Source organism: Bos indicus, chromosome 11 (genome assembly GCF_029378745.1).
Source record: "Bos indicus isolate NIAB-ARS_2022 breed Sahiwal x Tharparkar chromosome 11, NIAB-ARS_B.indTharparkar_mat_pri_1.0, whole genome shotgun sequence".
Taxonomy (NCBI): domain Eukaryota; kingdom Metazoa; phylum Chordata; class Mammalia; order Artiodactyla; family Bovidae; genus Bos; species Bos indicus.
In genome coordinates, this window is record NC_091770.1 from 26,284,142 (window position 1) to 26,428,320 (window position 144,179).

Below are 144,179 nucleotides of genomic sequence, written 5' to 3' on the forward strand. Positions count from 1 at the left end.
CAAGAGGCTCTAGTTGGGCTTGGCCCATGGGTAGCACCTGTGGGAGATCAAAGGGTGGGAGGAGAATGGGGTTGGGGTACTCGAAGAGGGCTCACTTGGTCCTTCACCACAGGTCAGACCCTCTGCATACAATGCTTTCCAGGTTCCTACTCTTATCCCTTCAGGCACAGAGGTGCTGCCATGTTTCCCTATTACTAGCCTGAGGGGATTAGATTTTATGATTTATCTCTACCCTGCCTGCACCTTTGAAAACATTCCCTTTATTACACTCTCCTCAAAATTCCTAATTTGGGTGCACCATCTGTTTCTTCCCAGACTCTGACTAATGCAAGCTATGAGAGTTACATGACCTTAAGGATAAACTTCAGTTAAAGTATTACCCATGGCATCCAACCCACCTGATTTTTAATGGAAATTAGAAAGCTCTGAAGCCCTGGTGTCTCAGAGTCTAAGGTCTTTAATGGCTTGGGAAAGAGAGGGCTGGGTGCCTTGACAACCTACTGACGTCTGCAGAGATTTCTTGGTTTTGTCTCTGCTTGATTTTACTTTCATCTGTGCATAGATAAAACAGAAACATAGCTGCAAAACTATTTATAAATGCTCTGGGCAGCAGTGTGCCCATGCCAGGCAATAGATCATGATTAGCCTGAATCAGTGGTTCTCAAAAATGTGGTCCCTGGATTGGCAGCAGTGGCATCTCGGGGGCTCTTGTTAGAAAGGCATATTCTGAGGCCCTACCTGGGACCTACTGTGTCAGAAACTTTAGGGGTCGGGCCAAACAATCTGTATTTTAACAAGTCCTCCAAGGGATTTAGATACTTGTAAAGTTTAAGAACCTCTACTCTAATCAACTCTGACATCACAGTTCTCTAATTTCCTGGCCTCCCTTGTACTTGGGGGTGGTCATGTAACTCCCTCACACCCTACTGCCTTCAACTTGGGCATCTTACTCTGAAGACATGGGAACCATCTTGTGATCTTGGGGCAATAAGACCATTGTAGAAAAACTGACCCTGACATCACTGCTCACCTCCAAAGTTCTTCTGTGAAAAAAATGCCACCCCACACCCTCCAGTCATTTAAGCCTCTGTTTAAGTTTTCTGCTAGTTGTAGTTAAACATTTCTAACCAACACAATATGGTTTTCGGAAAAGACTTTTTCCCCTCATGATGATAAGAATTGTAAACAATATTTTAATAGTAAAATAAGTGTTAAGTATGGGGTAGAGGGCAAAATTCTCTGGATTTTAAAGATAATTTTTAGCACATGTAGCCCAATTCTTGCTAAATTCCCAGATACCTTGGGATAAAAGAGCCTCAGTATTAAGAAGTCCTTCTCTGAAATTGTTTGAGAAACACTTTCAACAGAAACAATATTGTGGATTCATGAAAGTCAGGGTTGAACATTTCTAAGGAAGTGGCAGCGGTCAATAAAAGGGAAAACTTGTTTTCCTACTCTTACCACACTTCTGACACCAAATGTGTGGGTTGTTTTCCTTATGTTATACAATTCTGACACTAACTACCCGGAGTTAGCACAGATCCCACAGGTTTCAAGGTTTTGTACCACAGGTTTCAAGGTTTAGTCCCACAAGAACCACCTCGACTTCAGGGGCTAGTCATCAGTTCCAGGTTGTGACCTGTACTTCTAACTGATTAGGTATAAATCAGGAGTTCCCACCACCCCCTCCTTGGGTTTGATACTTTTCTAGAGGAGCTCACAGAACTCAGCTCACAGGGAAACACTATCACCTGCTTTTGATAAAGGATAAAACTCAGAAACAGCCAGAGGCTTCCCTGGTGGTCCAGTGCTTCCGATTCCGTGCTTCCAATGCAGGGTACATGGATTCTATTCCTGGTGAGGGAACTAAGATGTCACATGCTTCTTGGCGAGGCTAAAAAAAAAACAAACAAAAAAAAACAGAAACAAAACTCAGGAAGCCAAACGGAAGAGATTCATAGGACAAGCTACGTGAGAAGGGTGTGAACTTCCATGCCCTCGCAGGGCTCTGTGTTCACCAACCCAGATACTTGCCAAAACTTGTCATTGAGGGTTTTATGGGGGCTTCATTATGTAGGCAGGATTGATTAATTCATTAGCCACTGGTGATTAAGCCCATTTCCAGCTCCTCTCCCCTCACCAGAGGCCAAGTCGAAAGTTCTAACCTTCTCATTACATGGTTGATTCCTCCAGCAACCAGCCCCCACTCTCTAGGAACTACCTCATTAGCTTAAATTCAGGTAGGGTTCAAAGGGGCTTATTATGAATCACAAAAAATTCTCTTGACACCCCTATCAAGAAACTACAAAAGTTTTAGAAGTGCTGTGCCAGAAACCAGGGATAAAGACCGAATATATAATTATTATAACCACAATATCAGTTAATAAATTCCATAAGCAGCAATATGCATCATCTACCATAGTACATGATTCACAGTGAATGGTTAGTAAATATTTGTAGAGTGGAGCTGGTGAATTTTTTCTTAAGTGAAGAAAACAGGTTTATTAGTGGAACATTTATTTTCAGTGGTTAAGAAGGGAGTGGGTCAGATGAGACTACTTGAAGTATGACACTGACGCTTGTTGTCGGAAACTACAGTATCTGCATATAAGAGGCACATAAATATGCTGAGTGAATAAATGAAATTTCTTCTAAATTTCTCCTAAAAATTCTTTATAGAGAATTTCTTTCTCTATAAAAATTCTTATTCAACTGTGACAAGCATTACATTAGGTGCTATTATGTACCATATCCCATTTAATCTTTAAAAGTCATGTGGAGTAGGCAGCACTGGATTACCAAGGGTGGGCTTAGAGTACCAGCAAAACTAGGGCATCCAATTTGTTTGGAGAAAATTGATACCTGATGTCTTATTTAAAAAAGAACTTGAGAGTACTACAGTCAACATTGGAAAAATCGGGACCTTTTCTACATTACGTTTAGCATTATTTCTATTTAAAATTATGTACTGGGGAGTGCTTTGTATTACTAAGAGTGCCCAAAACTCTTCATCTGACTCTGGAAGAAGATGTTATGATTCCTATATTACAGAAAAATAAACCGAGGCTTGTTTACTAGCTGAAGAGCTCAGTTACTAGCTGAAGCCACATAGCTAGTTTTTAACAGAGCCCACTGTGATGATATGCAATGACACATTATATGTTAACGATGATACACACCAATTTTGTAAATCTTCTTGGACCTTCCCTATTGGTTTAGTTTTTTAACTAAATAAAGTATGTAACAAAGTAAACTTAAAATCTTTTTGATCCTTGTTGTACTCTCAGCACCTAGAAGAGTATTCAGTACATCCTTATTTTTAAAGTACATCCTTATTCCTGATTGAAAGAAGGAATGATGGACAATCATCAGCCCACCTAAATGACTGTGCTTTGTATTAATTTCTAGGCCAACCAAGGGAAAGTGAGAAGGAAATCAAGCAGACCAAGAAAATTCTCTGATGACCCTGCTTGGATTCTCAAGACAAGGGTCCCGAGATGTCTCCACTTGTAGGATCTTTAGCATGATTCCTATTTTGGAAGCTGGGATCCTAGATTCCCTTACCCCTGTATAAGGCATGTCAGGCAAAGGAGTATTATCTAAAGAAATAGATTCTATAAATCATTTAAGAAATATTTCCTGAGAACCCATACTGATCCCATACTGATAATGAGGGGGACAAGAAAAAGGCAAAATCTAAATGGGCTACTTCTTTGTTTCTTATTATTTTTCTTCCCAACATGCAAACGTAGGGAAACTGAGTTTTAACTTACAGTATTTACATTACCTATGATACCTCAATCACTGGAGTGCATAAAAACTACGTGTGAGAATTGTTTAAAAATTCACTTGTCTTATCCCCTGGGTCCCTGCTATTAGAGATGTGAGTGGACCCAGGAATCTGCTCCCCAGGTGATTCTGATGCTGGTGGTCTAGCCATCATGCTGTATGAAACACTATCCTTACACAAACTTGAGTAGATTAAGCAATCTGAATGGCAATCAAGCCTTTATTTCTGCTCTCCTCACAACAGCCAGGACAATCACCCTATTCTTAAATCTGCCCTTCTCCCCAAAACACTGACAGCACCTGAGTAACATTGTTTTGGGTCTTAGCTTAACTGTCTGCCCAAACCAATTTACACCAAAGTATGAACGAAGGTTAAATTCTCTTTCAGGGCATTTTCATTGCGAAAAAAAAAAAAGGCAACTTAAGGTATTAGAATGTCTTCATCACATTTTAATTTTCTTTTTGTTGGGGGTGGGGAAGGAGCAGAGAATCCCATGGACAGAATCCTATAGACATGTGAAAAGGGACCTGGAGAATCCCAGGGACAGAGCCTGGTGGGCTACGGTTCATAGTGTCATAAAGAGTCAGACACGACTGAAGTGACTTAGCACGCACGAATGCACCTTTTAGTCTAATTCAGTTGCTGGAAGAATTATGTCCACTTCTCTGATCCTCTTATTGAATCATTCATTCTAGATTCATCCTGCATTAAGCCTTCCTCCGTAAATTTACAGGAAAGATCCTTTTGGTCATCACCGTCTCTATCATGTTTCAGTTACAGCAAGCATCATCTTATAGTTTATTTTTGTACTTCAGCTCTACGTACAGGGCCTGACAAGTAGCAGGCGTTCAATAACCGTGGAGCGAACGAATGTCAAAGACTAGGCCAAGAGTTTCTAAAATCAATGTTGACTAAGAAACAAAACAAGGAAATGCTAAGGGCTGAATGCCAGGTAGTGCGGAAGGAATAAAAATAACCCCTAACAGCACAGAGGGAGAAGGCGATGGCACCCCACTCCAGTACTCTTGCCTGGAAAATCCCATGGATGGAGGAGCCTGGTGGGCTGCAGTCCATGGGGTCGCTAAGAGTCGGACACGACTGAGCGACTTCACTTTCACTTTTCACTTTCATGCATTGGAGAAGGAAATGGCAACCCACTCCAGTGTTCTTGCCTGGAGAATCCCAGGGACGGGGGAGCCTGATGGGCTGCCGTCTATGGTGTCGCAGAGTCGGACACGACTGAAGCGACTTAGCAGCAGCAGCAGCAGCAGCAGCAACAGCACAGAATCCTTCCGAAAGAATCACCTGTCTCATTTTCTTACATCGCTTTTTGGCCTCTCCAGACACCCCAATTTCCCGCTCTCTAACTCCTTTTCTTCCCTTATGGGGCCAGGTCAGGCAGGTAGTCCAGTGCAGCTGCTTTGATTGGTCGGCGATGATTTCATTGTTAGGGAACATCCGGGCCTTTCTCCTCCCCGCACCACCTCCCTCAGAGCCCTGCCTTCTGAGTTTCCCTCTCCCGCGTGCGCCCCACCCGCTGGCTAAAGCAAAACAACCGCCTCTCCTTGGATCGCTTCTTGTCCTCGCCTGCGCCATCCTCCTCGTTTCTACGTCTAAGAGAGGCGTTTATATCTTCCAATGAGGGCCTAGTAGGACTTTGTTTGCCAATCAGCAGCGAACCCCCTGCAAATCCGGGTGGGACTAGGCCTCCACACCTATAATTGGACAGCCCATTGGCTCCTTTATGGCGTTTGGTTTTACGCAAGGCTTAGAGGTCAAAAATAAAGGGGCACGGTCCTCACAGAACGAAAAGGCTCCGCACAGACTTTCTGGGTTTGACCGTTTTGGAGGACTAGCCAATCGCTTTTCGAATACTTCCCCGCCTTTTGCGCGTTTATTTAAAAAAAGCCGGTGTGACGGACTTGGAAATTGGTTTCGTGATAGACATGTAAAGAAAGCCAATGATTGAAAGTTCGGACCACCATTTGGACCAATAAGAAAAGTGAATCGCTAGGGTCTGGGCTCTGAGAGGCAGAGCGCAGGTGGGCGTTACTTGATTGACGACGGTCTCTACTTATGGCTGTTAGGGTGGGTTGGTCCCTGACATCTGGGCGGCATAGCAGAGGCGGGGCTGAATGAAGTAAAGGGTAATGAAGGGTTGGGTCTCACTCAGTGGGCGGTGTTTGATGGATAGCTGACCTTGCCAATTGAAGATGGTCACTTGTGTCCAATGGGAAACTAAGGACCCAGGGGCGGGGCCCTGTGGGCGGGGAAAACTAAGGACGGAGGTACTGGGGCTGCCGGACTGGGTGGGCTGTGATTGACGGGCCGGCCAGCCAACCGACTTCAGTGAGAGGCCGCGTGGCGTCCCAATGGGTGGGAATGGGGGCGGGGCTCTCCGAGGGGCGGGGAAGGACAGGGTGCGGGGAGGGGGTTGCAGAAGGAGCGGAGCGGCTGCTGCTCAATGGCGGAAAAGCCGCCGGTGCTCTGACCGCCTCGTCCCCCTAGCAGTTGCGGGGGAGTTTCCTGCCGGCGCGGCTGGAGTCTCTGTTTCTCAGGGTTTGGTGGCTGGAAGATGCTCCAGAGAGACGAGGCTGCGGCGGAGGAGGTGGCGGCGGCCGAATCGGCAGCGGCGCTAGGGTGGAGAGAAGGCGGCAGCGGCGGCGGCGGCGGCGTGCGGGGCCCGAGGGTGTAAACAGCCCCGGAGGCGGCGGAGGCGGTGGCCTAGACCCCGAGCGGGAAGCGGCGGCTGAGGCAGGGTCGCGCCTCCGTTGGAAGCCTGGGCTGAGTGCAGCAGGGGGGCTCTGCGGCGGTCGCGAGCGGACGCCCTAGACCTCGCCTCCCTCCCTCGCCCCAGGTAAGGCCGCTGGGCGACCCGCCGAAGGGGAAACGGCTCGCGGGCGCCGCGGAGGCCCCGGACCGTTTTCGGGGTGCCGTCGAGCCTCGGCTGGGATCTCTGCCCGCCTAATCCTCGCCTCTTTTCTTGGGCCGCGGAGCCCGGGGGAGCGGTATGCCGGGCCTGGCTCCTGGCTAGGCCCCTTCCCCAGCCGCCGCCTCCGCGCTCGGCCGAGGTTGGGAGAGGCTCGGGGCCGGGAATTTTAGTTTGCTTCAACGTCTGAAAGTAAACTGCTTGTTCCTGTTCTCTGCGAGCATCTCTATCATCTGAAAGCACTGAGACTACTCCAGGCCTTAACTCGTTCCTTCCTGGTGCATGCCTATATGAAAACACTACCTTTTCCCATTTGTTTCCTCATTAGCTTCTGCCCTCTGCGCTCCACTTCACTTCCTTGTTAAATCTTCTTTCTCGCTCTTCTGTCTCTGCGTCTCACCACCTTCTTTTTCATTAGTGACTTTAAATCGTTTCTCTTTCTCTTCTCAGCCGACTCCGGGCTTCCTTCCCTGCCCTTCCCAGCAGTCCTTTTCGGATGTCTGTCTTTTTACCAGTAAAGCTACTATCGTCAGTATTCCAAATCCACCAGAGTGCCATTAAGAATAGACTCACCAGTTTTAAGCGGCAGATCAGTTTTTTAATTAACTGAGCCTAATATCCTTTTTAAAAAATAGTGTTATTAAATGCAGAGTGTGGAAATAGCCCTGAAGTTATTTTAAAAATGAAGAGCTCAGTGAGTGTTGTAAGAGTTATTTCATTTTTCAAGTTGCATGACCTCCAATGTCAGATTGACTAGCTCTAGAACATTTGCCCATTTTAAGCGTTTAATAGAGACTCACATTCATCAGTATTCAAGTTGGCTTAAAAACAACTTGGAAACTTTAGAGAGAAGACATAACAACAACTAGGAAGCTGTTTTGATGAAGGCACTGCTAACTACCTTTTAAAATAGGCTCTACATGTTTAATGTATCAAAATAAAGTTGGCGGGAGTCTTGTAAAAAGGATTATTTAGGAATTTGAGTAGTCTCAGTGTTATGTAGCTATTTTAGGAGAAACATTCTTTTTCGGTTAACAATCGTTTACAACTCCTGTGATGTGAGAATTACCGAGGTTTATTGCGGGATTAACACAGGAACTCATTTTATTTGCGCTACTGCGTGGATGTAGAAGTGGTAAGTTGTTCAGGGTAGATAGTGCAAGCCAGTATGTTCCAGTGGATGGAAAAGTATGCCACCAACACTGAATGTTAATAGACATTATTTAATTTACTTTTTCTGTTGGGCAATAGCAAAGTTACTGTTGTTGGCCTACTTTTAAATAGTGCATCTCTAAATAAATAGTGAGGCAGGTTATTCTAATTATTATTATAGTAGTCTTTTCCAAGTGTACAGCCTTCTAAAAAATACAGCTAAAATTACACTATTGAATGGTGGTAATTTATTAAAGGAATAATTTTGTAGGCTTCTTGAATGGACAATGGTTTCAATAGCACTTTTATTTAGTATTTTAACAGATTTTGTTAGTCAACAGATTTTCAGGGATAATCCTGATTTTTACTGTGCTGCTTTCTCTCAGTGGCTTCTTTGTCTATTTTTTTTTAATGGTCGTTTGTATTTTCTCATCATTTATTTTTGCTCTCATAAAGTCTTACACAGTTTCTGCAGTGTTTCTTTATGTTGCATTGTCAATATGGAATAGTATTTTTGTTTGATCTTTCATAACCATTAAGATTTCCCCAGTTTCTTGGACATTATCCTTTCGATTTGTTCATGTTGTGATTCTTCTTTTAAATGTGACCAACAGAGCTTTAAACACCTGTTTTCTTATACTGGGTGTCTGATTTTCTGTAAAGACTTGAGGAATAAGTGAAAGCCTTTTCAGTTTGTCTGCTAGGTCAGTAAATACTATTTTATGTTAGTAATTCACATATAATTATCAAATCCCTTAAGAATACATCATTTAAAGAAGTGGGATAGTGTCTAAAATAAGAACACCTCGTTCACAATTTGACAAGGTCAGAAAAAGTGGCTCTCATTGACAGTTTATTTTCTTACACAATTTTTTTAATGGAGTCCTTTGAATTAAAATGTTGTGTGGATAGACTCTCTGTTGGCATTTGTGGAAGAGTAGAATTTGCCATTGGATTGTTTAGCAATCATAGTGTTTCATTAAAAATGGGCTGAGCCTATAATGGAAGAATGGCACACATGTCCTTGTAGGTGGATTGGTAAACATTTATTACACATGATGCTGGCAGTGAATGTTCCCCTTAACACAGACACACACACACACATTGGTGTTAGTTACACATTTTGTCTACATTATATGAATATTTGTATACTATGTGTAATTATTTAGAAATATTTTTTGACATCTAACGTAGAAAGTAATAAAATAGTATGATCCTAACTCTACAGTAGTCCTTCATAAGATATTAATAGCATGAATAAAATTAATTTATTAAAATTCATAGTATTTTACTTTTTTGTGAAATATGACTTTCACAGTTCACTGATTTTAAGAAGAAATTAGTTGACAAAAAACTGACAGTTTCAGAGTTCTAAGAGTTACAAGTTTCTCAAATTACAAAATTTTCAAGTAATACTTGGTTGAAAATTACAGGGAGCAGTAAGGATTTGGGAGAATATGGATTTTCAATGATTTTTTCACATTATAACTGATTCTTTTAATTTTTCTTTAGTGAGCTAATTTCAGAATTTGGATTGAAACTAAATACTGAATTTATTTTAGCAACAAAGTTTTTTTTTTTTAGAATATATTATATATTCTACCAGAATTGTGAATTAGGAGGATTGATTAATTGGGGATTTGAGATAAGATTCCTGGAAATTGAGAAAACCCCCGAAGTGTAATCTAGATTACCGTCCATCTTGCTGTCCTGTACTCAAACTCAACAGTCAAGGTAAAATATTGTAGATTAGGAAGTATTGATTTTTATAGTTTTTGCTTTGATTATCATAAAATTTATAGAATGACAGAGGTTGTCCTCAGCTTCTAGCAGCTGACCTCACAAGTATAGGTGAAGAAAAAGATACATGGAGTTCAATATCCATTTTATTTTATTCTTGTTTTAGGTGGTGATACTTCTTTATATCAAAACACTGATTTAAAATAAAATAACTTTCAGTGTTTTAAACTAATTTAAGTATGCTAATGTCTCTGATTAGCCATTTTGGAATCTTTTTTCAAGTGAAATATTTCTAAGGTGATTTAACCTCCTTGTGTGTATTTGACTTGAGTTACACTTTTCGGCGTTTTCTCTGGTTTGTCCCCAAACCACCACCGTTTAGAATGATTTGATCAAGTAGTCGAATCAGTGTTATAAAAATAAGTCTTCACTGAATTCTTGCTAAAATTACAAAACTTTCAAAAATGTAGTCTGTCTACTGTAGTTTCATTTATCAGACTTTATGATTTTGAGATTTAGTTTTTAATATCATCTAGCAACCTAGGAAACAAGTACATATGGTTGCTTATACCTTTTTTTTTTTCAAGTTTTCAGAGTGTTTTATTTGTACCCGTAATGTTAATAACAGACATAAACATTTTGCTCTGAATTGTGGTTAAGTCATGATACAGAGTTTCTCAAGTTTTTTTCTTTTTCTGCAGCTAGCTCCTGACCACACCTTCTATACCATAACAGATGTGCACTTCATAATAAGTTATTTAACTTTGGAACCCAGTAGTTTAACAGTCAAGTGTAGCGTTTAACTTCTTATAATTAAACATTTAATTGGTTTGTAACATTTAAAGCATAGTTTGCTGATTTAAAGCTTTTATGACTTAATAAGTGTAATGGTAAACTTATGTGAAAATGGATTCAGAGTTTTCTTTTGGAGTATGTTGAAATATCAAGATTATGTTTATTGGCTTTAAATTGATTTCTTGAAAATTAAAGATCTTAAAGTTTAGAGACATAGTACTAGTTGGAATATGTGCTTTGCATCCTTTTGAACAAAAGAAAACATGGTCTGAGGTTTAGAGGAGAGAGAAACATTGGAAGACTTCTATTTAATATTAAGGAACTTGTCTCACTTTGAGAGATGGGACCAATAACTGGTGGTCATTTAGGAAGGGTCAGATCTGTGTCTGTCTGGCTCTGTTTTTAATCTCTGTAGAATGACCTTCACTTCAAAATAGGTGATAAGTGAAAAGCACATTTGTATGAAAAACATGAAAAACCTTTTCATGGAAAACTTCTCAAATGTGGTCATTAGGTATAATTGAGTTTGTTATATAAGAAAAAAAGCCAGGTGTATAGATTTTGTTTGATAAGCAGTACATACCTGAGAAGTAGGTTTGATGAATTTGTAAAGTTCTGAAGGATTTCAAAGCACTTTTGAAAGCTTGAAAGTAATGTTACTGATTCTTAAGTATAATGGCATTTTCTTGATGTAGGTATGTATAAGTGTACTCCTAACCTTGAAAAGGGATGGTTAATACTCTTATGAGTAGGAGAATCTAAAAGTGTTCATATAACTCATAGGTGCTTAAACTTGTCTTGGCAAAGAGTTTTTCCTTCTTCAGATTAAAACAGTACTTGAGTTAACGAACTGGCGTTATCTGTTGAACACAGGTGGCCCTTCTTAGTCTCTTACAAAGAGGAAATAAACTCAAAGCGACTCTAAAAAGATAGAATTTAAGGGAGATAAAATTTAGATATGAGGAGCTTCCTGTTACTTTTGCTTACTTTAGGTTACCAACCCAGTGAGAAGTAAAAAACTGGTAGAACTTAATAGTATTTAGTCAGTAGGCTGCTCTGCTCCTGTGTGTGTGCTCAGTGCTCAGTGTTGTCTGCCTATGCGACCTCGTGGACTGCAGCCTGCCAGACTGCTCCGTCCATGGAGTTTTCCAGGCAAGAATACTGGAGTGGGTTGCCATTTTCTACTTTCCAGGCAGGAGGCCCAGCAAAACAGACAAAATCCTTGCCCGCAGAGATCTTATGTTCTGATAACAGACTCTTCCTTAGTTTACAACTGTGCTCCTTTCATGGATGACTTGAATTATGAGTGGGATTTGGCATGTGTGGTGTTTTCTACACTTTGCTTAGAAGCTGTGATTAGAGCTTTACTATTTTTAACAAGAGAAGGAAGAGGAGGTTTTCTATAACTGGACAAAAACTGGAATATGAAAAGAGGAAGTAGGAAGGGGGAAATAGTGTTGTACCTAAGATTAAAATGTGAGCCAAAGATTAAAAAAAAAAAGAGATTCCTACGTTAGGCATGTGGGAAGCTGGGGAAAACACCATTTACTGTCCAGTCTCGGATAGAGGAGTTCTTGGACAGGAGAATGGGAGAAAAGATGGAATAGTGGGAGAAGGGTAAACAGGGCTTTTAACAAGTCTGGCTTAAGTAACGGGATGTTCCTGTAAAATGTATATTATTTGTGTTTGGAAAAGACCCTTTTCCTTTTGTGAACATAGTTGAAAGATTAGTGGTTGGCCAGTACTGTCTGAAATACTGTCACTGATTTGTGACTGCTGATCTATCTCTGGTTAGTTGACAGTTCTGTTGAGATTAGCTGATGGAGTCAATCCATCTCTTAGTTTATTGTCCTCAAATTGCCCTGTATATTGAACTGCATCCCTTAATTCCATAGCTGTTTATGTATTATTTGAAGTTGTGCCTTTGTTTTCCTGCCTTGTAAGTTTCTGCATGATGTCCTGTTGTACTTAAGAGACAAAGCAGGTGCTTAGTTTTCTACTTTCTGTTCATAGCTTCTTTTAGTGACCATCCAGTTTGGTAAAGAAGTCTCTTCTTGAGTTTACACAATACATTGCACACTTTTAAAGATAAGCATGAGAGATCTTTGATGTTTGTTTTTGTTTTAATGCGTAATTGTTTTTTGCTTTCATTTATGAGTCATTGCGTCAGAGTCTCATGTGATCTTGCTTGCTGCAGTGAATTGAGATAGATTTTTTTATGATTTTTTTATTTTAAAGCAAATCAACTTCTGTTTATTTCAGTGCTCCAATATGAAAATGAACACTAGTTCCATTCATGACCTAAGAGACTCCCTTTATAACACCCGAATAAGCCTTCAGAGTATTGGTTTCACTTTTAATGTATTTCTGTAACTGTATTTATCACTTTTATCAAAACTCTGATGTGCAGAACTTGAACTTTTGAATATATTAAAGACTGTAATTCAGACAAGGTTCATTAAGCTGTTCAACATCTGGACATCTTTGAGTGCTTATATTTTAGACTGAAAAACGAAGCAAAAATAACCTTACTTGATTTCTAAAATTATCATTCATAAAGTGTTGGTGATTCTAGGTGCTAAATGTAAGGAAATTGAGTTTAGCTTCTTTCTGTTCAACTGTTCTGGAGTGTTTTGAATCAGAATGTGAAAGTGAAATAGTAACTTTTAGCTTAAGACATAATAGATTCAGTTATACTTTCATTTTGTTTTTGTTTTATAAAATCCGACTCTAGTTTGTAAGGGAAGTAGAGGCGTCTAAGGAATTAGTGATAATTTAGGATGTTATTACTCTTAACATCTTGAGTCTTTTTCTCAGTGATAGGTTTGTATTTTAGCTCAGTTTATTTGCTGTTGGGCTTTTGATTTATGTTGCTCTTTCTGCCTCTGTCTCTGCTTACTTGCTCTTTTTTAAGTACAGGGTGGCCACCAAATCTGGAAACAACAATAAAAAACCATACACGATAAATGGTTTATTGATGTTATAGAATATGTTAACATAATACCTATGTTCAGACTTTATGACCATCCTATAGAGTGGAATTCATGTAAGTAGGTCTAAGTCTGACCATCCTATAGAGTGGAATTCATATAAGTAGGTCTTCTGTTTTTGTTTGGAAATATATTAATTACATGGCTATTATGGAGTCAGGTATAAGGTATTGAATATAAAGGAGTAGAGATGCATAGTTAATGATAGAGAGCTGGCTAGAATAACATTGATCCTGGGATTTAAGGGGACTGAAAACTATCTAACAAGGTAAAAATAAGTGTGATGGTTAGTTGGTTTGTAATATTTGGCTAACAAAGTTTGGGAGATGCTGGATAAGGAGTAGCTTCAGGACTATATTTGAGAGATGGTCTCGCGAAGAGTCAGACACGACTGAGTGACTTGACTTTCACTTTTCACTTTCATGCATTGGAGAAGGAAATGGCACCCCACTCCAGTGTTCTTGCCTGGAGAATCCCAGGGACGGCGGAGCCTGGTGGGCTGCCGTCTATGGGGTCGCACAGAGTCAGACACGACTGAAGCAACTTAGCAGCAGCAGAGGTGCTGACCAAACAATGATGCAGTTAAGAGTGTTTTTAAGCCTTAACCCTGTTATTTGAGAGTAATGCCTTTGGTAATGGTAAAATTCTTACGTCACTTGAGAATGAAAACTGGTCTACATCCACAGAGCTAGATGAGAATGACTTTCACAAATGTGTGTGAAGCATCTTTTCCAAAGATTTAGATGCATATTTCTGAATTTTTGCTACTCTTTGCTTTTAGGTAATGCTGTCCGATGCTTGACACTGTTAACTTGTGTATGTTTGTAGGTGTATATTAAGTGTAAGAAACCTTTGTACTAATAGGGATTTATGTTTCTTGGAAACATTTCCAAAGGAAGGAAGGTGATAGGAAGCATAGACTCTATAAAGTCAGAATGCTTATATCCAAGTCCTTCTTCCATCATGCTATAGATCGGATAACTTAAAACAATTACTTAATGTTTCTAAGCCTCAGTTTTCTCTTTTGTACAGTGAGGCTATTTCATAAAATTGTTGAGTTGGACTATTCCATGTGAAGTCGTTACCATAGAGCCTTGGAATGTTATAATTTGAGTGCGTTCTCTTATTGCTATAACTGCTGTGACTACAGCTTCTAAATGATATTGGTAAATCAGAAGGCGGAAGGCCCTGTTTGAGATTCCCACTGAACCTTTGAATGATTCTGTGATTTCGTGAGTTATATATTCTTTCTTGGATTTAGTGGCCTTAATCTGTAATGTAATGTTTTTGAGTTAAGACAGAGAGCTGGACCATATGATGTCTTGAGGTCCTTTTGATTCTTAAATTTAGAGCTCAGTTTTAAGATTATCATTTTCTTCCAAAGTATGAGCTACATAAGGATAACAACTATGTTTTGTGTGGAGATTTATCCATTTATCTCTATTATGTAAACATTTGTTGAATACATTTTCCCATAAAAAAACAATATCTTTTAGGGGGAGGAGGATAGAGAGTAAGAAGAGGGAAGGAAGGTTTGTATTCCTTCTCAAGAACTTGATGCTTATTGTGTTAAAGGTATGAACACAGATTCCTGCTGTTCAGTTTTTATTTAGTACATAGTGTCTGCTAGCGTTAGATACTTTGGGGGACAAAGATTATCAGTCTGCCATGTGTGGGATGAGGAAGGGAGTAATCGTGTATATGAATTGTCATACATGGTAAAAAGTAAAGATGCTATAAAGGAACTATAAGTGTATTTTATTGGAAGGATTGATGCTGAAGCTGAAACTCCAATACTTTGGCCACCTGATGCGAAGAAGTGACTCACTGGAAAAGACCCTGATGCTGGGAAAGATTGAAGGTGGGAGGAGAAGGGGATGACAGAGGATGAGATGGTTGGATGGCATCACCGACTCAATGGATGTGAGTTTGAGTAAACTCCAGGAGTTGGTGATGGACAGGGAGGCCTGGTGTGCTGCAGTCCATGGGGTCGCAAAGAGTCGGACACGACTGAGCGACTGAACTGAACTGAAGCATACTTTATATATTAAGAATCCTTATAAAATGTACAAAAAATCAAACGGCAGTATAATTAGATTGTCTTACCTTGTAATTTGCTTTGTTCTCACTTTTAGAAATCAGATGCTTAAAAGGAAAAGCATCAGGGTTGTGAACTTCAGGAAAGTTTACGACCTTAAGAACTTTTACTTAAACTTAAGACTAATATTTGTGGAGGATATCGATGAAAAAATAAATATATAATCCCATCGCATTTTGGCCTTTGTATTATGAAAATTTTTAATCCTATGGAATATTGTTAACAGTACACTGAGTTCCCATGTGAAAGTGAAAGTTGTTCAGTCGTGTCCGACTCTTTTCAACCCCATGGGACTGTAACCTGCCAGGCTCCTCTGTCCATGGAATTCTCCGGGCAAGAATACTGGAGTGGGTAGCCATTCCCTTTTCCAGGGGATCTTCCCAACCCAGGGATCAAACCCGGGTCTCCCGCACTGCAGGTGGTTTCTTTACTGTCTGAGCCACCAGAGAAGCCCCCATATACCACCACCTAAATTCAGTGGTATTTTATATTTTTGCCATATTTGCTTCATCCATAATCTTGTTGAACCATTTGAAAATATATTAGAAACATCATGTCATTTCACCCCTAAATACTTAAGTATGAATCTCCAAAAAATGACATTTCCTTTATACTTAAAATACTTATATCATGCATAGTATAGTTATCTAATTCCTAGAAGTCACGTAATCCTCAATCATAATGTCTTCTATAGGTTTTTTCCTTTCCATACCAAGGTTTAGTGAAGGATCTTGCATTACATTGCATTTGCTGTTGTATCTCAATTCTCTTTTAAATTTAAGCACTAGTTTAAAAAAATGAGTTTCTGAAGAGACCAATTATTTTGTAAAATGTCCTGCATTCAGAATTTCTCTGATTAACTTCACTGAAGACTGTTAAATTCAGGTGAAACATTTGGCCATGATACTTCCTTCATAGGTGACGCTGCTTCGTGTTACATCACATCAGGAGGTATTACAGAATGACTGGTTGCACTATTTGTGGTGCTGTTTCATGGCTGGGTTAAGGTGGTGATTGTTCAATGTCTCCCTGGACAAGAAACATTTTCTCTTTTGAGATTACTGGGTAATTCATGGCATATTTTGTTACTACGGAAATCTTTCTCCTTCAGACTTTGACTTAATGGGTTTATTGATATCTTTTTAAAAGATAGATCTGGACAGGAGTTATCAAACCATAGCTTACTGGCCACATTTGGTCTGCTGCCTGATTCCATAAATAAAGTTTTATTGGAACACAGCCATGCTCATTTGTTTACATACTGTTTCACTGCTTTCCCACTACAGAGGCAGAGTTAAGTAGCGGTGACACAAACCATATGGCCCTGCGGAGCTCCAGATATGTACTGTTTGTGCTTTATAGAATAAGTTTGCTGACCCCCCCCCCCCCCCCACCGGTTTGTATTCTCCTTTTTCTCATCATATTTTTAGTAGTGGTATAAAACTGGTGTTTATATGTTGCCTCTCCTGTGTCCTGATGTATTATTCAAGGTATAATTGCTTTTCACATGGTTGAAATTGTGAAGTTTTGCTTATGTCCCCCCAAAGCATAAAATATATCTGGTTATAGTCCTATACATAGTGTATAAAATCACACGTTAAAAAACGAATATTTCAGACATAAAAAGAATAAAGAACCCCAAAGTAACCCACTGTGCAGCTTTAGTTTAGGATGTAGAACATTACTGATACAGTTGAAGCCCTTCTGTAGTCTTCCTGGATACCATCCTTTCTTTCCCACTGTCTTGAATGTTGTGCCTTCTGTTGCATATACAATCTCCATGTATATATATGTATCTGTGTGTAACATATAGAACTGTCTTAAGAGATTTTGTAGTTTCTGTACATAATTATATATGGAATGTATTTTTATACAATTAACCTTTTTTAACTTAACATTTCTGCAGAGTTCTTCCTTGTTGATCTATTCCTCTTTTTAAATAGTGTTGCATTGTATCCCATTGTGTAATTTTGTTTCTTTTTTAAAAAAATATATTTATTTTAATTGGAGCCTAATTACTTTACGATATTATATTGGTTTTGCCATACATCAACATGAATCCGCCACGGGTATACACGTGTTCCCCAGCCTGAACCCCCCTCCCACCTCCCTCTGCATACCATCCCTTTGGGTCATCCCAGTGCACCAGCCCCAAGCATCCTATATCATGCATCAAACCTGGACTGGCGATTCATTTCTTATATGATATTTTACATGTTTCAATGCCATTCTCCCAAATCATCCCACCCTCTCCCTCTCCCACAGAGTTCAAAAGACTGTTCTATACATCTGTGTGTCTTTTGCTGTCTCACATACAGGGTTATCATTACCATCTCTCTAAATTCCATATATATACATTAGTATACTGTATTGGTGTTTTTCTTTTTGGCTTACTTCACTCTGTATAACGGAAAAGGCATTGGCAACCCACTCCAGCACTCTTGCCTGGAAAATCCCATGGACAGAGGAGCCTGGTAGGCTGCAGTCCATGGGGTCGCTAAGAGTCAGATACGACTGAGCGTCTTCACTTTCAATTTTCACTTTCATGCATTGGAGAAGGAAATGTCAACCCACTCCAGTGTTCTTGCCTGGAGAATCCCAGGGATGGGGGAGCCTGGTGGGCTGACGTCTGTGGGGTCGCACAGAGTCAGACACAACTGAAGCGACTTAGCTGCAGCAGCAGCACTTTGTATAAAAGGTTCTAGTTTCATCTACCTCATTAGAACTGATTCAAATGTATTTCTTTTTAATGGCTGAGTAATACTCCATTGTGTATATGTACCATAGCTTTCTTATCCATTCATCTTCTGATGGACATCTAGGTTGTTTCCATGTCCTGGCTATTATAAACAGTGCTGTGATGAACATTGGGGTACATGTGTCTCTTTAAATTCTAGTTTCCTCAGTGTGTATACCATAAGGCAGCTGCCTTAAGCCCTGCTGCTGCTGCTGCTGCTAAGGGTCATAAGGCAGCTCTATTTCCACTTTTTTAAGGAATCTCCACACTGTTCTCCATAGTGGCTGTACTAGTTTGCATTCCCACCAACAGTGTAAGAGGGTTCCCTTTTCTCCACACCCTCCCCAGCATTTATTGCTTGTAGACTTTTGGATAGCAGCCATTGTGACTGGCGTGAAATGGTACCTCATTGTGGTTTTAATTTTCATTTCTCTGATAATGAGTGATGTTGAGCATCTTTTCATGTTTTTGTTAGCCATCTGTATGTCTTCTTTGGAGAAATGTCTGTTTAGTTCTTTGGCCCATTTTTTGATTGGGTCGTTTATTTTTCTGGAATTGAGCTGCAGGATTTGCTTGTATATTTTTGAGATTAGTTGTTTGTCAGTTGCTTCATTTGCTATTATTTTCTCCCATTCTGAAGGCTGTCTTTTCACCTTGCTAATAGTTTCCTTTGATGTGCAGAAGCTTTTAAGGTTAATTAGGTCCCATTTGTTTATTTTTGCTTTTATTTCCAATATTCTGGGAGGTGGGTCATAGAGGATCCTGCCTGTTGTGTGATTATAACACATTTGTCTAATGTCTTCCGATGAACATTTGGGATTACTTTGCATATATATACAATTGTGCTGAAACATAAATTACATCTTTTTATATATGTGTGTTAAAGTTTCTCTAGAACACAAAGTTAGGAGTATAATTGCTAAATTGTAGGTTATTCTTATCTTATAACCTACCTAGATAATTCCAAAATTCTCTCCAAAGTGACTGTACCAATTTATACTCTGGCCAGTGGTATATAAAACTATTGTTTCTGTTACTCAGAGAAGATGATGGCACCCCACTCCAGTACTCTTGCTTGGAAAATCCCATGGATGGAGAAGCCTGGTAGGCTGCAGTCCATGGGGTCGCTAAGAGTTGGACACGACTGAGTGACTTCACTTTCACTTTTCACTTTCCTGGATTGGAGAAGGAAATGGCAACCCACTCCAGTGTTCTTGCCTGGAGAATCCCAGGGACGGGGGAGCCTGATGGGCTGCCATCTATGGGGTTGCACAGAGTCGGACACGACTGAAGTGACTTAGCAGCAGCAGCAGCAGGGCTTCCTTGGTGGCTCAGCTGGTGAAGAATATGCCTGTAACGCAGGAGACCTGGGTTCGATCCCTGGGTTGGGAAGATCCCCTGGAGAAGGGAAACGCTACCCACTCCAGTATTCTGGCCTGGAGAATTCCATGGACTGTAATGGGGTCACAAAGAGTTGGACATGACTGAGCGATTTTCACTTCACTTTGTGTCAATATCATGCTGTCTTATGTAAATATAATATTGGTCATACATGTAACTTAAAATTTTCTAGTCATTACATTAACAAAAAAGGTGAAGTCAATTTTAGTAATGTATTTTATTTAATCATTATATAAAAAATACCATTTCAGTATATAAACAATAAAATTAATGAGATTTTTGCATTCTCTTTTCTATTAAATCATCAAAATGTGGCATGTATTTTATATTTAACAGCAAGTCTCAATTTGGGTTAGCCATACTTCAGATTCTTACTAGTCATCAGTGGTTAGTAGCTGTTAGCACAGCTCTGTATCGTTGTCTCCATTCAGTACTAAGAATCCCTCCCCGCCCCCCCCCCATATTTCATTGTAACTTTAATTTTGTATTTTGTGTTATTTGTGAGGGTGAACATTCTCATGTTTATTGGCCATTTAAATTACCCCTTTTGTGTATTTACTGTTTTCCTTTGCCCTATTTTCTATTTTCCTCATTTTTTTCTTAATGACAAAATTTTATAGGTGTAAATATGGGCATACTTTGCCACTAGAATGCTGGTTTGTCAATTGTGTTTTAAGAGTTTTTACAGATTAATAGATAAGTGTCTCTATAAATGACACATTAAACATTTTAACCTAAAGCTGGTTTTAAAATGACTCCAAAAATATTTGGATTGAAGTGAAGTATTTGAACTCTTATCAAGTGGTGCTAGTGTTAAAGAACCCACCTGCCAATGTGGGAGATATAAAAGATGCAAGTTTGATCCCTGGGTTGGGAAGATCCTTTGGAGGAGGGCATAGCTACCCACTCCAGTGTTCTTGCCTGGAGAATCCCAGGGACAGGAGTCTGACCGGCTACATACAGTCCATGGGGTCGCCAAGAGTCGGACATGACTGAGCGACTAACACCTTATATGGAACACCAAAAGTAAATTTGCTGAAAATCCAAAACTGCTTTTACTTAATAAATGCTCCAGTAGATGACAGGGTTAGTCAGTCTTTTGATATAATATTTTTTTTGAATGTTAGAATTGCTACCTTGGAATCTTTTCTTACAGGAGTATCTTTTAATGCATTTTTTACTCAACCCCTGTTAGTTGCCAGGGTCACAAGTTAGGATGTGAGAAGAGGTAAGAAAGGCAAAAATGGTAAAAGGAATATGGATGATTGTATAACAATGGTGAGATGGTGGGATAAGGGTTGGAGAAGGCATCAAGGAAGTATTATTTCATAGTTACCCCGAATGATCTGGTTATCTTAAAGAAGGTAGGGCAAATTGACCTTGAGGTAGGAGTAAGCATGATGTACTTGGTCTGTGTAAGTCCTCAGCAGGCAGATTAGAGAAGGTTCCAGACTGGATATTTCATACTTAATTTTAGTCGGGGAGTGGGAAGCAGATATATTTTCGGGGGACAGTTAAGGTATGTTTTAAGGAAATCAACTTGGTAGTAATATGGAAAGTGGATGGAAGGAAGGGGAAATTGAAGTCAGGGAGACCAATCAGGAAGCTGTGAGATAATCCAGAGAACAGGTTATATTAAAGGCTTAAGATTGATTGGAGGGTAAGTGATACACTTAAATGGTAAATGTGGTGGGATGTGGTGTTGAAGTAGTTGGATTTATATAAATGGTTTATAGTTTCTGAAAGTGAAGTGAAAGTGAAGTTGCTCAGTTGTGTCCGACTCTTAGCGACCCCATGGACTGCAGCCCACCAGGCTCCTCTGTCATGGGATTTTCCAGGCGAGAGCACTGGAGTAGGTGCCATTGCCATTATAGTTTCTAGCCCCAGTTAATAAAAGGATTACAAATAGATTAACAGGTAGTTAGTACAGATAGTAGTTTGGGATTTGAGGGTGTTTTGGTGGCAGAGATGAAGATTTTGGTTATGTTTGAAGAAATATGTACAAACATATTTTAATGATTAAAATCTGCACTAAAATGCGCCTGAGAAGTCAACCTACGGGTGATAGCTGAAGCAGTGAGATTGGATCAGAGGACAGATACTGTGTTTTGGGTTGAAGGCTACTTAATGTTTTGGGGGGCCCAATTCCCTCTTGAATTTAGGAAGCTGAAGGAAAAAGAATGAACATGAATCGTTGTGTTTTGAATTTGAGTGTTTTCAGAGTCAGCAGAAGTGTCAAGAGTTTCAGGAAGGGAGGCATTTTCGGTAGCGTGACGTGTCACAAAGTAGCTTATCTTGCGAAGCCTCCTTTTTAGGACCAGTCGTTGTTCAGTCGCCCAGTCGTGTCCAACTCTTTGTGATCCCATGAACTTCTGTATGCCAGGCCTCCCTGTCCCTCCTCATCTCCTAAAGTTTGTCCAGGTTCACATCCATTGCGTCAGTGATGCCATCTAACCATCTCAACTTCTGATGCCCTCTTCTCCCTCTGCCTTCAATCTTTCCCAGCATCAGGGACATTTCCAGTTTGTCAGCTATTCATATCAGATGACCAAAATACTGGAGTTTCAGCTTCAGCATAAGTCCTTCCTATGAGTATTCAGGGTTGATTTCCCTTAAGATTGACTGGTTTGATTTCCTTGCTGTCCAAGGGACTCCCAGGAGTCTTCTCCAGCACCACAGTTTGAAGGCATCAATTCTTCAGCACTCTCCCTTCTTTACAGTCCAGCGCTCTCAACCTTACATGACCACTGGGAAGACCATAGCCTTGACTTACACAGACCTTTGTCGGCAGAGTAGTGTCTCTGCTTTTCAACACACTGTCTAGGTTTGTCATAGCTTTCCTGCCAAGCAAACGTCCTCTGAGTTCATGGTTGCGGTCACCATCCACAGAGATTTTAGAGCCCAAGAATAGGAAATCTGTCACTACTTCTATCTTTTCCCCCTCTGTTTGCCGTGAAGTAATGGGGCCGAATGCCATGATCTTACTTTTTTTTTTTTTTTTTTAGTAGTTAGTATTAAGCCAGCTCTTTCAGTCTCCTCCTTCACCTTCATCAAGAGGCTCTTTAGTTCCTCTTGGTTTTCTGCCTTTAGAGTGGTATCCACATATCTGAGGTTGTTGATGTTTCTCCAGCCTGTCTTGATTCCAGCTTGTAACTCATCCAGCCTGGCATTTCTCATTATGCACTCAGCATATAGATTAAACAGACAGAGTGACAGCAGACAGCTCTGTCGTACTCCTTTCTCAATCTGGAATCTCTATACAGGGTTCTTAGGAGACAGGCAAGATGGTTTGGTATTCCCATCTCTTTAAGAGCTTTCCAGTTTATTAGGACCAGACTGTTGTATGTATGAACTAGTAAGTCTTTTAAGCAGGAGCTGATTCTACCAAGCAAAAACATCAGTGTTTGAGTTGTTTTTGCCAGGAATATTATGTGAAACATTCTAGATAAGTTATTCATAATCTAACCATGCTCCAGGGTAAAGTAAATTCACTTTGGTGGATATTAGGACTATGACTGTACTTCTATTTCACCTCAATAACTTCTCATAAATAGATCACTAAAAGGATTATATAATCAAACCTACAAATGAAAATTTCTCCAAAAACTTCTTGAAACCTTTGCTGTCTGCTTTTTTTTCTTCTTCTACTTTTATAGCCTGAAATCATTTATTTAGGATAGAGGAGAAGACAGAGAACAACTGGAAGTTAAATCACATAGCCCTGAACTTACTTTATTGTCATTGCTAATTGAAAGACCTTTGGAATTAGGAAGAGCAGTTACGTTATTCCTGAGCTGCTTTGCTAAAGTTAGGAAAAGTCATTTCTGTCAGTATGTTTGAAGTCAGTCATGGAGTAAAAAGAACAAGTATAAAATCGTGACAAAGTCCAAGCTACCTTTAGCCCTTGTTTCATTATTCAGGTAGTCAAATACAGGTAGGACATGAGCTATGTCTGATTTTAGCAACATGAGCTGAAAATTATAGTCTTAGGGTCCAAAGGGAAAATGCTTTTACCTTATAATATCAAGCTTTTAATGGACATATGCAGGTACCTGATAGTGTGTTCTTTATACTGGCCTAAACTACTTTCTTTGGGCTTTGCCTCAGCCTTTTTTCAAGTCTGTTAGGGCTGAAAATTTTCAAAAGCCAAGGAAGCAATAAAAAGAAACAAACTAATGATAACCACAACATGGATGGATCTCTGAAACATGCTAAGTGGAAGAGGCCAGATGCAAAGGAGTATGTACTATGATTTTGTGTACATGAAATTTTAGAAAAGGCAAAAGTACGCTGACAGCAGATGAGTGTTTGCCTAAGTCTAGAGGTGATGGGGAGATTATTCTCAAAGGGGCACAGAGGAACTTTTTGGTGAGTTAAAAATGTTCTGTATCTTTATTGTGTGTAGTGGTGGTTACTCAAGTGTATACGTTTGTCGCAGGTCATCAAACTGGATACGTAAAATGGGTACATTTTATTATACCTAAAACAGCAGCAGCCAGAGGTCTTCAGCATCAGGGATAAGTTGACCAACAGAATGGAACTTTATGGATTGGACTTTAATCCCAGATTTTCATAGTGAAGTGACCTTGACCTGCTTTTTGACAGTAAAGCTAACACTGATGTTACCTCTTCATGTGTGCTGACAGGGAGTTACTCATATGAGAAGGTAATTCAGATAAATGCAGTGGTTGTTACTACATCAGAAATATAAGTAAATATGTGTGTATACATATCAACTGAAATGTTCTGATAATATCTAGTTTATTAAAAATTTTTTTTCTGGTTTACTGGTTTCAGAAGTCATTGAAAGGATTTCAGAAATGAAAAAAGCATTTAAAGAATATTTAAATAGTATAGTTCAGCCTAGTTGGAAAAACTTGAGACTTCAGTATATTAGGGCAATCATTCTCTTATATCAGATAGTTTCTCATGTCAATTTATAGATTATTAATCTGGATATAAACTATACTTTTTTTATTTGAATATATCTGATTTTATTTATGTGCTAGATTGCTTATGGTAGACTAAAGTATGATTTGTGGATTGTGATGGTAATAATAGCTAATACTTTTAAAGCACTTACTTTATACCAGGGACTGACCATGCAGTTAACCTGCACTACCTCATTCAGTTACTGCAGCTGCTCTGTGGTACAGGTGCTTTTATTACTCATCATCTGTTAGATGAATACATCACGGCTCTGAGGAAATTAAATAATTAGGTCAGGGTGGCACAGAAAGTGGTTGAGCTGGCATTTGGATTTGTTTACTTTGTGTTAATGCCCATACTGTTTGTTTTTTTTTTTTTAATGTAAACTCTTGAGAGGGAGAGTGATGATTTAACAGAGAGGGCATAACTGCAGATGCTCTGACCTATAATTGTACCTTTGATAACAAAGAATCTGGCATTTCTAGCTTTGGGGAACCCGTCATGGCAGGCAGTACTTCATGAATCTGGTCATGATGGCCATTGGGAATGAGGTTTCTGTCATTCCTAAGGACTTTGATGAAACAGTTTGGCTATTTGCCTTCAGGAAACCTTTTCACATATTACTTTTCCTCATCCTCACATGCTTATGTCATTGTCTTAAATCAGGTTCTCCTGGAAGGCCTCATGGGAACAATATTTTGTGAGTTCCTGTGTGTTCATGCAGGTTTGTCTATACTCTTCTGTACTTGAAAATTAGTTTTGCTGTATATAAAATCCATGAGAAACATTTTCTTTCTTTGCATATCTGAAAATATCACTGTTTTCTGGCATAGAACATTGCTATCAAAGTTTGATGACAATCTGACATAGCCGGACTGTATATTCTTCACAGTTCAGATGCATGTGTGGTCTAATTTTTAGAGGACACTATACATATTCAGAAAATGAAGATCATGGCATCCGGTCCCATCACTTCATAGGATATAGATGGGGAAACAGTGGAAACAGGGTCAGACTTTATTTTTCTGGGCTCCAAAATCACTGCAGACGGTGACTGCAGCCATGAAATTAAAAGACTCTTACTCTTTGGAAGGAAAGTTATGACCAACCTAGATAGCATATTCAAAAGCAGAGACATTACTTTGCCAACAAAGGTCCGTCTAGTCAAGGTTATGGTTTTTCCAGTGGTCATGTATGGATGCGAGAGTTGGACTGTGAAGAAAGCTGAGCACCAAAGAATTGATGCTTTTGAACTGTGGTATTGGAGAAGACTCTTGAGAGTCCCTTGGACTGCAAGGAGATCCAACCAGTCCATTCTAAAGGAGATCAGCCCTGGGTGTTCTTTGGAAGGAATGATGCTGAAGCTGAAGCTCCAGTACTTTGGCCACCTCATGCGAAGAGTTGACTCATTGGAAAAGACTCTGATGCTGGGAGGGATTGGGGGCAGGAGGAAAAGGGGACGACACACCATGAGATAGCTGGATGGCATCACCGACTCGATGGACGTGAGTCTGAGTGAACTCCGGGAGTTGGTGATGGACAGGGAGGCCTGGCGTGCTGCGATTCATGGGGTCACAAAGAGTCGGACACGACTGAGTGAACTGAACTTATACATATCCAGAGGATTGGGAAAATCCCCTGGAGGAGGGCATGGCAACCCACTCCAGTATTCTTGCCTGAGTATTCTTGCTCCTTATTGACAGAGGAGCCTGGCAGGCTATAGTCTGTAGGGTCACGTAGAGTTGGACATGACTGAAGCGACTTAGCACAGCAGCACATATGTATCCAAACAGTGATGGGTTTTTGTTGTCTCATTAAATTGGCAGCTAAAGTGAAATGCCACTGTCAACAAAGCGTTTGCATTTTTTTACCTACTTTTTCTTTATTGAAGGACTGTGGAAAGGACTAAGAACTGGTTCTGTTGCCCTAAATTTGACATCTCTCTGCTTTTGAGTTTGAACAAGAAAATATGTTATTCTTATATATGATGAACTTCACTTATCATATATTAATTTCACAAAATCTGACTTACTGAATTATTTTCATAATCTAATATAAAGCTGTAGTTTCCAAATTTGGGGGAATTCTTAAAACTGCCCAGCATGGTCTCATAATGACATCTCTTTATTACTGGAGCTGTGTGTGGTCAAGGCTAGTTGGTCCTTAGTCATGTGTGACTCTTTGTGATCCCATAATGGACTGTAGCCCGCCAGGCTTCTCTGTCCATGGGATTTCCCAAGAATAGTGGAGTGGGTTGCCATTTCTTACTCTGAGGGATCTTCCCGACCCACGGATTGAACCCATGTCTCCTTCATTGGCAGGTGGATTCTTTACCACTGAGCCACCTGGGAAGCCCCAATGCCTAGTTACCCAGCTGTTATTTTAAAAACTGTTAAAAGTATCAATTTAACAGCTACTCAGACCCTTTTGAACTTTCCATATCATTTTTTATAAGAATCTTAAATGCCATCTATATAACAATTCACCAAAGTTCATTTGGAAGCAGGGACAACTTTGAATTTAGTTATAAAAGTATTAAAAATTGGAAGGAAGGATAAGGAATAAGAAACAAATGTTGTCTTTAGTGAATGAGAAAAACGTTCTTCCTTTGCTTCTTATTCAGACACTAGTATTTAGGATTTGATGCTGATATTTCTGAAAGATAATGCCTTTTAAGGCTCTGGATTGGTATTAGTACTGTTTGACTCTTCATGCCTCATTTCAAGCATGAGGGATTTTATTACTACTGTCATTAACTTTAGTGAGGTATTCTAGTAAAAAGTAGTCATTGTGTCTGACAGTAGGTTGGTAGTGAAGAATATTTGGCTACATCTTAGAAACATTTCTTGATAACCCATAGAGAATACTGAATATAGAAAGAGACACTGTTCAATGTATTTCATGTGCTTGATAACTTCTGTTACACTCAGAGGGTAGGTATTATCCCCTGCATTTTATAGAAACTGAGGCAGAGTTAAGGTTAAGTTGGTGATGGACAGGGAGGCCTGGTGTGCTGCGATTCATGGGGTCTCAAGAATTGGACACGACTGAGCGACTGAACTGAACTGAACTTGACCAAGATTACCTGTTTTGTAGGAAATAAGTGGAAATCCAGACAGCTTGGCTCTAGGTCCTTGCTTTTAACTGCAAGTAAATAGAACCATGAATTATATTGAGGAAGAATACATTATATTAAGAGGTAATAGCTGAAAATTTCCCAGACTTGATGAAACTGGATTATTTCAGAAAGGTTATCAGTTCTCAATCTCAAAGTAGTATTTAATTTAAATAAAGTTTAGAGTGCTTAGTCAGTGATCTAGGTCTATAGTGTACAGCATAAAGTTAATCAACTTGTATGCTGTTTCTGCTGCTTTTTGTCCTATTGAATTACAGATTTTTAGTCTTGTGGCTGGTGCTGCTGCTAAGTCATGTCAGTCTTGTCCAACTCTGCGCAACCCCACAGACGGCAGCCCAACAGGCTCCTCTGTCCACGGGATTCTCCAGGCAAGAATACTGGAGTGGCTAATTTAAACATAACTTTGGTTAGTCAGTTCAGTCGCTTAGTTGTGACTCTTTGAGACTCCATGGACTATAGCATGCCAGGCTTCCCTGTCCATCCCCATCCATCTGTCCATCCCCATCCATCCATCCCCTGTCCATCTCCTGGAGCTTGCTCAAACTTGGGACTGTCGAGTCGGTGATGCCATCCAACTGTGTCCTCCTCTTGTTGTCCTCTTCTCCTCCCACCTTCAGTCTTTCCCAGCATCAGGGTCTTTTCCAGTGAATCAGTTTTTCGCATCAGGTGGCCAAAGTATTGGAGCTTCAGCATCAGTCCTCTCAGTGAATAATCAAGACTGATTTCCTTTAGAATTGACTGGATGATCTCCTTGCAGTCCAAGAGTCTTCTCCAACACCACAGTTCAAAAACATCAGCTTTCTTTATAGTCCAACTCACATCCATACATGACTACTGGAAAAACCATAGCTTTGACTAGATGGACCTTTGTTGGCAAAGTAATGTCTCTGCTTTTTAATATGCTGTCTAGGTTGGTCATAGCTTTTCTTCCAAGGAGCAAGTGTCTTAATTTCATGGCTTCAGTCACCACCTGCAGTGATATTGGAGCCCATAAAAATAAAGTCACTGTTTACATTGTTGCCCCACCTATTTGCCATGAAGTGATGAGACCAGATGCCATGACTTAATTTTCTGAATGTTGACCTTTAAGCTAACTTTTTTACTCTCCTCTTTCACTTTCATCAAGAGGCTCTTTAGTTCTTCATCACCTTCTGCCATAAAGGTGGTGTCATTTGCGTATCTGAGGTTATTGATGTTTCTCCCAGCAATCTTGATTCCAGCTTGTGCTTCGTCCAGCCCGGCATTTCGCATGATGTATTCTGCATATAAGTTAAATAAAGAGGGTGACAATATACAGCCTTGATGTACTCCTTTCCCGATTTGGAAGCAGTCTATTGTTCCATGTCTGGTTCTAACTTGCTTCTTGACTTGCATACAGGTATCTCAGAAGGCAAATAAGGTGGTCTGGTATTCCCATCTCTTTTTAAGAATTTTCCACAGTTTGTTGTGATCCACACAGGCAAAGGCTTTGTTGTAGTCAATAAAGCAGAAGTAGGTGTTTTTCTGGAACTCTTTTGCTTTTTCAATGACTCAATGGATGTTGGCAATTTGATCTTTGGTTCTTCTGCCTTTCCTGAATCCAGCTTGAACATCTGGAAGTTCACGGTTCACGTACTGTTGAAACCTGGATTGGAGAATTTTGAGCATTACTTTGCTAGCTTGTGAGATGAGTACAATTGTGCGGTAGTTTGAACATTCTTTGGCATTGCCTTTCTTTGGGACTGGAATGAAAACTTACCTTTTCCAGTTCTGTTGCCACTGCTGAGTTTTCCAAATTTGCTGGCATATGGAGAGCAGCACTTTTAACACTATCATCTTTTAAGATTTGAAGTAGCTCAACTGCAATTCCATCACCTCCACTAGCTTTGTTCGTAGTGATGCTTCCTAAGGCCCACTTGATTTCGCACTCCAGGATGTCTGGCTCTAGGTGAGTGATCACACCATCGTGGTTATCTGGGTCGTGAAGATCTTTTTTGTATAGTTCTTCTGTGTATTCTTGCCACCTCTTCTTAATTATCTTCTGCTTCTGTTAGGTTCATTTCTGTCCTTTATTGTGCCCATCTTTGCATGAAATGTTCCTTGATATCTCTAATTTTCTTAACTTAAACATAACTTGCCAGTATGCTATTATGAATACTATAATTATAATTACTATTTGTTATAAGCAAGTATGTTTCCATTAGGTTTTTTTTTTTTGCCTTAGATTTCTTCATTTTTAAATGTCATTATTACCTTATAACTGACTTTTTAAATTCAGAGAAATATGTTTCATATTTTATAGTGGAAAGCAGAAAAGGTAAATTTCAGTTTATTTTGGTGATTTATTAAGTGAGTAGTCTATCAGCTCAGTAAGGGTACTTTTATACTTAATAGTTTTAAAAAATCAAAGTAGTAAGTTAAAAAAAAATTATATAGTAGGCTTGTAACAAAGAAAATCCTGCTTTACAGAAACAGCATTTTTGATAGTCTGTGGGTTCTTCTGGTAATTACTTCCATTATCTTTAACTAAAATGTTTATACAACTATTTAGTGATTTGTGTTTTAGTTAGGTAGTATTATTTGATTTTTGCTGTGGAACTTGAATTTTCTGTCATGTAGTTTTGATGATGAAACGTCCCATGCCATCTGGATTCTTGTTTTTATGTAGATGACTGACTTACCCTATTTTTACCCCCAAAAGCTTAAAAAAACAATTAAAAAAAATTTTTTTAAATCGTGGTTAAAAAACAGAAGTTACCATTTTAACCCTTTAAAAATGTACAGTAATGACAAGTATCCTAATTATTTTGAAATAGATCTCTAGAACTTTTTCATCTTGCAAAGGTGAAACTATTCCTATTAAACAACTTCCCTGTATCCCTTCCCCCCATTCCTTGGTAGCCACCATTCTGCTTTCTGTTTCTGTGAATTTGACTGCTTTACATACTTCATATAACTGGAACCATACATTTATGTATTTGTGTCTTTGTGACTGCTTGTTTCGCTTAGCATAATGTTGTCAGGGTACATCCATATTGTAACATATGACAGAATTTCCTTTGTAAAGCTGAATAATTATTCATTGTATGTATATATCACATTTTAAAAAATCCATTCATCTGTCTTTGAATACTTGGGTTGCGCCTTCCTCTGGACTGTTGTGAGTTACACTGCCATGAACACTGAAGGGTGTGCAAATATCTTTTTGAGATTCAGCTTTCAGATCTTTTGGATTATATATACAGAAGTGGGATTGCTGGATCCTTTAGTAGTTCCATGTTTAATTTTCTGAGATCCACCATATTGTTCCCCAAAGCTTTAAAGACATCTTAATTTTTGGCAATGTGAAAGTTCACAAGAATCTGTCTAAACGTTTCTTTCCCCATACTCCACTTATCCCTCAAGCAATACATTCTGAGTATTTGTATCTTCTCTCAGCCTTGAGAGATTGTTTTTCTTTTATTCTTTCTTTGGTAATAATTCTCTTGTTCTGTTTCTGGAATACTTACTTTGTCCTTAGTTGTACTTCCTAGATTGAACCACTATGATGTTCATTTTTTTTGTTTTGCAGTCTGGGAGTTTGCTGTGACTTACTTAAACTCCCAAAAACTCTCCAGTGAGAGTTTTTTGGGGGTGGGAGTGAGAATGGTAGAGTAGTCATATATTTAAATCTATTTCTCATCCTGTATTCCATTTTCGTAGCATCCTGTACTTGCTTTATGGAAGCAAGAGCCAGTATCTTTTTCAGTTTCTAAGGATTCGGAATTCTGATTTTTTAAAAGTTTCCCTTGTTGAAATTCCCTTTACAGTGATGCCTTTGTCCCGTCTCCCACTATTTTTCATGGTCTTTGCATTTGATGCTGCTGGGTTTCCTTATATATCTGATTATTCTAGGGTGTTTTTCCACTCTTAAATATGAGTAGAACATTGATCTTAAGTTTCTTGAGAAAAAAATACTTCTGATTTTTGTTTGAAAGTAAGTCTGATAGAAGCTTTTCTGGATCTGGCCTTCAGTATGAGGAGAGGGTGAGGTTCATGGTTCTCTGTTACTTCTGCTAGCCCCCTCTGTTTTCATTTGTGTGTAGTCTCCCATTTTACTGTGTCCACACACAGTCAGTGTCTGAATTCTGTCTAGGAGTCTCTCATCACTTCCGATTTGTTACTTGCATATTCTAAACTGCCAATCCTTTCATTCTGTTTTGTTAATTACCATACTTGCACCTTCTTAACATCTTCCAAAGATTTTTAATATCTCTACCCGTGGTTGGAGGGGGCTTCACAGATGGGGCGGTGGTAAATACTCCACCTGCCTATTCAAGAGACACAAGAGACGCAGGTTCGATCCCTGCATCGGGAAGATCCCTTGGAGTAGGAAATGGCAACTCACTCCAGTGTTCTGGCCTGGAAAATTCCATAGACAGAGGAGCTTGATGGGCTACAGTCCATGGGATGGCAGAGAGTCAGACACAGCTGAGCACACATACCACCACCACTGCCCTCCATGGATGGCGTACACCTTGCTTCCATCTTCTCCCTTCTAAGTTGTCGTCGTTTATTATGTACTTTAAAAAATTCCTTTACTAACGTTTTGATGGTGTATTGGGAGGGATTAGAGATAATGATTGTGTTTTATGTCCTGAACTAGAAAATCCTTTATTGAGTAAGTTTGTATATCAATATGAGTGATTATTTTTGTTACAACAATATTTTGCTGAAGATTAAGCTACCATGGGGCATTTGTTTGTGCACAGATCATTATTTGATAATAGTATAGAGAAATTTAAAAACAACAGGATTTTGAAAAAATATTGAAACTTTAAGTTGCATGTCTTCTTTCCTATAGCACTGTGAAGCTTTAATCCCATTTCCTTGTTCACATTAAAAAAACCTTTTTTATTTTCTTTTGAAAATAATTTTAAAGAACACTTAAAATTTAGTAGGCTGATAAAGTTAAGTGAGTTGATCTTTTATTTGTAAGTGTTAGACTAGACGTCTGATAAAACAGAAGTGACATTTATTTTGGCTAAACAGTTTCTGTTCTACATATATGTTTACATACCTTTTTCACACTCCATATTGAGCAAAGCAAGTACTCATATTTTGGGGTTGAGTAAATTTTATTGTAACATTTGTCCAGGAAGTGGGTATTGATGACCATTTAATAATAACAGAAATTGTTGCAGAATTATTGTGTTTCAGTGAAACTGTACTGAGATGTGAATTTATTAAATCAAAGTATGCAGCTTTTTGAACAGCATGAAAATTTTCTTGCAGTGTGAAAATTTGATTCTTGACATAATTCATGTGCCCATCATCAAGATTTCATGGACATTAAATTTTGCTCTTTGCTTCAAACTGCTCTCATAAGGAAAATGTTATCAGCTTTGTCTGAATATTATCTCATTCCATCTCCTCTTTCTTAGAAGTTGAGTATTATCAAGTTAGTCTTGATAGTAATTTTAGTTTTTATACTACTTTGGTGTGTTTTTAATACCTTTGCTGTATATTCATGCGTCTAAACTAATCTCTTTATTGGTTTGTAAATTTTATAATTTTACATAAAAAGCATCACGCTGTATGTATTTTATTCCAGCTAGCTTTCTTTTTGAGATTGGTTCATGGTGGTACATGTGGTGTGATCCATACATTTAACTTCTGCAGAATGTTTTTAATACATTGCATCAGTACATGCTTCCCTCTAGGGTGAGTATTCTGTAACCCAGCAATTCCACAGGAAGGTACATGCTCTTTACTTTATCAGATACTGCTCTGAGATTTCTGGTGCTGCCTGGTTCCTGATTCTCTGTGTGACCTGTTTTTTCCCACTGGGGATTTTCAGGTTTTATCTTACAGTGTTTGGGATTTCAGTTACCTTTTTTGTTGTGGTTGTGGTTGTGCTGTCATCAGTTATTAGGCACTTTCAGTCCTGACATTTTATACTTTTTAGTGTTGGGAAACTTTTCTGAATCATTTCTTTGGTAAGTTTCTTCTCTTTGTTTTTCGTGTTCTTTCTAGAATATTTGTTAGTCGGATAGATCCCAACAATTTCTTAGTTTTATTCTGTCTTGTTTTAAGTCTTTGTTGTTGGATTTGACTGGGGATGGGGGTTAGGTGCAGAGACATCCTTTTTAGGTTGTTTTTCCTACTTGATTTTGTGATCTTTTTATTATTATGATTATATACTTTTTGGCTGTACCCCATGGCAAGTTGGATCTTAGTTCCCCAGTCAAGGATCGGACACACACCCCCCTGCATTCCAAGGCAGAATCTTAACCACTGGACTGCTGGGAAAGTCCCTGTGACCTTTTATTGAAAAACATCTGTCCTCATTTCTAGGAGTACTTTCTTTTTCTCTGGGAAAAAAAAAATTTTTTTCTTTTGGTAGCATCTCATTCTTGTTTCATGAATACAATACACTTTATTTCTCTTGGTTTTTTTTTTGTTTGTTTCTCTCTCTTCTCTCTGATTTGTTTATGTTCTTGCTTTGCTTCTGTTTTGCATATTGTATCTTTTCCTTCAGTGTCTGGTTATCTTTGAATGCCTATTGATATTTAATTTTGTAAGTCTTGTGTGAATGGACAGGGACTGTCTTAGATAGACTTAGTAGGATGACATGATTTGGTTGAGTATTCCTTAAGTAGTCTGTAAGGGACTACTGAATTTCCAGTTTTACTGTTGTCTTCCTGAGGTTTGTAACATTTCTGGAAGTTGAGTTGGGAAAGAATGAGGATTTCAGTAATGCTTTTTACCTGACTCAACTGAGTTCAGTCGCTCAGTCGTGTCCCACTCTTTGCGAACTCATGGACTGCAGCACGCCAGGCTTCCCTGTCCATCACCAACTCTGGGAGCCTGCTCAAACTCATGCCCATCGAGTCGGTGATGCCATCCAACCATCTCATCCTCTATTGGCCTCTTCTCCTCTTGCCTTCAGTCTTCCCCAGCATCAGGGTCTTTTCCAGTGAGGTAGTTCTTCGCAGCAGGTGGCCAAAGTATTGGAGCTTCAGCTTCATCATCAGTCCTTCCAATGAATGTTTAGGACTGATTTCCTTTAGGATGGACTGGTTTGATCTCCTTGCAGTCCACGAAACTCAAGTGTTCTCCAACACCACAGTTCAAAAGCATCAAGTCTCAACTGAATTTGTTTCTAAATCCAGAATCTTTGTAGTTCAACCTTTTCAAAGTAAGGGTCCAGTCTTTTCCCAGATGTAGTAGTTTTAGTACATCTGCAAGTTTTTAAATCATCCTAGGTGGGAGGTTGGAGAAGGCAGTGGCACCCCACTCCAGTACTCTTGCCTGGAAAATCCCATGGACGGAGGAGCCTGGTGGGCTGCAGTCCATGGGGTTGCTAGGAGTGGGACACGACTGAGCGACTTCACTCTCACTTTTCACTTTCATGCACTGGAGAAGGAAATGGCAACCCACTCCAGTGTTCTTGCCTGGAGAATCCCAGGGACGGGGGAGCCTGGTGGGCTACCGTCTCTGGGGTCGCAGAGTCAGACACGACTGAAGCAACTTAGCAGCAGCAGGTGGGAGATAGTACATGTGTCCTTCTGAACTGGCCTTCGTAACTTGCTTTTAACCTGCAGCATGTAGCAGTGGTGACACTCAGAAAAGGCCATGGAGCTTCTGCGTGGTTCTCTTGGGACATTCTCTCTGGGGAAAGCCAGGTGCCATGTAAGAAGTCTGACTACCCTGAGATAGTCAAAACTGGAGAGACTACTCACAGGCTCTCCAGGGAACAGTTCAGTTCAGTCGCCCAGTCCTGTCTGACTCTTTGCGACCCCATGAACTGCGGCACGCCAGGCCTCCTTGTCTATCATCAACTCCTGGAGTCTACCCAAACCCATGTCCATCGAGTCCGTGATGCCATCCAACCGTCTCATCCTCTGTCATCCCCTTCTCCTCCTGCCCTCAATCTTTCCCAGCATCACGTTCTTTTCAAATGAGTCAGCTCTTCGCATGAGGTGGCCAAAGTATTTGGGGGAGTTTCAGCTTCAACATCAGTCCCTCCAATGAAAACCCAGGACTGATCTCCTTTAGGATGGACTGGTTGGATCTCCTTGCAGTCCAAGGGACCCTCAAGAGTCTTCTCCAACACCACAGTTCAAAAGCATCAATTCTTCAGTGCAGTCACAGCTGAATTCTAGCTAACTGCTTCCAGCAATTGCTAATTAAATAAAAGAGTTTTCAAGTGACTACTGTAATCCCTTGGTAATAGTTCCAGGACTCCCCACATAAAATCAAATTCCACAATTGCTGAAATCCCTTCAATAAAATGGCAAACTATTTACATACACACATCCTACCGTATACTTTAAATCATCTCTAGATTACTTGTAATACGTGCTGCTGCTGCTGCTAAGTCACTTCAGTTGTGTCCGACTCTCTGCGACCCCAGAGATGGCAGCCCACCAGGCTTCCCCGTCCCTGGGATTCTCCAGGCAAGAACACTGGAGTGGGTTGCCATTTCCTTCTCCAATGCATGAAAGTGAAAAGTGAAAGTGAAGTCGCTAAGTCTTGCCCGACTAGTGACCCCATGGACTGTAGCCCACCAGGCTCCTCCGTCCACGGGATTTTCCAGGCAAAAGTACTGGAGTGGGGTGCCATTGCCTTCTCCGCTTGTAATACCTGCTACAATGTAAATGATATGTAAATAGCTGCCAAAGCAGGGCAAATTCAAGTTTTGCTTTTTGGGACTTTCTGGAATTTTTTTCCCCCAAATACTTTGAATCTGTAGTTGGTTGATTGCACAGATCCAGAATCTGTGGGCATGGAGGGCTGACTGTACCTCCCCAGGCTTTATCTGTGTGCAGTAATATGAGAAGCCCTAAGGGGGAACTGCCCAGTTGAGCCCTTACGATTAATGAGCGAGCCAGTATTGGTTATTGTTAGCTAAAGCTCCCATCTCTTTAAAAATTTTCCACCTTACCTACCTCCTGAGAAATCTGTATGCAGGTCAAGAAGCAACAGTTAGAACTGGACATGGAACAACAGACTGATTTCAAATAGGGAAAGGAGTAGGTGACGGTTGTATATTGTCACCCTGCTTATTTAACTTACATGCAGAGTATATCATGCAAAATGCTGGGCTAGATGAAGGACAAACTGAAATCAAGATTGGTGGGAGAAATGTCGGTAACCACAGGTACGCAGATGACACGACGGTTACGGCAGAAGGCAAGGAAGAACTAAAGAGCCTCTTGATGAAAGTGAAAGAGGAGAGTGAAAAAGTTGGCTTAAAACTCAACATTCAGAAAACGAAGATCATGGCATCTGGTCCCAGCACTTCATGGCAAATAAATGGGGAAACAATGGAAACAGAAACTTTATTTTGGGGAGCTCCAAAATCACTGCAGATAGTGACTGCAGCTGTGAAATTAAAATACGCTTGATCCTTAGAAGTAAAGTTATGACCAATCTAGACAGCTTTTTAAAAAGCAGAGACATTACTTTGCCAACAAAGGTCCATCTAGTCAAAGCCAAGGTTTTTCCAGTAGTGATGTATGGGTGTGAGAGTTGGACTATAAAGCTGAGCACCGAAGAACTGATGCTTTTGAAATGTGGTGTTGGAGAAGACGCTTGAGAGTCCCTTGGGATGCAAGGAGAGCAATCCAGTCTGTCTTAAAGGAAATCAGTCCTGAATAGTCATTGGAAGGACTGATGCTGAAGCTGAAACTGCAATAATTTGGCTGCCTGATGCAAAGAACTGATTCATTGGAAAAGACCCTGATGCTCGGCAAGATTGAAGGCAGGAAGAGAAGGGGACGACAGAGGAAGAGAAGGTTGGATGGCATCACCAACTTGATGGACATGAGTTTGTGGAAGCTCCAGGAGTTGGTGATGGACAGGGAAGCCTGGCGTGCTGCAGTCCCTAGGGTTGCAAAGAGTTGGACACGACTGAGCAGTTGAACTGAATACTGAACTAAAGCTTGTACTTATTCAGGGTCCCATTTAGGATATAACCACATTCTTTTTAATCATATGTCTCCTTAGGCCCTTCTTGGCTATGTGTGTTGCTCAGACTTCTTTGACCATGACGGTTTTGAGGAGTACTAGTCAGGTATTTTGTCGAATGTCTCTGCTGAAATTTGACTAGTTCTTTCTCATGATTAGATTGGAGTAATGGAGTTTGTGGCAGAAGACTACAGAGATCAAGTGCTATTTTCATCATATTGTTTCAGGAAAGCATACAATGAATATGATTATGACTATTGACGTTGACCTTGCTCACCTTAGTAGTATATGTCAGGTTTCTTCACTGTAAAGTTACTCTTTTTACCCGCCTTTCCATGTTGTGCTCTTTGAAAAGGAAGTCCCCATGCTCAGTCTACACTTAGAAGGGTGGAAAGTTTCTACTTATTTGTATAGTCTATCTACATAAAATACTTGGAATTTGCACTGGAGGTTTGTCTATTCTTTCATTTTTTTCAATCACTGATTTTTATCAGTATGGACTTGAGTATTTATACTTTGTTTTATAATCCAATACCACTTTATTTTATTGCTCAGATTATTCCAGCTTTGTCCAGAAAAAAAAAATTTGATCTACCATAGACAAAGAGTGGTGAATTAATTTTGCTCTGTTGTTTCTGGTTCTTTACCTTTGTGTTACTGGTAGGTTTTACTTATGTGCTGTGGTGTTGTGTTATTCCACTTACAAAACAAGAGACTTTTAGGAAAGACAAATACGTCTTTAGGAAAGTAGATGGCAGTTATGATAGTTTTGTGACTATTGATTTCTCATCTCAGGTGATAGGCGTTAGTCTACTCTGTTATTGGAAATCTCCCTTGAAAGAAGCATTTTTGTCTAGATAATTCTTTTAGACTCTGCTCTTTAGATAGATATGGGGAATGGGGTTTAGACAAATCCTCTTTCTGCATCTGTTGATTTTCAGATGTCTCAAAATAATTTTTATGCCACTGGGATGAAATTTGCATCCCTTCACATGTTTGAAAAAACAACAGTTTAGTTAAAGATAAAACACTTCTGTCATGCCTGCTTCCTTGAAATCTGACACAGTGCCACTTCCCTGTGCATTGCGCTTTGGAAGACTGAAACTAGCCTGATATATCTACTCCTCTCCTGCTTCAGGTGCTTTATTTAGAAGGGTGTGGGAGAGGGTGAAGGATTGAATTCTTATGGGATTCTTTAATTGCCTTTAAAATCAAATAGCTTAAATATAGTGTGCTGTTTTTTCCTTAAATTGTAAATATGTTGCCCCCCAGTCCTTTGCTGACGCGACTGTATGGTACTTCGTCCTGTAGACGAAGGCCTGTTAGCCTCAGCACCGTTGACATCTGAGCTGTTCTTTGCTGCAAGGCTTTCTGCAGCACAGGACGTTTTGCAGCCTTCCTGGCCTCTTCTAACTAGATGCCAGGCTTGTCTTCTCCCCACATCAGTTGTGACGACCGCAAATGTCTCTAGACATTGCCAGATGTCTTTCTCTCCTGGTTGAGAACCACTGCTATAGATTTGTTCCATTTCTCTGTTGTTGGATATACAGATTGTTTTTATATTCAGTATAAATAACACCATAATGAGGCTTATACACAAAGATTTTTCTCTCTTGATCTTCCATTTTGGAGAATTATATTATTTCCAAATACATAACTTTTCCTGTTCCTATTATAGAGGATTATTTTTTAACATACTGATAGATCCTATTTGTTAGTATTTTTAATCTTTTAAAATAATATTTTTGTACATTTGGGCTTATTTCTTTAAGATAACTTCTCAGAAACAGAACCACTAGGTCAGAGTTTCCAGGTTTATATACTCTTGGTATTTTTAGGATACACTTACAAGCCACCCTGGCATGATTGGCCAAATCACAGGTAGAAAGATTTTCCATAGCCAATGTATAATCCTTGCTTTAGCCAACACTTTGGTTGGTAGGGGTGTTCTACTTAATTTTGGTAGAAACCTGAGACTGACTTGTTACTCTTAAATTTTTTAAAAGAAATTTTAAATTTTGAAGTAATTTTAGGTTTATGGGAAAGTTCCAAAGATAGTACAGAGAGTGTTCCTGCATACCCCTTGACCAGTTTCCTCTCTGTCAACTTCTTACGTTACTGTGGTCTAAACTAAGAAACCAACATTGGTGCTGTTCTACCAGCTACGCTCCAGACTTGATTTAGATTTCACCAGCTTTTCTTTGCCAGGATCCTGTCTGGGTGCCACATTACATTTAGTACCCTTGCCTTTTGGGTCCCCATACAGTTATAGGAATATCGTTGATTTTAAAAAGGAAGGAAAAGGTTTTTTTAATGCATTAAGCACTTAAGCCTTAAGTTTAAGAAGCTGCTCTCTAGTCTGCTTTGGTTTGAATCCTGATTGCCACCTAAGTTGTATTGTATGAGTATACTAGGTATCTGACTTTTCTCAATTGTAAAATAAGAATATTGATAGTGCTAACTTTACTGCCTAGTATTTGATTTAAATGATATAGTACTGTCAGTCTCTTAATATAGAGCCTGACAGAGCTCACAAAAAAATTAAGCATTTTTGTTATTGCTGTTTAGTTTTTTAGTCAGAACACCTGGAGAAGGAAATGGCAACCCACTCCAGTACTCTTGCCTAGAGAATCCTGTGGACAGAGGAGCCTGGTGGGCTGCTGTCCATAGGGTTGCGCAGAGTTGGACATGACTGAAGTGACTTAGCAGCAGCAGGCAAAACACCATACTTGTCTTTAGAAACCCTTGAGGAAAATCTTGTCCATGGGCCTGAGGCCTCCCTGGCACATCTTCTGTTTGATAGGAAGCAGATGGGATTGACAGATAATGCTGTTGTTGAATAGACTCACCAAGATCCACATGCCCCCTCTAAGAAAACTGTGCCAAATGTAGAAAGGAGAGGGGGAATTTTGCAGTATACGAATGTCCTTTGTTGAAATTTTATGACTTGCTTTCTTTAAAGATTTTTGGCTAGAGGTCGCTTTGAAAATTGTTTGCCTTTTTGATATTTGTTATTTTTGAGAGTAGAATTTCAATGAGTTAATCTTTGTGAAGCATTTGAAACAGTGCCTGTCACAGAATGAGTGTTACGGAAGTATTTACTTATTCTTCGGTGCCTCAAATAAGATAAAAACATTATAATTGCTTGTTATAAGAAGCCTCTGTATCTAAAGTTAACTTTATATATAATAAGAGGTGAGAGGACCATTAACCCTCTTAGATTAGTCACCTGGTTGTCCCTGAGAGGGTTTTGTTGCTGACCAAAGAAAGCGCTCTGCAGTCTGCCCCCTCAAACTGTTGAGACAGCAAAAGATTCTTACCTTTGGCCATGAGGCTGATAAAAGTGTGAGTGATATTTAGCATTTGTAATCATGAAGAAGTAAAGGCAAAATGAAATGGCTCAGGAAATTTTTTTTTTCTACATGTCTTGCAATTTAAATATCATTATGATAAAAAAATATAAATTTAGTTGCTCTTAATTTTGATAGAACACAGAGAGAGACAGCATTGTTAGTTTTAAAACATTTTGGTGATGGAAATTTTCATACATACAGAAAAGTAGAAATAAAGTGTAAATTGAGCATCCATGTATCAGGTTGGCCAGAAAGTTTGTTCGGTTATGGGATATGTTGTTCAATAAAGTTCTTGGTGAAAATGAAAAATAGGTTTTTTATTTTTACTTAAAACTGAACAAACTTTTTGGCCAACCCAATACCTGTTACGCTCCTTCAATAAATATTGACATAGAGCCAATTAAATGTAGTATTTTTAGATTGCTGTGGACTGGCATAACATCATCAGTCTGACAACAACTATATTCATTTTGGGATATTTTCCCTTATATGTACAGATTTTATGCTATTCCATGGGTACAATTTTTTTACTGTTTATGTCTCTAAATAGTAAGCATCATTTTAATGGGGAATTACATTTTATCTTTTATCCCTCTCAAATTCCCCTTCTTCTTTGTTTATTTGCTCCTCTTTCCATATTCCGTTTTGACTTTAGCTTAGGAAGGGCACTCGGTTTTTCTGTTGCAGTAGACGCCAAAATAATGATGCATCTTGGGTTTTGTATATTTGTAAACAATAGACACCCTCTAGTACAGAGTTGTCTTTTCCTCTTTAATTTTGGTGGTGAGTAGTGCATGTAAACTGTTAAGTGACTGAAGGACAGCTGCACTCCAGTTTTTAATTTAATTTCATCCTTTCTTTCAGCTTCTGTAATGAAGAACAATTTTTAAAGAAATATTGTAATGCTAACTAGACACCTGGTAGGTCTACCCTCAGGAATAGATAAACATGCCATTTCTTCTTTTACAAGGACTCAGGATTCACTATCAGCCCTGCTCAGACTTAATGTGTGTGTGTGTGTGTGTGTGAGTCACTTCAGTTCAGTTCAGTTGCTCAGTCGTGTCCGACTCTTTGTGACCCCCATGAACTGCAGCACACCAGGCCTCCCTGTCCATCACCAAGTCCCAAACTCACGTCCGTTGAGTTGGTGATGCCATCCAACCATCTCATCCTCTGTCGTCCCCTTCTCCTCCTGCCCTCAATCTTTCCCAACATCACTGTCTTTTCAAATGAGTCAACTCTTCACATCAGATGGCCAAAGTATTGGAATTTCAGCTTCAACATCAGTCCTTCCAGTGCACACCCAGGACTGATCTCCTTTAGGATGGACTGGTTGGATCTCCTTGCAGTCCAAAGGACTCTCAAGAGTCTTCTCCAGCACCACAGTTCAAAAGCATCAATTCTTCTGCACTCAGCTTTCTTTATAGTCCAACTCTCACATCGACGCATGACTACTGGAAAAACCATAGCCTTGACTAGATGGACCTTTGTTGACAAAGTAATGTCTCTGCTTTTTAATATGCTATCTAGGTTGGTCATAACTTTCCTTCCAAAGAATAAGCGTCTTTTAATTTCATGGCTGCAATCACCATCTGCAGTGATTTTGGAGCCCAGAAAAATAAAGTTAGCCACTGTTTCCACTGTTTCCCCATCTGTTTGCCACAAAGTGATGGGACTGGATGCCATGATCTTAGTTTTCTGAATGTTGAGTTTTAAGCCAACTTTTTCACTCTCCTCTTTCACTTTCAAGGCTCTTTAGTTCTTTTTCCCTTTCTGCCATAAGGGTGGTGTCATCTACATATCTGAGGTTATTGATATTTCTCCCGGCAAGCTTGATTCCAGCTTGTGCTTCTTCAAGCCCAACGTTTCTCATGATGTACTCTGCATATAAGTTATATAAGCAGGATGATAATATACAGCCTTGACGTATTCCTTTTCCTATTTGGAACCAGTCTGTTGTTCCATGTCCAGTTCTAACTGTTGCTTCCTGACCTGCATATAGTCACTGCTGCTGCTGCTGCTGCTAAGTCGCTTCAGTCGTGTCCGACTCTGTGCGACCCCATAGACGGCAGCCCACCAGGCTCCCCTGTCCCTGGGATTCTCCAGGCCAGAACACTGGAGTGGGTTGCCAATTCCTTCTCCAATGCAGAAAGTCGCTCAGTTGCTAGTCATGTCCAATCCTTTGCGACCCCATGGACCGTGGCCGGCCTGGCTCCTCTGTCCAAGGAATTCTCTAGGCAGGAATACTAGAGTAGGTTGTCTTTCCCTTCTCCAGGGGATCTTTCCAACCCAGGTATAGAACCCAAGTCCCCCACATTGCAGGCAGATTCTTTACTGTCTGAACCACCAGGGAAGCCCTGGGACTTAATTCCTCTTCTCTAGTCTAAGTGGTCCCAGCTTCTTCAGATGTTTGTTACCTGATGTATTTTTTCCAGTTGCCTGCTGTTCTCATCTTTTACTTGGGATATATTTTAATTTTGTCAGTGTTCCTCTTAAGTGTGGTCCTTAGAATGAAATTTGTTGCTGTATACGTTTGATAAATCACTGTGCTGAACCTTATATCAATCTGGACTATTGTATTTTTTAGCTTTACTGAGCTTGAGTTGGAAACTGTGGTTCAGCCATTTTCAGTTGCAGTAGGCCTCCCATAATGTGAGCATTATCCAATGCAGATTATTTCTGGTAAGTCAGCTACTTCATTTGGTGCTCACTTGCTCATTCATTCATTCCATACATATTTATGGGCTTCCCTAGTGGCTCAGTTGGTAAAGAATTGGCTTGCAGTGCAGGAGGCCTGGGTTCAATCCCTGGGTTGGGAAGATCCCTTGGAGAAGGAAATGGCAACCCACTCCAGTACTCTTGTTTGGAGAATTCCATGGACAGAGGTGTGGTACAGGCTGCAGTCCATGGAGCTGCAAAGAGTTGGATACGACTGTGCACCTAACTGTCACTTCTTTCCGTACATATTTATGGAGTGCTTACTGTGTACCATGCGTAGTTGTAGTCATTTTGGCATTGTGTAAGACAGATGTGTTTCTCTTCTCTTGGATCTTACATTCTGGCTGATATCAATAAAGTAAAGAATTGGATGAAAAACCGTTTCAGCAAGCTGTGAGTGAAAGAAAACTGAAAAATGAACTGTGATAGTATTCGGGGTTCTCAGGAAAGGTCTCTTTGAGTTAAACTGCTGGGCTGAGATCTAAATGTCAAGGAGCCAGCCATGAAGGTATGCGGGTGGAGAAATAAGGGTTATTCCAGGAAGAGGAAGAAGTAAAAACAAAAGTCCAGAGATAGGGAACAAGCTTGACATGTTGAGTGAAAAGATAAGTCCACAGTGGCTAGAGAGCTTAAGTGATGGTGGAAGAGTTATAGGAAGTAAGATTGAAGAACTAAACAGGAGTCAGATCATAGAGGACTGTGGTAAGTTTTTCTTTAAATTTTCTTTAAATTCAGTGGGAAGTCAAGAGTGAAATGATTTCTTCATATGGAAGAAAGATCACTCTGGAGAATGAATTAGAGGCAAAAGTGGAAGAAGGACCACTGGTTATTGCAGTAGTCTACGCAGTGGACAGTGATCACTTTGTGATGGTGCAGCTACAGATGAGAGATGTGGGATGGATTCAGGATATATTTAGAGATAAAATTGATAGGATTTGCTAGTGAATTAAATAGTGTGTTTGAGAGAAAGCAGAGTCAAGGTTCTGACAAACAGTTTTTTTTATTCATGTGAGGAAGTGGAGATTTGTTTAAACTCTGGAAGAAAAAAACCTCACATATTTTAAGTATTTACTATGGTGTGTGTTGTTGATGGTTAAGAGAATGGACTCTGGAGTTAGACTGCTTGGTAACAGTAGCTCTGCTACCTACCTTGGACAAGTTACTCAGCCATTCTTTGACTCAGTGCTCTCATCTATAAAGTGAGGACAGTAATAATATCCATCTTAAAAGTGTGTTGCAAAGATTAAGTGACTTGATTGATGTAGGTGTAGATAATACAGGCTCCAGCACCTACTCATATAAAGAATCTATATAAATGTTAGCTTTTATTATCTTAAAGGTCTTTGCAAGGGTTTTTTTTTTTTTTTTTTTAATAAAAACAGTCCCACAGCATTTATTGTAATCTGGTAATAACATAAGGGTGAGCAGAACAATATGAATACATGTTTTAGAACTACATCTCTAACAAAGGACACCTAAAAAAACCAACGGTATTGCCAAATAGTTTCTCACTTCATCTGTCATTTCTAGTTGGAGACACTTTGGAGCAGAGTAATGTTATCTCCTTTTAGCGTGATCCGACCCAGTTGTTTTCTTGACTTTGTTTTAGAATGAATCTCTGCTGCGTCATCTAATACGAGGTTCATATACTCATCAAAACCAGTGATACAGCCCTCTGTCTGCATATTCACTTGCTCATAAAGGCGCACCCGAATCCGTGATCTATTTTGCAAGTATCTGAAGATGACATTGATGGGCGCAGCATCACCTTCTGCACCTTCTGGCCCCGTTCGCCATGCTGTACACTCACAAGCACCACAGTGCTCCACAGGCTCCCCTGTGCTGACTGATTATACTAATAGCTATATAAGATACAGTTCTTCTCTTTAATTGAAGCTTTATATTTTTTGCCTTTCCCCAGGGACATCTGTAATTTTTTGTTTACTGCCATTGTGAAAATATGATAAAGATTATTTTGTGTTTTCCTGTAGCTCTGTGTTGCTAGCTAAAATCTGCTTAGGACTGCGTTTGTATCAAATCTCTTTCAGAGTATGCTATACTAGAATATCTTACACTGAAGAAATGTCTTGCAAGAGGTACCAGAAATGCTGGGGTTTTGCTAACATGCCTCATAATACAGCTTTTATATTCCTTTTTGGGAAGTATCTATTAATCCTATTTCTGTAAAATTATAAAATGCACCATGAGAATTTTTTCACCTTGTTTCTTACAGAAGTACAGTTCATTTAACTAGAATTTGATATTTTGATTTATAGCATAGTAAGTAATACTAAATATTTAGTCTTGTTCTAAATTCTTTCGAGAAAGGAACTTTTCTGTTAGTGGTATATACATCTCTTTATGAATTTATGATGTGTTTTGCCCTAGATTGGTGCTTTTAGAGATTATTAATTACATCCCAATTTTTTAAAAATCTTGCATCAAGTGTAGAATCCATGCTTTTTATTTATTCTTTTTAATAGTAGGATTTACCAGTGGGTTTACTACTTCAAAGAAGTGCCAGTGTATTGAAACAAGCAGGATGTGTCTGCTGGGTGTTAATGGCTCTCTCACCATGTCACTATGAGTGAGTGTTCCTTTGTTTGCAGAGAGGAAAACCTTTGGGTATCACTATATTGATATTTCTAGTCAAAATTTATTTACATTTTTATAGATTATAGCTTTGATTACTAAAGGATTCGTTATAAAGGGATTTTCATAGTTGAAATAACATTCATGAAATGGTATTAAATTTAAGTATTTAATGTTCATTACATTTACATGGTTTAAAACAGAAAAGATACAGCATGGTATATAATGGAGATTCTCTCTTTAATTCCTGTCTACCAGCCTGTTGATTTCTCTTCCCCACAGGTATCAGTTCTCTGTATGCTTCCAGGAAATGAATATAAACATTTATGCAGGAATATATACATCTGTGCACTTGCCCACATGTGTATATATTCTTTTTTAAAAGTTGTAGGGTATTATGGTTTATATTTTATCTTTAAGTGTATATCATAATTCATCCCTATTAAATAAAATTTGCTGTTGTTCAGTTGCTCAGAAAATATTTTTTAGGCACTGTAAGTTTCTTGGTTCTTTTAAAGTCTAGATTGATATGTATACGCAAATATGTAGTTTTCTAGAGTTTCTGTTACATAAGGATTTCATAGATCTTTTCAATAAAATATGGCACATGGTTCTGATGTTGTTATTCAGTCACTCAGTCATGTCCAGCTCTTTGCGACCCCATGGACTGCAGCATGCCAAGCTGCCCTGTCCTTCACCATCTTCTGCAGCTTGCTCAAACTCATGTCCCTTGAGTCGGTGATGCCATCCAACCATCTCGTCCTCTGTTGTCCCCTTCTCCTGCCTTCAGTCTTTCCCAGCATCAGTCTTTTCTAATGAGTCGGCTCTTTGCATCAAGTGGCCAAAGTATTGGAGCTTCAGAGTATTAGAACTGATAATAAAATTATCAGTTGCCAAATGAGTGATACTAAAATTGTTTTTTCTATTTTACCATTGCCACTCATATGTCTGTCCGTCTACCTACCATCCAGTTAACTATTCATCTGTCCATCCACCATCTACCATTTGTACATTTAGGAGTAAACCTGTAGGTAGAATTTTAGAATGTGGTTGAAGAGTATGTGCAACTGTAATTTTTGGTAGACTTTATTAAATTGCCTTCCGGTGAGGTTGTACCACTCTCTTGATACCAGCAATGTATGTTCCTGCATCATGTCGTCAAGAGAATGATTATCAAACCTTTGACCTTTGCCAGTCTGACACGTGAAAAATTATCTTAGTGTAGTCTTAATTTTCATTTCTTTTATGAATGTGAAGTTGTACATAGTTTAAGATCCATTTCTGGGGGGTTTTTTGGTCCATTTATCTATCATGGTGTTCATCTTCTTACTGATTTATGGGACCCTTTTAATATTAGGGAAATTAGTTCATGATATGTAATATAATTTTTTATTTCTTATCCATGTAGTGTGCTATTGTTTTACTTTGTTTCTTTAATATATTTTCTTTTCTTTTTTAGTTAAAATAACTAGTTTATCTACAATCAAATAGTTCTAAAAGCTCCTCTCGGAGAAGATTCCCCGGAACCAACCGTTTTGAACTCTTGTAGCTGATTCCTTTGGAATTTATCTTCAAATTTCTAAACAGCTGTGCTTCTTGATTTTTCTTTCTTCTTTTTTTTTTTAGTTTTAGGAATTATCTGTCCCATTACAGAAGAAGAGATTTAACCACTGTACTACCCCAAACACATGTATTCCCTACACACCCTTCTCCCTTCACCTCCTGTTCTTCCTCATCTCTTCCAGATAGGATTACTTATTTCCAGGACAATTTCTTGTTTTCCTTGGAGTTCTTAAATTTCGTTTGGTGTGCTAATCATTAATTTAACCCCCAGCTTTCCCCCAGTTGAGACCGACACCATTCTAATTCTTGGGGTTTTGTATGAAAACTTTTTTCTCACTGAAAGCACAAAGGCTCTACCTATCAATTTTGCATAATGTGCCTTTGTAAGTTTTCTATTTTCATCCATTGTGCTTGGCACAGAGTAGACCCCTTCAGTCTTGAAAATCATGCCATTCAGTTTGGAAATTTTCTTAGATTATTTTAAAAAATTATTTCCTCTCTTCAGTTTTCTGTTTTCTCTTACTCCTGTTTTTGACTCCTAAACCTCCTGGACTGATCGTGTACTGTTTTACCATGTCTGCCTTGTGCTGTAATTTCTGGGAGTTTCCTTCAACATTTATCTTTCCAACTTTCTCTTTTATGATTATGTTTTTACTTTACAGGAGCTCTTTGTTCCTCTGAATGTTCTGTTTTTCCTTTTAATAACATCTTGTTATTTCATGGATTCAAAAATCTTATCTTTCTGAAAGGAGTTTGCTCACTTGTTTCCTTCCTCTCGTCTTTCCTTAAATTTTCTTTCCCTAACCTCATCCCTTTTTCTTCCAAGCTGCCCTTTTCTGCTTGTTTTGCTTGCAAATCCCCTACCCCCCACCCCCACCCCCACCCCCAGCCACCCTTCTATTAGGGGACTTCTGTGTTTGGCCGTGGGCTTTCTGCTTATATTTTAAAGTGGGCATTGAATAGCTGATTGGAAGCTCTGTGCTTGTCCATGGAACTTATTGGCTGTGGGCTTCACTCCAGGGTAATCTGACTGACCTGTTTGTGTGAGTAACCTCCAATATTAGCACCTTTTGGTCTTCCTTTAGGGCTGGTGATATTATAAAGAGTAGAAAAACTCTTCTCATCTTTTTAAGAGGGTATAAATTTGATTGCCATCACTTTGAAAATCAGGTGTCTGGAAAAGATTTTCAGTTCAGTCACTCAGTTGTGTATTATGTCAAAACTTTCACTTAATTTTATGTTTTTTAAATCTCACTTCCAACCTTTATCTCTCTGTCTGGTTTTCTTCAATACCAAAAGTCTTGTTTACTTTCTTCAGAAATATTATTATTTAATACAAGTGAAGTGAAAGTCTCCCAGTCGTGTCTGGACTCTTTGCGACCCTATGAACTATACAGTCCATGGAATTCTCCAGGACAGAATACTGGAGTGGGTAGCCTTTCCCTTCTCCAGGGGATCTTCCCAACCCAGGAATCAAACCCAGGTCTCCCGCTTTGCAGGCGGATTCTTTACCAGCTGAGCCACAAGGGAAGCCTTTAATATAAGGCCTATCATAAAAAATATGTAGTTAATTGTCTTGTGTGAGAGACGCTGCTTCCAGGAGTTCAGAAGGATGATAAGTGATTTGGAGAGTTTTATAAAATTTCATTTAAGGGGATATGCTTGACTTGAAGGTTGTTTCTTTTCTAAGTTGGAGTAGACAATATGGTGGCTGTTACTTTGGGAACCTTGGGGAACAGGCCCACAAAACTTGTAACTTTCATTCAGAAATCAAGAAATCTGGTCTAAATTCTTAAATTTTTTTTCTTCTTTCTTTTCATGAATCATTTGCTGTGCATGAGATATGAACTTGGCTGGTGGTACTGTTCTTTTATGAACTATACTTTGATCTTACTGTGTCATATTTAATCTTTTAGCTGTTAGTAGCTGGTAATTCACTTACTAATCAGACTTCAAAAGCAGAGTTTCAGAGCAGGAAGAGATGCTCAATATTATTGTATATAACTTTTTTCCTAAGAAAACAGATAAGTGGAAGAGCCAGAAATCAAACCCAATGTTCAGGCATTCTTTTTCTTGTTTCCTATAGTTCATTGTCTTGATATGTTTATTGCATGTGTATGTATCTTGAGTACAAGTTCAGTTCAGTTCAGTCACTCAGTTGTGTCTGACTCTTTGCGACCCCATGGACTGCAGCACGCCAGGCTTCCCTGTCCATCACCAACTCTGAGTTTACTCAAACTCATGCCCATTGAGTCTGTGATGCCATCCAACTATCTCATCCTCTGTTGTCCCCTTCTCCTCCCGCCTTCAACCTTTCCCAGCACCAGGGTCTTTTCCAGTGAGTTAGTTCTTCGCAGCAGGTGGCCAAAGTATTGGAATTTCAGCTTCAACATCAGTCCTTCCAATGAATATTCAGGACTGATTTCCTTTAGTAAAAGTTCATATGCTTTTATTTTTTAGCAGAAAATATTTCATTTTTCAGGCACGGTAAGTTCCTTGGTTCTTTTAAAGTCTAGATTGATGTGTATACTCAGATGTGTAGTTTTCTAGAATTTCTGTTGCATGAGGATTTCATAGATCATTTCAATAAAATGTGGCACTTGGTTCTAATGTTGTCGTTCAGTCACTCAGTCATGTCCAGCTTTTTGAGACCCCATGGACAGCAGCATGCCAGGCTTCCATGTCCTTCACCATCTCCTGAAGCTTGCTCAAACCTATGTCCATTGAGTCGGAGTCAGTAATGCTATCCAACCATCTCGTTCTGTGTCATCCCCTTCTCCTCCTGCCTACAATCTTTCTGAGCATCAGAGTCTTTTCAAATGAGTCGGTTCTTCGCATCATGTGGCCAAAATATTGGAACTTCAGTTTCGGCATCAGTCCTTCCAGTGAATATTCAGGACTGATTTCCTGTAGGATTGATTGGTTTTATCTCCTTGCAGTCCACAGGACTCTCAATAGCCTTCTCTAACACCACAGTTTGAAAGCATCAATTCCTCGGCGCTCAGCCGCCTTTCTGGTCCAACTCTCACATCCATACACGACTACTGGAAAAGCTATAGCTTTGACTAGACGGACCTTTGCTGGCAAAGTAATGGCTTTTTAATACTTTGTCTAGGTCCTAATAATCTCTAACAGGTATTTTTGTAATTCATATGAGAAACTTCATGGCCAAGCCTTTCAGATGATCCTATTAAATGAACCTTAATAATTAAAATGGCTATGAGTATGTGTGAGTAAACTGTTACTTCTTAAAAAAAAAAAGTCTATGCAGGTAGTGGCCAGTGTTCTCATTTGCAGTTCTTTTTCTTAAACCAAAATTCCTTTCCCCTTTGGGAGACTGTCCATTTTTATTATTGCCCCTCAATAATAACTTAAGGGAGACAGAGATCATTCAGCTTATCTTTAACGCCCTCTATAGAACATGAACTTGAGACTTTTTGCCCTTAATTTGACATGAGATAATTGAGGTAAAACAGTCAGCAAAAACAAGACCAGCTGACTGTGGCTCAGATCATGAATTCCTTATTGCCAAATTTAGACTTAAGTTGAAGTAAGTGGGGAAAACCACTAGACCATTCAGTATGACCTAAATCAAATCCCTTATGATTATATAGTGGAAGTGAGAAATAGATTTAAGGCACTAGATCTGATAGATAGAGTGCCTGATGAACTATGAGCAGAGGTTGGTGACATTGTATAGGAGATAGGGATCAAGACCATCCCCAAGAAAAAGAAATGCAAAAAGGCAAAATGGCTGTCTGAGGAGGCCTTACAAATAGCTGTGAAAAGAAGAGAAGCAAAAAGCAAAGGAGAAGAGGAATGATATACCCATTTGAATGCAAAGTTCCAAAGAATAGCAAGGAGAGATAAGAAAGCCTTCCTCAGTAATCATTGCAAAGAAATAGAGGAAAACAAGAGAATGGGAAAGACTAGAGATCGCTTCAAGAAAATTAGAGATACCAAGGGAACATTTCATGCAAAGATGGGCTCTATAAAGGACAGAAATGGTATGGACCTAACAGAACCAGAAGATACTAAGAAGAGGTGGCAAGAATACACAGAACTGTACAGAAGATCTTCACGACCCAGGTAATCACGATGGGGTGATCACTCACCTAGAGCCAGACATCACTGCGAAGAAAGCTAGTGGAGTTGATGGAATTGCAGTTGAGCTATTTCAAATCCTGAAAGATGATGCTGTGAAAGTGCTGCACCCAATATGCCAGCAAATTTGGAAAACTCAGCAGTGGCCACAGGACTGGAAAAGGTCAGTTTTCATTCCAATCCCAAAGAAAGGCAATGCCAAAGAATGCTCAAACTACCGCACAATCGCACTCATCTCACATGCTACTTAAAGTAATGCTCAAAATTCTCCAAGCCAGGCTTCAGCAGTACGTGAACTGCGAACTTCCAGATGTTCAAGCTGGTTTTAGAAAAGGCAGAGGAACCAGAGGTCAAATTGCACTGGATGATCGAAAAAGCAAGAGAGTTCCAGAAAAACATCTATTTCTGCTTTATTGACTATGCCAAAGCCTTTGACTATGTGGATCACAATAAACTGTGGAAAATTCTGAAAGAGATGGGAATACCAGACCACCTGACCTGCCTCTTGAGAAACTTATATGCAGGTCAAGAAGCAACAGTTAGAGCTGAACATGGAACAACAGACTGGTTCCAAATAGGACAAGGAGTACGTCAAGGCTGTATATTGTCACCCTGCTTATTTAACGTCTGTGCAGAGTGCATCATGAGAAATGCTGGGCTGGAAAAAGCACAAGCTGGAATCAAGATTGCCGGGAGAAATATCAATCACTTCAGATATGCAGATGACACCAACTTCATGGCAGAAAGTGAAGAAGAACTAAAGAGCCTCTTGATGAAAGTGAAAGAGGAGAGTGAAGAAGTTGGCTTAAAGCTCAACATTCAGAAAACTAAGATCATGGCATCCAGTCCCATCACTTAGTGGCAAATAGATGGGGGAACAGTGGAAACCATGGCTGACTTTATTTTTCTGGGCTCCCAAATCACTGCAGATGGTGATTGCAGCCATGAAATTAAAAGACACTTGGGCTTCCTTTGTGGCTCAGCTGGTAAAAGAATCTGCCTGCAATGCGGGAGACCTCCTGTGTTCCATCCCTGGGTTAGGAAGATCCCCTGGAGAAGGTAAAGGCTACCCACACCAGTATTCTGGCCTAGAGAATTAGTCCATGGGGTCGCAAAGAGTCGGACACGACTGAGTGACTTTCGCTTTACTCCTTGGAAGGAAAGTTATGATCAACGTGCTGCTGCTGCTAAGTCACTTCAGTCGTGTCCGACTCTGTGCGACCCCAGAGACGGCACCCCACCAGGCTCCCCCATCCCTGGGATTCTCCAGGCAAGAACACTTGAGTGGGTTGCCATTTCCTTCTCCAATGCATGAAAGTGAAAAGTGAAAGTGAAGTCGCTCAGTCGTGTCCAACCCTCAGCAACCCCGTGGACTGCAGCCTTCCAGGCTTCTCTGTCCATGGGATTTTCCAGGCAACCTAGACAGCATATTAAAAAGCAGAAACATTACTTTGTCAATAAAAGTCTGTCTAGTCAAGGCTGTGGTTTTTCCAGTAGTCATGTATGGATGTGAGAGTGGGCCTATAAAGAAAGCTGAGCACCAAAGCATTGATACTTTTGAACTGTGGTGCTGGAGAAGACTCTTGAGAGGCCCTTGGACTGCAAGGAGATCCAACCAGTCCATCCTAAAGGAGATCAGTCCTGGGTGTTCATTGGAAGGACTGATATTGAAGCTGAAACTCCAATACTTTACTTTGGCCACCTCATGCGAAGAGCTGACTCATTTGAAAAGACCCTGATACTGGGAAAGATTGAGGGCAGAAGGAGAAAGGGAGGACAGAGAATGAGATGGTTGGATGGCATCAGCGTTGGGATGGACGTGAGTTTGAGTAGGCTCCAGGAGTTGGTGATGCACGGGGAGGCCTGGCGTGCTACAGTCTGTGGGGTTGCAAAGAGTTGGACGCGACTGAGCAACTGAACTGAATTGAGGTAAGAACTTGCAAACTTTATTAAAGGTTGAGGAAATCTGAAGGGAAACAAGCATAGAGCACCGTGTGTGTGTGTGTGTGTGTGTCTGTGTGTGAGTTGCTCATTTGTGTCCGACTCTTGTGACCCCATGGACTGTAGCATTACAGGCTCCTCTGTTCATGGAGTTCTCCAGGCAAGAAAACTGGAGTGAGTTTCCATGCCTTCCTCAAGGGGATCTTCCCAACCCAGGAATCAAACCCAGGTTTCCCGCATTGCAGGCGGATTCTTTACTGTCTGAGCCAGGGAAGCCGAAGGGCTATTGATTATGCAAAGTAGATTGTGCTAAGTGCTCAGTGTATGGTAAGGAACTTAGTATTAATAAAGTTTAGTAGAGCACCACGGGGAAAGGATTTCTGGAAAAGAGGACTGAAATCTGAGTTTTCAGGAAGGATGGGAGGTAATGAAGGAGGGCACAATTTTAAAAATAATTCATTGTCTAAATTAAGGTAGACTAAATAGTCCTGCTTTTGAATTTACACTATATTAAAATCAGTACACATGTTCAGTTTAATAGTTTTTTCTTCGTTTTTATATTACTAAGGTACTTTTTATTTGAAAAAATGAAGCTATATGCTTTGATGACCTATTATTGTTGCTTATTGTGCTGTCACTTGTTTATAAATACGTAATCTGGTCAGACTTGATTGTAAACTGAGGGCAGCTCCAATGTAAGTAGGTCCCTTTTACTTTATTGATGAGAACAAGTCAGCCTCAGTCTACCAGGAAAGGCAAGGGAGCTGGAGTACTAAATTCAAAATAATTTTTAAAACATAATGCTTCAGACAGTTTTTCTTGTTCTTTGTCAGTTTATCATCAAAATAGGTTAGTAGCCAAGTGCATTATATTTACTGTTCTTAGGAGTAGTAGAGAATTTTATACAGGGAACCTTACATGGTTTATAAGTGGAAATTAACCTTTTTTCTTCTGTAGCAACTAGGAATTCATTTCTTTAGATGAAGTTGTATTCCCTAGATATGTTTAGGGCAAAAGGGAGAAAAGGACCTCTATTATATGGATCAGTTGACTTAAGGAATAGAGATGACTTTGAGTGAGCTAAAGGGGTGTTTCGAAAACAGGAATCTAATACTCAGTTTTGAAAGTGTTTTATCTGGTCATGAGTAGTATTAGTATCTTCTTAGTATGTACCTTTACCTGCATTTGACCTTATTTTGAACTTTATAGTAGTAATATTTTAGTTTGAATATTTAAACAGCCCATTAGGTTTCTTTCAACTGAATTTTGGCTTGTTATATATAAAGATTGCCCACCCTCTACCCTCAGCCCTTTCAGTGTTGATTTGTAAGCAGACTCAGAGGTATCAGAGTTTTTTAATGTGGAGGCTTATTCTAGAAAATAATGTCAGCTCTAGATCTGCTTGTCTAAATTTTAGGCCTCTAGGATTTTTGTCCAGATTTTTTGTTCTCAGTGGAAAGCATTTTCAGTCTGGTTTGCTGTTTGCCTAGGCAAGAAGGACAAGGCCATCCTTGAATTCCCATATCTGTGATTCTAAGTAGGCAATAGATATCTCAGTAGGAAATAATGTTGTTATTAGGATTTTTGTGCTTCTACTTTACTCTGTGAAATACTTGTGTACACACACATGCACATCAATTCTGCTCTTACTCTTTGGTTTTGTATATGCTGGCTAATTCCTTCTCCCACTTCTACCTTTTACTTCTCATCTTAGGCTTCTTCCTTTGCAAAAATTTTAAGTACATGTAACTTTTGATGCTTCTTCTTGACATACCTATACTCATCCCCTTAGACTCCCTGTATCACCACGTGCCTTCATAACAGTGCACTGGCCTTTATCTTCCACCAGACTATACTTTCCTGTAGGGAAGAGGTCATCATATTCCTACTACCCAGAACAGTGCCTAGCTTGTAGTAGGCACTTAGGAAATGCTTGAATGAGTGACTATTGGGTTGGCCAGAAAGTTTGCTTGACTTAGTTTCTGTATCCAGTACTACTGTTAAAGTACTTTTAAAGTATTCAATACATTATGAATATGTATTATTTATTGCTGCATTTGATGCATTGACTGTGAATGAAAAATTTTAAAATCAGTCCAGAATTAAAAGCTATATAATATATATATAAACACATGTGAAACCTTTTAAGTGATTTTTAAAATGTGGTTAAAGTGATTTAAGGGCTTCCCTGGTGGCTCAGAGGTTAAAGCGTCTGCCTGCAATGTGGTAGACCTGGGTTCGATCCCTGGGTCGGGAAGATCCCCTGGAGAAGGAAGTGGCAACCCACTCCAGTATTCTTGCCTGGAGAATCCCATGGACGGAGCAGCCTGGTCGGCTACAGTCCATGGGGTTGCAAAGAGTCGGACACGACCGAGCGACTTCACTTCACTTTTAAAGTGATTTAAGGAAATTACTTAAATAAAAAAGATAGCCAGTAGTTCCATCTTCTGTGTATGAGAAGTCTTTAAAATACTATTTCTCAGGTGCTTACTTTATAGTACAGTTACTCTGTACCATTGGTTAAGCAAGTAAATAATAACATTATGCTGCTTTGGGTTCAGTAGTGTATTTTTCCTCAAAGAAGACAATGGAAAAAGACAGATGTGCAGAGAGCATTGTTTATTCAGTCTTCAGACGATGCTTGCTATACATATATTCTTAGTCTTGTAAAAACTTAGGCTTGCAGAGTTGGTATAGATCAAGTGATCTCTATAAGGACTATACAGGACCATCCATCAGTATTAATTTTTAAAGATTGAACCTCGATTGTCTTTCACCCTGAGAAAGGCAAATTACCTTTAATATAGTGATAATACAGTGATTGACATTGGCTTCCCTATGCTGTTATTATTTCACATGGGCTGGTGAGGGAACCTAAGGAATGGTAAAATTTTTACTTCCTCGGTTGTATTCGTTGTTGTACCACGTTGAGGTTTACATGTGATTACATTGATATCATGGATCTAGTTTTAGCTAAACTGTCTTCCAAAAATAAGCAAGTGATTGTAAAAGATTCCTATCAAGAAATTAGATTGATTGTGATTATGATAAAGCACAAGCAAGCACACAACATAAAAAATGTTAGAACTCTTAATCCCAATATGGGCTCTTAATATGGGGTAAAAAATATAATATCATCCCATCTCAAATATCAATCTCTCAAAATTTGAGATTGTCCAAGATTATTTGAAACAAGTGACTGTTTACTGTTGAAACTGTAGCTTGTGTAAGTGTACATACAGTGTGCTTGATAGGTGGCTAAGTGATAGCATAAAATCAGCAAATTAGCAAGACGTTTTAAAAAATGTGCATTGAGGATAAAAACTAAGCTTTATGAAGTTTTCCCCCAGAAGTGTTTGATCGAGCCATACAACTTTGAATACGGTCCTACAGAATTTCTCTAAATTTAATTGTAGATGTTTACAAGGCCCTTTGAGGTTTCTTGTTCAGTAGGAAAAGATAGAAAGCGTGCCACTGGGGAAACACTAGTAGGTTTTCAGGCCTTGGTCAAAATGACTGAAATAATGCATAGAATATATGGCCAAAAATTAAAATACATTCCTTTGTCATCAGATGTCTTTGAAACATGTAGTAAACAGTGCCAAGTTGATGAAAACAGTATGAGACCAATTATATGTGGGAGCTCTACTTTAAGATTGACTAAAATAAAACATTTTCCCTTACTCTTTGCTAAGTTTTGTCTTTTGGTGGGGAGTGAAGAGTTATAGCAAAGAGATGCTGGACAAAAGTATATTCTCAACAGTAAATATTGCTTTCATAAAAATTAGCCTTTTATGGAAGAAAAATCATAGGCACTTAAGGTGAAAATGGTTCACTGCATCCTTCCTAGGAAAATTACTGCAGCAGAGAAATTGAACCAGGAGTTCAGAGCTGTTAGGGTCATCAGTGTAGTTAATTTTATGAAAACAAGACCTTTAACTTTAAAATCCAGGGAGCTGTTTACAGCAGTGATATCAAAATATGCAGATGCTCAAGTCCCTTATATAGAATGGTGTGGTATTTGCATATAACCTATGCACAGCCTCCCCTTCCTGTATACTTTAAATCAGCTCTAGATTACCTAATACAATATAAATGCCATGTAAAAGTTGCTGGTGCTTGGCATATTCGAGTTTGCTGTTTGGAACTTCCTGAAATTCCACCCCACCTCCGCTAGTATTTTCAACTTGTGGTTGGTTGAACCTGAAGACGTGGAAGCAGCTGATACTGAGGGCTTACTGTGAATGAATGAAATGAGAAATGACCAAGAAGTTACAGTCTGCCACATACAGTTTTGTATGATGATTATCTCATAGCAAAGATTTTTGCTTTTGAAGAGTTAGAGAACTTAAAATAGTAATTACTAATTGCTATGCAGATATTTTTGGATAAAAGAAAATACACACTCTTAATCATGCTATTTCAGGATGACGTTTGCTTACTAAGAAAGTAAACTTTTTTTTAGAGAGAGAGTACTGTTAGCAAAAGAACAGTTAGGAAACAAATGTTTGGAGATGGTTTGTTTTGTGATTTTTGTTGAGGGGGGGGAAAGATAATATATATTAAATGAACTTTAAGAACTTTGAAATTTAGGTATATCTTCTAGGGAAATTTGCACCATGATTTTTTCTTTTTTTAAACAGCACTGTTTCATACTTTTAAATGAGAAATAACTCAAATAGTCGTTGACAGTGGAAGGGGTGGAATAAGCATACAGTGGCATATCGGTTCAGTTCAGTCGCTCAGTCGTGTCCGACTCTTTGCGACCCCATGAATCGCAGCACACCAGGCTTTCCTGTCCATCACCAACTCCAGGAGTTCATCCAAACTCATGTCCATCGAGTTGATGATGCCATCCAGCCACCTCATCCTCTGTCGTCCCCTTCTTCTCCTGCCCCCAATCCCTCCCAGCATCAGAGTCTTTTCCAATGAGTCAACTCTTCACATGAGGTGGCCAAAGTATTGGAGTTTCAGCTTTAGCATCATTCCTTCCAAAGAAATCCCAGGGCTGATCTCCTTCAGAATGGACTAGCTGGATCTCCTTGCAGTCCATGGGACTCTCAAGAGTCTTCTCCAACACCACAGTTCAAAAGCATTAACAGTCCAACTCTCACATCCATATATGACCACTGGAAAAACCATACATAGCCTTGACTAGACGGATCTTTGTTGGCAAAGTAATGTCTCTGCTTTTGAATATGCTATCTAAGTTGGTTATAACTTTCCTTCCAAGGAGTAAGGGTCTTTTAATTTCAAGGCTGCAGTCACCATCTGGAGTGATTTTGGAGCCCCCCAAAATAAAGTCTGACACTGTTTCCCCATCTGTTTCTCATGAATTGATAGGACCAGATGTCATGATCTTAGTTTTCTGAATGTTGAGCTTTAAGCCAACTTTTTCACTCTCCTTTTTGACTTTCATCAAGAGGCTTTTCAGTTCCTCTTCACTCCATAAGGGTGGTGTCATCTGCATATCTGAGGTTATTGATACTTCTCCCAGCACTCTTGATTCCAGCTTGTCCTTCTTCCAGCCCAGCGTTTCTCATGATGTACTCTGCATAGAAGTTAAATAAGCAGGGTGACAATATACAGCCTTGATGTACTCCTTTTCCTATTTGGAACCAGTCTGTTGTTCCATGTCCAGTTCTAATTGTTGCTTCCTGACCTGCATATAGATTTCTCAAGAGGCAGGTCAGGTGGTCTGGTATTCCTGTCTATTTTAGAATTTTCCACAGTTTATTGTGATCCACACAGTCAAAGGCTTTGGCATAGTCAATAAAGCAGAAATAGATGTTTTTCTGGAACTCTCTTGCTTTTTCCATGATCCAGAGTGAATGAGTTACAGCTCTCTCCATCAATGTGAATGAAATGCAATGTTGAGCTGGAAATAAGAGTACTAGAGTAATATGTAGGGGTTAATAGTCAGCTGCCTGTTGCTCTGGCTAAGCCATGTGAAAATCACCATGGGAAAAAATAAAAGCAAAATATAGCAAAATCAGATCAGATCAGATCAGTCGCTCAGTCATGTCCGACTCTTTGCGACCCCATGAATCGCAGCACGCCAGGCCTCCCTGTCCATCACCGACTCCCGGAGTTCACTGAGACTCAGATCCATCAAATCAGTGATGCCATCCAGCCATCTCATCCTCTGTCGTCCTCTTCTCCTCATGCCCCCAATCCCTCCCAGCATTAGGTCCTTTCCAGTGAGTCAGCTCTTCGCATGAGGTGGCCAAAGTACTGGAGTTTCAGCTTTAGCATCATTCCTTCCAAAGAAATCCCAGACCCAAATAAAAGTACATTGGGTTGATCAGTTGGGGTCGTCATACTCTGCTAAGCTAAGGAAAAGCATAGTGTGGACCTTGGAATGCTGGGTCAGCGCAAGTTCAGAACACTGCTTGTGCATACACTAAGATGTTTTCCCAAGGCATATGTGGGTCTATGACCTCCAGCGAAGGATAGCCCTTGTACAAGAAAATAACAGACAGTTTAAAGTAATCAATAAAATGGGAGATGTGACCAGGGACACAGGAGGCTGACTTCATCGTAGCACAACAGATACTTTCTGCTTGCCAAGACACTAAGAGTGATGTGGCTCTGAGGAACAGGGCTCTTGACCCAAGAGGTCTTGACTCCCTGGTCCCATCTTTAAAACTTTAATTCTGTCTCTAGTTTCTTTTTCCCAAACTGTGCGTTGACCACTTTCCATCCCTACCGATGTGCTGGCTGCAGCAATGGCGCCCAACATGGGGCATGAAAGTGATGGATTGAAGCGGTGCATGATCCTGAAGAATAGTAGGGTGAGGCCCCTGAAAATCCCCCTTTGCGGTAAATAACACTCTCTTAGGCATTGAAACCAGGATTATATATGGGAAATTCAGAAAGCTCAAAACTGTACTGGCCGTATATATGCCTCTTAAGGCACCTTTTTAAAGAGGAGTGGGGGGTACAAAAATAAGCCAGGGCTAGCTGTTGGAGCTTTTACAAACCATTGAGAAACATTGCTTATGGTTCCTTTCTCTCGGTACTTTTAGATTTAGGAACTTGGGAGAAGGTAGGTAGTAAATTAGAGAAACTTCTTTGCAAGGGAGTGCCCTTGCCTGTATCTGTCTGGTCAATTTGGACACTGATAAAATCTATTTTAGAACCTCTTCAGACCCCAGAAAGCTCAGAGGGAGTGAGGATGAAGGTGAAACCCCATTAAAGGGAAAACCTGAATATGCAAAGCCTGAGGGGAGAGAGCAAAAAACGTGGGAGGCTCTTAAAGCTACAGTTCCTTCTGCACTTTTGGGCAGGACGAATTTCCTTTACCTCCACTTCCTCCTCCTGTCTTAAAGGCTGGAGTGACTCAAGCTTTTCCTTCCTTGCCATGGACAACGGTTCTGTCACCTCTCCAGAAAGGTATTTGGTGGGCTCGACAGGAGGGTGACTTGGAGGCTATGACTATGACATTTCCAATGACAATACATGAATGAGTAGCTCCTTGGAAAGATCCTAATAATTCTAATGGGGTGTATGAGGCTGTACACAGATTCCCTTCAAAATACTAAAGGAACTTAGGCAGGCTGTTCAGAGTTATGGAGTAAATTCTCCTTTTACCTTGGGAATAGTGCAGGGACTAGCTGAGGGTCCCTGTTTGATTGTGGTTGCTCATGACCAAGTCAGATAGATCCCTTTAGATCACTTGATAGGCAGTGGAAATTGGGGGACGACTCAACATGAAGTGCTTATGGAAGATCAGGCTATAGAACAGGTGAGGTGATACTGCATAAGAGCCTGGGAGAAAATAGAGGTTAAAGGACAGGCTTTCTTTACTTTAAGAGATCTCACCTCCCCAAAGAGACAATCCCTACTGGGACAACATTACCCTGTTAGCAGAGCCAATTCGAACACTGGTTTAAATTTTAGATAAGAAACTATGACTACAAAAAGGAGAGATGATGTTTTTGATATTGAATGGCCATGATATTCTTTAGACTCCAGAGAAAACTGGTTAAAGTGAAGTCTTTTTTGAAATTGCAAAACCGGTTCTTCTTGCATGTGGAATAAAAAAAAAATGTTGGCTTGTTAAAATACTTTTTTTGGAGCTCCAGTTCTGCCTGAGAAACAAAAACAGGCCTGGGAAAAAACCTAAAGTTAACTCTTATTGTGTCCTTGGGATACGCAGCCCACTATCTGGGACTCCAGCCATGAACAAATTGGTAGAACTCAAACCAAGAAGAAAAAGAAGGGGCAAAGAGACATTTTAAATATTAAGCAGAAAACTATGAGATCTCTGCCTATATGTCTGTCTAAATTTATGAGTGCGCCTTCATCCTTGAACAGAATTGCTTAAGGCTGATTGGACAATGAGCTCTATTTAATTGGCCTAAAGAGAAGTAAGTGCTTACGAATCAAACAATTATAAATTCAAAAAATTAAAATGAATTCCAGGCTTGTGTGAACTGGGAAATATTCACTATTAAATTGATACCTGGTATTAATGTTTATTTATTGACTTTGTGAAGATACTTTTGCAGATGACATAGCTTTGGGTGAATTATACTTACCAATCTACAGAATGATGATATAAAGTACAGTTCGTGGTTACTAAAGGAAAGTAAGATGTGTTTTTAATAGAAAGGTATAAGGAATGGCATTACTTTCTATTAAGGAAAAAGGAAGTACATTTGAACTTACAGGTGCTATTCTCTGAATGGGCAAATAGAGTGATAAATACAGAAGTATAAAAAAGGTTTGTGACAAGTGGAAGGGAGTTTTGTACATGATACAAGTTTCTTAAAGACATTAAACTGCCTTTGAAATCTTGTATTGTTACTTTGACTAAGTGAATAACCATTGTTTTACAATGAATATAATCTGGTACCAATCTGAAATTTGATTTTCTCTTCCTGTTAAAAAAAGTCATCTTGGAATATGGCTTTTGATAACAGACTGTGTAAATGTCTTTAAGTGATTCATACTTGCTTTTAAAACCTTTTGTTATTTTGATAAAATAAATGAATGTTATATCACAATGATCTATGGAAACTATGGCACACATAGACAAAGCTCATTCTGCTTCTACAAAATTAACCCCTCAACAGAAAATTTAAAATGGATAAAAAATGGCTATAAACCAGACAGTCGGGGCTATGGGAAATCCAAGGCGGTCTCTTGGCTTTTCCTGGCTCCCTAACAAACCTCACTTTTATTTGATAGGATAAAACCTTTCCTGGCTACAGGGTTAATATCTCACAATTTAAAAAAAAGATTAAAATACATTTTCTGCAATCTACAGTGATCAGGGCACCCACTTTGCTGGACAGGTTGTACAGACACTGGCAAAAATTTCATGAGCTTCTTAGAGACTATCACGTTCACTGACGTCCTTTGTCGTCAGGCAGGGACCACAAAACAGAAGGATTGGTTACATGAGATTAACAGGCTGCGAAATATGACTGCAATTTTCATGACTTTTTGTCTGACATATTACGGGCTTCTAATCTTTGTTTTTAGGTATAAAAAACCTCTTCTCCTCAAGTCACTGATGGTTTAAACAATTTAGTGATTTACACCTGTGGGTAAAATTAAAACATTTTTCTTTTCTCTCTGTCTCGCCAGAAATGGGAGACATTTGGGTTCTAAACAGCCTCATCAAGGTACAAAAAAGACTGTCTCCAGACATACACAAAAATCTCAGCGTATACTGGGGAGCCCAAACTCATATAGATAAGGATTTTAACAGTTTGGTGGATTTAGAAAATTCAGTGCTACTCTTAGGAAAAGAAGCACAAAATCTTAAATTACAAGTACATTTAATGTGTGACTGGAACATTACTCCTTTGTGTGACACGTGCCCCCGCCCGCCCCCAGGTATATAACCAATCTAAATAGTCCTGTGAAAAGGTTAGATGGCACTTGAAGGGCCATGTGCTGACAACCTTACACTAGATATTAAAAAGCTACAAGCAAAAATCATTGGCATGCAACATGCTTCTTTCAGACTATTACCAGATACAGATACACTTCACGGACTAAGCAGAGGGCCTTAACTCACTGAGTCCTCAAAGGCATCGGAGGTGGTCTTATTGAAACACCAGCTATGTTTTGCTGTTTCATTATATAATCATCTGTTTAGTCCTCAGATGAGTGCGAAAAACCCTCCGAGAACTAATGAAAGAAGTTGCGAGATCAACATATCTTCTGCTACAAAAACAAAAAGGGGGATATGCAGGGGTGAATAGTCAGCTGCCTGTTGCTGTGGCTAAGCCATGAGAAAATCACCATGGGAAAAGAATAAAAGCAAAATACAGCAATACAGTATAACCCAAATCAAAGTACATTGGGTTGATCAGTTGGGGTTGTCATACGCTGCTAAGCTAAGGAAAAACGGTGTGGACCTTGGAACGCTGGGTCAGGGCAAGTTCAGAACACTGCTTGTGCACACACTGAGATGTTTTCCCAAGGCATATGCGGGTCTATGACCTCCAGCTAGGTGATAGCCCTCGTACAAGAAAATAACAGTTTAAAGTAATCAATAAAATGGGAGATGTGACCAGGGACACAGGAGGCTGACTTCATCGTAGCACAACAGATACTTTCTGCTTGCCAAGACACTAAATAAGAGTGATGTGGCTCCGAGGAACAGGGCTCTTGACCCAAGAGGTCTTGACTCCCTGGTCCCATCTTTAAAACTTTAATTCTGTCTCTAGTTTCTTTTTCCCAAACTGTACGTTGACCACTTTCCATCCCTACCTGATGTGCCTGCTGCAGCAGTAATGCATATTGTATTTTACATCAGTGTAAAGTGTCAAACATAAAACTAAACAACCAACATAAATATAGTTAGACTAGAAGGAACACTAATTATAAAGTTCAGAAATAATAAGAGGCTTCAGTGGTCTTGATAATGTATTTTTAAAACTATATGGAAGGTATGTGGGTATTTAGTACTCTTTAGCTGTGTGTATACATTGTATAAAATAAATATGTATTTCATGATTAAATAATTAAATCATTATGGGACAACACTAACTTTAAAATGAGACCAATTTTAAGCTTTAAAACAAATTACTAATTTGTAAAAGAATACGATCCCGGTTACAGCCAGTGAGTGTGGCGGTGACCAAAGCTCAGTCGAGTAGTTAATAGTTTACTGAACTTTGAATCTTGAATAAGTGACTTTGAGAAAGGAATCAAATCCTTTGAGAAAGGAAGGTAGAAATCACCGCAGCCCCAGGCAAGGCTGTAATTTTCAAAGTGTTTGGCTGCCCAGCCTTAGGGGCTCCTTTGTTTCCTGATGGTTTTCCAAACTGTCCTTCCAGTCTCCCTTTAATTTTTAGAGTCTACTATAGTTTCTGTTAAATACCCCTCCTCCCTTTTCTCCTTTCTTTATTCCTAAATTAAAAACAAATTTGATGATAGAAACTTTAAAACTTATTTTTAAAACTCTTCTAAATGAGGAGTTCTGGTGACTTTTGAGCCCATTTGTTGAAATTTGAAACAGCAGCACCTTAATTTGAAGAACATCAAGATAATGGAAATGACAAATAAGTTCTTTTTTTGTAATTGGTAGTTGGGACTGAAGAGTGGGTGATAAATACAGTTATCAATTCAGTTTCAGTTGCATTTAGCTATCTTTATAAGGTGGTGATGTTTTCTCAGGTGAAATAGGCCTTAAAAACCATCTAAAATATACTTAGAACTAGGCTTTCAAATCATTGTATCAAAATATTAAACCAGTGTGTTAAAAAATAAGCATATTCTGTTATATTGTTCTCAATACTTGTGTATTATACTTGAATGAAAGTTATTTTTAGGTAAGAGTAAAACTTTGCCTTTTGAAAATGCATTTAAATAAACATTTGTATTTAAATTAATAATTAGTACAGTATTATATATAATGAAAAGTTACAAGATTGCTACAATTTACAAATATTATATATGGTGGTTCATTGGGTTTTTAGGAATATATAGTTTTATTATAGTTAGGTAACTGTTACAGCTGAAAAAGAGCTCTCTCAAAGATACCTAGAGCCAAATGAAAGTAAGTTGATCTAGGCTAGTATGTCTCAAAATGTAATTCTTAAGTCACCAGCATGCTTTTTAGAAGGCCCCATATAAAGTCTGCTGGGGGGCAGGGAAATGGGGGTGTGGAAGTCTGCATTTTGAGCCAATACTAACAGCAAACATTTTGTGGTGTTTACTATGTCTCGGGAACTGTTCTAAGCACTGCATATTAATGTTTTCTTCCCTGTCAGGTGTAGTGAGTGAGTGTCGCTTAGTTGTGTCCGACTCTTTGTGACCCCATGGACTGTAGCCTACCAGGCTCCTCCATCCATGGGATTTTCCAGGCAATAGTACTGGAGTGGGTTGCCATTTTCTTCTCCAGGGTATCTTCCCAACCCAGGGATCGAACCCGGGTCTCCCACATTGTAGGCAGATGCTTTACCGTCTGAGTCACCACGGAAGTCAGGTGTAGATAATATTGTTATTATTCCCATTGACAGAGGAGGAATTTAAGGTATAACAGACTAAAAACCTTACTAAGGTCACACAACTCAGGAGTCTTAGGGCCAGGCTTGTATATGGAAAACATATCAAGGCATTCGCATTCCCACTGCTCTAGTCCAGGCCATTTAAAATTGAAAAGATTTTATCCTAAAAGTGAAGTTGGGAGGATGGTGATGTGTAGTGGATTTCACAGTTCTCTCATGGGTAAAAGTAAAAGCACGTTTACTTTTTCACTCAGTAAAAGCACTGAGTAAAAGCTGTCCTAATGCCACTTCATGGATTGTAAACTCGGCAATATTAAGTAGTGTGCTCTTCAGCACATCATTAAAGTTTATATATATTTATTTATATTTGTTTTTATGGGTTAATGGATTTCCGTCAGTCCAAGTAAAGTTCTTTATTTGATGTGCAGTACAACCTAGATGGAATCACGTATTTGTAAAACTGAGATTTTGTTTTAATTAATTTTGGGGATTGTCTTCAACATCTCTGGTGGGGGAATATACTTGATTATAACACTTACTTTTGGAAATCTTTCTAAAATGCATTGGCATACTTTTCTACATTAATGAGCAAGATGTTGCCAAGTTTTGAATATTCTCATTGTTCCATCTTACATATTTAACTCTGAAATTATAAACTGAATTAAAAAAAAAAAACAGGTTTGTTTCTTGGTTTTCCTTTCTCCAACAACAGTGAGTGGTTTTCAGCTTGCTGCACATGCAGATCACTAGAGAGGCATTTTAAAAAAGATAATGATATCTGGGTCCCACCCCTGGAGACTCAAGTGTGTAAGGATTGAGAAACCACTGTTCTAGAAGAAGTATGTGTGGGGCAGTTTTCTTGGTTTCTTTTTGTTGTGGTTCCTGTAAGTTTTGATAATAATGAAAAATACACTTAAGATTAGGAGTAAACTAGAAAATAGATGAACTATTGTTGATAAATGCTCTTAATTTAAATATGTAACATCTACATTTTTTCCCCCTTTCAGATTTATTACTAAACATGGGTGCATTTTTGGACAAACCCAAAACTGAGAAACATAATGCTCATGGTGCTGGGAATGGTTTACGTTACGGCCTGAGCAGCATGCAAGGATGGAGAGTGGAAATGGAAGATGCGCACACAGCTGTTGTAGGTATTCCGCACGGCTTGGAAGACTGGTCGTTTTTTGCAGTTTATGATGGTCACGCCGGATCCCGAGTAGCAAATTACTGCTCAACACACTTATTAGAACACATCACGAACAACGAAGACTTCAGGGCAGCTGGAAAGTCAGGATCTGCTCTTGAGCCTTCAGTGGAAAATGTCAAGAATGGTATCAGAACTGGCTTTTTGAAGATTGATGAATACATGCGTAACTTTTCAGACCTCAGAAATGGCATGGACAGGAGCGGTTCAACTGCAGTGGGAGTTATGATTTCACCTAAGCACATCTACTTCATCAACTGTGGCGATTCACGGGCTGTTCTGTATAGGAGTGGACAAGTCTGCTTTTCTACCCAAGATCACAAACCTTGCAACCCAAGGGAGAAAGAGCGAATCCAAAATGCAGGAGGCAGCGTAATGATACAGCGTGTTAATGGTTCATTAGCAGTGTCTCGTGCTCTGGGGGACTATGATTACAAGTGTGTTGATGGCAAGGGCCCAACAGAACAACTTGTTTCTCCAGAGCCTGAGGTTTATGAAATTTTAAGAGCAGAAGAGGATGAATTTATCATCTTGGCTTGTGATGGGATCTGGGATGTTATGAGTAATGAGGAGCTCTGTGAATTTGTTAAATCTAGGCTTGAGGTATCTGATGACCTGGAAAATGTGTGCAATTGGGTAGTGGACACTTGTTTACATAAGGTATGTAAGTCTTTTTTTGTTACAATTAAAATGCCCTATTAATTTTTAAAAGGCATGGTAAGTAAGATTAAGCAAACTTTTAAGTTTTAAAGCTTTTAATATTTTCATTAGGAAAATCCTAACTAAGTCCTATGTATTTTAAAGTTACTCTCTTCCCCAGAAATGAAATTTTTTTTTTTTGCCATCTTCACTTGTCTAAACCTTCTAATTTGAAAATTAAGTTTAATAAATTTATGACATTTATTGTCATTTAAGTGTTTTATGACTTGTTGTGGCAGAGACATCTATACACAATTGTGACTTGATTAAAATTCTCAACATTGGCAGTACCTGTCTTTTTTGGTTTGTTTTGGCCACTTGGCTTGTGGGATCTGTTTCCTGAGCAGGTATTGAACCCTGAGCCCAGGCATTGAAAGCCTGGAATCCTGATACTCTGCCATCAGGGAACTCCCGGCAATAGCTGTCTTATGCCTGATTATGTAGCAGTTTCATTAAAAAAAAAAAAAAAAAAGAGCAAGATTGTATATTAGATACACAAAAGATCAAGAGCCACATAAAATATTGGAAGATATAACAGAAGCCTTAAACTAAGTAAAGTTTTGTAATTTAGCTATGAGCCTACTAGCCTTACTAGCAGCTAAGACAGAAACTGAAGTAAGAGTTGTATATTTCTTATTCTATAGTAGTAAAAGAAGCTTTTTCTAGCCGTAAAACCTAAAAGGAATTTACATGTGACTCTGTGTAAATATGACATGGTGGATAATATCTTACTTTTATAGGAGATAATCAAAATTGTTTCCATAGAGATGCCTTTATCATCCCCAATTAGAGAACCAAAGACTAGTATAAAATGCAATCTTGTTAAGAATTCCTATGGAACACTAAAGTTTAATTTACATTTGCAATATTATATGAATCTTATTTCGATAGAGTAATAGACAGGAGCATCCAAACTAACAGGTAATTAGCAATTTCCTTTAATGTCTTTAAAATATTCAGTAATTTCAAGTGGGCTTTTGACAGCATCTATATAGCAGTCAATTAAAATTTGAGTTATCTGACCAGAACCTAAAATATGTAAGTATTCTGTGACTCTGATTGAAGAAGGTATCAGGACAAAACTAACCTTTGGTTATGTGATGTAAAGATTTTGACTGACTGACTCTGTCTAGATTAGAACCACTCTATTTCCTCACCATGTAAGTTGCTGTGAAAGATACAAGCATAGCCAGGAAGCTTCTCTAAAGGTCTCTGGGTCTATGGAAATACTCAGGTTTTGTTGAAGTGTCTATTACTTTTCCATAGGATGGGAAGAGACACCTTCAAAAAGAGAAAATAAAAGGGCTGGTGTTTCCAGCTTTTTTCTTGATGGTATCTCTAGTACTCTACTGTTCGTGTGTTTGTTTGGTTTTAAAGCATGTTGTATCCTTTTTGCTTCTCTGGATGAATTAAGTACAGAAATATTGATGGTTGTCAGTGATCAAATAGTAAGTTGTTCTAAAATTGTCTCTCTCCTTGGACTCTATATGGAGAAATTCTGACGTGCGGCTTTTTGAGACGAAAGCAGGCATTTTTTTTTTTTTGGCCTAACTGGGAACTGAAAACTGTTTTCCCCAATTATTTAAAACAAAAAGTTTGTTTATTGAAAAAAAGGCCAGATAATATAGGGTGTATATGTATATTTTAAGGTGATACAGAATATGTAAAGGAACGCTTGAAAATTTTGCCACCGACCTAAGTGGGCTACTGTCTTAATTGTGGTACTTATTTTTTTCATCTTTTTTGCCTGCCTTGAATGTGTATATTTTTATAAAAAGGAATTCATTATACTTGTTATTCTGCAGTCTGCTTTTTAATTCAACAGTATATTGTAGAGAGATCTCCATGTCTGTATCTGTTGATCAAAATCATTTTTCATAGTTGTGTAGCAGAATGACACGTAGTTTTGAGGGGATAGCCAGAAATCTATTATGTCTGTAATTTAGAGTAAGGAGAGAAGTTTGTATTCTGGATAAACTGCACAGTCTCTTTCCTATAAAGGATATTAGTTTTCAGGAATTTTGACCTAGCCATTTTGAATGGGGTTTAAATGATTCTGGTGGTGTATCTTCCTTTGATGGTTTTTATTGGTTTAAAGTGATTAAATATTTTTGTTGATGGTGTTAAACGATTCTAGGCAGAATCGCAGAATCTTAGAAATGATAAATGATAGTAAAGAGGGACAAGGGGTTGGAATGCCAGATCTCTGTATTGAATTTAGTTGAATGAAGTTGACCATCTAGTGCCTTTGAATGAAGTTATATTTATATTGAAATCAGTTTTGAGATGCCTAGCTAGCTCTTTTGTGTTAAAACGGAATAGAGGTGAATTTTTTGAATCACCACATGCGACTTATGGAATTAAACAAAGCTCTTATCCATTCCTGTTTTTCTGACTCCGTAATACTGTCCTTCCACTAATTTATATTGTAAAGCCACCAGTTAGCAATATTTAAAACACTAGGATTAAAATAGAGCATATGATTGCTTTTAATTTAGTCTGAAAGATTGAATCTAAATTTTAAAATCCATGGAAAGTGTGTTGGCCAGTGCTTGCCCTGAGCAATTGCTCAGTAGGTATTAGCTGATTTTTTGTGTGTGTGTGGTAGAATAAATTTTAAAACAGTTTTTTAAATTAATTTTTTATTGGAGTATAGTTGATTTACAGTGTTGTGTTAGTTTCTGCTATATAACAAAGTGAATCTAGTTGCTGCTAAGTTGCTTCAGTCGTGTCCGACTCTGTGCGACCCCATGGACTGCAGCCTACCAGGCTCCTCCGTCCATGGCATTTTCCAGGCAAGAGTACTGGAGTGGGGTGCCATCGCCTTCTCCTTGTTTTATATATAGTAGTGTGTATATGGAGAAAGCGATGGCACCCCACTCCAGTACTCTTGCCTGGAAAATTGCATGGACGGAGGAGCCTGATGCGCTGCAGTCCATGGGGTCGCGAAGAGTTAGACACGACTGAGCGACTTCACTTTCACTTTTCACTTTCATGCATTGGAGAAGGCAGTGGCAACCCACTCCAGTGTTCTTGCCTGGAGAATTCCAGGGACGGGGGAGCCTGGTGGGCTGCCATCTATGGGGTCACACAGAGTCGGACACGACTGAAGCGACTTAGCAGCAGCAGTGTGTATATGTCAATCCCAGTCTCCTAGTTTATCCCTCCCCCCTTCCCTTAACAAGCTCTAAGTTTGTTTTCTGTGGCTCAATTTCTGTTTTGTGAATAGATTCATTTGTACTTTTTTTTTTTTTTTTAGATTCCACGTATAAGCAATCGTTGATATGTCTTTCTGTCTGACTTATTTCACTTAGTATGAAATAAGTATACTCTAGGTCCAGGTGTTAGCTGCTTTAGGAGAAAGTGTGAATGGAGTAGATTGAATTTTTAACTAGATGCTTTTAAGATTTTTTCTGATAATAGATTGAAGTTAAGTGTTGGAAATTTCTTGATGATCCACTGTTTATAACTTGGCATTTTCATTGCCAGGGCCTGGGTTTGATTCCTGGTCAGGGAACTTAAGATCCTGCAAGCCTTGGGGCTCAGCTATATATAAATAAATAAATAAGTGTTAAATTTTCTAACGCTTTTAACATTTATCATTCCCTAATAGTTTACAGGGATTTTTATATGTTAACTCACGAAATGTTGGGGTATTATGATAACCATTGTAATCACAGTAGTATCAATAAATTGCTTTTTGTGAGCCATATGCTCTTTTAAGCACTTTTTACACATTTTAATTTATTTAATTTTCACAACAACCGTAACAGGTAGCTAGCATTATTGTTTATGATGGTCATTTTTCAGAATTGCTATTCAGCAATATGAAGCTATAAGAGTTGGATGATTCTGGTCAGGTATTACCCTATTTAGATAATTAACTCTAGGGGAAAATGGTCCCTAAGGAAGCAGCTTTTCCATTTTATTGCCAGTGCTAGTAGCATTTCTGGTGTTTATGCTAACTAATTTCCGGTTGCATAGAATGAAAGTGAAAGTGTCAGTCGCTCAGTTGTGTCTGACTCTTTGTGACACATGGACTGTAGTCCACTAGGCTCCTCTGTGTATGGGATTCTCCAGGTAAAGAATACTGGAGTGGGTTGCCATTCTCTTCTCCAGGGGATCTTCCCAACCCAGGGATCAAACCCAGGTCTCCTACATTGCAGGCAGATTCTTTACTGTCTGAGCCACCAGGGAAGCCCGTGGAATAGAATATGTAATAGCCATTTGCATGGCCTTTAATAACTTTATAGATCACATTCATTTTATTCATCCTCATAGTAACCTTCTGAGGGGAACAAAGTAAAAATTTTTATTTCCAATTTGTAAGTAAGGAAATGGAAGTTTGTCATAAAAGACTTTTTTTAATAAAGAGAAGCTGTAAGTCAGATATTTGATGAATTTTGAAGCAGAGTCTAGAATTGAAGCTTTCTGAGTTAAGCTTTGCATGTATGTTACCAAAGTTTCCCATTAGATTTGATGAAAAAAATTTTTCCCAAGGGAAACTTTTAAGACCTTCCTTTTCTTTTTTCAGTAATTACAAAATAAAAAAAAATTTAAACAAGATGATATTTGAAGTGAAGTTATTAATCTTTACGTCTCTCCTTGTCAGTCTCATCCCCTTTAGGTAGCCACTGTTTACAGTTATATATCCTTCCAAATAATTCTCTGTGTTTATTCATAAAAATAGAAGTATAAAAGGTAGGGTCATGTATGCATGTTACTTTGCTAGCCCTTTGTTTTTCTTAATCATAAAAGTCAATATTTGTTCAAGTTTTTAAAAAATATAATTTGATTTCCTTTAATCAGTCTATGTACCACCTATTAGAAGCTTATTTATTTTAAAGAATGAGATATAATACCTGATAATTGGATTATGTTGAGGGGAAATTAATAACATTTTCAAAAGGCAATATCAATCTAAGTCACTGATAAAACGTGGAAAAATGTACTTCTGTACCCCTTAAAATAGTTGTTTAACCCTAAACTCGGAAGCTTTTTGATTATAGTTTTCAGAAAATGTAATCATAAATAATGCAAAAGTAGACATGGTATTAGAGTGGAGTGTGGCTGGGTTTTTTGAAGTATGGAAGATAAGGATGTAAAAATACAGTATATGTAATGTAGAAATTCCGAAACCTTCTTTGTTGATGGTGTCTGAATATCTCAGTAAGTTTTTTTGTAGTGCTACTTAACCATATTAATATCTAACAGTTATAAGTATTAAGTAGTTAGATCCAAACTTAATGAGTGTACAAATAATATTTAACAAAATAATACATATACATGGAAAAACATTTATTCCATTCTTTTAAAAACAATAATTGCATAATAGGACATGCTTGCCTGTTGGATATGGCACAACTTCTCAAGCCTTGGAATCACTGGGTAGTGCCACCCTTGGAGGACTTGACTTTAATCTCAGTAACTCCTAGAACCTCCGCTTTGGGAAAAGAGAATGTCATTGAGAGGACTATAGCGCTATCTAATGTTAAAAGTGTGAACTACCTCAAACTAGTTTAGAGTGTTCACAGATACTGAATATTGCTATGTCCTTCCCTCCCTCATTTAGAATATCTCTGAGGACATTTGGCTTCCTGGGGCTTTTTGGTACCGTGTTTAGAACCACAGTTTCAGTATTAGAACATAGGCTCTTTGGAACCAGACAGCTTGGTTTTGAGTTGTGCTCTGCCATTTGGTGCAAAGCATGGGTTTCTTCATTTTATAAAATAGAGATAGTAATAATCTTCTTCATGGAGTTGCTAAGAATATAGCTTTTGGCAAGTGCATGAACAGTATCTGGTTTACAGTCCTCAATAAATTTTAGTTCTGACAATTATGAAATGAAGAGGTAAATTTGTGCAAAGGGAAATATAGATTCAAGAGAAGGGAATGGTGGGAGAATTGAGTGTTTTAGAAAGCAAGTAATGATAGCCTTCATCTTTCTTGGGTAGGTGGAAATTTGGGCTATTCCTTAAAAGTGGCTGTTTTGAACACTGTAAATGTAATAACTACAGTGAGTGGCAGATTTTAAAAAATTGATTTAAAGAATTACAACTTTGTAGTATAAGATTCTGTTCACAGACCATTTCATATGCTGTGCTCAGGACTTGATCCAGAATGCTTCAGAAGCATGCAACATTCAACTTTAAAACTAACAGCATCAAATTATTTTCTGATTAATTTTAGATACCCTTACTTATGGCAGGGGCACTGGTTATTTTGATCTGTTGTTCAGTCGCTTAGTCATGTCTGTTCTTTGCAATTCCATGAACTACAGCACGCCAAGCTTTTGACCCATAACTATTAAAATAGTTCTGATTCCTTTAAGCACTGCTGCTGTGCTGTTGTCATAAAAAATGAAAAGGTGCTGAAGTCATCAGTTTTTAAACATCTGGCTGATTGCTGTAATTGTTCAAGTTGATTTTTGCATATTTCATTTGTGGACTTTACAAAAAAATGTATACTGAATATGCAAGGATGATTTATCTCTAGAAAACTAAAGAGTCATAAAGGAAAGGCTCTTTTTAAATTGCTATATAAATTGCTATATAAAAATTAATGAAGTACACCCATACTTTGTATTTAGGGGAAGATCATCTTTATGTACGGAGAAGGCAATGGCACCCCACTCCAGTACTCTTGCCTGAAAAATCCCAGGGACAGGGGAGCCCGGCAGGCTGCCGTCTGTGGGGTCGCACAGAGTCGGACACGACTGAAGCAACTTAGCAGCAGTAGTAGCGTCTTTATGTAGAAATAGAAATACCATCGTTGAAATGACACATGCTGAGATGTTTATGTAAATTATTTTCTTTAAATATCTCCAGGTACTTAAACTTCTTGAAATTATCTTTTAGTTAATTTTCCAAATAATAGGATGTATGTTTTATAACTTATAAAAATCTAATGGAAATTATATATATATGATAGATTAAGAATGGGTAAACAGTGCTCACACTGTTGTTAACAAAATAGAGAGTAGAAGAAACTGGATTTCTAAAAATGTAAGGTGGTAATTCTGTTTATTCATAAAATTGCTTTAAAAAGTCATTGGTATTCATGTGATGCTTGATTCTTGAGTATCTATGGTATAAAGAGTTTTCCTGACCTGAATATACATGGTAAATCCCTATTCCTATGGGATGTATTGCTGTTTGGAATCATAGAGTGTATATGTGGGATATGTGTGTGTATATCTTCATATATATGTGTGTGTGTGCGTGTGCGTGCGATGATATATATATTCATATAGCCAGTGTAGTTTTTTTTTTTTTTTTTTTTTTTTGCCACACCACATGGCGTGTGGATCTTAGTTCCCCAACCAGGGATTGAATCCATACCCCCTGCATTGGAAGCACAGAATCTTAACCACTGGACCATCAGGAAGTGCCCGCCAGTGTATACTAGGTCATTATGAAAGTTTTGGTGGGTTTCATTAAGTGATAAAATTCATTTGGGCCAGTTTGGAAATCCTGATTTTTTCCCCCCAGATATTAAGAATTTATATATTCATGATGATTCTATTAAAGCATAAGAATTTGTACAGAGAATTACTATTTTCGAAGTCTTCTTAAGACTCAACCTATACTGCCTTCAAACTTTGCTCCGTTAAGGTTTAGCAGAAGTTTTTCAAGGCCTGCCTGTGTTTGACTGTGTCATGTGGGTCCCCAAAAGGTGGCAAGTCTTAACCAAAGAGTGCTCACCTAGATTCTGGCCATGATGACTGAAAAGAGTAGCATGGGTATGTTGTTGGCTCTCTTCACTTGGGTTGGCAAATCCCACCTCCATTGACTTAATTTTTGAGAGTGGTAAATAGGGAAAAAAAAAAAAAGAAGTTAAAAAAAGATCACTATTCTAAGAACAGTTTCATTTGGTTTTAAGAAAGTCAGTAAAAGTAATATGCCTTTAAGAAACTGTTTTAACTTTATTGCTTATAGTCTTGTGGTAATAGAGTAGTATATATCCCGTGTTTCCTTTTTGATATAGATCTTTTGTGATGGTGTGATTAAAAAGGCAGCGGTAAAATTTGTCCTTCAATTAGTAGTTTTAGCTGCTCTCTCCAAATCCTGACACTAACTGTCTGATGTCATTTCTTCAAAAGTTATTTCATCTGACTGCAGTGTATCTATTTGATCATTTGATACTATGCCCTTAGAACAGTTTCCAGTTTAACTTTTTTCTCTGCTTGTTTAGTTTAGTGTCTTGGGTATCCTAATAATGCACAGTTTTCATCCATGTCAATTTAGTGAGTTTCAGTAGCATTGCTCCAATGCAGGTTAATTAGCTAGGGGGGAAAAATGCATATTTTCTTTGGAAGGATGCATTTTGGGCTTAAGTCACTTCGGGAATATGCAGTCTTGAGTGGGAAACAGAGTTTTTAGAAGATTTAATATGTATGAAGATACCTTCATTTCTCAAGTAGTGGAATGGACGTAGATAAGAAGAGGTGCATAGATTCAGAAATCATAAAATAATTACCATCTACCCATACCTAAGAGTCCTTGTTTCTTCAGGAAGTGCTTCAGATAGTTCTTTGAAAATGAATGTGTTGAAGGTGTACATTCTGGATGATTAAATAATTGCTTAAAGTAAATAATAGTTGATAGACTGTAGAAGTATAATTTTTATTTTCTTTTTTTTAATATACAGGGAAGTCGAGATAACATGAGTATTGTACTAGTTTGCTTTTCAAATGCTCCCAAGGTCTCAGATGAAGCAATGAGAAAAGACTCAGAGTTGGATAAGTACTTGGAATCACGGGTGGAAGGTAAGAAAGATGCTTTTTTTTTTTTTAAGAAGAAGCAAAAGTATTATTCCTTGTTTGTCAAATCTTTTAAAACTTCCTATAGATTTTGGACTAAAAATCCATTATTCAGGAATGAGAAAGGGGAAAACTAGTCTCTTTAACGTCAACATAATTTGCTAATTGTTTGGGTTTATATCTGTTGTTTACATATGTTCCACCTATTCTTTTCCCTTTTTTCTTCCCTTTTGGGTTAATCAGTATTTTCTATTTGAGTTAATCCCTGCATTTGCTCATTAGTTATACATTCTTTGAAATATTCATTTAGTGGTTACCTTGATAGAGAATACATTTTAGAGTCTATGGCAGGATCTCTGGTTTAATACTTTAGTTTTATATGTGCTACTTTTCAGATATAAAATTATTTTATATGAAGTTACACATGTCGGTCTTATTTATTTTGCCTCAATGTCATTCTTACAAAGTTCTTTCCTCAATTCAGGGTTACATTTTTTTTTTTTAACAAAATACAAAATTTTATTTTATATTTTTTAAACTATTTTATATTGGAGTAAAGTTGATTAACAATATTGTGATAGTTTCAGATACACAGCAGAGTGATTCACTTATACATGTATCTATTCTTTTTCAATTCTTTTCCCATTTTAAGTTGTTATATAATATTGAGTAGCAGGTTCAGGGTTACATATTGACCTATATTTTTTCCTAACACCTTATGGCTTGATCATTATTACTTTTCAATAGTAAATTTGAATGATATAATGATTATGGTGTGGTCAGCTTGTTGAATTTGGCCATGTTTTAGATGTATAGTAGCTATAGTAATTGGTAAAAGTTTTGAAATGCAAAGATTGGTGATTTCCAATGTGTAATTACCAAAAGAAAACTACATTCTTTTGCAGATTTGGTGGCGAGGGACTGATTCATCTTTTCTAGCTTTACAGTTGTCTGCACATCCTAAACATTTTTTTGTTGTTGGTCTGCAATTTCTTCAACCCTGAACTGTCAGTGAAGTTGTGTTTTCAGCGAAACGGAGAGATAAGGAACCTGTGAAAACACTTGGAAGACCATGTTGGAAGCATTCATTCCTGTTGATAATGTCATAATTATGAAGAGGAGCTGTTTATAGGAGTTTTTAGTAACATACATTTTCTGAAAGGTCGAGTGTATTGGGGTGGGAGGTTGCTGGCTCACATTTGTCAGAAGACGAGGAAGAGTTTCTTATTGTCCAATTTCCTTGTTGACAAAAAAGAAGCTAGATAGTTTTCATTTGGGGAAGAACTCTAAAATTTGGTCAATTACATGTTATATGATCTTGACCAACTTGCCTAATCTCTCTTAAGGCTCCAGTTTGTTTATTGTGAACTAAAGGTAAAAACACCAACCATACAGTTTGTTTTAAATAAATGAGATAACTTTGTTAAGTACTTGGTGATGTGCCTAGCACACAAGTCCGCAGCAAACTGTAGCTTTTATTAACTCTTCTGTAACAGCTAAATTTTAATTTCTTAAATGTGTGGTCAGTTCAGCTCAATGTGGGTTGTTAAAATTTAATATTAATTTTATTTTGTATGATTTTAAACTATCCAAAAGATACGTTATATGGCAGATATAACAAATATGTATTAATATGATGTGATCTTGGGGCCTGTGGTACACACTTGATTATAATCACTCAATTAAAAAGCTCTTTAAAATCCTTGAAAAAGCAGCCACTACAGATCAATATGCCTTGGTACCTAACTTCTTTTTTAGAAGCAGTTGTTCTTCAAGAGCACTGTATTTCTGTTAGGGTTTAAAGTCATGTAATTTGATATTAGAATTTTGAGGTGAAAGCGTTCTGGTATATTGGCAAGTCTGTGTATGTGTTTTTATTGGGTGTGCAGAGGAGAGGTATAATGTTAAATAGTCTTTAACCTAAATTGATTAGATATCTGGTGAATGCCTTCTGTATGTATTCATTACTTCAGCAGTCCTTGAGCATGTGAGTCACTGGGAAGGTAGCAGAAAACAAAGCAAATGTGTTCCTGATCTCATGGAGTTTATAATCTAGTGGAGACCAGTATGTGTGTGTGTGTATTTTTTTAATAGAAGAAAACAGAACAGTAGGCAGACAGTAGCAAGGAATATTGGTTGGGAAGGTCTTTTTGAGGAAAAACATTTAAGCAGATGACTGTATACGGGAAAGAGTGGCTATTTGGGGAAAGAACATTCCAGCAAAGGGAGCAATAAGAACTGAGGAGTGAATGTGCTTAGAGTGTATGGCTGGACTAGAAAGAGCTGGTAGAAAAGTGAAAGACTAGGAGAAATTGCTAACGAGCAGATCATGTACTACTCTGCAGACACAAATGAGGACTTTGGACTTTATTTAAATAGTGTTGGGAAGTCATGGAAGATGTTGAGTGCAAGAGTAACATGATCTGACTTTTTAAAGGACCTCTCTCTGTTGCTCCGTGAAGAAGAGATTGTAAAGAGAGACAGGAGAGAGGAAGCCAAGAGACCAGTTAGAAATCATGCGTTGAAGCAGGTGACAGGTGGTGGGGGAGGATTGGATTGCAGAGGTACCAGTGGTATGTGAAAGTTGGTTGGTGAAGTGCTAGACTGCAGTGGGTTTGGGTTAGGGGAGATTGTCCCTCATGCCACATACAACAATGTCTGGAGACAGATTTGGTCTCATAAAAGAGAGGGTGCCACTGACATCCAGTGAGTGAGGCCAGAATGTTCCTTAACATTCTGCAGTGCACAGGACAACCTTCACAGCAAAAAAATTGTCTAAAACATCTGTAGTGCTGAAGTTGAGAATTCTTGGACTATAGAGATAGAGTGTAAGGTAGAAAAACACAGTCCTGCCTTCATGAAGTTTACAGTCTGTAATCTAGTAAATATCATGTATAGTGGGAGTATCTAGCAACACTCCTATCCAGGCATGGGTCAGAGAAGGATCTGAGAAAGTTACACATGAGGTTGAAACATGAAGGTGAATACACTTTAACCATACAAAAGTGTTAGTTGAATAGGTTTAAAAAGTGTTTCAGACCAATTGGCAATATAGCTAGGGGTCGGGGCAGAGTTGAATAGGAGCAGAGTTGAATAAAAAGTTAAGGTCATGGTCCTTGTGAGGGATGCATGGTAAACCGTTTGGATTTAGCCTCTTGAGGGCTGCTTAGGACACTGCTTTGTTGCTGATTTAAAAGTAAGTTTGCCATTGTCTGATTTTTCAAGAAGTTTATTGTCTTGATACTGGCCAGATAAATCATGCCTTAAGAATCTGTTTTCTGGAAATTGTAAATATAAATGAAACATATAAATGTTTTATTTTGTTAGAGTATTAGCAAATTCTGAGATTTATTTTCCTTTTTTGTTTTAAATAAATTGTACCTGGTGAAAATAATAAAGCAATGGATTCATAAAGGCAAAAATAAATAGATTATAGAACATACTGTTTAGACAAAAACCTATAAAGCAAATTTTAATCTTCCCTTATAATCCTTATCCTTCCATTGCTTTTCTTTTCCTGTAATTATAGCATATAATATATGCTATATTATATTTATATATAATATATATATAAATATATATATATAATGTGTTTTCATATAAAAAAATGTTTCCATGTGGCTGTGCCTTGTTCATAGGGATCATTGTAGTGATTATAAGCCATTTCACTCCGTGGCTATTCTGAAGTTTTCTTAATTGTTCCTTTATTGGACATTTAATGTTCCAGTTTTTGCTTTTATGAATAATGCTAGAATGAGTATATATATGCAAGTAACTTTTTATCTTACCTTTTTTTGTTCCTTGTGTGATAGTATTGCTAAGTAGTACCTCTTGTTTCACTTTGTGAATTCTGAGTTATCACATTAATTCAGGAACTCTTCTTAAAAACCTGCAGAAATTATGGAGAAGTCTGGTGAGGAAGGGATGCCTGATCTTGCCCACGTCATGCGCATCTTGTCTGCAGAAAATATCCCAAATTTGCCTCCTGGGGGAGGTCTTGCTGGCAAGTAAGTAGAACAAAAAGAACTAATTTTGACTTCATTTATAATTAGTAATTAAATAATTTGGGGTTAGAAGTACATCAATTATCTAAAGATGAAATGGGTTGACAGTTCTTATACTAGAAAAGAACATTTAAATTTCATCCAAAAGATTTTCTTTTTAAGACATTATTTATTATATTCTTTGGGGCTGAGGATCCTTCTTCCCTTAGTAAATGAGAACAGATGGATTGTGCAGGATCAAATTCTGAGTGAAATGCAGAAACTGTTCTTGGCAGGTATTTATTGGGACAGTTAATTTTTGACTGTAGTCAAGATATATGAAGTATTATTTTAAATATGCAGAAGCTTAGTAACTATGTAATTTAATAAAACTAAAGCATAATTTTTTTTAGGCGCCATGTTATTGAAGCTGTTTATAGTAGGCTGAATCCACATAGAGAAAGTGATGGGGTAAGTTTTGTTTTATTTCTTAAGTATTTTAAATAATCTTATTATATAAACAGTGGCTATAAATATACATATACACAATGACTGCTTTTCATTTTAAAGAGTCAGTTAAAGTTTAAGGAGATGTATTGAAGTGGAAGATAGAGCTAAAGTTCTGTTTTGTAGATAGGTCTGTTGTCATTTAATGGGCATCAAATACCTTTTTGTGTGGGCTGTACTTATTTCTTCCCTGTGTGTCTTGCCTTTCCTTCTCCTTCTCCCTTAAATCTTAATTTTGAGGCAAACAAAGAATGTGCTTTTAAATGTGTCCATTTCTCCTCCAGCAGGCTGCTGCAATCACTGGAAGTTAGTGATCGTGATCAGACTAGACCTTTCAGACTCTTATTTTATAGACTAGACCTTTCAGTGCCTCTTTTGTGCCCAGTTGAACACCTGAGAATAATTGCATTCTAGCCTTCTTGTTGTGCTCTGGGTATACATGTTGAACTGGGATGACCATTTTTTGTTGTACTCTACTGTGCTTCATCAGAGCAAAACTCTTTGTCCCTTTGCCTTCCTTAGAAATACTGATCAACTGCTCCTCTGTAGGTTTTTAATTTTATTTTAATATTAGTACTAGGAGGCCAAACAGTAGCCTTTAAAAAAAAAAAAAAAACTGCCCTAAATTTCAAAGTTAGTAATTCAAATAACTGTCTTCTCATAGAGTTTTCAAGTTTTTGGACATCTAAAACTGAACAATTTAATTTTAACATGTATGCTTCAAAGATTTAGGAGAGCCAAACTTAGTACTAAAACTTATTGAGAGGAAATGGCCTCTATGCTCCAGCTCCTCTTGGCAGGTCTTGAGAGACCACTATTGGCCACTGGTAGTAATTATGTGTCATTTTAATTGCATTGTTTTCCAGGCTTCATTATTGCACAGCAGTATCATATAATTTGTTTTTTTCTTAGCAATAAAAGTTACATTGACTAAAAGGGAAATTTTTACAACTAATGCATTTTAGTTACCTGAATAAAATTATACTATATATTGCTAATAACAGAATTTATACCTGGGTTTAGAGCAGTGATTCTGAGACTTTCTTTTGTGTCAGGTACCTCTAAAGTATTCAGAATTGTGTCCAAAGCTGTGGAAATTAATTTAAGAATAAAGATAACGTCATTTGATGCATTTAGACAACTCCAAACCAAACAAGTGAGGATAGGATGTCAAGAAAGATGGTAGTAGTTGGGAGGTAAAGAGAGCCTTACCTCTTCAGCTAGATTATAGGTTCCACGTAGCAGCCACTACCAAGGTTGGAGGAACTAAGCCCTCAAGTAGTTACTGATTCATTATTAGCCACATAATTACTTTGTTCCCTCACATGTTTGAAAATGCAGCCCCAGTGTGTAATCTGAAAAATTATTTCATAATATACTTGCTAGGTTTCTTAGTCTCTCAAGAAAGTTCGCAGCTTTTATTCCAAACAAAAAAGTTTATAACCCAGAATTTCTGTTAAACATACACCAAGGATGAACAACAACAACGAAAGGATGAATTTTAAACTTTCTTTAAAAGTAGAAAATATGTATTATACATAGTAGCTATGTAAGCAGTGAATAAATAGGCAACAGAACCATGAAACTGAGGAGAGCTGCTCTGGATATAAAACTGGCCTTAAAGATGATTATTTGAATTGAAATTGAAAGTGTTAGTTGCCCAGTCATGTCCAACTCTTTCCAAGCGCACGGACTGCAGCCCACCAGTCTCTGTCCATGGAATTCTCCAGGCAAGAATACTAGGGTGGGTGCCCATTCCCTTCTCCAGAGGATCTTTCCAACCCAGGGATTAACCCAGATCTGCCACATTGCAGGCAGATTGTTTACTGTCTGAGCCACCAGGGAAGCCCTGGTGATTATTATATGATTATAAATCAAGGAAATGTATAGTTAATCACCTTTATATATAAACACTGATGATCCACCATGTAATGAATTGATGTGGGAGGAGATTATGAAACAAAAGGCAAGGTCCCCCATCCCTGCTTTGAATGCAGCCGGCAGTGTTGATACAAGCAGAGAAGTTAAGTAATAAAAAGGTTTCACGTCATTTACCAAAGAACAAAAAGAAACGCAAAATATAGACTGATTGCCATGTGAATTGTAGAGTGATTGCTTGGACAGTCAGATTTTTAGAGATAAGATTAGATTTGAAGAATGGTTTGAATGGCAGAAATTAAAAGAAGATTATAGTTAATGTGGATTGGGAGAGGCAAGAACAAAGTTTAAGCTATCTTTGAAAGAGCGGATGTCATTTTGGCTAGAGCAGGAAACTGCTATGGTGAAAAATAAGAATTCAAAATGCCAGAAGTATTTTTGAAGAGATTGGAGACACCTTTGACTTTATATTTCAGAGTGAGGAGCCACTGCGTGTTTACGGTGTGAGAATGGCAGACTCAAAGGAGTACCTGGCATTCTCATTTGTTAGAGACATATGCAGTGTTAGGTGGAAAACATGCTAGGGGTCAAGTAGTTGTGCATGACCACAGAGACACTTAAGTGTAAGCTCATTAGTAGGTAGATGTGTGAATTAGAGAAACTTCCTGTTTACTATAAAAACAGAATCCTATGTTGGGAAACATTACTTTACCCTTTCAGAATAATCACAACCTTAGAAAAATGTTGAACCATAATCAAAAGTGGAAGTATACTAAAAAATACAAAAGAAACAGAAAACTGAAGAAATGATAATGTTTGATTAAATTCTTAGGCCTTAACTTGAAGCACAGAAGTGCTCTATGAATGCTTCTCAGCTTGGTCAGATCTGTGCCAAGTGGAAGTTGCTGCCAGGAAGTACAGAGTGGCAGGGGCTGATACAGTTAACTTGCAGAATGGGCAAGACAGGAGGGTGCTAGAAAGACAGAAGAGGAGACAGTTGTATGGGAAGGAGGGGAGCTCATTTTAAAAATATTTTTTAAATAAAAATAATTATTCATTCAGATATTTAAAAATACAAATGCTAGTCACAGTAAATCAAAGATTATTTAGAATCCTAAAACATCTGCTTTATATCAAAGAGAATAGAATTGTTCTGCTATAAATGCTTACCAGCAGTACCAGAAATGGGTATTCATTCACTTTTCTTATATTAAAAAAAGTCTTTTGGTTAATAAAAGTATTTTTAAAAAACCTGAGTTGAATATAAGTCAGAATATATTTAAAATATATTCAGGAAAGTCATTATTTAGGGGAATTTTAAAGTGTTTTACTTAACTTTTTTTTTTCTGTTCAACTTTCTGGAATATGTTCAGTCTTCTTAATGTAAGCAATATTGATACTTTCCCAGCTTTAAAATCAGTATCTGGAAAAGAATCAAGCTTGAAATTTTAATAAAGGGGTGTGTGAATCCTCCAAAAGTTTTTGCAGATATATTTATGTGTATGCATAAATACTATTTAATGATTAGAGTATGTCTGATTTTCATTAGTTCCTCCAAGGAGTCTGTGACCCCCAAAAGAATAATAACCTAGGGGACCAGAAAAAGTAAAAAATTACATTTTGCTCTAAGTTATTGTTATATTACGTAGGGCTCTGTGATAACCCCCACTCTTTCTTCTTTTAAAATGCTAGTTTGTTTTTAATTCAAGTATAGTTGATTTACAGAGTTGTGTTAAAGTGTACAGCACAGTGATACACAGTTTTCAGTTTTTTCAGGTTCTTTTTCATTACAGGTTATTATAAGATATTGAATATAGTTCTCTGTGCTCTACAGTAGGTCCTTGTTGTTTATCTAAAAAATGCTAGTCTAGTTTTATAACTCTAATTTAAATTCTTTTGAGATCTGGGACTTCGTTCAATTTGTTTATGGCTGTTCCCCAGCTCCTTTAGCAGTGTCTGGTATATGTTGAGAGCTCAGTAAATATTAGTTAAATAAGGAACATTTCTGTTTCTTTCTCTATAGTTGTATGCTAAGATTATTTTTAAGTCATATATTTTAAAAACTAATTTGAGGTTGCTCATGAGTAAGAAAGTTTATTATTTGAGCTTTATATTTTTCACGCCAAAAGGTTAAGTTCTTCCCTCAAAGGAGACTTACAATACTTTTGAATTATTATACCAGTGATCAAATAGCTATATAAGTTGATGATTCTTAGGAACTTGTATTTTCCCAACTCCTACTTGTGCTAAGCCATATCTGCATAACTGTATCTACATACTATGTAGGTAACTCAGCATCCTTACTTTACAGAGAAGACTAAGAATTGGTGCAAAGGAGTAGCTTGCCCAGGCTGCAGAGCTAGATGAATTGAGTAGCTAGAATTGGAGCGTAAGTCAGAGTGCCTCCATCTGTTCCTTTTATACCTTTCCATGCAGCCTCTCTGATATTTAGAGGTTACATATGTGTCTATACCCCACCTCTCTCATGTAAGAAAAATCATTTCCAATTCTCATGTTTAGTTGTCTTAAAATATTCCATTTTTGATGAATAGTTTATAAACTTGTTGAGATTAAGCAGTCAAGCCCAGTATCTTATTAGTTATTTTTCATTTAAATACACACTTTTATTCTAATTTAAAAAATTTAAGGTATTTGGATTTTGAGAATGGAAGGAAAGAAAACTAAAGCCCCCCAAAATCTTCCTTTTCTGTTTTCACATTATTAAATTTTATAGACAAATCTTTTTAATTTTATTTCAAATAGATCAATTATATTTTTATATCACAGTTTTAGGACTTTGTGAATACTGTTTTTTTAATAAATTGTTTCTCATTTACTTTTTCACTTGTCAAAGCATTTTTTATGGGGAAGATCTACCTAAACTGTTTGAAAACACACTAACTTTAGTCACTTTTTTAAGGTGTCATTTGACATACTCCTCATAGCTTTGGTCTTTACCATTTTAAGTGACTCTTTAAAATTATTTCGGATTGACTGAAGTTTACACGATACTTGGAGATGATATATGATTTATTAGATTCTTTATTAGTCACTCTTAATTGTATCTCATGAAGTCATATTTGAGAATCTTCTTAAGATTATTTTTACCTGACAAGCAGGGATGAGGACTCCAAAAAAAAGAAAAAACCACACAGTAAATATCTGTACTAGCATTCCTTAAGTTTTCTCCACTATTGGAAGAGTTTCACTTATGGCAACTATGTTTTTAAAAAATTGCTGCAGATGAATTTTAGCTAATTAAATTCTATTTTTAAAATGTGCTTAGATTTCCCTACCCACCTTTTGCTGTCTTTTTTGATTTATCTATTTATCTGGGTCTTATTTAGTGTAAGGCAGTGTTTTCATAATGGGAAATTTGATTCTCAAGCTGAGTTAGTCTAGATGACAGTAAAACCTTAAAAACAGAATCTGAGGGAAGAGTCCTAAATCCCCATGTCTGTAATTGTCTTAAATTTATTTTGCAGACTAATTTAAACTGTCCCATCTAATATGATTTTTTTGTCCTGTAATTTCATTAATTTTTCTATTATAAGAAAATACATTATAGACTTCAATATGAAATAATTTGTGGTCCAACTCAACAATAATTTTAATTATTTATTTAGTAAGCATCTATTTACATGAGGCGCTTTACTCTGCAAAACTGTTACTGTAATGTAGTCAGAAGAACATTCAGAGGGACATTGATGTTGATTACACTTGTAGACAAATCTGAGCTCTGTCACTTCCTAGCATTGTCATCCTGACAAATAACTTAAATCTCTCTGTGCCTTAGTTTCTTCGCTTATAAAAACTAGAGTTACAGTATCTATTATAATAGAGTACCTACAAGGATTAAATGAAATTATGTATATTAAGTTCTTAGCACAAGCATTAATTTTTCATCCCTAGGTGGTTGGGAGGATACAGAAAGGAATAGAAATTATCTTTGTCTAAAAGATTTTATAGTGCAACTGGAGAGACTTGTCAACAGTTGCAAGGTGAAATGAATTGCTCTGATAGAGGTGTAAACCTGAGGTACCTTTTGTGTGAGTTCAGGTAAAGAAGGTGCAGATAAACAATAGATTCATTTTCTGATATTAATGAAAATCCATGACTGTTGTATAACAGTATTTTGAAACATCAGATGAAATGGAAAGGTTTCACCTATCTATGTCTAGCACAATAGGAAAATGTAATTTGCTATAATATAGAATGACTTAAATGTGGTCATTAACTCAAATTCTTTTCAATTGGCTATTGTAAATCCATTCCTATTGAATTTAGAGTTTGGGTTTTAGTGTGCTTTTTATAAAGCAACTACTTCTCTCTCCCCAGCTACCACTACTGTAGCCCTTCACAGAAATGTAGATGATTACTGTGATGATCTAGATGTCAGATGGAGTGTGAGATACATCCACGTATAACAGCTTTGATCCAACCTTATCAATCAGCTCAGGGAAGTAAGACGGTTTATCAGTCGTTCTCAACCTTTGCTGTGTATCAGAATCACCTTTCAGGCTTTAAGAAAATCATCCCAGCTCACTGAATCTGAATACCATGGCTTGGAGTTTGGCATCTGTATAATTTTAGAAACTCTACAGGTGATTCTAATGTGAAACCAGGGTTGAGTTCTCTATTGTCCACTTGATTTTGTTTCAGTGTCCAAGGGAGTTGTCAAAGGTAGTTGTTGGTTTGAGGGCTTTTTATTTGGAGGGCAGAGAGGAGTCTTATACCTTCCATTAAAAGTTCTTTGTGATACACTCTCAAATAGAAAATTTCCTTTTGGAAGACCTGATTAAAAATTGATAAGGTTTATGATCAGCAAGCATTTAACTCATTGTTCCATCTTAACCTTTCCTGAATGGATTCAAATTAGAAACTGTATTTAGGGAAATAATGTTTATTTAGTACGGAAAGAAAGGTAAATGGGGGGAGAAAAATCTTAAGAGACCGTATTTTTTTATGTTCTCTCCACACACTAAATCTTGCAAATTAAAAAAAAAAAGTTATTTTGATAGTTAATATGCTTGATGTAGAAAATTGGAGTAGTCAAAGCATCTGAAACTTCATCACCCATTATTATCATTTCTATATAGCTGTGTTTCCTTTCTTCCTAGGCATTTTACATGTAATATCCTAAAGAATATGGGCACACATATGCCTACACATAAAACATATGCTGTACACAGTATTATCTCTTGCTTTTACACTTAAAAAAAATACTCAAGTGCTCTCATGTTTCTAATAATAAGCATTGCCATTTACTATATGGCTATAGTCATATTACCTTTGTTGTAGAATTACGGAGTAACAACCTCCAAAGATGGTTAAGAGTTTGTATCAGATCTATATCAGTAGCCTTTTTGTATTTTATTTTCCCAACATTTTATGGTGAAAACTTCCAAACGTATAGAAAAATTGAAATGGTCATAGTGGACATCTTCATTTTACCATATTTGCTCTCTTTGCTCTATGTGTACATTCCTGGCCTTTTTTTTTTTTTTAACTGACTGAACTTTTGACAGCAAAGCGCTGATAAAATATTTTACCTCTAAATATTTTGGCACACAGCTCTTGAGAATGAGGACATTTGTTTACATAATCATAATTACTATATTATTATACCTAAGAAAATTGGTAATAAATTTAATATCATCTAATATAAAGTCCACATATTCTCAGTTGTCCATAGAAAGACTGTTAAAATTGTTACATGGTCTAGTCCAGTTGTTACCGGTCAAGCATGTTAAGCAAGCCTTTAACTAAGCTCCCAGTTTGTTTTTACCCTTAACACTGAAAATAAGTCTAAGCCAGCTTTTAATAGGATGTCCTATATTCTGGATCATATGATAGTTTCCTTGTGGTGTTTTTTCACATAATTCTGTGTTCCCTGTTTTCTTATTATATTGGGAATTAGCTTAATTAAACATTTTTTGGCAAGATCACAAGACATAGCTTTGTCCTCCCTAGCACATCATGTCAGGAGGCACATATAAGGTTGAGTTGTATCTGTCAGCGTATCAGTATGATCAGCTTGGATATTAGAGTTTGTTCTGCAAACAAGGTTAAGTAGCTACTATAGGAGAAATCTGTCAGTTTTACAAAATTCGGTAAAATATAAAAAAAATTGAGTAGTTTAATATTCATATTTTATTATAATGTTTAAAATGATTTTAATCTAGAGATTTTTAGTAAAATATTTGACGACAAAAAATAAGTAAAATTTTTATCCACAGAAATTTTACAATTCCCCCAAATTTAGTTTATATAATACTGCATTTTGTTTCTCTTCTCCTTCCTGTCATTCAGCAGAAATGAAGAAACTAATGTTCTAATGGCCTGCTTTCTGTCCTTTCCTATTGCTTTAAACACTAATTTCCTTTAGTTACTAAATAATTATAGCCTATTATTTTCTTTTGAAGTCAGTTGCTTTTAGGAGATGCTGTGTTGCTGTTGAATTTTGCTAGCAAGTAAATTTCAGATTACATTTATCAATGTAAAATAAGACGTTAATAGTTCATGATGCTCATTTGCTAAAAATAACTAGAGGTATTTCGATTGGAAATTTTTGTTAATTGACACAGTAACACTTGATTCTTAATGAAATGTTCTCATGCTTAGACTATATTACTCATGGTAGAGAAATGAGTGTTTTGCTGTGATATGTTGTGAAATACGTGTGATATCCTAGTTTGTCTACTGACACTGGGGTCTTGAATCTTAAAAAAAGGCCTCCGATGAAGCAGAGGAAAGTGGATCACAGGGGAAATTGGTGGAAGCTCTCAGGCAAATGAGAATTAATCATAGGGGAAACTACCGACAACTTCTGGAGGAGATGCTGACTAGTTACAGGCTAGCTAAAGTAGAGGGCGAAGAAAATCCTGCTGAACAAGCTGCTACAGCTGCTTCTTCGAACAGTGATGCTGGAAACACAGTGGCAATGCAGGAAAGCCATACTGAATCAAAAAGCGATCTTGCTGAATTAGACAGCTGTACCGAAGATGCAGGGACAAAGATGAGTGGTGAAAAGTTATGACTTTACTTTGTGGTAATACTTTTGTGATCTTTGATTTGATGGTTTTTTTCTTAGGAAGTATAATGTATGCATTTATATAACCATTTTGTTATTTGAAATCTTGGTAAACTAGTTTTATTATATTCATATATTATAGCCTTGTTTTTTCAGAAGGCCTTTGCATACATCTTTATCAGATAGTTTAAAATTGGCTATATTCTAGTACTTTGAATTTAATAAAATTACATGTCATTTCATATTGTATGCCAGAAATGAGGCTACCAGTTACTAAAGTCAGTAGTTAAATTCATACTAGGAAAGGATTAGAAATTACCGATTAGCAAGATTACTTTATACTGTGGAAAAAATTGTTAATGTAGAATTATACTGCTTCACATATTAGTACGTTCATAGTTAGCTTTGTAATGAATTTGTGTTTTCTTTAGTAATTTTAGTTCTTCAAAGAATGGCAGATGCTGTCCTGTAATTTCTTTTTTCAAGGATGATAATTTGTGTGTTCTTGGAATTGTTTATATTTTGCCTCTCTGTAGTTTTATTTTTCAGTAGTTCTGAGATTCCAGATGTGTGGTTATTTTTCCTTTTTCTGTATCCTTTATGAAACATCATTTTTGAAAAACCTATGTATTATTCATCCAGCTTTGGTTTGTATATTCTGTATAGCCTAACTACATACATCCAAATGTATGTCAACCAAGTGTTTAGAATGAAATTATAAATGTTTAAGTCCAAATAAAGCATGTGATGTGGAATAACCTATGCATGTTGTACTTATTTTTAATTTTTTTAAAAAACAACCAGGTTTGGTATATTGGAAAAATAATTTGAATTTCATTTGTATCTATATAAAACTTAGAAAACTTTTGGTTTGGTGCATTTTTCATTAATTAAAAAAATTTTGAGAAGTCTAGGTTACTCACAGTAAATCTGTTCTGTTTCTTAACCCCCTTGTGACACAAAATATTAATCTTTGGACAGTATGAACACATGTAAACATGTCAGAAGGTTGTCATGATGAGCTTTTTAAAGATTGCAAGACTGAGTTTTGCTAGAAGTGTTCATCAGAGATTAGTAATGCAAGAAGTATAAGATATTTTAAATAGTGGTGGCAGATATGAGCTTGACTTTGCTAAAATGAGTTTTTAAAATACAAACAACTAAGTCACATTAGAGTATTTTTTAAAACAATTGTGTATGTAGAACATTTTAACTTTGCTTTTTCATGTTTTATATTTATCATGTGTCTAAAGTTGCTTAAGGTACCATAAGTTGAAGCTTTGGAATCTTTGTATATAGCTGATGTTTTGATCTGTTTTTCCAATGCCAGAATATTTTTAAGTGGTTTGAGAAAGAGGAAGTCATTTGGTGGAAAGGGGAGGAAAAAACCCAACCAGTTTTCTATCTATATTAGATAGATCCATGTGTGTATACACACAGTATACAATACACACAACTCTCTCTGTAAAAGTACCTTTTCAGACAAAGAAAGGAAGGTAACTTGTTCATCTGATTTTGTTTTCTTTTGAAATTCAGTCCAGCCTGGAAGTGGTGTAGGTAAATAGTAATAATATTCTTCCTTTTCTCTTCCTGTAGGGTGCTGGAGATCTAGAAGACCCATGGTAGCCTTATAAACCTTCTAAAATGCTTTTGATTCTGAAAATTGGGGGAAAAAACTTTTAATCACAATTTTCTTCAATACAAGGGAAAAATATTCTTGTGGATTCCCAGCGTTTTGTGATATGAGCAGAAAATCATTAGCATTTCCCATCATTTGTTCATATTTGTGTTTTCCGGTAATTGCCACTTGTAGCATTGCCTGTACTACAGTATTTTTGCCAGCCTCAGACATACTGGTTACATCTGTATTGAACTTTTGACCCTAGAAACCAATGGAGTTATTTCACCACAAATAACGAATATGCCTGAGGTGCATGGGAATATAGTTAGCTGTACTCTGAAGATACATTTTTTTTTTTTAACTAAGGCACACAACATATAAGCATGTAAGAGTAAAGAACTGTATGAGATGTTCCTTTTTTCAGTTCACCAAGTTGGAAGCCTTTTGCAGCTCTGTGGCTTAAAATTTCATTTGAGCAATTTACTATAGGATTTATATTTATTATTAATTGTTATTTAATTTTTTTTCCAATTTTACCTGTATTACCAAACTGGGTTCTCCAATAATGTCCAAATTGTAATGTTGCCTGCTTCAACATAAAGTGTATTTGGCAATAATATTATAAACCCTTACAAATTTTATGCATGTATCTACTACATCCTTCAATTCTCACTAGAAAAATCTCTTGAAACCAAATGGATTAATTTATGGCTATTTATAATTTGCTTTGACATCTCACTGCTGCAAATTTTTTTAAATGATGAAATTTGCCTTTATAATGTAAATTGTGATTTTTGTTTTACATGTGGGTTTCTATAGTTTTAATTTTTCAGCTTTTAAGATACAACAGGTTTTGTGTAATTTGGTATAATTTTTAATTGTTTACGTTATTTTAAAAGCTCAGAATATCACATTGAAATGACTATAAATACATTTAAAATTATCTATTTTAGATCTAAGGAAATATTACAGAGATATTTTCATGGGTTCAGTAACCTTTCATTTTATAACATTGGGCACGGTACGGAGTGGCTGTCACATAAGGTACTTGAAGATTATTAGTTTAATTCTATTTTTACAATAACCTTGAATTCTTGAATTCTTTTGAGTTTTGCATGTATCCAGTTAATGCTGAACGTGAAGAGTGAAATATTTATCTAAAAGGAGCGTGGGGGGAGGAGAAGCAATGAATGTATCCATTTGTACATGGTGTACATGTTGTGGATGCTTTGTAACGTTTTCCTATCTGTTCAGATTGTGTTTCAGCAGGATGTAATTGCCCTTGTGTCTAGTTGAAATGAGTCATCATCTGGTCCTGTGTGAAATGGAATTCATGGTATTTTCTGTAACATTTTCCTGAAGCTGTTTCTGGAGAGCCACACATTTAAATACAGCTTTCTTGATCATTTCGATTTATTGTGCACCTGATTTTTTGGTCTAAAAGGAATTATTGCCACAACATATTTTATTTATTCTTTAGATTTTAGCCTTGTAAGTTAAAGTGCTTTACATGATGATGTTAAAAGCTATTTGTCCCTTGACCGGGTTTGGGGGGGGTTGTTAAAAGATAGGGAATGAAGAATGCAAAATGGTTGTTGTTCAAACTGTCCACTCTGATCCAACCCTGTACTGATAGTACCTTTCCAGTATGATATTGTGATGTTTCATACAATGCAGTGAACATAACCAACTTGTTACCTAAATAAAGACTTGATAAAAACAGTGTGACATATTACTATTTTGTATGCTATTTAAAAATAAAAGTTCAGCTTTGTATGTTATCGTAAACATCTGATATAGTTAGAATATTTGTTATAAAAAATTTCATACAAAACCATGTAGGGGAGTTACAATTAAATCCAAGGAGGTATTAACCAAACTCTGTAGGACAATACTAGTTAACCCCTTATCCACTCCAAAAACATTTTTATACTGATTTAAGAAATCTTTTTCAGGGGACTTTGTGGCCATGGAAATAAAAATTCTGTGTGAGTTAGCAAAAGAAACATCCATATTCAGTATTTACTAATCTAAATTCCATAGTCTAGCTGTTCTCAGCTGTTTTTGTTATCAGGACCCATTTATATATCTAAAAATTCAAGATCCCAAAGGACTTTTTGCTTTTGTGGGTTTTGTGTGTTGTATAGAAGTTAAAACCAAGAAATTTTGCATATTATTTTAATTCATTAAAGATAAAACCATTACCTGTTAAATAGCATGTTCTATTAAAATAATTATTTTCCAAATCTAAACAATTTAATGTGAAAAAAATAGCACTAGTTTTCATTTTTGTAAATCCTTGAATGTTGACTGGATTCTCTTATTTACTTTTGCATTCAATCTGTTGCCGTGTGGCACTGTGTTCGCAGTATATAATGAACTCTGGCCTCACACAAATAAGTATTGGAAAAGAGTATTTTATTTTAATATCTTCAGATCATTATGGATATTCCTCTTTGATACATTATCAGAACATCAGAGCAGGTAGCTTCTTAAAGATTCATTGTAATATGAAATCTGAAACTTTATTGTCAGCTTTGTTCTCTGTTACATTAAAATCCATTTGATCTGTCTTGCATTGTAAATAGTGGATCTTTGACATTTGCATGATTTTATAACATGCCTTGGTCATTTGGAAAATACTGATTCATTAAGTTAATGCAGTTCTTTCTAGAATATTGGCATCTGATTATGGTGTGTTTATAATTTTTTTTAATATAACTGATCTCATCAGAAAAATCTTTTTTAAGTATTAGAAAGCTGTCAAGCTCATGATGATGGATACAGATTTTTCAAAATTTTAATTTTCATTTGAAAGGTGAAATGTTATCATTGGCAACAAATATTGTCAGTTGTTTTCAGTATATAACAGGCTTTCTTCATTTCAGAGAAAATGCTGAATTACCACTGTCTGTCAGTCATTCTTTCAAGTAAAAATGGTGTTCATGTAAAGTGGCCGCTAGTTCAGCACACATGTCTCACACTTGAGCATGCTGTAGAGCCAGCACTTCTCATTTCACCATAATAGGATATTAAAAAGATGTATACTCAAGGGTAGAGGTATAATGAAATTTTTAGGACTTTCTTTGTTAACTGAAATTCCCCACCCCCCGCTTTTTTCCCCTTCTGTGAGTACAAGGAAAATAGTGACTAGCTTGATGCTAGTGTCATGATTCATGCTGAGGTGCCCGCAGCTTTGCCCACCATTTCTCTTGCCCAGTCAGTGCAAATTTTGATACTTTGAGAAAGAATAAATACTAGTTTTTTTTTTTTTTTAAATACTGGCGGGCGGAGACCAGGCCCGCGGCGCCCGCTCCGGTCCTCCACCTCCTCGTCCCGGGCGCCGGGCGGCAGCGACGACCTAAATACTAGTATTATTACGAAAATAGTTTTGATTTCTTGGACTTGCTTGAAAGAGTCTCTGGGATCCCTAGACTTTAAGATTTGCTGCCCTCATCCTGTTGGACAGCTTGACAGTATTCCCAACATTACAGTGCAATAGTAGATGAATCCGAAGACATACAGATTTGATACGAAATTTACTTGGGGGAGAAGATGATGTTTATGTAGTTACCATTACACTGATCCTTAGCAAGATAAACAAAGTGGAATCTTTATATTGTGGCATTTTTTTCTCCCAGAAGTTTCCTGTAATGGGTTTCAACTTGGAAAACTCGTGATGTTTGTATGGCATAGATTTGGATCATTTTAATCTTTTAAGATGACTTCTGTTATAGATTTGTGTTACTTCTTTTGAGAAGGTCTTGGTTCTATATTGAATTTTTAAATTCATATTTTGAATAAAATTATTCACCATGACTGAGATGTCATTTCAGGTTGGCCCAATAAAAACAAGACTTTTCTTGTTTAATGTTGATTAAGTGGATTGTGGTTTTATGCTGAATTTTTGTTGTTAGATTTTTTGATTTTCTCAACATTCAGCAAGGTTGGGGAAACTTACCATGGAGATTGTTTTTTTAAAAGCACACTTGGGAATTTCCCTTGCGGTCCAGTAGTTAGGACTCTGTGCACAGGTTTGATCCCTGATCAGGGAACTAAGATCCTGTGAGCTGCACGGCACTGCCCCTCCTACCCGCCTCCACAAAAAAACCCTCTTGATTTCTGTTATACATTTCTTGTCCAAGTTTGAGGCATGGTACTCATAATATTTACTTAAGATACTTTAAATGTGTTTGGGTAGCCAAAAATGACTGCAACTCTGATTTCTCCCTTAGTCAGGTTTATTTTCAGATGTGTGGGTCTCAGTCAGGTGTTACTTTTCATAGTGCTGTCAGGCAGTTCATGTTGCTTGAATTAAACTGAGTTTTAATTGAGATTAACCTGAAGACATCCATTGAGTTTCTTCTGCTAGCCAAGTATTATCCTTGTCTTGAGTTTAGATTCATTTTAAAATGACATCTCATATTCACATTTCCTCTTCCAAATTGCCTTTATTTGTGCTTTGAAATTAAACTGGTTTGATAAGACAAAGCATTTGATAAAAGATTTTAAACACAGTCTGTTTTGGGTAGCTAAATAGTATTACTGGTAGCATACTGTGGTTTTCATATATTAAGACAATGCACAGTGTGCATAAAATCTGTTAAGATAGTCAAATGCTAATACAGTAATCATTGAGACCAAAATTTTTAAGTTATTTCAGAGTAATCCTGAGAGTTACTTGGTTTTGCAGATCAATTCTTAGGTGCACATTCTAGCAATTTGCATTGTCTTTTTTTTTTTTTTTTTTTTTGGCTTGCCGGCTCTTTGTTTCCTGACCAAGGATTGAATCTGGGCTCAGAGTGGTGAAAGTGCCAAGTCCTAACCACTGGACTGCCTAGGAATTCCCATGCTTTTTCATTTTTTATGCTCAATTGCTGTGTGAGTTTTTTTTTTTTTTTTCTATTCAATATTGGGCATTATTCTGTAAGGCTTAATGAAAATGCTAAGCAAGTGTTTATTTTTGCCCATTATTTTGGTGACTCCAGTACTGTTATGCTATATTATGATCAGAAGTAAAACAGTGTAGCTACTAATATAAAAGTTGCTTTTCAGACAACATCACCACTGATTCCCCTTCTGCTAGCTTTCCTGGCAATGATATCTTCTCTCCCTTATTTCCTGTTTGTTTTATTCTACCTGGCAAACATTTCTATTTTCCACTCAGACATAACTGGTAGCTGTGCTCTTCTAATTCAGGAGCGAGAGGGTGCATGATTTTGGTATTAACGGATTAGTAATTATTTCTTTTACCTCTTAGTATCCACAACCCTAGTGAAGCACACAAGAACCATAACTTATTAAATATAAGTAGAAGAATCAAAGATAGGGGTTTTCTCCCCCTTGACTATGAAATCCCTGCACAATAATGTTGGCAATATTCATCTTTTTAGTGATTAAATCTATACAGCAAAGGTATTTTTTTTTAACCCTATAATATCCACCTGCATTTAAAATACTTGGACATGTATTTGAGGTGAAGAACACCAGTACAATCCAAGAATTACTCTAATATATGGATCTGACTGCTTTCCCTTTCCTGAGTCATTTATGCTTATTTTCAATTGTGCACTCATTATGAAGAGATGGTTTTGCTTCATTTCTAAATCTTGAAGACATGAAGTACACTTTATTTTGACAAAATTCCACAGTAACATGATTTAAAAGACTGTGTCACTTATTTTCATGATGTTTTGCCTATGAATAAGCATAAGTAAATTGATATAGAGCTTATTTAAAAGATTTGTGTTTAATATTTACTATTAAGATTAGTCTTAGATAAGACTGGTTAGTTATTATAGCACTTGGATGCTATTGAACTATACTCCTAAATTGAACATTAGTGGATTTAACTGTTACAGTTTCTTTAGGAACTACAAAGCTTTTCATGAAGAGTTGACATTTTAAAATTATGTGTAGTCAAAAAATAAGAGTCTTAAGAATTTTCATATATGGTTTACACTGTCTCTAAAATGTTACAATTACCAAAGGAAGTTCTGGAGTTCCAAATCTCAACCTCCAGAGCAGTTCTGCTTTTTTCTGTTGTTGAGATTCCATCTAAGATTTCGTTTGAATGAAAGCTCTTTGGAAAATTTGAAAACCATTAGGCTCAGAGAATGTATTGGTGGACTTAGGCAGAGGAAACTAGTAGTATTTGTTTTGCAAGAAAGGAAACTGAAGTGTTTGGCTGAGCTATGAACAGTATTTACAGGTGTTGATTGAGTTATCTACCTGAATATTATCATTGTTGCATTTAGAAGAGGGGAGAGGGGGTGGTGTTGAGCACTGCCCACTACCACCTACCATAAGAGATCAGTCGCCTCATAACTCTTGCCCCACACTGTCTACCCACCATGTTTGGTTAGTTTGGATTTTGCAGGGTGGATTATGGGAGAGGAAAAGGTATTATTCCCAATATCAGGTTTGAATTTATTCACACTATTACCTCTACATTCCCCACCTCTTCCATAAAACAAGCTAACAGTTAAGTAAACTGGTTTATTTTTGCTGAGAGAGATTTAGATTATTTACAACTTTTTACTGTTACAAAACACTAATGCGATAGGCATCCTGGTGTATGTCCCTTGAGTATGTGTACTAGTGTTTCTCTAGTATTTGCCTAGAAATAAAATTACTGGGATTACTGAGTATGCTTATCTTCAAGTTAATATTGTAAATGCCTTATACTCAAGGTGTGCTAACTTCCACTAGAAATCTATGAAAATTCCTGTTCCTCTGTTCCTCCCCATCCTCAGTAACACTCAGTAAGATTGTCAGTCTCTAAATTTGCCAGTCATTTGAACGTGAAATAATAATCTGATTTGCATTTCTAGTTACATGTGATGCAAACATCTTTTCTCTGTGTGTTGGCTATTTGTTGAATGCCCATGACTTTTACCTACTTTTCTTTGGGATTATCTTTTTCTCATTTATTTGTAGTTTTATTTATTTTCTATGTAGTGAGGATACTAGTCCTCTGTTATACTTTGTAAAGTGTTGCTCTCAGTTGTGTCCGACTCTTTGCAGCCCCACTGACTGTAGCCCACTGGGCTTCTCTGTCCGTTGGGTTTTCCAGACGAGAATACATCCTAATTCCTGAAAAGCTACAAACTCAAAAGGCATAGAATTGCACCTCCCCCACCTTACAGCATACTACCCTGTGTCTGCTTTTTCTTAGTGTTTTTTTGTTTCTATGCCAGCTTTTCCTATAGGCAGAACAAAGGTTTTTAATCACTGTGATTGGAGAGAGACAAGAGAGAGCTAAGATGGTCTGATCTGAAGAGTACTGGATAGTTCTCCTTGGTCAAAAATAATTCTTTTATTTTCCGTATATTGTTTTAAGAATATAGTGGGGTTTATTTTTTTTTTTGTTTTACTTTAAAAAATATATGAAGTAAAATTTAAGTGAAAAGATGTTCAATTTGAGTTTTGAGAAGTTTCTTGGTTTTTTTAAGTTTCAATAGTTTAGAACGTTATCATTTTCTTCAACAGTTTGAACCTTCAATTGTATACTTAGACAGTCTTTTCACATTCTGAGTAAGTATTTACATGTATTTTCTTTTACAAATTTGGCCTTTTTATTATAAATTTGTAATATAAATGGAACTATTTATAGAGTATTACTCCACTCCTAAAATCTAATGTAATATTTTCCATTATTCCCTCACAGTAGCTGATACATAAAGTTTTTGTTTATTTGAAAGTGCCCTTTTACTATATATTCTTGTGAAAATGAAGTCGCTCAGTCGTGTCCGACTCTTTGTGACCCCATGGACTGTAGCCTATCAGGCTCCTCCGACCATGGGATTTTCCAGGCAAGAGTGTTGGATTGGATTGCCATTTCCTTCTCCAGGGGATATTCCCGATCCAGGAATCAAACCCGGGTCTCTCCCGCATTGAAGGCAGACGCTTTACCGTCTGAGCCACCAGATATATTCTTGTATATACTTGTATTTTTATGAACATTCTATTTCATTGCTTTGTATTGTATACCAGTGTGTCATCTGAGTTATCATTGTTTTATTTTTTTTAGTCTGATAGGGAGAGTGCTCCCTTCTTAATTTACTTAAATAAAAATTGAACGTTTATTCTTCCAGATGACCTTTTTAATAATTTGGCCAAGATTTCACTGCCAAATAAAAATCCTGTAATTTTGAGTTGTTATGTGGTAGATTAATTTGGGGGTTTCTAGCAGAGATGAGTTCCATTCCAGAATTAGTGCTACATCTTTTTACATAGATATTTCTTAGTGCCCCAGTAAAATTTTTATCTTTTTCTTCATATGTTCTATACACTTACTAAGTTAATTCCGTATTTTATATTTCTTACTGTATTGTGAATGAACCGTTTTCTTCCAATTTATTTTTAATTTGTACCTTCTTAGACAACTGATTTTTAATCACTTACAAAAACCATTTCAATTTCTATCATTTCCACCAGATGGCAGTCTTGGGCACGTCCACTTGTAAACCCGCTGAGAACTCTGGTGACAAGAAAGGCAGTGGCTGGCAGACTTTACAAGCCCTTAAAAGTACAAGAACAAAAATGTTTTTCGTAACCTGAAAGAAAAACGAACCCAACATTATGTAATTATAGTATTTATACTGCTATTAACCTGTAATCTTAGAGCCCGTTAATGAAGGCAGAGAACTGTCACTGTAGCTTTCAAAATCATATTTTTCTCTGTCCTTGTGATAAATACCTGTGGCTTCTTGGCAGTACTTTTGCTTTTATTCCGGAGACTTCCATGGTTAAAGGCAGGCTATATTTAATAAATATCATTATTGTTTCCCCTCTCCTAAAAGCACCATTTAAATCAGAAGTTACTGGATTTCTAAATGTTTATGTAAGAGCATCTTGTGACTCTTTTATGATGCCCAGAACTCATTTGACATATGAGGTACAGAGTTAATAGCTAATGCAAAAGAAAGTAGGTTTGTAACTGGCTTGTTCTACATGCATACACATCTTAATAAATCCCTTAAATTAGACGCTTTTTAGCTTAATTTTGGTGACTTCAGAGACTTATGTTTAGGAATATAGAAAGGAGTGAATGTCTTGATCAGACAAGGAATTGGCTCAAGTGCTTTCTCATAGATGCTTTTCCCAGTGGCCCAAAGAGAGCACCTTTGGACAGCAGTACCTCGCCTAGGTAAGCTCCCCTTTGTACCTTCATTACAGTTCCATTTGCTACTTTACTTTTATGTAATCAGAGAGTAGTAAGTGACTGGACAGTAACTGTACATTCCCTTTCCGAGAGATTTTATCTCTGCTCTGAGATTGAAAGGTGCAAAAAAAGTATTACAAGAGTGAAAAGAGCAGGTTTGGTACAATGGTATGCCAAGGTTAATTCTTGCTTTTCCAAGAAAATTGATATAAATATCCTAGGAGGTGATATAGAAAAATTGCTGACAGATGGTAAATAATTTCTTTAGGGAAAATCGTGGAAAAGTTTCCTTTCTCAGTCCCTGATGATTCTAGGATGTAGTTACGTGAAATAGCAAATTTCTTTCATGTAGTACATGCATTTATTCATATTTTGTGTGATCTCTGAGAATGAATGTTGAAATGGACTTCAGGGAATCCTGTGCAGTAGTTATGCCTGGAGGTTTTGTGTAGTGTAGTGTAAAACATACCTTTAATTAATTTTAAGACAAAATTGAACTTGGTTAGTTCGTACCACACATTTCCAAATGGTTTTGAGTAACCTAAATTATACAAATAGATCCATAAGTTAAATAAACCTGAAAGATTGGCTATGTAAAATTATTCTTGACAGCCAATGTTTGTTTATGTAATATTTTTTAAGGCTTTTTCAGGATGGGACACACATGAATCTGGCAGTTAAGAATGTGTAATAGAGTACACACTATTACAGTGTATTAGTGTATATAGTGCACTTGTCAAATGCCTTTCACCGTCAAAAGTTTGCATGTCAATGCTGATTAACAACTTGGGGAAATTTCACATCAGCGAGCAACCCACAAACACTGTCTGTCAGTTTGAGAGAGAAATACACCCATAAAGCAAACTGAATGATTTGTAATTTCATATCGTCAAACATTTTAACACAGTAGTCCTGAAGACTTGTCATCTGTGTGTTCTTCAAAGAGTAATTTTATAACGGGACAGATCTTTAAATATGTTTTTATGAGGTCTCCAAGTTGATTCCCTATGTACCAGATAGGCCTTTAGAAGCTCTGATTGGGTTCTCCAGGGGCCAGAATCTACTTCCATTTGAGGGCAGCTCTGCCTCTCCTGGTTGGTTCTTCCTGTCATTTGTCTCATGAACCCCTTGGGGCCAAACATTTAAGCACAGCTCTTACAGTGACTCGCAGTATCTTTTCTAATTCTGTTAACTTCCCTGATAGATTGTGGCTTCAGTTGTCTCTACCATCCAAACTTCAGTTTTCCAAAGGCTCTAGTTTTCTTTTTTGCTTAAAGTATACAACCCAGAACAGAACCAATATAGGTAGCAGAACATGGTCCTTTGTTCTAGTTACTGCTCTTTTGTTCTTCGATTTAACACTCAATGAACTAGCTTTTCTGACATCCACATGAAAATGAGTCTTTGAGGTTAATTATGTTTACTACTGTTAATAGTCTTTCCCCATCCTGTACTTGTGCAGTTGGTGTTTTGTTCAACCTGCTTTGCAGGACCTTCATTTTTTCTAAGTTTTCTTGTGTTAGATTTATTAACCTTTTGAAATGTTTTGGGAATCATCTAAGATATATATACTATATTACTCTTTTCCATCACCCCAAAGTTTGAAACTTGAACATTCAATATTGAATGAAACAAGTCTGAGGACAATGACCTAAGAAACTTCTCTTTGATATGATATAAATTGACCAATGTTTTAAGCAGCATCCATTAGGTAAAAAATTTAGCAATTTACTGATTCATCTATCAGCCTGTTTCTCTCCAGGTTTGTCTGTGAGAGCATCATGGATCTTATATTCCTTGCTGAAGTCCTGCATTTCTCAAATGTTAGTCAAGTAACTGCCCTCCAAAGTTCATGAAGTACCTGCTGATACTTGGTGAACAATGTTCTCTTGCCAAAAGGCTTAAGAAACATCATTGTAAGTAAGGTTTTATTCTAGGGCCTTTCCTGGGATCAGTGTCAAGTTGTTGCCATCTTTTACCTCTTATAAAAATCGGAAAGATTGTCACGCTTTCTAATATAAGGCCAGTACCCCCTTTCCCACTTTTATATAACTACAGTGGGTCACCTAGAAATATTCTTAGGTTTCCAGGATCATTTTCTTGTTTTCCATTAGCATAAAATAGGAAATCAGTTTCTTACTGGCCTTATCACTTCTGTATAATTCAATTTATTTGGTGTTTTCACTTTGACCCTATTCCCATAGGCCCAAGCAAATTTATTTATTTTTGCTTATAGTGTTCCTTGCATCATTTATATGTTTTTGAAACTCTGAACTTGTTACATTTTTTCCTGTGTAAACTGGTGGTTCTTGTTTTGTTGTTGTTTTATATTGCTTTTAGTTACGTCTCCCTTTTTATTCTGTATATATATGATTCATCAATTTAAAAAGTATTTTAAAAGTAACCTTTATGCATCTAAAAAAAAATCAAAATTACAACCTGGCCTGAGGCCAGCTGCAGCATGTGAACTGAACAGAACAGGCCACATCCAGAAGATGCTCTTCACATCACAGACACTGGGGCCTTACCTACACAGCTTCGCAGCAAGGGGAAGGAAGGTGTTCTTACCAGTAAAGTCAGTATGGTTATAGTACAGCAAATATCTATCAGGTGACTTGAGAAAAGGAGTCCTTTATAAAGAGCTTTTTAAAAATTTATCAAAGATGCCACATGGGCCAGTAGTAACCCTGGAGCTTTATATTCTAGGAAATGATGTAACTTCTCTCTTCATATTCTTCCCTGTTTTATATCTTTGTTCCCTTAAAACATGGGGAAAGGTAGCACTGTAAGAGTGTGGCAGAGGAACTGACCAGCGTATAGGTAATTGCAAAAGACCAGCTTTGGCTTTCTAACCTTGAGTTCAAGAGCCTCTCTAGGATAACATCTTGGGTGCCCTTCTGTCTCTTGTTCTTGACTTTCTCGATTACCAGGGCTTCAAAAATAGCAAGTAAGAAATAACAGGAAAAAAATGCCCCAGGTGTAGACAGCCTTATATATTTCTACAGATATATGAGTTACATATATTGTATGTATAGATAGTATGTTTCTTGGCACCCATTTCTGTACACATGCTCTATACTTCAATAAAAATTTATTCCAAAAAAATCTTGGCTGGTGCAGTAAACTTCCTATGTATTTATTTTTATTCATATGAAGGTTTTATCTATTAATGGAACACATGAAAATATTGAGTAGATGCGGTGGGTATGCTTTAGATAGTATGAACTGAAATATAGACTCTGTGTTTTGTGATAAACTCAGGGAGATGGAAAGCAGAGGGGAACCTTCAAAAGATAGCATTTGAATCTCAGGGTAAGCTAAACTAATATAACAAACAGAACCAAACCTGTAATGGTTCAAAAAATAGATTATTTCTTGCTCATGTATTACCAGGTTGAGTGTTCCAGGTGAGGGTGCTTCTTTCTTCTATGTAGTGATTCAAGTCTGAGATTTTTAATCTTGTGGCTGTATCATCACCCAGGGCCTTGTTATCTGTGTCCAACCAGCAGAAGTAGACCGTGAGCAAGGAAAAGGCACCCCTGCTTCTTAATTTTTGTCTCCTTAAATTTAAAGGGCATTGAAATTTTATATATAAAGCATTATTTTCCAGACACAGTGGAATTAATGTAAACAACAGAAAGATAACAATACACTTAAATAATTCATATGCCAAAGAAATCATAAGAGAAATTAGAAAATATCTTGGCTAGAATGAAAATAAAAATCATAACAGAAATTGTGGGCTACAGCTAAGGCAGTATTCAGAGGGAAATGTATAGATTTAAACACATATATTAGAATGTAGAGTCTCAGTTAACTTTCCAACTTAAGTAAATACAAGTGCAAGAAAAGAAGAATAAGAACAGAAGTCAGTGAAATAGAAAACAAAAAAAGCAAATCAGAAGTTGACTCTTTGTAAATATCAAAGAAGTTGATTAAACTTATAACCAGGCTGATCAGGTAAAAAACAAATTATCAGTGTTTGAAATAAAAGGGGAGATACCAGCATGAATCCTACAGACATTTAAAAAGGAGTATTATGAAATGATTTATGCCAATGAAATTAATACCTTAGAGGAAACACTTGAAAATGAATGTAATTCCATGCTGGGAGTAAAATAGAAAAACCATATCATTACATTCAGAAAAAGCATTTGACGAAATTCAAGACCTATTCCTAGTAGAAGTTCTCAGCAACCTACAAATAAAAGGGAATTTGCTCAGCCTGATAAAGAGTAACTAATACCATATTTAACAGTAAAAAACTGAATACTTTCCCTCTAATGCACCAAATAAGGCAAGAATGTCTGATCTAAACACTTATATTCAATACTGTTTGGAGGTTTTAGCCAGTGCAACAGAACAACAAAGAAAAACAAATTGGAAAGATACATATAACTGTCTTTGTGTAAGTAGAAGATGATAAACTATAAGATGCTGCTGCTGCTAAGTCACTTCAGTCATGTCCAACTCTGTGCGACCCCATAGACGGCAGCCTACCAGGCTCCCCCATCCCTGGGATTCTCTAGGCAAGAATACTGGAGTGGGATGCCATTGCCTCCTCCAATGCATGAAAGTGAAAGTGAAGTCGCTCAGTCGTGCCCGACTCTTAGCGACCCCATGGACTGCAGCCTACCAGGCTCCTCCGTCCATGGGATTTCCCAGGCAAGAGTACTGGAGTGGGGTGCCATTGCCTTCTCCAACTCAAATAAGCTTAGCAAGGTCGTCAACAGGATGCAATGTCAATGTACCAAAATATTTTTATATACCAGGAACAAACGAAATTAAAAAATAACACCATAGCATCAAAGACCATGAGATAAATTTTGTGAAGTATGTGTAAGACCTGAACATGGAAAACAAACCATTCTGAGAGAAAGAAAACCTAAATAAATGGAGAGAGAGACCACGTTCTTGGATGAAAGGTTTAATGCACTGGTGGTTTAGTAACTCAGTCATGTCTGACTCTGTGACCTATGGATTGTAGCCCACCAGGCTCCTCTGTCCATGGGATTCTCCATTCAAGAATACTGGAGTTTGTTGCCATGCCCTTTTCCAGAGGACCTTCCTGACCCAGGGATCGAACCTGGGTCTGATGCATTGGCAGGTGTATTCTTTACCACTGATCCACCTGGGTAGCCCTTAATATGATTAACATGTCAAAATTAAACTGACCTAGATTAAGTGAAACCCTAATCAAAGTACTTAGCAGCCATTTGGGGTAGAAATTAACAAGGTGAGTCTAAAATTCATATATAAATGCAATTGGACCTTAAATAGTCAAAACAGCTTTGATAAAAAGATTATATTGGAGGATATATGCCTGATTGCAAGAATTACTATAAAGTTACCATAGTTAATATGCTTTTGGTATCAAGGTGTATTCATAATCTGCTGGAAACAATGGAAACAGTGACAGACTTTATTTTCTTGGGCTCCAAAAATTCCTGGGCTCCAAAATGACTGCAGATGGTGACTGCAGCCATGAAATTAAAAGTTGCTTACTCCTTGGAGGAAAAGTTATGACCAACCTAGACAGCATATTAAAAAGCAGAGACATTTCTTTGCCCACAAAGGTCGGTATAGTCAAAGCTATGGTTTTTCCAGTAGTCTTGTATGGATGTCAGAGTTAGACTAAAAGCTGAGCACCAAAGAATTGGTGCTTTTGAGCTGTGGTGTTGGAGAAGACTCTTGAGAGTCCCATGGACAGAAAGGAGATCCAACCAGTCAATCCTAAAGGAAATCAGTCCTGGATATTCATTGGAAGGACTGTTGCTGAAACTGAAACTCCAATACTTTCGCCACCTCATGTGAAGAATTGACTCATTTGAAAAGACCCTGACGCTGGGCAAGATTGAAGTCAGGAGGAGAAGGGGACGACAGAGGATGGTTGGATGTCATCACTGACTTGATGCACATGAGTTTGAGCAAGTTCCAGGAGTTGGGTGATGGACAGGGAAGGCTGACGTATTGCAGTCCCTGGGGCGGCAGAATTGGACAGGACTGAGCAACTGAACTGGACACAATAAAGAATCCAAAAATAGACTGTGTGATTATGTAACACCTATATGGTAACTTAATTTTTCACAAAACTGACAGTAATTTGATGGGAAAAAGGAAAGTCACTTCCACAAATAATTCTGGAACAAACATAACCGTATATATATATTTTTTAATCAACCTTTATTCCTCTGTGTCACACAAAAATTAACTTGAAACACAGACTTAACTGTAAGAACTAAAACAAATTTCTAGACCAAGACACTGAAGGAAAATTGGGTTCAGCAAAGCTCAGATTAGAATAACATCTGCACTTCCAGAGAGAGACACTGTTGAAAATGGAAAGATAAGCCTTAGACAAAACACATCTTGCCTAAGGATTGCTGTTTATAATAGACCACTTTTAAAAATAGGTTAAAATGTTGAAAAACTAAATAAGGGTTTTATCAAGGAAAACATATGAATAACAAGCACCAGTGATCCAAGTTGTTATTAGTCATTCAGGAAGTGCAAATGGTAATACCACCACAACACAGTAGAATGAAGTCGCTCAGTCGTGTCCGACTCTGCGACCCCGTGGACTGTAGCCTACCAGGCTTCTCCCTCCTTGAGATTCTCCAGGCAAGAATACTGGAGTGGGTTGCCATTTCCTTCTCCAGTTATTACTCATTCAGGAAGTGCAAATGGTAATACCACCACAACTCAGTAGAATGACTGTAATTAAAAAGATGGGAATTGCCAATAGCGATAATGGGGAGCAAATGGAACACACGCATTGCTCATGGAAAGGTTAAGGTCCAAGGACCTCAGATGACAGTTTGGCAATTTCTCATAAACTTAAATATTATACTAACCTTGTGACTCAGCAATTCCACTCCTAAGTATATACCCAAGAGAAATGAAAACATATCCACACAGAAAACTACATAAATGTTCATAAGCTGTATTATAGTCCAAAATTGAAAACACCTCAGAAGTTCAGCTGGTAAAAGGATAAACCACATCCATACAATGAATGCTAATTAGCAATAAGAGGAACAAATTACTAATTCAAGCAACAACAGGAGTGAAGCTCAAAAGCATTATGCTAATTGAAAGAAGACACAAAAGACTGATTTCATTTATCTGCAGTTTGTGAAAAGGCAAAATTTAGAGACAGCAGATTGATTGTTGCCAGGGGCTAAGGGGAGTAATGGAACTTTGGGGAGTAATGGAGCTGTTCGGTATCATGATTGTGGTGGTGATTACATAACTACATAACTGTGTACATTTGTTAGAACTCATCCAATCATACACCTGAAAGTGGTAAGTATGCATTTTATATCTCATTCATCTGGCTAAAAGAAAAAAGTAATAATAAAAAGAATCAAAATGTGTTAAGGTAAGTTTGGGTTTATGGGTATTCACAATGTGTTAATGTAAGTTTGGGTTTACGGGTATTCTTTCAAATCTGTTTTGCATTTAATAATTTTAATTTTTACATATTTCCAAAGACATGAACTTGAGATAAAATTCACAAGAGAAGAGTAGTCCAAATTTTGTGCCCTGAGTTACTTTTCACATGGGCTCCTCTATGTGACCTGCTTAGGGTAAATAGCACCAGGGATTTACCATTTATGTATTTATTTAATATCTGTATATATGTATGAATTTATTGTTTGTTTAGTTACTTGATGGTTTTCTTGAGCAACTGCTGGGCTGATGGGGTTGGATGATCAGGAAGCTTTGCTAAGTAATCTATTTAAAGGGACTGAATTACATGACATGGATATAAATTGATCAAGTCCACTTTGTTATATAATCCCATTTGCTACCCTCTCCCACCTGCCGAAAATCAGGAAGACTTACTAATAAAACATAACTTTAAAATTTTGTAAGAGTAAGTAAAATTTTTATTGAAATCCAGCTCTAGAAGATGGCCATAGTTGTTTTCCTCAAAAGCCACAGTTTAGTAACCTTTTAGAACTGTCTCTTTTGCATGGCATCCTCACTAATACGATACTCCTCAAACCAAAACCAATTTCATTTACTACATATAAAGAGCAATTACTCCATAATTACTCCATTTTAAGTATGACTTTCACTTTGATGTTTCCTCAAGCTTAGGAAAATGGAATTCTACTTTTTAAAGTAAGACTATTGCCTGTCTGGCAAAAAGGTATATAGGCTTAGGCTGGCATCCCTGAGACTTTTGGAGTGATACCTTTTAAAAATAAAAACCCTTTAACATCTTTAGTTGTTATTCTTTATTCTGTAGGTCCAGGGTTGGCAAACTGTCTATAAAGGGCCAGAGAGTAAATATTTTAGGCTTTGAGGACCAAATAGTCTCCATCTCTCAATTCTTCTGTTTTGGCAAGGCACCACAGATAACAAGTGCTGATGGATGTATTCAAATAAAACTTCATTTATAAAAACATATATAGTTCTGGATTTGACCTGGGACAAAGTTTGCTGACCTTCATTGGAGATCATAAACACCCCGCCAAAGCAAATCTATTTGTTTTGACAAACCAGTCACAGACTCAAATAAACTTAGGTGCTTCAGTGAAAAGAAATAATAATTATAGCAGTGGAGTTCAGGACATGGTACCCCAAAATATGGTGCCTTGATATATTGAACGTTTAAAGCTGAAGGAACTTGAGAAATGGCATGTGCAGGAAGGATACTCTGAACTTCTCTGAAGCAGGTCATAAAAAAATCTTGTGAGAGATTTATGCCCTCTCTATGCCAGGAGGAAAGGAACATCTCTGTCTGAAAACAACGGGACATGGAGAAGACTCCAAATATTAGCTTTGCTAAGTTTCTCCAGATTCCTACGCTTACCTCATACCCTTTGTTCTATTATATCTTTCCACCCTGCATCAAGCTTAGTGTAAAAACACACGGGCTTAACTTTCTTTAAGTTTTCATTTCCTTACTAAGTCTCTTGTGACACATAAAGCCTATGTTCAATGAATTTGTATGCTTTTTTTCATGTTCCTTTGTGTTTTGTTACAGGGGTCTCAGTCAAGAACTTAAAAGGATAGAGGGGAAAGATATTTTTCTTCCCCTATAGAAAATAACAGGAATAAAGTGTTCATTAGGGAGGCTCCACATCAGAAAGTCGAGGTATGCATGTTCTGCAACTCTGTGTGATTAACTGTGTACAAAAATGTATAATATCTAGAAAATATGAAGATACTTGTCCGAGCTAGCTTACAAAATACTTCATGAATGTGATTATGACTTTGCTTGGTAAAGTTACAAATGTAGATTTCAGAGGGTAGGTTTTACTTTTATTTTTGTTCCCCTTTCTATGTATAAGATTATGTTTTTTATATATTTAGCCAGTAACCAAAGATGACCACTCTTCTTGCTAAAACAGTGCAACAAAGGAAATTCACGCCTGTTGAAGATGTAGTTCCACAATTTTTCACTCTTGTTTGTAAGGAGTAGATAAGGACCTGACTAACATTGATGACTATAACCTAACACTTTGTGTTGCTCCCTGTATTTAGATCATTTCCCCCAGTTTAAAGCAGAGTTACTGATGAAGGATTAACAGATGATCAATTATGATTCAAGTAGAAATACTATAATTATGCAGAACTTGGAAGAACTAGAAGTCCTGGTCCTCATGGTCTTATCATTCAAATTAAAAATATTTTTGAACAGAAAAGAAATAGAAACAAGGATGTGATGGTTTATATTATTATAAAGCTCTGCTTTATAAAGCACAACCTCTGCTGCTTCTAGTCAGTGTTTACTATGAAAGAGAACTATTATTAATTTTTGTATTAATACTTTTGAATATTTAGAATATTTATGTTTAGTGAGATAACTTTCCAGTTGCCTCTTGGAATAACTGAGGATAGAGAAATTATCTCTAAGCAGGTCGTTCTTGTGAAGAATAAGAAGTTCCTTTCATTTCTGTAAATGTAGTGAGTAGACCCCATTGACCTAATACTTAATAGTAATGGTTATTATTATAATGTTAACAATAGCAACTTTTATCAGTGACATAGGCCTCACTCTGCAAATCTCTTTGCTGAGAAGAAAGCTGACCAGCCTTTGTAAAGCAAGCCTGTTATCACTGGTAGGTAGTTTGTATATGCTATTTAATTAAATTTAAAACTTTAATTGAGTTTTATTTGTATTTAAAATAAATTTTACAATTTAAATGTATTTTATTTATAACAACACTATGAAGCAAGTGTAACAGATGAAACAGCTGAGATCCATTCAAAGAGGCTGAATGCACTTACCCAAGACCATGAAGCTTAGAGTGGCTGCTGTCCCTTAGGCAGGGCTTGAGTCTCCTGGTTTGCCACCATTCACCATCCCCTCACTTTATTTTTTTTAATTGAAGTGTTAATTAGTGCTGAAAAGCAAAGTGATTCAGTTATATATATTTTTTTCTTTTGATATTCCATTACGGTTTATCATAGGATATTAAATATAGCTCTCTGTGCTATACGGTAGTAGCATGCCCACCTTCCTGTTGAGCCCCACCCTGCCTCCTCCACTCATTAATGTGCACCATCACAACCTCAAGCACTTGTGGTCCAGGTACCACAGCACTGGCATTATCTGGGAGGTGGTTAGAAATGCAGAATCTCAGGCTTCACCAAAAATCTAACGAATCAGAATCTACATTTTAACAAGATCTCCGGGAGATTTGTATGCAGATTAAAGTTTGAGAAGGCTTGCTGGAGGGGATCTCCAAGGTCCTCCCCCTCCACACTCACAAGATTCTGAATGTTGACCATGGGCCAAACCCTGAACTTTTCACTTTGTTAATAGGTACAGCTCTCCTTTTTAGGTGGGAAATCCAAATAAAATCCTATATTAAAGTAACTGCCCTTATAAGGATGGATATACAAATGAATAACACAGTCAGGAATTCTGCAAGGGCTAGATGAGTGTCCATGGGAGTGGCGGAAGGCGGATGAAGCAGGGCCTGTAAGAGAGGTGGGAACAAATGTCCTGAACAGGTGTCCCTAGTTGACAATGAGGAGAAGACAGTGAGCGTGGCTGATGGGACTAGAGAGCTTGGTTTGGGGATACTAAGACAGAATTAAGTTTAAAAATGTAATAAGTGTGTAGACTGTAGCTTGGACCTCTAGGCTGAGATATTTGGAGTTGATTCTCTTTATAATGAGCAAACATTGATAGCTTTCAAGTTGCCATTTGAGAGTTTTGAGAAAATTAATGGTCTGACAGATTGTGTAGTATGAGTGGGCTTCACTTTAAAAGATATATTCACAGTGGTTTTATGTACATGGCTTGATGTGGGTGAAGCACTTTCCCAAAAGTATGACATGTTTAGTGTTTTTTCTGCCTATATTGGCACTTATTCCTCTGATACATGTTCACAGAGACCCCAACCCAGCACCCAAACCATTCTGAATGTTTCTGGGCTTTGAGGCAAGCCTTGCTGAGAGTGTGTCCATTAAAGGTCAGGGAATCATAAAGCCTCCCCCAGGAATACTGGGTCTGACCTGGGAATTGAAGAATTCGCTTAACATCCAAGGACCACATTTCCGTGGCAGTAGATTACAGAAAATGACGTTTGTGTCCCAATGAAGTTCAAACTCGCAGTGTTCTCAGAAGACTGTAGCATTTTAAAAGTAGCATGTGAGTCACACTCTTTGAATTTACAGTGAGACTATTCGTGGCAGTACAATGTCTATCAATGCTGATAGTTACAAGTTTTCCAGAACAGCTCAGTGTATCTGTATTTGACATACTGGTCACAGGGTAGGTAAGTTGGCATTTAGCTGTTGGGTGCTCTTTTTCAATAGAACTTTGTTAAAGGCCAGATATTATATATTACTGTTTCTTTTATGATTCTGGACTGTTTTGGAAAACAAAGTCTTCAAGCAGTAAAGAATTGAGACATTCCAAGTTTAAAACACTTTATAAATCAGCCCATTACACTGTGAAGTAAATTACATTGCTGGCCAGTGATGTCACGGAAGGACCTAATTATGCTTGTTTGTGTGTGTTGTTTTATTTTGTAACATTTGGCCACCAAGAAGGCACAGTGGTGAAGTGTGACTAACTGTGGCTATGGGGACTTCCCTTGTGGTCCAGTGGTTAAGAATCTTTCAATGCAGGGGATGCAGTTTCAATCCCTGTTCAGGGAACTAAGATCCCACATGCCACAGAGTGACTAAGCTTGCATGCCGCATCAAAGATCCCATGTGCCTCAGCTGAGACCTGATGCAGCCGAAGAAATAAATACATATTTTAAAACAAAAGCAGTGACTTCTGGGTTGACAACAGCCACAGAAATCGCCAAGCTGTGAGTATCACAAACTTGGGTCTGAGACACGGAAACACCTGCCTCTCATCAGGCGGACATAGCCAAGTTAGGGCTGCACCTGGTGCTGTAAGTGCCTGTTGGAAATACAAATCAAAGTGCTGTTACAACTCAACAAAAAAATCACATAACCTAATTGTTAAAATGAGCAAAAGACTTGAATAGACATTCCTCCAAAGATGTACATGGTCAACAAGTACATAAAAGATGCTCATGTCACTCATCATCAGGGAAATGCAGACCCAAACCACAGTGATGTGCGACCTCACACTCATCAGGATGGCCACTTTAAAATAATAAAATACAGAAAATAATCAGTGTTGGCGAGCATATGGAAAAACTGGAACCCATTGGAACGCTTGTGCACTGTTGGTGGGAATGTAAAATGGTAAAACCGCTAGGGAAAACAGTAAGGTGGTTCCTCAAGAGATTAAAAATTGAACTACCATATAATCCCACTTGTGGGTGTATATCCGCAAGAATTAAAAGCAGGGTCTTGAAGATACTTTTGCACAACCACGTTCATGGCATCATTATTCACAATATCTGAAGGATGGAAGCAACCCAGATGTCTGACAGATGAATGAATAAACAAATGTGGTATATACATACAGTGGAATAACATTTAGTCTTAAAAAGGAATGAAGTTCTTTCACATGCTACACCATGGATGAACCTTGAGGACATTATGCTAAATGAGGTCACAAAAAGTCAAAGATTGTATGATTTTTATCTAAAATAGTCAAATTCATGGAAACAAAGTAGAGTGGCAGTTACTGAGGTCTCGTGGTAAGGAGAAAAATCTGGTTTAATGGGTATCAAGTTTCACATTTGCAAGATGAAAAAGTTCTAGTGGTCGGTGCCACACCAGAATGAATATACTTGACTCTAGAGAACTGTACACTTAAAAATAGTTAATATGGTATCTTATGTGTATTTTTAACTGCAATTTAAAAAAGTATTGTGAAGGTGTGTGTGTTAGAGTAATTGCACTAAAGGTCCAAATAATGGCTTCCCTGTATATCCTTTACTCCGTAACTTCTCACATGGACTCTGGCCTTTGTACATCAAGTATAGTCAAAAAGATGCTATATGACTTCTAAGGCTTGGTCACAATAAGGATACAGTTTCTGCCTTGCTTTGTTTATTCATTTGGGGCACTCACATTTGGGACCAAGCTGGAATGCTATGAGGAAGCCCAAAGTAGCCAGTGTGGAGAGATGCCATGGAAAGATCCCTGTGGAGAGAACTGAGACCCTCTAGTTAACCCCTTAGCCAGCGTCTACTGCACCAGAAAGATACAAGGGTGGCAAAAAAAGACTGAAGAGACACTCAGCAAAACTAGTCAAAAGAAATGTGCAAATTCACTGCAATAAAATACCACTACCTACAAAAACGAGAATCACAAAAATTAAAGACTGAACATAGCAAGTGCTGGGAAAGATGTGAAAGAACTAGAGCCTCAAACGCTGCTGAAGGTAATGGAGATGGTATAAGCACTTTCTGAAATAGTTTGGCAGTTTTTTAAAAGGTTAAACATATACAGTGTACACCTTCCATATGCTCCATCTGTCTGTACCCAAGAGAAAAGAAAACTATATCCTTACAAAGACTTGTGCATGATTGTTCACAACAGTTTTATTTATAATAGTAAAAAAGGGGGAAACCCCCAAATGTTCAGTTATCAACATATATTGTATATTCATAATGGAATACTACTCCATGATAAAAGAATTAACTAAAAAATGGGATACCACTGTTCTCAGAATGGCTTATGTCCAAAACACTGACTACTATAAATATTAGCAAACATGTGTATCAAGAAGGAACTCTTATTAATTGCTGGTGGGAATGCAAAATGACACAGTCACTTTGGAAGACAGTCTGGCAGTTTCTTGCAAAACAGAGTCTTAGCACAAAATCCAGCAATCACACTCCTTGGTATTTACCAAAAAGTTGAATACTTGTGTCCACACAAAATCCTGCACATGATGGTTTATAGAGGCCGTATAATTGCCAAAACTTAGAAGCAACTAATATGTCCTTCAATAGGTAAATGGATAAACTGTGGTACATCCAGACAATGGAATATTATTTGGCACTGAAAAGAAATGAGTAAGCCACAAAAAGACATAAGGGCAACTTAAATGCACTTCAGTTCACTTCAATCGCTCAGTCGTGTCCAACTCTTTGCGACCCCATGAATCGCAGCATGCCAGGCCTCCCTGTCCATCACCAACTCCCAGAGTTCACTCAGACTCATATCCATTGAGTCAGTCATGCCATCCAGCCATCTCATCCTCTGTCGTCCCCTTTTTCTGCCCCCAATCCCTCCCAGCATCAGTCTTTTCCAATGAGTCAACTCTTCTCATGAGGTGGCCAAAGTACTGGAGTTTCAGCTTTAGCATCATTCCCGCCAAAGAAATCCCAGGGCTGATCTCCTTCAGAATGGACTGGTTGGATCTCCTTGCAGTCCAAGGGACTCTCAAGAGTCTTCTCCAATACCACAGTTCAAAAGCATCAATTCTTCGGCGCTCAGCCTTCTTCACAGTCCAACTCTCACATCCATACATGACCACTGGAAAAACCATAGCCTTGACTAGATGGACCTTTGTTGACAAAGTAATGTCTCTGCTTTTCAATATACTATCTAGGTTGGTCATAACTTTTTTTCCAAGGAGTAAGCGTCTTTTAATTTCATGGCTACAATCACCATCTGCAGTGATTTTGGACCCCCCAAAAAGATAAAGTCTGACATTGTTTCCAATGTTTCCCCATCTATTTCCCATGAAGTGATGGGACCAGATGCCATGATCTTCGTTTTCTGAATGTTGAGCTTTAAGCCAACTTTTTCACTCTCCTCTTTCACTTTCATCAAGAGGCTTTTGAGTTCCTCTTCACTTTCTGCCATAAGGGTGGTGTCATCTGCATAGCTGAGGTCTTTGATATTTCTCCCGGCAGTCTTGATTCCAGCTTGTGCTTCTTCCAGCTCAGCGTTTCTCATGATGTACTCTGCATATAACTTAAATAAGCAGGGTGATAATATACAGCCTTGACGTACTCCTTTTCCTATTTGGAACCAGTCTGTTGTTCCATGTCCAGTTCTAAATGTTGCTTCCTGACCTGCATATAGGTTTCTCAAGAGGCAGGTCAGGTGGTCTGGTATTCCCATCTCTTTCAGAATTTTCCACAGTTTATTGTGATCCACACAGTCAAAGGCTTTGGCATAGTCAATAAAGCAGAAAATAGATGTTTTTTCTGGAACTCTCTTGCTTTTTTGATGATCCAGCAGATGTTGGCAATTTGATCTCTGGTTCCTCTGCCTTTTCTAAAACCAGCTTGGACATCTGGGACTTACTAAGTGAAAACAGCTAGTCTGAAAAGACTTATAAGGTATTATTTTATCTATATGGCATTCTGGAAAAGGCAAAGCCCTAGACACAGTAAAAATATTGGTAGTTGCCAGCGGTTCAGGGGGATGGAGGGATGAATATGTCACATATTCATGAAATATGCTTCAAGCACAGGGTATTTTTGAGAAAGTGAAACAATTTCATCTGATGCTGTAATTGTGATGTGTAACTGTGCATTTGTCAAAACTCTTAGAACTGTACAACGTGTACAACATGAAGTTCGTTCAGTTCAGTCACTCAGTCATGTCCGACCCTTTGCGACCCCATGAACCTCAGCTTGCCAGGCCTCCCTGTCCATTACCAACTCCCAGAGTCCACCCAAACTTACGTCCATCGAGTGAGTGATGCCATCCAACCATCTCATTCTTTGTCGTCCCTTTCTCCTCCTGCCCTCAATCTTTCCCAGCATCAGGTCTTTTCCAATGAGCCAACTCTTCTCATCAGGTGACCAAAGTATTGGAGTTTCAGCTTCAGCATCAGTTCTACCAGTGAACACCCAGGACTAATTTCCTTTAAGATGGACTGGTTGGATCTCCTTACTGTCCAAGGGACTCTCAAGAGTCTTCTCCAACACCACAGTTCAAAAGTATCAGTTCTTTGGCGCTCAGCTTTCTTTATAGTCCAACTCTCACATCCATACATGACCACTGGAAAAACCATACCCTTGACTAGACAGACCTTTGTTGACAACACGAAGAGTGAATCTTAATGTAGAATAATGGATCAATATTGATTCATCAATGTACATCAAATGTACCACACTAATAAGGGAGAATGAGGACATAGAAGAGAGGGGAGTATATGAGAACTCTTTAGAGCTACAGCTCATTTTTTTCTGTACAACTGCAGCTTTCTCTAATATATTAGCTAATATAAAAAGAATGAAATATTGATACACACAAGACAGATAAATGTCAAAATAATTATGCTGAGTAAAAGAAACCAGACAAAAATTACATACTGTATGTATGATTCTGTTTATATAAAATTCCAGAAAATGCAAACCGATCTATGGTGATAGAAAGCAGATCAGTGGTTGCCTAGGGACAGGCATAGGTGCTGGGGGGTGAGAGAGAGGTGTAGGGAGAGATAGGAGGGAGTGAATATGAAGAGGCTAGAGACACTTTTTGCAGCTGATGGACATGCTCATTATTTTGATTGTGGTGGTGGTTTCATGGGTGTATATGCATGTTAAAACTTGTCAAATTGTGCGCTGTAAATTTGCAGTTTGTCAGTTATCCCTCAATAAAGTTGTTTTTTAAAGGCCAAGCCAAAAAGTAACCCAATCATGTATTAATCCCATGACACTGTAGTTGTTCATAGGCCAGTTTGAATGACCTGGACCACATTCCACTGATCCTGGCTGGGCTCACTCAAGCATCTGTGGTCAAATGGCTGGGTGCTGGGAACTGACTAATCTAGGGGACCATGGATAGGAAGGTTCCGTAAGGGAAGGCCCTTATCTCCCACATCCTACAGCAGACCAGCCTGGGCATACTCTCACGGTGATGGCAGTTGTCTAGAAGAGGATCATGTTTTAAAGCCTCTCTTTGTGTCGAGTTTGTTGTTCCATTGTCCAAAAACAAGCCACGTGTCCCAGTCCAGGCTCAAGTGTGTCAAGAGATGGGAACCGTGGGGCAAAAGGCCATGTTCGACAGGGCTACAGGGATGCTTTTAATGACTGTCAATGCAAGTAATCTGTCATGTACCTGAACAATGTTTTAATTTGTATTTCTTTAATCCTGTTAGGACGGTAATTTGTTCAAAGACTTTTGTTGTTGTTCAGTTGCTAAGTCATATCCAACTCTTTGTGACACCATGAATTGAAGCACTTGAGGCTTCCCTGTCCTTCACTATCTCTTGGAGTTTGCTCACACTCACGTCCATTGAGTCAGTGATGCTATTTAACCATCTCATCCTTTGCTGCCCTCTTCTAGAACATTTTGCCTTCAATCTTTCCCAGCATCAAATTTTTTTCCAATGAGTTGGCTGTTCACATCAAGTGATCCAAGTACTGGAGCTTCAGCATTAGTCCTTCCAATGAATATGCAGGGTTGATTTCCTTTAGGATTGACTGGTTTGATCTCCTTGCTGTCCAAGGGACTCTCAAGCATCTTCTCCAACACCATAGTTCAAAAGCATCAGTTCTTCAGCGTTCAGCCTTCTTTATGGTCTCTCACATCTGTACATGACTACTGGAAAAACCATAGCTTTGACTGTATGGACCTTTGTTAGTAAAGTGATGTTTTTGCTTTTTAATACACTAAGTTTGTCATAGCTTTCCTGCCAAGGAGCAAGTGTCTTTTAATTTCATGGCTGCAGTCACCATCCACAGTGATTTTGGAGCCAAGAAGATAAAATCTGTCACTGTTTGCACTGTTTCTCTATCTGTTTGCCATGAAGTGATAGGACCGGATGCCATGATCCTAGTTTTTGAATGTTGAGTTTTAAGCCAGCTTTTTCACTCTCTTTCATCCTCATCAAAGAGGCTCTTTAGTTCCTTTTCACTCCTGCCATTAGAGTGATATCATCTGCATATATGATGTTAAGTTCTATTAACATCAGAAATGTTAATTTCTTATATATAATTTGCAATTCCTTTTACTCCCTTATTGAATGTATTTAGCTATTGATTTTTGCAGCAATTCTTTGTATGTAGAAATAGTAAGGTTTTTGTGACATTTGTCAAGTCTCATGTTCTGTTAACATTTCTTTTGCTATTTGGTTTCAAGAATGTTTTAAATAGTTTAACTTCTAACAAATCATGGTTAAATGTTTTATTTTGATTCACTGGTTATATAAGTTGAATTCCTACCTCTAGCTAGGATAAGTCTATTTTTCTGCTCCTTCTAATTAGAACTGTTTTTAAAAACATTGTACTCTGGACTATATTTATAACGTTAACCCCAGAATCAAATTCAATTTTATAGCTGAGGTAAGAGAGGCTTAGAGACAATTTTGTCTAAGATCAAGCAGAGAGCAAATGGAGGCAGGCTTGAATCTCACTTCCTCTGACTTAAATTTTTTTTTTTTTTGACTTAAAATTTGAGTCATGAAACTGTATCAAGGTAAGAACATTTGGCTTAGTGATAAAAATCCACACTTTGAGGCAGAATGTACTTTCCACTTTTCTGTTTTTCCTCCCCTCCCCTTCTCCCTCCCCTTCCTTTTCATTTCTTCCTCCTCCCCCTACTACTCATTCTCCCCTTATTCTTCAGCATATGTCACCTACCTTTAAGTAACTATTATTTTATTAACTTAATAATGTACCTGGCACTGAGCTGGATGCTGGGAACTTAAAGATGACAATGCAGATCTTACCCTTAGATCACAGAGGCTGTAAACAGGTAAGTGTAATATGGAAAATCCTTCTATTTTAAATGTTTACTAATCTGACAGGTTATATGCTGTAAGATATTTTGGTGGGTTTGCTGTTAACTGGAAGTCTTTATGACTGAATGGCTTCAAAATTCATTTAATGAATCTTAGTACATGTATATTTAAAAATCCATTTATAATATATATAATATAAAATATATTTTTTGTTGATTTTTCCTTTCTATATGTTTGTTTCTGTTTAATTTGCAGGATGTTTCTGTGTCCTGTGGTAGCCCCATTGTTCTGTTATCTGTTTTCCAGAGGGTTCATTCTTCTTTACTTTATTATCATGATTGTGTAACTCACTTGGGATTTGAATTTACTGAGGAGGTTTATCTACATTATCTCTGAGTCTTTGTTCCGATTATATGAGTTAGCTCTTAAAGCTTCCTTAGTGTTCTTGTTCCTTATTCATGTTTAGGAGTTTTAACAGGCAGTGTATTTGGCTTTCTACAATCAATATTTCCTTCTAAGTCTCCTTGATAATAAGTAAAACATACTTTGTACTTGGTGGGAAGTCTTAACTCTGTGGCTGTCCTCTCCAAATTACTGTCAACTTCTTCTTCCCTCCAATGTTTCCATACTTTTCCCTGAATCCGTGTCTTCCTTCTGCTTTTTGAAGTTTGTTTCTTTTCTCTTTAAATCTAAGTTTAAATCTTAAGTATGGGATGTTTGTGACGTTTGGGTGACTGATACTAGAAGGAATTACTTTAAGCTGAACTCTACAACCTGACTGGAACTTCTAGATAGACTCCAAACTCAAGGTTCCCTAGCTTATTTTTTTTCTAATGGAAGAGTAATATTGATTGTGATATTAATTACAAAAAAATTACAAAAATCAGAAAAAGTTTAAAGAACAAATTATGTATCATCCATAATCTTAGAACCCAGAGATAAACACTTTAAACATATATTGTAATAGGACTTTATATACATGAGAAGTTTTTTTACATAATTAGAAGAATTACTTTATATCTTGCATTTTCCTCACTCAACCCAATAATGTGAGATTTCTTCCATGTCATTAAAAATCTTTGAAAATATGTTTACTGACTAAGATTCTATGACATGGATTTACAGTAATTTAGTTAGTCTTGTGTCACTGAACATTTTGGTTTCCAATATTTGACATTATAAATGACACTGTAATTAATAAGCCTTATTGCTCATAAACTTTTGTTCCTGTCTTGGATTATTTCCTTAAGATAGAGTTTTGGAATTGAAATTGCTAAGTTAATGGATATGAACCTCTTCTCCCCTTTTTATTACAAAAGTCATGATATGCTGAGAACAAATGACACAGGGTAAAGTGAAATGTATAAATCCAAGGAATCTCATCTTCAGTCTCTTATTCTCAGTCTCCAGGCAGCCACTGGCTGACATTCAATATGCATGCACAAATGGGTGTGCTATTTTTTCCCACATGATTCTGATCATATTTACTCTCCTTATCCAACTGTCCAACATCACTTACTAAATAATCTTTCTTTTCCTCACTTTTCAGATTCTAAATCTCCTTCTGTATAAGGAATAGGGGTCCATTTTGGATGACTCCAATCCATTCAATTGATCTTTTGACCTAACCTAAACTTTAATATCAACTGTTCATTAAGTTTTTATCTTAAAATCTGGTAGAGCTAGCCTCATTTATTACTCTGAAAATGTTAAAACTGATGATACACACTGCCAAAGTACTTTCCAGAATTATGAGTTTACACTGGATCCTTGCTAGTACTATTATCTTTTAGAAATTCTTTGCCAAAGTGATTGAAAATGCTTATTTCTCTAACATTAATGAGTTGATTTTTGTGAAATATCTGTTTACAACCTTTTTTTCAAGCTTTAACTGACATTTTTAAACTGATATTATGAAATTTTATATATGTATACATAATCAAATTGCCAACATCTGCTTGATCATTGAAAAAGCAAGAGAGGTCCAGAAAAACATCTATTTCTGCTTCATTGACTATGCCAAAGCCTTTGACTGTGTGGATCACAATAAACTGTGGAAAATTCTGAAAGAGATGGGAATACCAGACCTGCCTCTTGAAAAACCTGTATGCAGGTCAGGAAGCAACATTTAGAACTGGACATGGAACAACAGACTGGTTCCAAATAGGAAAAGGAGTATGTCAAGGCTGTATATTATCACCCTGCTTATTTAACTTATATGCAGAGTACATCATGAGAAACGCTGGGCTGGAGGAAGCACAAGCTAAAATCAAGATTGCTGGGAGAAATATCAAAGACCTCAGATATGCAGATGACACCACCCTTATGGCAGAAAGTGAAGAGGAACTCAAAAGCCTCTTGATGAAAGTGAAAGAGGAGAGTGAAAAAGTTGGCTTAAAGCTCAACATTCAGAAAACTAAGATCATGGCATCTGGTCCTATCATTTCATGGGAAATAGGTGGGGAAACAGTGGCAGACTTTATTTTTGGGGGGTCCAAAATCACTGCAGATGGTGATTGCAGCCATGAAATTAAAAGACGCTTACTCTTTGGAAGGAAAGTTATGACCAACCTAGACAGCATATTAAAAACAGAGACATTACTTTGTCAACAAAGGTCCATCTAGTCAAGGCTATGGTTTTTCCAGTAGTCATGTATGGATGTGAGAGTTGGACTATAAAGAAAGCTGAGCGCCAGATAATTGATGCTTTTGAACTGTGGTGTTGGAGAAGACTCTTGAGAATCCCTTGGACAGCAAGGAGATCCAACCAGTCCTTCCTAAAGGAGATCTGTCCTGGGTGTTCATTGGAAGGACTGATGTTGAAGCTGAAACTCCAATATTTTGGCCACCTGATGTGAAGAGCTGACTCATTTGAAAAGACCCTGATACTGGGAAAGATTGAGGGCAGGAGAAGGGGATGACAGAGGATGTGATGGTTGGATGGCACCACTGACTGATGGATATGAGTTTGAGTAAGCTACGGGATTTGGTGATGGACAGGGAGGCCTGGCGTGCTGTGGTTCATGGGGTCACAAAGAGTCGGATACGACTGAGCGACTGAATTGAACTGAATGTCTAACAATGTATACATACCTTTAATGTTAAAAACATAAGGTTTTTTGGCATATTTATTACCAATGCATTTCCCAATTTGTCATATGTTCTTTAATTATATGCTTTGTTGTATAATAAATTTTATTCAATAAATTCAATCTTTGTAATTGCTTTTACTGTTCAAAAAATCCTTTCAATTAGCTCCTATGGTGAAAATTACCATTATGTGTGTGAGAGATAAAGTGATTTGGAAACATACAAGTTAAATTCCTTTAATTGTTAAAAAATATACAGTATGCCTAATTAGTAATAATGAGAGATGCTCCTTATCAGACGCATTGAATGAGCTAGATTTTGGGATTTACTCACTTAAAAAAATAACTTAGCCAAAATCAAACAGCTCATTTCTCTGTACCAATTACTGCTTCTAAGTCACTCTACAAATTAATAGTAATATTAGTAATTCATGTAACTTTCTTCACTTAAAACAAAAAATTTCTTATTTGATCAAAAGAGTCATAGAACCGTTTATTATATGTGCACTGATTAGAAGGAAGCCATGAATCATCATATTCTTTTAAGGTTTGCATAATCTTCTAGGAAAGCATACCTCACTTTTAATGCAGTTTCTTCTTGGTTGCAAATTTATATTTTATACTTGTCAATGATTAAACAAGTCTTTAGTGCTTGTATTAAGAACTGTTTACCTATAATAAACCACTTGAATTTGCTAGACATGAAATTCCCCATTCCACCATCCCCACTTGGAAAAGTGCTTCCAAGAATGGGCAACCATACTCTTCTGAAAATAGGAAACAAGACAGAAGGCACCTGGGGTTGAACTGAGCATACAAATAGGCATGTATCAGGCTGGCTTGAACTGAGATACAGTAGTTTCAGTGACAAAGGTGGTGTTGTCCCCTGTCTTCAGATCCTCTTCCTCTTGGGTTTGTAGAAGAGACCTTCAAAATAAAAAGTAAAGAAAAGCATGTTTTCCCCTGCAAAATTCTGTTTCTTTTTCTCATATCTAGTTAACAAGAAAGAAAATTTAAGCTATTTTTTATTGTGGTGAAATATACATAATATAAAATTTACCACTTTAAGAACTTGAAAGTGTACAATTCAGTGGCGTTAAATACATTTACATTGGTGCACGACCACCTCCAGAACTTCTGCATAGTCCAAAATGTAAACTTTATACTCATTAAACAAGAACTGCTCATGACCTCCTTTCTTCCGACTCCCGTTACCTACCCTTCTGCTCTGTTTTTATGAATTCGTACCTACCTCACATAAGTGCACTCAGACGACATCTGTCCTTTTGTCTCTGGCTTCCTTCACTTAGCATAATGTCTTCAAGGTTCATCCATGTTGCCGCACCCGTCAGAATTTCATTACTTTTTTAAGGTGTGTCACAGTTTGGTTGTCCATTCATCCACTTGGCTTCTTTCCACCTTTTGATTGTTGTGATTAATGCTGCTGTGACTATTTGCAAGTAAGGTCTTAAACTGCAGTGGAACGCTGTGTCCTCTTCCCATTTCACCTGCTCTGTGCCTCTGCTCCAGTCCAGATCTGAATCCCTCCATGTGGTTGACTGTTGCTACATCGGTCTCACAGGGTGTAAGGAGAATTTTTAAAAACCCCACTTTACCTTTACCCTTTCTTCCTCGGCTGAACTTTGTCCAGTCAGGTTTATTTATAAACCATGAAAAGCTCATTAACACGATCAAGCATTTCTGCAAGCTCTCTTCTCCCTTTTGTTACTGAAGAAAGGCACTCGGCAGGGATAAGATTGTGAAACATGGCTGAGGATAAAAGCAAGAGAGATTCCATTGGATTAAATGCGAAGGAAGGCCAGACCAACAACGGGTTTGTACAAAATGAAGACATCCTGGAGACTGACCTGGACCCAAGCAGCCCAGTGGTCGGGCCACAGCACAACACCGTGGACATCCTTGGCCCCGGGGAGCCCGATGTGAAGGATGTCCGGCCCTACGCTGGGATGCCCAAAGAGGTGCTATTTCAGTTCTCGGGCCAGGCCTGCTACCGGATACCGCGGGAGGTGCTCTTCTGGCTCACCGTGGCTTCCGTGCTCGTGCTCATTGCGGCCACCATAGCCATCATTGCCATCTCTCCCAAGTGCCTGGACTGGTGGCAGGCGGGACCCATGTACCAGATCTACCCAAGGTCTTTCAGGGACAGCAACAAGGACGGGGACGGAGATCTGAAAGGTGCGTGCCTTGAGACTTGGTGCCGGGCGGGATGAGGTTGGTTTAGGGCTCTTCGTCCTGGAAGCTCATTATGCCTGGGCTGTGTGGTAATAAGCACATTCCACCCAGTATGACTTGATGATGCCTTTCTCCTTGTTTATGATATTTTAAAAAGCCACTCAGCAGAACCCAGCAATTCTTAGCATATGATGAAAGGATACTTGCTGGAGCCCTTTGAGCCCCCAAAGGGCTGTTAAGTTTATTGCCCAGTAGGAACTTTTGCATAGTCATCTGGTCTAACTTCCTGCATGAGCAAGTTTCCTCCTGAAATGTGTCCTGCTTCTGTACACTTTAGAGTTGGTCATCTCAGAGTGACTGTTTAGACTCTTTGGAATCCCTTTTCCAGGGTGCACAGTGGCTAGTTTACTAATCTGGCAGAGAGATTCTGATTAATAAGCAAAGCATACTTCATTATTTTAGAAGAAGATTAAGTGATATCTTTAAAATGTATAGACTGAGTCTTTAAAAGCTTAAATCTTGAGAAATGAAGAAAAGGTATAGTGTGGGTTGGTCATTAGTTGAATTAAGGATTATTTAAAAAAAATCCATCTTAATAAAGAAAGTAAAAAATATTTTTAAAGATATGCTAATAATTTCCTAGTGTGTTATGTATGGGATGGCCTTATTATTTATTGCTCAAGTGAGGACACAAACCAATTGCAGGAAACTGTCCCAGGCAAATTGGTTGATATGGTTACCCAGTTAAGGGAAACAATAAGGAACAAATAAACTAATAAGATAATTTTTGATAATGCTGTTTGGCTTGAAGAAGACAAAATAATGATTTAAGAGTATGGGATAGAGAAGGGAATGGCAACCCACTCCAGTGTTCTTGTCTGGAAAATCCCACGGACAGAGGAGCCTGATAGGCTACAGTCTGGGGGGGTCGCAAAGAGTTGGACACCACTGAGCAACTGAGCACACACGAATGTATTGGGTATAACTCTAGATGCCTGATATATAATAGCTTGCTGAATTGTTTGTTTTTGGCTAGTTGCTTGGCTCCCTTCCTGGTGCTTAGTATTCCTCTTTTCATTGCTGTAGAGTCTGTAAGGCCCTCCATCCTGCAGCCCCTTCTTCTGACTTACCGAGAAGGCCCCACTCCAGCATTCTAAAAGATGGCTTTCCTTGCACACCTCCTGTAACAGGTCACTACTACTTCCTCAATTAGTGGACAGCTTAGACTCAGAAACTGCAGCCTTTGAGACTGTAGTTGGTCTAGAATACAGTATATAAGGATAGATTTGTCTCAGAACTGTGTGGTCAAGGCCTGCACCTTACATGAAAATGTCTGAATACATCAGGGAGTCCTCACAAAACTATTAGGTTGGTACGAAAGTAATTGAGGTTTTGCATTGTTGAATTTTGCTTTTTGATATTGGAATACATTCTTAAATAAATGTGATTATGTTACGCATCAAAAAGAAAAGAGTATAGGAAGTGGTAATGAGCTTAGTCGAACTTTAAAATGGTTCAACACACTCCTAAAATCTTCAGCTTTCTTTAGTAAACTAATAAAAGACTTCTTCTTCACACTCATATAATTTTTCTCTTAAAAATCATCCTGCATCTTAACTAATTGAAATACTATCTGACCTTTAAGATGCAGTTCAAACCCACTTCCTTCATTAATCTATTTAATCTCTTAATCAGAGGGGGCGCTACACTCCCCAAACTCTTTCAGTGTTTTGGATGGAGCTGCACCTCTGGTGCTTCGGTGTAACGTATCTGGGTGACTTTCCTTCCAACCCCTCAGCCCCTAGCATGATCCTATCACCTGCTGCTGCTTACAAAGTAAATGCTTTGCAAAGTGATGTTTTGATGGAATAAAGCCAAAAACCCTATAGCCCTAAAATATACTACCCACTTCCTGGCCCTCCCTCTGTAATCTTCTAAATTCCCTGTGCAAAGGGCAACTTGTATTCACCTCTCACATTTGTCATTGCCTGTAACTTTTCCTTGTGGCTGCTTCCTGTAATTAATAGGTATTTTTTCTAGAGGTTGAGAGGATTATGTTCTAATTTGAAGAAGATGTTCCAGGTTTCAGTTTAGTGTATTGCGTTCTGTCCCCTGGAATGTGGACATCGGGAGATGCTTTGTTACTCTGTGTCCATTTGGCCTATTCGTTTTTGTCATCCTGTTCCTTTGTGCTTATTCTTGATATAAATCAAAATTTTGACTTTAATCTGACTTAAATCAAAATTCTTTTGTTGCCTGTTGATACTCCAGGAGGTCTCACGGCCATCCACGGAAGGGAACTGAAATATAGTCAGGACACAGAGAAGCAGCCTGACTCCTGCTTTGGCCTCAGCGACTTCTGACAGGGGTCCCGCAGGAAGTCACTGCAGACCGAGTACTAAACTCGGACTCTGCATTTAGGACTCTGAACTAGAAGCACTTCCCCCCACTAACTGCTAATTATCCTACGGGGTCCCAAGTACAAGAGTTTCATTCCTATGTCTCTTCTCATCTAAGTCTAAAGTTCTCTTCTGTATAAGTGTTTGACTTCAGTGCCATCCAAAGGAAATAGAATGTGGACCACATAGGTAATTGACAGTTTTCTAGCAGCCATATTAAAAAAGTAAAAGAGAAACGAGTGAACTTAATTTGAATAATATACTTTGTTTAATCCAACATATCAACTATCATTTCAATATATTGTTGTTGTTCAATCGCTCAGTTGAATCCAACTCTTCACGACCCCATGGACTGCAGCATACCAGGCTTCCCTGTCCCTCCTCATCTCTGCAGTTTCCCCAAGTTCACGTCCATTGAGTCGGTGATGCCATCCAACCATCTCATTCTCTGTTGCCCTCTTCTCCTTCTGCCTTCACTCTTTCCCAGCATCAGGGTCTTTTCTAATGACCAGCATCAGGGTCTTTGTTACATATAATCAATATAAAAATATAAATGAGCTATTCTACATTCTTTCTTGTCATACTGGGTCTTCAGTGTCCAGTGTGTGTTTTACATTTACAACACATCTCGGTTTAGACTAGTCACATTGCAAGTGCTTGAGAGCCACGTGGCAAGTGGCTGCACACTGGACAGTGCAGCTTAGATCACGTGACCATCCAGAGTGCATACGCTATTCTTTGTATCTTGGTACTTAGCAGCATCTGGCTTGGATTAGGTGCTTGAAACCATGTGTAGAATAAATTAACAATAGTGTAGTTTTGGTTTTAAGTATAAAATATGAACAAACCACAGACAGATTTTTTAAATATTATGCACTGATGTTAAAGTTCAAAGGTTATTGCTAGAAGACTAATTTGCTGTTGGTTGTAGAACTAGACCTTGCTATTTGAATTTTACCCAAATTCAAAACAACCCCAAATATTTCTGTTTTAAGCCTATTCGTTTTATTTTTAATCGTTCAACTGAAAAAACAAACTATTTTTCATGGCTTTGACTTTTGCCTTCAGGTATTCAAGATAAATTGGATTACATCACAACTTTAAATATAAAAACTGTTTGGATTACTTCATTTTATAAATCATCCCTTAAAGATTTCCGACATGGTGTTGAAGATTTCCGAGAAATTGATCCCATTTTTGGAACAATGAAAGATTTTGAGAATCTGGTTGCAGCCATACATGATAAAGGTAAATTTAATGGAAGGTGGGTGGGATGGTTTAAGGAAAGCATTTCTCCAAATGCTTCAGATCAGATCAGATCAGATCAGTCGCTCAGTTGTGTCCGATTCTTTGCGACCCCATGAATCGCAGCACGCCAGGCCTCCCTGTCCATCACCAACTCCCAGAGTTCACTGAGACTCACGTCCATCGAGTCAGTGATGCCATCCAGCCATCTCATCCTCTGTCATCCCCTTCTCCGCCTGCCCCCAATCCCTCCCAGCATCAGAGTCTTTTCCTGGCTTAGAGCATTTTCTTCCTCACTATTGTATTATTCTAATATGATATTATATAATATAATATTATCTTACCATTTGAAATGTTTTCACGCACTAGGTTTAAAATTAATCATCGATTTCATACCAAACCACACCAGTGATAAACATGCTTGGTTTCAATGGAGTCGGAACCGGACAGGAAAATATACCGATTATTATATCTGGCATGACTGTAACCATGAAAATGGTACAACCATACCACCCAACAACTGGGTAAGTCCCAACATGCTTGATTTACAGAAGTAAAATTGGCAGATCTTCAGTTATTAAACTGGCTATTTATAAAGCCCTGTTAAAGGAAAATGAATGATAGCAATAGTTTAAGAGAAGGGAAACAAATTTCCCAAAGAAATAGAAATGAAGTCCCAAGCTTCTAATCATCTGTGGGTTTGGATTTTTCATTTCGTTGTAGAGCTGATGTGTTTTAGCATATTAAAACCTATGCTCTTTGTTAACCTCTCTTTCCTTTATTTCCCCCTCTGTCCAGCTGAGACCCCATGTCTTATTAGTTTAGTAACTGTCTTGCTACCCTCCAAACCCTTTTGCCTTTCTGATTTTTTGACTCCGTTGTCCAGTAAAATGGTAGCCATAAACGAACTCAACCATCCATTTTTTCTTTACCTGAACTTTGGTATCCAAGCCTCTGGACATAGTCATTGTCCCTATCTGGACTGATCCATCCACTCTTTTGGGGGAATTTTACTAAACCCAACTGATCAACATGCCCTGTCTCCTCTTCAGACATCTTACCCACCTTCACTGCATCTCATCACCCTCAGCAGCAAACCCAACTTTAAAGGGAGAACAGAAGCTGACACATCCTGTTCCTGTTCACCTCTTCTGCACAGAGACCTTGTCTCTCCTGCTTGAGAGAAAGCCCAGTGAAATGTGTTTTAGATAAACAGTGAACAATTTTTAGTGTAAAATATTTGGAATACACTTACACTAAAAAACTATTCATTGCTTATCTGAAATTCAGATTGAATTGAATGTCTTGCAGTTTATCTGGCAGCTCTCCTTCTGTCCCAGGTCAGTCCCTCTGTGTACTCTAATTCATCTTCTCTCCTGCTTTCTACAGACCCTTTTTCTCTGGATCATCTCTCCCCACTCCAGGGCCTCCCTCTTGACCTCCATAAGCACTAAAAGAGGCTGACCCCTGGGCATCAGCTTTTAAATGACCCAAGGGCACTCAAACGATGTGTGTCTAAAGTTGACTGTGAGCTCTTTTCTCCCAACCTCCCATATCCGAGGTTATGTGAATAGCACTAATATACGCAGCCTGGTGAATAGCCCTTTAGCAAGTCCTGGCAATTTCACCTCTTCCCAGGTGGCTCAGGTTAAAGAATCCACCTGCCAATGCAGGAGATGTAGGTTCAGTCCCTGAGCCGAATAGATCCCCTGGAGGAGGAAATGGCAACCTGCTTCAGTATTCTTGCCTGGGAAATCCTGTGGACAGAGGCACCTGGTAGCCTATAGGCCACGGGGTTGCAAAGAGTTGAACACAACCGAGTGATTGAGCAAACACACAATTTTCCTTTTTACCAGTCCACCACTTTTTAAAATAATGATGACATTAGCAAACATTTGCTAATGCTTACTGTGTGCCAGGCTCTGAGTGTTTTATATTGATTATATTCATTAACTCCTGTAATTCACTATAGAGGCTTATGGGTTGGGCTTTAATTCCTGTTTTACAGATGAGCAGACTGAGGCAGAGAAATGTTAAGCACCTTGCCCTGGTTCACAGCTAATAAATGAAAGGGCTAAAGACTGTACCTAGTCTAATTTTTACTGAGTGAGCATAAATTGGTACAACGTTGAGGTCTTAATTTTACATTTCTCTAACTGCTAATGATTGTTTATCTAATTACTAATTATTGATGTACTAGTTGCCTAATTAATGATGCTGAATATCTTTTCATACATTTATTCACTTGAGCTTCCATTTCTGTGGAACATCTGTTTAATGGTTTCTTTCTCCAATTTTTTGTTGGATTGCTGGTCCCTTTGAAATAGATTTGCAGAGTTTACTTATTTATTGTTTTGTATTTTGTATACTGATCTTTCCGTATACTGATATATGCTGTAAAAATCTTATCCTGGTTTTTATTCAGGTGGGCCATGAAGTGAGCTGGAGAGAGAATGTTTCCTCAAAAGGCATCAGCTACTACTTAGCTTGGGCCAGTCGTTGCCATGGAAATGTGGACCCAGTGTGACTAGGTCTTTCAACTAAAAATAAAATATTTATGCAAGTCCCTCAGTTTGTAAATGTTGTCTAGATGTTCTCTTTAGTGTGAAATGAACAAATGGCCCAAGACAGAGCCCTGAGGAAACCTGACACAGGTTCCTCCTTCTGGAAATGCCATGGATGTGAGCTTCTAGAAGGAGGAAAGCAGCACCCCTGTCAAATGCTGTTGGCTGCCAACATGTGAAGTTACTGTGTGTGCGTGCTCAGTCACTTAGTCATTTCTGACTCTTTGCTACCCCATGTAGCTGTCCAGGCTCCTCTTTCCATGGGATTTCCCAAGCAAGAATACTGGAGTCAGTTGCCATTTCTTTCTCCGGGATATCTTCCTGACCTGGGGATCGAACCTGGGTCTCCTGCCTTGCAGGCAGATTCTTTACCATCTGAGCTATAGGGAAGTCCTCTTGAAGTTGCTAGATTTCTTTTATTCCTGAGGGCTAGCAGCATTTTAAATGGAATGATTCTAATATTTTTCTAAAAATATCATTTAAATAATCTCTCTATTTGGATTCAAGCTCCAAGATCAGTGGAACGTGTATTTCTCCCAAATTGACCATCATTTGCTTTTCTTCACAAACAGGAGTCCAGGGCCTGGACAGAAGTTTCAAGAAAATAGATTAGAAATGCCTGCTCCTTACATTGAGAGCATTGTTTTGATGTTGTGGTTGTTGTGAACAGTTTCTACTGTACAAACACATCACAACCACTTTTGTGGGGCACTAGGCCAGCAAGTGGAATTTCAGGGAATTAATTTAACTAGTGCTCTCACTAGAAGGAAAATTCTGGGGACTTGTGCACTTGGTCTGCATGGGGCTGACGATGACAATGATCATTTCTTTGTGGGCGATACCATCATAGAAACCATGCTAAGGAACTGATCTGCTATTTTCTGTTTGCTAGTTAAGTGTATATGGAAACTCCAGTTGGCACTTTGATGAAGTACGAAAACAATGCTATTTTCATCAGTTTATGAAAGAGCAACCTGATTTAAATTTCCGTAATCCTGATGTTCAAGAAGAAATAAAAGTGAGTACAGACATCCACGTAAACTTCTCCATTTCATGGGTGCTTAGGTGGTTATTTGCTACCCTTTGTGTTAAATAGTAATTGTATGAGCAAAATCAAGCAGTGCAATTCAGTTCTGGGATTAAGGTGTCTGATGCAAATACAGACTCTCAGATATGTCAGTGGCTCTTTCCTTCCTCTAACCCCAAATAATTGAAATGGGTGGAAGGCAGAAACACCTGTTACCTTAGCTCTGAGATGCCTCTCTGCCTGCGCTAAGCTGGCACAGCTCCTGGGTCTGGACCTGGCCTCATCATTGGCTTCAGGGAGCTTCTGCGTGAATTATTTAGCTTTTCTGTGTCTTGGATCCCTTGTCTATGAGACACGATTGATGGTGCAGTGTTTCTCTCACAGGGGCTTTTTGGAACATGAGTTGATATAACCCATGCACAACATTTCTGCATTCACTCAGTAAATATCGGCTTATCATCTGTTCCATGTCAGTTCTGGTTCTAAGCAGTGGGAATGCAACAGTGAATCAAAAACCCCACCCTCAAGGAATTCCCAGTATCCTTAGGGGAAGGCAGACAACAGCTAAATATTTAACATGTCAGGTGGTGATGAAGGCTTAGAGACCTTCGCAGTGCCAGTGAGAAGTGGGCTCAGAGACACCCCTATTTTGAGGTCCCATTTGCACAAAACCTGATGTTTGCAAGGGAGCCATGTGAACAGCTAGGGAAAGAGAACTTCAGGCAGAGAGAAGAGCAAATGCAAAATTTTCTGGGGGAGACTGAGCTCCATGTATTTCAGAAATGACCTGGGGGCTGCTGCGCAGAACTGCCAGGCACAGCAAGTGAAATTTCAAGATGTTTGATTAAATTTTAATTTCAGTTAAACAATGACTAGTGCAATATTTGATACTTTCTTCTACTAAAAAATTAGTTCATGGTTTATCTTAAATTAAAGCTTAACTGGTTGTCCTGTATTCCATGTGGCAACACTATCAGTGCACTTCAGTGAAGTGAGGGACAGGGTTGGGGAGTTTGGGTGTAAAAATGAGGGTGAGGGCTGATGCTGTGGGGCTGTGAATGCTGTCATAGGGACACTTGCTGAGCCAGAGATGATGCTCTGTGGTCTGATGATGCTCAGATTTCCTGCAGCACCCAGGTGAGAGTTGCTGGCACTCACACCTGTATAGTGGTGGTTCTAACAACACCTGACACATAATTCACAGTAAACATTAGCCCTGCTGCTGTTTTCATTATTGCTGCTGCTGTGGCTCTCATGGGCAAGAATTTAGGATACCAGGGTAGGGCTCTGAGGCCGGTGAAGAGGAAACCCAAATAGAGCAGAGCAGGGAGCTGTGGGTCTCTCTCTACAAGTCATCATGTCAGCCAGATGGAGAGGATGCCTTGTTGGAGTCACTAAGAACACCTGTGCCCCTTAGTCTGTTCTTGTTTTGTTTTTAAATAACAGCTTTATTGAGATATAATTGACATATCACAAAATTCACCCCTTTCAAGTATGTAAGTCAGTGGTTTTAGTATGTTTACAGGATTATGCAAGTATCTCTACTAATTTCAGACACTTTCATCACCCCCCCAAAGAAACCCCATACCCATTAGAACTCACTCCCTCTGGCTACTGCATTTTCTCTCTTTGAGCCCTGGAAACCACTACTCTGCTTTATGCCTCTATAAATAAGCCTGTTCTGGACATTTCACATAAATGGAATCATATAGTATCTATATAGATGTCTGTGACATCTATATTATATATTATAATATATAATAATCTGTATCTATATTATATCTATATTATAATCTGTATTTAATTTCTTGAGAAACTGTTTTCCAGTGTAGCTGGACCATTTTACATTTTTATTAGCCATGTATGGAGTCTCTATTTTCTCTGTATCCTCATTGACACTTGCTATTGTCTTAGCTTTGATAACAGTCATGCTAGTGAAGTGGTGTTTCACTGTGGTTTTGATTTGCATTTCCCTGACAGCTGACGATAGTGAGCGTCTTTTCATGTGCTTATAGTTTATTTGTATATTTTCACTGGGGAAATGTCTATTCAAATCCTTTGTCTATTCTAAAACTGTGTTATTTGACTTTTTGTTGAGCTATAAGTTTTTGTTTTTTTTAAACACATTCTGGGTATATGATTTGCAATTAATTTTCTTCCTTTCTATAGGTTGTCTTTTTACTTCCTTGATGGTGCTCTTTGAAGCACAAGAGTTTTTAATTGCTGTAATCTTCAACTTATCTATTTTTTTTTCTTGCTCATGCTTATAGTATAACATTTAAGAACCATTGCCTAACTCCAGGTTGTAAAGATTTAACTCATGTTTTCCTTTAAGAGTTTTGTAGTTTTAGCTCTTACACTTAGGTCTCTCATCCATTTTTTGTTGATTTTTGTATTTGGTAAGAGGGAGTCTAACTTCACTCTTTTGCATGTAGCTATCCAGTTATCCCAACAATATGTGTTTAACAAAGATTATTCTTTCACCACTGAACTATCTTGGAACCCTTTTGAATATCAATTGATCACAAACATTGGGGTTTATTTCTAGACTGTCACTTCTGTTCCATTGATCTATATGTGTGTCCTTACGCCAGTCTGGATTACTACAGTTTTATATATTAAGTTTTGAAATTGGGATATGTGAGCTCTACAACCTTGTTCTTTTTTTCCAAGATTATTCGACTGTTCTAGGTTCTTTGCACTTCCCTGCGAATTTTAGTACTTGCTTGTCAGTTTCTGCAGAGAAGTCTGCTGGGATTGTATGGAATCTGTGGATCAGTTTGGGGGAGTATTGCCATCTGAAGAATATTAGCTCTTCCGATCTGTGGACACAGGATGTCTTTCTACTTACTCAAGATCTCCTTTAGTTGCTTTCAACAGTGTCTTCTAGTTTTCAGTGTACATATCCTGCACTTCTTTTAAGTATATTCCTATAAATTCCTTAGTTCTAAGGCTATTTTTACTATATATGTTTTCCAGAATTTAGATGAATTGCTTTGCGATCTTGAGAAGTAGGCACCTTGTCATGGCAGCCTTGTCTCATTTGGGGTGGGGAGGTAGACACAGTCAGCCCACTAACGAGGGGTTAGTTTTAAACTTCTCTGATGGAGTGTGAACTTTCCTCTTCTCCATCACTGAAGATCATTTATACACTCACACCCCCCACTCTTATTAGGCACTTACTTTTTGCCAAGTGCTTTACCAGCATTATCTCATTTAATGCTCAAAACAAACCTAACTTAGGAGATTTTATGACCACGACTGTTTTACAGAGAAGGAAACTGAGGCTTAAAGAGGTGACACCGCCCACCTTGGGACTAAGGGGACAGGATTCAAACCCAAGCACCGAGATTGTGGCATCCATGTACTTAAATTAACCACAGCTCCTTGCCTAATCTGAGGCAAACTGCTTCCCTCTCTGTGTTTCACTTTTTCTACACAGTTTTTGTAAGCAGGTTTTTAATTGGAAATTCATAAATGGGAGCATAAACCAGTTGGTTTATCAGGCAGTGGATTTCTCCAGGCTCCTTGCGGCAATATTGATGGATTGCCTGGAGATGTTTAGACAAATGTGATAAATTTTGCCAAAATGTGCCAGTAATACATCAACTACTTTTTGGCTAACCCAGCAATTCTCTTGAAGGCATCCAAGTAGTGGAGGACATAAATAGGAGCCTTAGTTACTAGCCTTGCAGGATGAAATCCCTCTTGAGATGAATCATTACTGCCTCTGGTTGAGAGGTTAGACATTTTTTTGCAAGGCTGGTTTAGAAGGTTTCCTATTAGAGGTAAATAAGAAAGGCTGAATGCTGTAAGGGAAGGCTCTTCGCTTCTGGAAAGGGAGCTTTCACATGAAGGGACTTCTGACATCCTCCTTCCCCCAGCAGCACTTATCTTTGAAGCAGAGTTATGCAGGTTAATAATTTGCAACCCTGAGAATTTGTGGTGAGGAGGCATTTGGAATGAGTTGTGCTTGTATACCAGCTTGTACTCAGGACCTGAGCCTTCTTCCTCGGGGCTCCCATCAGATTTCAGCTTATCTGCACGGTGGGAGGCTGGCAGGCAGGAGACACCCAGCACAGAGCATCCTTCTTCCTCTTTGTCCTCTCCCTTGCACTGGCCATTAGGGGTTTGGCTCCGCCCTGAACCTTCCAGGGCTAGAGCTTTTTCAGCTAGAGAAGTCAGGAAGTCTTCTCAGAGGAGGGGTGGCTTATATTTGTCTAGTATTTTATAATTTTCCGATCAGCTTTTTAAAATTTGCCCTCCAAATCCCTTATTTGACAAATAAGGAAACTGAGGCCCAGAGAAGTGATCAGTAGACAAGCTGCAGAGCAGGGAAGAGATTCCAGATGGCCTGGCCCCATGTCTGGGGCTCAGTCTGATTCCTGAAACCACCCACGTGGGAAGGCTGAGCCCTGGATTAGAGGAGTTAGTGTATTTATAGCAACTGGCAACTGGGAACCAAGATGCCCTCCTGGCTAAAGATGGGATACAGAGCATAAGTAATGGTTCTGTTCTGCCTCTACTGAGCACAGTATTGCTGGAGACAAGCAACTCCATTCAAAATAAAATATACTCACTACCTGCTTTATAAGCCAGCTCAGTGCTTGATGCTCATCACTGCAGCATCATTATACCACGTGTATGCCATGCACTTCATTATAAACCATTCCCTCATTAAACAGCATGTGCTGTGTATTGGCTATATGCCAGAGTAGGCTGATTCTGAAGATGGACCCGTGTTGTGGCCATCATGGGCTATGATAATATATTCTGGAGGGGGGTGGCAAACAAATGGGAAATAGAGGGTATACCTAGATATAGATATATAGATATAAGCAATGATTCCTAGAGAGTGAGAAAGAATGACCCATGTTGTAGCCATCATGGGCTATAATATATTCTGGAGGGGGGTGGTAAACAGATGGGAAATTACGGTAAAGTGTGCTGAGTGTTCATGGCAGTAGGAAGTAGGAGAATGCAGGGCAGGGACCTAACCTGGACACAGAGTGGGAGAGACTGGGGAAAGGTTTACAGAGGAAGCAATGATAGCTAGAGGGTGAGAAAGACTGAGCCAAGCAAAGAGACACAGGTGGGAGTGTCCCCAGCAGAGAGAAAGCACAGTGTAAGTGCTGGGAGTTGTCCACTGTGGGTACATGTTGTCCCGAGAGGGGGTGTGTGATCAGACGAGGTGAGAGAGGTGGGTAGGAACCACATCATGAGCTGCATTGGAGGACATGGTAGGTGCTTGTCTTGGGCAGGGGAATAATTTTTAATTTGCACTGGGAAAAATCAATATGGTGTGTGATGAAGGCATTTGAGTAAGGCAGGTTTGAAGGCAGAAAAACTGGGGAGGTGGGTGATGCAGTAACTAGGAAACCTCCCAGGGGGACCAGTGAGGGTGGCAGAAGGTGTAGCGGTTGCAGAGGCATCATCAGTCCTTAGAGAGGAGTCTGGTGTGACTTCCAGGTTTCAGATTTGAATTCTGGCTGGGTGGCAGGTCCGTTTCCTGGGATGGGAGATATGGGAAGAATGGGTGTGTGTGTGGGGGGGCTCTCAGTTGTGTAGAGTTTGAGCTCTGTGAGACATCCAGGTGTTCAGTGGGTAGCTGGCTAGAATGCCATGGAGCTCAGGGGAAGGTCTGGTTCAGAGATAAAACTCGGACTTGTTACCATGTGGACAGTGCCCACAGAGGTCAGGCAGGTAATATCAGTGAGCGAACTGCGCTGGCTGAGGTGAATCAAAGGGCCATTTGTCATTTATCTTGATGGGGTTGTTGTCATGTGGCAATGATGGCCAGGTGTAGCATGTCCTCCAACTAAAATAATTATAGTAAAGGAAGGCCACATAACAAATGGAGTACCATCTGAGCTACCAGGGAAGCCTGTAAGGGCACCACACGGTTCCAATTACGGTGTACCACTTACTTGTCGGATGACCTTGATCAAGACGCATCATCTCTCTGTGTCTCAATTCCCCTGATGGTAAAATGGGAACAATAATGGTACATGCCTTGTGGGGTCGTTTGGGGATTAAGTGGTTTAACCTTTGTAAAGCACTTAGGATAGTGTGGTGCTTATTATATATGTAAGGGGTCCCCAGCCTCCAGGATCTAATGCCTGATGATCTGAGGTAGAGCTGGTGTAATAATAATAACAGAAATAAAATGCACAATAAGTATAATGAGGTTGAATCATTCCAAAACCATCCTCCCACCCACAACCCCTGTCCATAGAAAAATTGTCTTCTGTGAAACTGGTCCCTGGTGTCAAAAATGGCCGGTATAAGTACTTGTTAAATAATCAATGAGTGATAGATAAATGAGTCAATACTGTTGTGAAATGAAATGAACAGAGGGTGTAAGATGGAGCCCCAAGGAGTATGAATATTTAAAGGACTGTTGAGCAGGCAGAGAAGTCACAAACCAGGAGAGTGGTATCCTGGATCTAAGTCCTGTGAGTATTTCTAGATGACAGGGTTAGTCTATGTTGTCAAACACAGCAGAGAGGTCAGGTATAAGCTTCCTGGGTAGCTCAGCTGGTAAAGAATTAACCTGCAATGCAGGAGACCTGGGTTTGATTCCTGGGTTGGAAAGTTCCCCTAGAGAAGGGATAGGCTACCCACTCCAGTATTCTTGGGCTTTCCTGGTGGCTCAGACAGTAAAGAATCTACCTGCAATGTGGGAGACCTGGGTTTGATCCCTGGTTGGGAAGATCCCCTGGAGGAGGGCACAGGAATCCACTCCAGTATTCTTGCCTAGAGAATCCCATGGACAGAGGAGCCTGGCAAGCTACAGTCCATGGGATCGCAAAGAATCAGACACGAATAAGCGACTAAGCACAGCACAAAGACCAAAGCATCAGTTGACTCTGGCAGCAGTACCTCATTTAATCCTCACAGAATTCCTGTAAAGCAGGTATTATTTTATTGATGAAGAAACCAAGGTTTTGGAGGTCATGCATATAACCTAAGTCATGCAGCTGGACAGTGGGGGAGATGGGATGGTCCCTTATGGGTCAGATTCTGGAGCCTGTGATCTATGTCCTGCTTCTGGAAGAGTCAGCAGAGAATTTTACCCAGATTTCTAAAGACCAGTAGGGCTGGTTTGCCTTCCTTGCTTGTAAGCAGAGGATATGGTTTTCTCTCTGTCTTTCTGAAATATCCTATGCTTTCTCATTCTTTCTCGAGACGGATGACCTGGGGTATATGTCATTATCAAGAGGATGTCTTGCATATCATCACGTGTAACAGCAGAGCCTTTCTTTGTCCCAAACCTTTCATTTTACTTAAGTGGATCCAGTAATGTCAGTCACCTCAAAAGGAAAGATTTGCCTCAAGGTTTTGAACTGATTCCTTCTTCACTCCGAGGAGCAAGTTGTTTAACGAGAAAAGAATGTAGACATGTCTGGTGGAAAAACCAGGGCTGCGTGATGTCATGGGAGTTAGTTAGAAATTGGAGACACAATGTACTGTCCCTAGAGTCCCATGGTCCCTACATGGGTCACCCAGACCTGGGGAACTAGGCTCCGTGCCCATTTCTGCATCCGGCACACTAGGGGAGCTTAATTGGCATAAAGCGATGGTTAACCAAGGAGATCCAACCAGTCCATTCTGAAGGAGATCAGCCCTGAGATTTCTTTGGAAGGACTGATGCTAAAGCTGAAACTACTCCAGTACTTTGGCCACCTCATGCGAAGGGTTGACTCATTGGAAAAGACTCTGATGCTGGGAGGGATTGGGGGCAGGAGGAGAAGGGGACAACAGAGGATGAGATGGCTGGATGGCATCACTGACTCGATGGATGTGAGTCTGGGTGAACTCTGGGAGTTGGTGATGGACAGGGAGGCCTGGCGTGCTGCAATTCATGGGGTCGCAAAGAGTTGGGCAGGACTGAGCGACTGAACTTATACTTAACCATTAAAATCTGGAATTCTCTTTTTTTACCTGGTTGAGAATAAATAGCACAATGAAAATATTTTTCAAGAGCCATTTAGCAAATTTTAGATTATGTGGGTGAAGACCTCAGCATGTAAAATGCCTCTCAAAATGGATACATGTATATGTATAGCTGAATCTCTTTGCGTCCACCGGAAATGATCCTAGCATTATTAATTCACTATACTCCAGTATAAAATAAAAAGTTTAATAAAACATTTTAAAAAAGACTCTCAAAAACAAGCATCCGGCTTTTTAAGTTTTGTCTCATCAAACAATGATAACATCTCTTACCAGACTACAGTGAAAATCCCTGCCAGGGCCATATGCCTATGCTGAGGTCCGTGTTTCTCATTCTCTAATGTTGTTTCTCCTTCTCTAATGTTGGCTCGGTAGCTAGCAATGCTGTGATCCCCAAAGTGAATGAGGACCTCAAGAAGAGAATGAATAGCTTTATTCTCGGAAATTAGTGCTCCAAAGCTTAATGTTTACAACTGCATGGCGTTTAATGTTTTCTACATTCTTGTCAGAGTCCGCTTGAGTGGATTAGTTATTTGTGCCCCACCCCGATTCTCTTCCATTGTTCTCTCTTGTTAAGAACAGCGCCACCTAGGGGTGGACCCCGGTTGTATGGGATTTGAAGGTTATAAAAACTAGGGGCTTTTTTTAAAGTTTAAACTTTTTATTTCATATTGGAGTATAGCTGATTAACAATATCTTAATAGTTTCAGGTGAACAGTGAAGGAATTCACCCATACATATACATGTATCCATCCTCCAAACTTGGGGGCTTTTTAAAAATAAAAAGAGTATAAAATTAGGTACGGGAAAAAAAAAGTGGTTATTTAGAATGAAAAATGAATGTAAGTAGAAAGGGGGCCATGCAGTGAAGGGTCCTAAAACTTAAGCCTGGTTAGCTTCATGCTAAGTGGGTCCTTAGAGCCACTATGGATCCTGTTCTATGAATGAGGTGCCTTCCTATCTGGGGCTTCTCTAACTGAATCTCAACTGCCTTCACTTCCTGCCATCCTGCTGCACTGACCTCCCTGGCAAGTCCTGCTGTGTCACCCTTGTGTTACCATGCTCCTCTCTTTAACAGCTTTATCGTGTCTGTGACTTCAGTATTTTTGCATTAATATTTGTCTAGCTGAGGATTCTTAAAAAAAAAACCATGAGACCTAGGATTGTGTCTGGGTTGTGTTGTATTTTGCATGTGGTTCTAGTTCCAAGGCCTATAGCTAAGTGCTTGGTCCCTAGCTGGAACCCAAATACTTATTGAATGAATGAATTTGTGAAGAAGGATGCTACTAAGAATAGATTTGTGGGTCTTGTACCCCAAAGAGAAATTCCACTGGGTAGGGCCAGCTTAAGGGCACTTGGGTCAGCTATGTTCAAAATGAGGCTTGTCAGCAGCAGAGTCTGTTCTTAGATTCGAAAAATTTGTTTAAGCTTTGCCATTCAAAATTTCACCTTAAACGGACTGACATCAGCCTTGCATTCAGCCTAGAGAAACCTTTGGGAGCCTTGACCTGCAGCCTCAAGAGGCCCCATATGCCCATGTAGATACAAGAAAGACACTTTGAATCTAGCAAGTGATTTTGGAGACAGTCCTTATTTGAGGTCTATAGCTCTGTTCCCCTCACTAGGTGAAAACTGGCTTCTTCACTCCAGTACCTTAAGTTACAGGTGGTTCTGCTCTAATGTGATGGAGTGGGTTGCCATTTCCTTCTCCAAATATGATGTACACATTCCTGTAGAAACTTCCCTTTGGCAAGGATTGAGCTGAAAGGAGAACAGGGAGAGCTGTTGTTCCTTTGCAGAAGGGTGTCTTTCGGTGAGTGCAGGCGTCGGCCCAGCTGGGAGGGGTTGGCAGGGGGAGGGGAACTGAGACCAGGCCCTCTGCTTTTCAAGGTCACTGGTCTTCTTAACTGTCCCCATACAGGCCAAGTCATCCTCTGCCTCCATGCTTGACTCATGCCGTCCCAAAACAGTCCCGAATGTTCTTCTAGGCTTACTCTCTGATGGTATCTCAAGCCAAGCTCTAGCTTTTCCTTGCCCGAAGGCAGGAAACACATGGCTGTGCCCACCCATGTTAACTTAGATCTTCTTGGTGCTCCAACAGTCATGCAGACCGAGGAAGCTGCTCTCATGATGCTGAACCGTGTCCTGCCTTGTGTTAGGTAACCCTCTCACGTGTCCCCAGCTACTGTGTAGATGCCTCGAAGCCAGCGAACTGGCTGTACTTCTTTGATGTCCCAGCAGTATCACACCATCTTTGACTCATTTGGAGTTGATTCTTTCATTCCTCGACTGGTTCACTGAATAACAACTGCTGGGTCAGTGGCAAGGGAAGCAGACATGAAAGCTGCAGTCTTTCCCTCCAAAATGCCCCAGTCTGGTGGAACAGCCTTCATGACTGGCTGCTTAATTGGTTATTTTCTGTCAGTCTGGAGTGACTTCTAAGGAACGGAGCATGGTGGAGATAAGCTATGTATGTATCTGGTGTCTCCTGAGTACTATCTTTCATTGTGGTTTCAGTGTCTCCTGAGTCCTATGTTTCATTGTGGTTTTATTCTTTCATTTCCAGTGGAGTCTAAACTTTGGGAACATGCTCATAGCATCAGTTACATATGTAACATTCTGAATTCAAATATGAGGGAAGAATCAGATCAGATCAGATCAGTTGCTCAGTCGTGTCTGTCTCTTTGCGACCCCATGAATCGCAGCACACCAGGCCTCCCTGTCCATCACCAACTCCCGGAGTTCACTGAGACTCACGTCCATCGAGTCAGTGATGCCATCCAGCCATCTCAGGAGCCCATAAATACAGTTATTCCAAAGTTCATGAGGCTCAGACACTGCTGTGCTAAATAGATACTTTTATATGTGGAGGTGACTGTTTTATGATGGAAAGTCACTAACAGACAAGACTTTTATTAAACCTTGTGACAACAATGTGTTGTTGATATAATCAAGCGTTTTTGCTTCTTCCTGTTTAGGAAATTATACAGTTCTGGCTCTCAAAGGGTGTTGATGGCTTTAGTTTCGATGCTCTTCCATTTCTTCTAGAAGCAAAGCATCTGAGAGATGAGGCCCAAGTGAATAAGACCCAAATCCCGGTAAAGTTTTAAACATATTAATATATGTATACATGGTTTTAATATATATTATAAAATAAGTATATATTTATAAATATATACTTATTTATATTTTTTTCTTTTCTGAAAATGTTATCAGAGTATTTTTTTTTTTTAGCCTGAGACACCACTTACCAGAGGTGAGTTCTGTTCTGCCCAAGTGCTTTGAATCATTTTCTTTAGGAAACACAGGAGTTTCAAATGCATGCGACTAGATATTTCCTTCTACTGGTTCCCTCCAGAGTGATCTTTACAGATCACTTTCTGAGGGCATGGACAGTGTGGACTCCACCAAGGGCCATAACTCTGT

The 144,179-nt window shown here is 38.2% G+C and overlaps 2 protein-coding genes and 1 pseudogene across 7 annotated transcripts in view; 2 read left to right on the forward strand and 1 right to left on the reverse strand.

Annotated features, from left to right (window-relative positions):
- The first annotated feature begins 6,206 nt into the window (after window positions 1–6,206).
- On the forward strand, window positions 6,207–115,124 carry PPM1B (protein phosphatase, Mg2+/Mn2+ dependent 1B). 6 transcript variants are annotated; one of them, XM_070798580.1, is made up of 7 exons: window positions 6,209–6,647; window positions 67,382–68,241; window positions 76,930–77,047; window positions 80,937–81,048; window positions 81,438–81,495; window positions 99,555–99,599; window positions 100,503–100,654. In XM_070798580.1, the coding sequence occupies exons 2-6, from the start codon at window positions 67,396–67,398 to the stop codon at window positions 99,597–99,599; spliced, it is 1,179 nt and encodes a 392-aa protein (XP_070654681.1). In that variant the 5' UTR covers window positions 6,209–6,647; window positions 67,382–67,395; the 3' UTR covers window positions 100,503–100,654. The 6 variants fall into 6 exon arrangements, with proteins under 6 accessions (XP_070654683.1, XP_070654680.1, XP_019825637.1 ...); XM_070798579.1 differs by lacking the exon at window positions 99,555–99,599 and having other exon boundaries at window positions 6,208–6,647; window positions 100,503–115,124; XM_019970078.2 differs by lacking the exons at window positions 99,555–99,599; window positions 100,503–100,654 and adding an exon at window positions 90,143–91,204 and having other exon boundaries at window positions 6,208–6,647.
- LOC139185947 (small nuclear ribonucleoprotein E-like) lies at window positions 45,064–47,447 on the reverse strand (annotated as a pseudogene).
- Window positions 115,125–124,695: 9,571 nt separating the features above from the next.
- Window positions 124,696–144,179, forward strand: part of SLC3A1 (solute carrier family 3 member 1) — a 33,716-nt gene continuing 14,232 nt past the window's right edge. Inside the window, exons 1-5 of the mRNA XM_019970081.2 lie at window positions 124,696–125,565; window positions 129,030–129,209; window positions 129,576–129,730; window positions 132,663–132,788; window positions 143,732–143,851. Of these exons, the coding sequence (XP_019825640.1) occupies window positions 125,136–125,565; window positions 129,030–129,209; window positions 129,576–129,730; window positions 132,663–132,788; window positions 143,732–143,851 (1,011 nt within the window). The 5' untranslated portion in view covers window positions 124,696–125,135. The remainder of the gene's footprint in view (window positions 125,566–129,029; window positions 129,210–129,575; window positions 129,731–132,662; window positions 132,789–143,731; window positions 143,852–144,179) is intronic.

Coding starts and splice junctions, on each gene's coding strand:
- PPM1B (XM_019970078.2), top strand. CDS start 67,396: ATGGGTGCATTTTTGGACAAACCCAAAACTGAGAAACATAATGCTCAT. Junction 68,242..76,929: donor TGGACACTTGTTTACATAAG/GTATGTAAGTCT, acceptor TTTAATATACAG/GGAAGTCGAGATAACATGAG. Junction 81,496..90,142: donor CACATAGAGAAAGTGATGGG/GTAAGTTTTGTT, acceptor TCTTAAAAAAAG/GCCTCCGATGAAGCAGAGGA.